This window comes from Barbus barbus (assembly GCF_936440315.1).
Source record: "Barbus barbus genome assembly, chromosome: 30".
In the NCBI taxonomy this organism is placed as follows: Eukaryota; Metazoa; Chordata; class Actinopteri; order Cypriniformes; family Cyprinidae; genus Barbus; species Barbus barbus.
Genome location: NC_136758.1, coordinates 8,546,141 through 8,678,326, shown reverse-complemented (window position 1 = coordinate 8,678,326; position 132,186 = coordinate 8,546,141). Strand labels below are relative to the sequence as shown.

Below are 132,186 nucleotides of genomic sequence, written 5' to 3'. Positions count from 1 at the left end.
ATGCCCCGCACGGCCCGCTTGATTAAAAATTATAATTAATTTAGCGTGTTCAGCCTCAGTGCAGCGGCTCAAAAGCACGAGTCAATGTCAAAATATTTGAAATAGCCAATCAAATCGAAGAAGGCGGGATTTACTGTTCACAAACGCTGACCTGCGCGCGACTTGAATTCAAACTGAGGTAAGTAAGTTAAGCAGCTAAACATGACGAGACAATTCAGCAATATTTGCCAACCATTTGCGATAAAAAAATAAAAATAAATAAAAAATAAAAAAGTTAAAGGAAAGAAATTAATTTTCAGGAATGCAGACTACTACTGGCCTTTTCAAATGTCTCAGATTTCAATGCCATTTACGTTATTCGTCACAATGTAGCCTACATAATAGGCCTGTAGCAGTTTTCAGCAGACATGAGATAAGAGTTAGTGTAATATCTCTATACAGGCTTTCTTCCGTGATTTCACGTGTCTAAGAAAATGTTTAAAAATCTATGAAAATCATTCTCAATCTTATTCTAGAACATTGTAAATCTGAAGACTTTTGCTTTCGAGTGCTGTGCATAGGAAAGTGATTTATATTATAAGCCTAATAAAAATATAATTTAATAATTAATTCACATGCATTATTTTATATGGTTAAAAGTTTGAAATAATTAAGGCTTTTTATTTATTTATTAATTTGAAAGAATATACTATTATTATACTATATACTATTATTGTTTTTACTGTACTTTTGATCTAATAAATGTAATTAGATCAAAAGTACAGTAAAAACAATAATAGTATGAAATATTACACTTAAAATAGTGGTTTTCTATTTAGGATATTTTAAAATATAATTTATTCCTGTGATCAAAGCTGAATTTTCAGCATCATTTCTCCAGTCTTCAGTGTCCCTTCAGAAATCATTTTAATGCTGCTTAATTTGCTGCTTAATTATTATCTGTTATTATTTGTGATCAATTCTTAATAATGGTTTTTATTATTGGTATAATAAAATACCAATAACCAATAATTTTATTAATTAGTTCACGGTTAAAGAACAGCATTTATTTGAAATACAAGTTTTTCGTAATAAGTGTAAATATCTTTATTGTCACTTAAATCAATTTAATGCAACCTTGTTGAAGAAAATATATATTTAAATATTTTTTTAAATCTTACAAAGCTGAATGGTAAAAATATGAAGCAGCACAATAGTTTTCAACATTCATAATAATCAGAAATGTTTCTTGAGCAGCAAATCAGCATATTAGAATGATTTCTGAAAGATCATGTGACACTGAAGACTGGAGTAATGATGCTAAAAATTCAGCTTTGATCACAGCAATCAATTATATTTTACTATATATTCTCATAAAAGACAGCTATTTTAAATTGTAACATATATTTCATAGTACTGTTTACTGTATTGTTTCATTATCAAAATAATTTGTATACTCCTTTCCACAGTTGGAGCTCTATTCCTTAAAATGATAGATGTCAATCTCCTGCAAAAGGACAAATACTGTATATGACCAAGAGAAAGGCACCATAAAAGTGATGGCGCAGTGGATAAGACACATGCCTTTGGTGTGAGAGACCTGGGTTCGAATCCACTGTGAGACACCAGTGTGTCCCTGAGCAAGACACTTAACCCCTAGTTGCTCTAGAGGCGTGCGACCTCTGACATATATAGCAATTGTAAGTCGCTTTGGATAAAAGCGTCAGCTAAATGAATAAATGTAAATAAAACAGTCTGCATTCTGCACTATTCAAGTTTTAGACGATACCAGAGCATTGTGTCATATGGACTGATAATATAGGTATTTAACTTTAGTGATATTAAACTCCCCCCTTAAAAGTTATTTACTATTTGCCATTTACACCAGGAAAGACCAATTATAATGTAAAGAAGTATGCCAGTTGTTTATGCTGTACTGCAGACCGGGTTTGGTGGGCCGCTCTGTGCCAAAAAGTCCAGGGCCACTTTTTGGCCCCAGTCCGCCCCTGCTGACAGGCAAATCACGTGGTCTCGCGAATCCTGTCGCTTCGCTTCTGAAACGCTTCTGGTGTAAGTTGGCACCGCGCGGAGGACGGAACAAAACCTCTTCGGAGCCGTAACGCACGTGCAGTGTACACCAGGGGTAACGCACCGCAGATGCGTGCAGTGTACATCAGGGGTAACCGCAGATGTGTGCAGTGTACATCAGGGGTAACGCACCGCAGACGCGTGCAGTGTACATCAGGGGTAACCGCAGATGCGTGCAGTGTACATCAGGGGTAACGCACCGCAGACGCGTGCAGTGTACATCAGGGGTAACGCACCGCAGATGCGTGCAGTGTACATCAGGGGTAACGCACCGCAGACGCGTGCAGTGTACATCAGGGGTAACGCACCGCAGATGCGTGCAGTGTACATCAGGGGTAACCGCAGATGCGTGCAGTGTACATCAGGGGTAACGCACCGCAGACGCGTGCAGTGTACATCAGGGGTAACGCACCGCAGACGCGTGCAGTGTACATCAGGGGTAACGCACCGCAGATGCGTGCAGTGTACATCAGGGGTAACGCACCGCAGACGCGTGCAGTGTACATCAGGGGTAACGCACCGCAGATGCGTGCAGTGTACATCAGGGGTAACCGCAGATGCGTGCAGTGTACATCAGGGGTAACGCACCGCAGACGCGTGCAGTGTACATCAGGGGTAACGCACCGCAGATGCGTGCAGTGTACATCAGGGGTAACGCATCGCAGGCGCGTGCAGTGTACATCAGGTGTAACGCACCGCAGTCGCGTGCAGTGTACATCAGGTGTAACGCACCGCAGATGCGTGCAGTGTACATCAGGGGTAATGCACCGCAGTCGTGTGTAGTGTACATTAGGTGTAACGCACCGCAGTCGCGTGCAGTGTACATCAGGTGTAACGCACCGCAGACGCGTGCAGTGTACATCAGAGGTTACCGCAGATGCGTGCAGTGTACATCAGGGGTAATGCACCGCAGTCGTGTGTAGTGTACATCAGGTGTAACGCACCGCAGACGCATGCAGTGTACATCAGGGGTAACGCACCGCAGGCGCGTACAGTGTACATCAGGGGTTACCGCAGATGCGTGCAGTGTACATCAGGGGTAATGCACCGCAGTCGTGTGTAGTGTACATCAGGTGTAACGCACAGCAGACGCATGCAGTGTACATCAGGGGTAACGCACCGCAGGCGCGTACAGTGTACATCAGAGGTTACCGCAGATGCGTGCAGTGTACATCAGGGGTAATGCACCGCAGTCGTGTGTAGTGTACATCAGGTGTAACGCACCGCAGACGCATGTAGTGTACATCAGGTGTAACGCACCGCAGACGCGTGCAGTGTACATCAGAGGTTACCGCAGATGCGTGCAGTGTACATCAGGGGTAATGCACCGCAGTCGTGTGTAGTGTACATCAGGTGTAACGCACCGCAGACGCATGTAGTGTACATCAGGTGTAACGCACCGCAGACGCGTGCAGTGTACATCAGAGGTTACCGCAGATGCGTGCAGTGTACATCAGGGGTAATGCACCGCAGTCGTGTGTAGTGTACATCAGGTGTAACGCACCGCAGACGCATGCAGTGTACATCAGGGGTAACGCACCGCAGGCGCGTACAGTGTACATCAGGGGTTACCGCAGATGCGTGCAGTGTACATCAGGGGTAACGCACCGCAGGCGCGTGCAGTGTACATCAAGGGGTCACGCGTGATTCGCGCAAGTTGAAAAATCTGAACTTTGGCGGATATTCGCGCCGCGTTAACCAATCAGGAGCTTGCTCTAGTAGTGACGTGATTACGAGCGGAGGCAGAAATCCGAAACAACAATAGAGGACAAATCAATCAACAAAATCATCGTCGCTGGATACCCGGAGCTGTACGATAGACCAAAGATTACCTGTTAGATTTACCCAAAACTAATTATATCTTATGTTTATCCACTACAGAGACATCAGAGCAAATGTCAGAAGGACTAGCCGAGGTTATGCTCTTCTCTTCGGAATACATGAGCACTGAGCGCTCCCGTTGATCGCCTGGAGCTCACGGCTCCGAAATCGGCGAAGCACATTTTCAAATAGGCGCTGTTTTTATAAATAAACCGCAGATTTGAGTTTTAAACAACTATATTCTCGGCTGAAATACATGCGTCCAGTGTTTCCATAGCACATAAAGTGCAACTACCCTCTCAACAAAATCCATGTCAGCCATTTCGCATTCCGCCTGGCAGAAGCCCCTCTCATGACGCGAACTCGTGTCTGTTGTGAAGTGAATTTCACGCGTGAATGAAGCGAGTAAAACTCACAATGTTCAAGCGTTTGCCGTTTGCTTAAAAGAATAGTTCATCTAAACATCAAAAATTACCCTCGTGTCATTTCAAACCTGTATGACTTTTTCTTTTGTGGAACATAAAATAAAATATTTTGATAAATGTCTCAGAACTGTTTTTTTTCAAATTATTTCTTCAAAGTACAGATGACATGAGGGTCTGTAAATAATGACTAACGTTAAACTGGTGGCGAATTTTGACTATAGTACAAATGGTCAAGCATAATAGAGAAAAAAGAAAGATTAACTTGATCAAGATTCTTGTGCTAATCAAATGCAAACATTCTAACATAACAGCTTGGTTTATAACAAATCAAGCTGTTCAGATGCACATGCACAGCAGGGGAGACAAACACAGGTAGCAGTCAAATAGGGAAAACAGCAGCAGTTCTATTCCAAGCATATGGCACAGAGGAGGAGAAAGCAGCGTGTTCTGTTCCCAGGGGTATTCACCTTCTGAAGACTGCCTGCTCAGGAAGGTTGCTTAGGAGACAGAAGGAAAATGTCAAGCAGATTTTTTTTCCTCCTGTGTTGACACTTCCAACTATGGCAAGTGTATGAAAAATTGCTTTCTTCACTGCTCCCATGAGTGGAGCACATCACTGATGAAACATATCTGCACTTTGCTCTCATTTATACAACAGGGATGTTTTTTTATCATCATATATTGAGAAAGAAGCCATTTTGTAATTTGACACTTCTGCACTTTCTATACATTTATGAGTTTAGGCTGCACTTTGTGTCACCTGCACTTTGTGTCATTTCGAACTTGATTACAGACCACATGAACGCCATAATTTTAATGGTATTTGCAACTCATTTGCATAAAAGGGCTGTTCACATTGGCAAGGATTTGCAGAAACCAAAAATGGAAGACCTTCATTTCAGTGGGAGTTGAATGACTACAGCTGACAATGCAACAAAGTTGAGCAGAGATTAACAAAAAAAAAACGAGCAGTAATGCTATGTAGCAACAATTAACTTTGGTGCATAAGAATCAACGAGAAACATTCAAGCATGTGAAACATTAATGCAGCCTCAGTGTTATTTTAAATAGTCTGTGTAAATGGCACACTTTCTATTCTTTTTGCCACTTCAGGTGGTGTTTATGTGTCATATTTGCAGCATAAAATATAATATTTAGCATTCATGACATCATGTGACATCTGAACAATAATGCAAAACCATGACTCTTGCTATCATTTAAACTGGTAATTTTCCATCTCTCTATAGCAATACACACTCACACACATAAATAATTAGGTTGACTCTGTGCAGGGCCAGGCCAAACTGCGGTAATTAGTATGCAGACTCACTTCTCTTCACAGCCTGTCATTAGATAGGTGACCTATGGCATATACTCAGCCACATTTGATGCCTCCAACATATTAATCACCGCAACCATCAGGGAATTCTCACCCCGCTGAAAGGTAAACATCAGTGTAATTAATCCCAAAAAGTCCTGGAAAAGGCAAGTTGTGCTACTATGTCCATACAGGATCATTTTAATCAGATCATTTGAACTTTTCCACCCATTGCAGTTATGTAAGTTAGTGAGTTCTTTCTTTCTTTTTTTTTGTTTTTTATATTTATTTATGGAATTCTTTAATGCCTTTATTTGGACAGTACAGTGTAGAGTAGACAGGAAAGCATTGGTTGAAGAGAGAGGGGAGCGGGACCAGCAAAGGACCACGAGCCGGGATTCGAACTCGAGATGCCGTGAGTGCAGTTGCTGTTGTGAAGGACCAAACTGGGTTGGATCCATTTGCATCTTTATTTAAGAATGGTCAAACAGGCAGAGTCAAATACCAGCAAACAGAGCAATAGAGGCAAGGCAGAGACAGAGTTGAGAGTCAGGCATAGAGTCGAGGCAGGCAGCAAGAATCAGAGTCCAATAAACAATCCGGGTCGGGGCAGGTAGCGAACAATCAGCAAGGTAACCAGTCCAAGGTCGAGAGGTATAAATCAAAGACGGGTAATAAACGCTCAGTAGTGACAGCCGGGGCATCTATCTATCTATCTATCTATCTATCTATCTATCTATCTATCTATCTATCTATCTATCTATCTATCTATCTATCTATCTAGCTCTAACCATTTGGTAAGTCATTTTTATCTGCATGTGTGCATGGACACATGGTTGGGTCAGTGTCCTTGCATAAGCACATCTCAGCACATTCATGGAGACCAGCAGTGGCACAAACAAACAGCCCAGTATAGAATCATAGAATGTTTCTGTCTCCCGGTTGTTACTTCTGGAAAAATGTTTAGAGATTTAGATGTATCCACATTTTGGCCTTCTGTCAGATATTCCTGCCAGTTCTGCAAAAGAAAGGAAAATAATAGCTGAGACAAAAACCACTGAATACCCTAAATAAACCAAAGACTGCTTGTGGATGGACATTCACAGCGATTTAAAGGGCAAATCAATTAAATATCAAAATATCTTTCATTTTTATGGGTTTATTTCTTATTTCCACAAGCATCTGATTGCAGGACACATGCAATTCCATTTATCAGCACTACTTAACCTATGGAACTTTCCATATGGAAATGGAAACTTCCATATCCGAGATCCTAGAATATACTGTAACTTGATTCCTTTCTAGTAACCGAGTGTTGTGGTCTTTATAACAAGTCTAACGAACAGATATTTACAGGGGAAGAAATCATGAATTTTAAAAGGCTGTGTAGAATCTCAGTGAAGCAGAACATCAGAGTCCACATTTTATTTGGCTCTCAAGTCAAGTCAAGTCAAGTCTGCTTTATTGTCAATTCTTCTACATGTACAGCACATACATACAGAGAATTGAAATTGCATTACTCTCAGACCCTTGGTGCATACAGTTAACATTAAACACTGACAGTAGACGTTCAGATAAATAAAGTTTAAACATATGTACATACAACTATACAGATATACAAATGAGGACATTGTAGAAAAATAGAAAGAGATAGATAAAGTGGCATAAGGCAAATGGCAGATAGAGTGCAAACCAGTTAAATAAAACTAAACTGTGCAGATACATGTGTATAGAGTGTATATATATATAGTGCAAGAGGAGCTTATCAGTCTGAGGACATTGTAGAAAAAAAAAGAGATAGATAAAGTGACTCTATTATGATTGAGTGTGCATGTCCTACTTTTTGGAAGCATTTCTCATGTGCGGCTTCAATTGTTGCGCTGCATAACACACAGACACATAACACATGGTAATGACATCTAGTGTGCAGGAAAAACATCATTGGCAGTTTTCAAACATTGACCAGTCAAGTGACCACTGACTGTCTTCTGGCACGGCAGGAGATTTAATTAAGGGGCAACGTTTCATTTTCTGAGACTGAGTCTGAAGAACACTTATAGGAAAAATGTTTTTGAGACTGCTGCACAAAATTAAAGGTTTTTTTTTTTCTGAATAAAATTTTCTGTACTTGCCCATGCTCTCAAGATCACCAGGGGTACCTTAATGGATCCTGAGGTCTGCTGAATGCCCAGTTCCCATGTCTCTATATCATGACTGGTCCCTCCTTTAATGTACTATGTGTCTTATCCCTATTTCAGTCTTTCTACTTCCGAGAGCTTTGAAAGAAGAGGAATGCACATGCAATGTGTCATGCTACTCGTGAACACACGTCGAAGGCTGACACGGAAGAGAAGAAATTGTTGAATAAAGTCATTATTTTTGTTTTCTTTGTGCACAAAAAGTATTTTCGTAGCTTCATAAAAAACATTTCAGTTGAACCACTGATGTCACATGGACTATTTTAATGATGTTCTTACTACCTTTCTGGGCCTTAAATGTGATAGTTGCCTTGCTGTCTACGCAGGGTCAGAAAACTCTCGGATTTCGTCAAAAATATCTTAATTTGTGGACTGAAGATAAACAAACGACACAAGGATGAGTAATTAATGACAGAATTTTCATTTTTGGATGAACCATCCCTTTCAATTTACTAGCAATTTCTGAGTAAAAATGGTTTCAACAGTGAATGTTTCTCAGTGTAGCCCAAACAGGACTAGTTAAGCTATGAATTTGTTAAAATATATAAAACAATGAAATAAAGACACTTCTTGACAGCATAAAGTTTTTGTAAATTTAGTTTTATACCCTTATGAGTTGTGCTGCTGCAATGTAACAATGTGCAGCAATTTACTGTGTCATAAGCGCTCCGTCACATGATATGGCACCTCAAGCCACATTCGTAAACCAACACTGAAGAACGAAAACACAGTTGTGTACACCAACAGCTTGCGAATACAAACAGACCAAAAGTAAATATCAAAAAGTATCTCACAAGAGCAGTTTATCAGGTAGGTATTGAAGACACTGACGTAAGAGTGTTTGCATATGTTTGTGTATCTCATTGATACTTGGAAACCAATGATAATTAGTGTGAATTCAGTTCCATTGGGATGCAATTGTTTACTTTTGAACAGTATGGCCAGAAACATAGTTCCCTTCCAGGAACTTCGAGCTGCGTCGAAACGCATATGGGAACGCCTTCAGCGTGACCAGGCTCTGAATATGATGTGTAATCAGTCAAACAAGGGCAAGGCGTCACGGGCGGGGTGACGTCACGACCAGGAAGCATATAAGCACGTGCGGCGGAGCCGGCTTCAGCTTTTTGTCATTCAGCGAAGCGCTCTGTGTGTGTCAGTCTTATTTACTGTTGTTTGTCCTAGTTTTAAGTGGAAAGCATTCAGTATCATGCCAAAGCCAAGGGCAAGCTCAGGGGTGAAGCTTTCAGACCACGTTTTGAGTCGTGTGTGCATCCTTGCCCTCGCTATATCACGAGTGAGGACACACACGATTTGTGCGTGGTCTGCCTGGGTGCGGAGCACGCAGAATCGGTCTCTGCACCCGGAGCCTTCGCGAGCTCCCCACGCGGTGCCGGTCCCGCTGCTGCCGAGGCAGAGCGGCGGCTGCACTCGTGGGGCTCGCAGGCTGATCTGGCTGGCGAGTGTGAGACGGGCATGTCCTTATCTCCTCCCGTATCCGCCAGATCTGGCGCCCCGTCTCTCGGTGTGGAAGCGGTCCCCTCAATGCTTCGCCTCTCTTCCTCTGAGGAGGTTGATGTGACGAGCGTTCACGAGGTTTCGCCGTCACCCCAATATGATATAACTATGAGCGTTGTAAGCTGCAGTGTTTGCACAAGCATAAAATGAATAAAGCCGGTCCCGCTTCTGCCTTTAAATCAGAGAGAAAAAAAGGCAGAGCGGCGGCTGCGCTCGTGGGGCTTGTAGAGAGAAAAAAAAGAGAAAAAGGCTGATCTGGCTGGCAAGAGTCAGACGGGCATGTCCCTATCTCCTCCCGCGCCTGATCTGGCGCCCCGTCTCTCGGTTCGGAAGCGGTCTCTTCCCCCCGAGACGAGGGCTCAACGCTTCGTCTCTCTTCCTCCGAGGAGGTTGATGTGACGAGTGTTGACGAGGTTTCGCCGCCTCTCTCGCCCCAGAGAGCTACTTCTACACAGGAGCCTTCCGTTTTCCCCGATCTCCTCACCGAGGTGTCGAGATCGCGGGTGAAATCTTTTCGTCCCGGCCATTCGTTCCCGCGGGAACTGAATGAGCGCGGGTATGCGGCGATGCCGCGGGGGGAAGAGACCGCTTGCGAGCTATCTGTCTCCCTCTACGGCATCGCCTTTGAAGGCTCCTGCTCTGCTTACAACATCTTTGGTGGGCAGAGGGTATGCGCGCTCTCTAAACTCAGGTGGCTGCTGGGCGGGCGCAGCCTCCTCCGCATACCAGCTCCTCGCGCAAAAGGTCCTGACGGGCGAGCCCCAGGACCGCGGAGGGCGACCCCTACTGGGGTGGAGTGGCTTGCACCGCGGCACTCGGTGACCACTTCACCTCGGTGCCCTCCAGGGACTTGTCTGCTGACCCTGCCGCTGTTCCAGGGCACAGCCGGTCCCAGCGAGTATATTTCTCAGGTTTGTCCGCCCGGTAGCGCGGAGCCGAGAAACTCGCCTCAGCCGCCAGATTACGCATCTCATTCCGGTGCGCCGCATCGAGACAGCGGTCTGGCCGCTTCTCTGAACCCAGAGGTCAGTCTCGAGAGACTGATTCCCTTAGAAGATCATTGGGCAGCGAGCTGCCGAATGTGTCTCTTTGGGTCCTGCCATGCAGGGTCTGGTTCGTTCAGAGGTCCTGACGGGTGAGCCCCAGTGCTACGGAGGACGACCCCTACTGGGGTGGAGCGGCTTACACCGCGGCACACGGTGATCGTCTCCCCTCGGTGCCCTCCGGGGATTTGTCTGTCAACCCTGCAGTTCCAGGGCACAGCAGGTCCCAGCGAGTATTACTCTCAGGTTCTTCCGCCTGTGATTTCAGCGGGCCTGAGAAACTCGCCTCGGCCGCCAGATTACGCGTCTCCTGCCGGTGCGCCGCAGCGAGGCAACGGTCTGGCCGCTTCTCTAACACCAGAGGTCAGTCTCGAGAGACTGATTCCCTTAGTAGATCGTTTGGCAGCCTGGCAGCGACTGCCAAATGTGTCTCTTTGGGTCCTGCGGACGGTAGAGGCTGGCTATTCCATCCAGTTCGATGGGCCACCTCCGCTGTTCAAAGGGGTCTGTGTGACTACGGTCCGCCCCGAGCAGGCTCTGGTCTTGGAACAGGAAGTCGATACTTTGCTGAGGAAGGAAGCCATCGAGTTGGTTCCTCCTCACGAAGTCCACGCCGGCTGCTACAGCCTGTACTTCATTGTTCCAAAGAAGGATGGGGGGCTGAGGCCCATACTGGATTTGAGTCTTCTGAACAGCTCAGCCAGAAAGCTGAAGTTCAAGATGCTCACTGTCAGGCAGATCGTGTCTCAAATCAGGTCCGAGGACTGATTTGTCACGACAGACCTCAAAGATGTCTATTTCCATGTACCCATCCTTCCCTCTCACAGGGAGTTCATGAGGTTCGCTTTCGGGGGCAAAGCGTATCAGTATCGGGTTCTTCCCCTCGGCCTAGCACTCTCACCCCGCACTTTCACCAAGTGTGTGGATGCGGCACTGGTCCCGTTGCGACTGCAGGGCATCCGCATACTCAATTATATCGACGATTGGTCGATCCTCGCTCAATTAGAGCGGGCGGCGATTCGGCATCGAGGTGTCGTTCTCACCCACATGAAAGATTTGGGGGGTTAAGACTAAACGCCAAGGAAAGTCCAGCTCAGAGAACCACTTATCCATTTGTAGTGTGGGATTCGACCACGATGCAGGCTCGTTTGACCCCTGCTCGGATCGAGTCGATCCTCACGGCAGTCGAGAGAGTGTGAGAAGGCCAGCCATTCACTGTCAAGCAGTTTCAGAGACTGCTTGGGCTCATGGCAGCTGCATCCAGCGTGATTCCTTCTGGCCTGCTGTACATGAGGCCCCTACAGTGGTGGCTCAAGACCAAGTCCCTGAGGGGAGACTCGCTCATCGCTGTCAAAGTGTCACGCCGCTGTCCGTGCCTTAGACACGTGGAGGAATCCTTGGTTCTTGTCCCGGGGCCCGGTGCTGGGAGCTCCTTGTCGCCGCGTCTCGCTAGCGACGGACGCTTCCCTCACCGGTTGGGGTGCGGTCATGAGTGGCCACCCTGCCCGCGGTCTGTGGAGTGGTCGCCACCTGACGTGGCATATCAACCAGCTAGAGATCCTAGCTGTGTTCTGTGCGCTCAAGCACTTCCTCCCAGACCTAAGAGATCACCACGTGCTGGTGCGCACCGACAGCACGACAGTGGTCTCTTACATCAACCACCAAGGAGGTCTGCGGTCGCGCCCCTTGTATAAGCTGGCACACCAGATCCTTGTGTGGTCCCAGGGCAAGCTCCTATCACTGAGAGCTGTGCACATTCCTGGGCATCTTTATGTGGGAGCAGGCATCCTGTCGAGACAGGGGCCGAGGCCCGGGGTATGGATGCTTCACCCCGAGGGGTGAAGCAGATGTGGAAGGTTTTGGCCAGGCACAGGTGGACCTCTTCGCCACTCGAGAGTCAGCGCAATGTCCCCTCTGGTTCCTCCAGCTCCTCCGGGACTGGACGCTATGGTATAGACGTGGCCGAGGCTCCGTCTGTACGCCTTCCCCCCGATCGCTCTGCTCCCTGGAGTTCTGGCGAGAGTGCGCCGGGACGAGGTCAGTCTACTGTTAGTAGCACCGTTCTGGCCGGGCCGAGTATGGTTCTCGGACCTGATATCTCTCCTCGACGGCACTCCGTGGGAAGTGCCCGTCAGGAGGGACCTCCTCTCACAGGCCGGGGGCACCGAGGTGCACCCTCGCCCGGGGTTATGGAAGCGGTGGGTGTGGCCCCTGAGGGGGCACAGCTCATAGCTTCCGGTCTGTCAACCGAGGTTGTCGAGACCATCCTCCAATCCAGAGCTCCCTCTACGAGGAAACTGTACGCCTTGAAGTGGAGGCTCTTCACTTCTTGGTGCGGGGACCTCCAGCTCGACCCAGTCAACTGCCCCGTTGGTGCAGTACTGGAGTTCCTGCAGGCCCGTTTCTCCGCAGGGGTAACCCATTCCACTGTTAAGGTCTACGTGGCAGCTATTTCGTCATACCACTCCCTTATTGGTGGCCAGTCAGTGGGTAGACACCCCCTAGTTACACGTTTCCTCCGCGGTGCGCTGAGGCTGAGGCCTCCGGTACGATCTCGCGTCCCTACGTGGGATCTGGCTGTGGTTCTGGAGGCTCTGTGCATTGCACCTTTCGAGCCCATTCAGGAGATAACTGAGAGACTCCTCACTATCAAGACCGTCTTCCTATTGGCTATCACCTCTCTGAGGAGGGTGGGTGACCTTCAGGCCCTGACAACGGCTTCTATTCACTTTGCGCCCGGTTCGGCAAAAGTATTCCTCTACTCCCACGTGGGGTATGTTCCGAAGGTCCCGTCGGTCGTTCCACAGCCGGTCGTACTGCAGGCCTTCTGTCCATATGCGTTTCGACGCAGCTCGAAGTTCCTGGAAGGGAACGTCTCAGGTTACGTATGTAACCATGGTTCCCTGAAGGGAACGAGACGCTGCGTCGCGTTGCCACACTTCCGGCATCCCTGCCAGCGCTTGCTTCATGACTTGAAGCTGAAGCCGGCTCCGCCGCACGTGCTTATATGCTTCCTGGTCGTTTTCCACAAGTATGCAGATGCAAATATGTGATCAATGCATTTGCCTTGTTGAATATGTTTAGCGTGCTAGCAATTAACTTGCTCAAACTGCTGCTTCGATCGCCATGACAGTAGTTGACCTGAAAGAGTAAAAATGACTGTAGAAGACAACATGCAATGTAAGATTTCAGCGTTATTATACATAGCTGTCTGACACATTTCAGAAATCAAAATCAACTTGCACAGAGTATGTTTCGAGGCTAAGTCAGTTTAAAACTTGATAGGAATCTCTCACCTGATTGATTCATTGGTGGAATGCGCTTTAGAATTTAGCTTCTTTGTCTTATCTTGCTTTGTAGTCCATGTAGCATATTGCAGGTCATGCTGGACTGTCAGACATAACATTTTTTCTGTTTACTTCTTAAGATCTGTTTCTTCAAGACACAGCAAGAGAGCACGGTACAAATCACAACTCATTTACATTCAGTTTGGCAAGAAAACCCTCCACCCACCCCTTCGCTTCCAGTCCTAGAACCACTAGCAGCAAAGACCAAGAATACAAAATTTACTAAGAAAATTAAAGTGTTACAGAAGCCAGAGCAACACTTGACAGATTACAGTTGTGTTTAGAATACTGTCTGTATGAACGTGCAACGGGAGTCAAGCCCGTATTCCTCACCAGTAACCATAGCGACTGTGAACAAGTAAAATCAAAGATGGCGACGTCCATAAAACTGAAAGTCTTATCAGTTTCCGACATGACAAGAGTCCAATCGAGCCATGAGTTCATTTGTCAAATCTTCATTAACCGACGGCAGCTTTTAAATTTGGGTGGAGAGCGGAACATTTGAACACAAAACTGACGGGTGCGGAAAACTGATGCGATCTAAAAAAAAATCATATAACACGGAACTCATTTCTCCGTCACTGTATGTTACCGAAAACACAAACAGGAAACACACAGTAGACGCACGTTTGTGTGGCAGAGCGGCTCCCAGACAACTAGTTGTCCAGTCCTGTTGTGTTCACACAGCATGTGTTCCGAGAATGCAGATGTGAGTTCTGAATATTTACGTCTGTGAGTTCGGTTACAGAATGCGGTTGTCACACCCGTAAATAATCGTACTGTGTGTGAACATAACCGTATTAAGGACTCAAATACGGGACTGACAACCGTATTCTGCTGCTGTGTGAACGTGTAAGTCAAAAAGATTCACGTAACAGCCTCGAGTTCGCTCATGAATTACTATTTGAATAAGTCAGGATATTGTTCAGAGCTGCTACCAAGTTGACTCCCTTGACTCCCTCACTGAACCGCGAGTCATTTTTACAAAGCGTTACAAAGCGTAATTTTGTGGCACAAATAGTGACATACAACTGAAACAAATCTGACTAAATACAACTATTAAAACAAATCATAGTTTATATAACTCAGTTTATAATAACTGGTATTAAATGCTGAATTAGAAAGGTATGAACTCAATGACGGTGTCAACATATTGGAATTACATAATTTGTTGGCCAAAAAAGACAATGTTTAATTTTAGAAGTCAGTGTTTATTTATTTGCCTGGAGCATTAATATAATTGATTTTCCGAGCTTTATACCTCTGTAATGCTCCATAGACCATATTGTAAGTGCGTTACTGTAGAAACTGAGCGAGTTTCATTTTCCAACAGAGCTTAAGTCTTTCTGATCATTCCTTTAACATCTCTGTTTGTTGTCTTTTTTTCCCTACAAATGCCTGTGTTTTTGCACAGATTTTATTTTCAGTTCATTAAGTGAAGTCTGCTAAATTAGACTGTATATTAGTCAGCGAAAAGCTCAATTTCGAATGTCCTCACATCTCTCCCACAGACCAAACAACTGATTGAACTTCACAGGAAAGAAACAAACAAACAAATTATAGAATGAGTGCCTCATTGACTTTGAAATCTACTGTAGTGCCAATTGACTGCAGTATGCACAACATAACTGCTATTGTCACTGCAAAACAAACAATAACTGGGAGTGATTGACTCTGGTGCACACTGCAATAAAGGTTGAGGGTGTTAATAACAGTAATAATAATCTAATAATAGTAAACACATGAAAACAATGCACTCTCAGCATAATGTTGCACAATTACATACCATTGCTAAAATACAAGTACTGAATAAAAATAACCATAATAAGCACAAACTGCAACAACAGCAAAAGGATTAATAATAAGCAAATAAGATTTGGATGTCTCAACTGTTTGGAGCTATACAATGTGACTATGCATAAAAAAGTACATCGAAAAATCTGTCGAAATACAATGTTCCATGCCTCAGTCAACCAAACCACCAGACACCCATTAATGTTATTAGGGAGAAAAGAAAAATACACAAGAAAGTAGAAAGCGTAGTCCGAGCAAGAGAAGTGGCTGGTGTCGTTCTTTGACAGATCTTTGCTTTTATCCACTTCAGATACTTCTTTAGAAAGCTTGTCAAAGTCCTCAGAACTAAAACCGCCATGTCAGTGAATTCCCAACAAGATTTTCGAAGCAGTTTGCTTGGATGGCCGCAATTTGTTGTCTTTTACTCATAAATGGAGGTTGTAGAGGAAACATTTTGCAGCATAGTGCCTCTTTATCAGCCACTAGCTAAGATGAGGCATGGGGCTTGAGCGTTAGGGAGTGGGAACCGGGGGCAGGTTGGTCACTGGAAATACACAGGACTGTCCATGAGAGGGCTCGGGCAGCTGGGATCTGGCTCATCCTTGAGTTCAGTCTCCAAAGTTTCCTCCAGATCCTTCTCCTCCACTCCTTCGGCGTCACGCACTGAACTCTGGCTGTTTCCCATGGTGCCGTAGCTCTGGTGGGCCGGAGAGGGCATAGGAGTCAGGCCCAACTCTGGCTCCAACAAGACGGAGGCTATAAAAAGCTGGGGAGAGAAAGAACGAGAGGTGAGTAGGTGAACAGCATGAGTGTCATTTTTTTGTTTATGCAACATGCTACATGTGAAGTGCCTTTGACATTGTGAGTGGAAGCCTTAGAGGAGATGAGAGGAGAGAGACAAATTAATTTCATAAAGAGGACTTGAAATGAGAGTGTGATGAATGAAATGAGCTGTGACAGGATGAGCAGGTACATTAGCTGTGGTTGTGGTGGAAACGGTGCTTCTTTCCGCATCAGTGAAGCCTCCTTCTGTCGTCTGATCGGACATCTGCAACAAAACAAAATAGCAATCAGTTTTAACTGCCTGAAGATATTATTTTCCTAAATAAATCATCTTTGAGAGCTTATTTTCAAAGCCCATCTAAAATAAATTAATTTCAGTGTTTTCAAGGCGGCACTGTTAACAAATGCATCTAGTTTTTAAGGTAACAATCATAAACTTTCCTTTTTTTCAAACATAACTATGGGAGTATTCATGTATGAAACATAGATAAGCCAACTGCAAATAACAAAGTGACCCTGCATTCAAGGTATAGCTATATTTTTAGAATTTTAGCTCATGTGCTTCCTATGAATCAGAATCATGACCCTTGGTGCTAATAGGTGATATAAATCGTTCTGCAATGAAGCAAGTGACATCTTTATGAATGGGTCGTTGAATCATTCACCCAACCGATTCATTTAAAAGCACAGATTTATTTATTAACAAAACACCACTTTGTGCTGATTGGAAATGTTATGTGGCACAGTGGTTATGCTGTGGCAATTTTCATGAAATAAAGCAAAAACAGACAATATCCTCAATAGTGTGTCTAAAATTTGTTTAACTGTTGTATTGAATCAATAGTTGTTAAAACACTCTGCTTGTGTGATATTGCTTAACTATATCATATAATGTAGTGTAAATGTAATGCCCCCATGTCCTTGTTAATTTCTGAAAATGTGTTCAACTGTCATAACAATCATGTCACATTGCAACAAATCATAACTGATATTTTGCTTAATGTAAAAATACAATTCACTCATGCCCCCTGTTTCTACAAGTCATCAAGAACAAGGTTTAATCACTGACCTGATAGCTTGTTGATCTGTCAGGTCGTAGTTTTTTCAGACAGAAGCCAAAGCAGGAGAAGGCAATACAGCACAAGAGAGTTATGAAAGTGAACAGACTGATGGGCTGCATTGGACCTGCACAAGAGATAAATCATGAGGTTTTGCTTTTATATGGGACAGAGCAGGAGACCTGATCTTGTGGTCTTGGTCTTAAGATTTCTCAAGACCACATAAGCATGGTCTTGATCTGGGCCTGGGTCTCATTACTAGTCTCTTGGTTTGGGTCTGGTTCTGGAAATGTAATTTTTTTATACACTGCCCTCCAAAAGTTTGGAAACGCCCTAGAAAAGTGGGGTTTTGGACAATATTGGCATGAATCCTTTTTCATTTGTGATAATTTTGCACTGATAAGGGACAACACAAACTACAAAAACATATTTTATTACATAAACAGTTTATACATAGAAAAAACTTTTTCGATTCATCAAAATATCCAGCATTAGCAGCTATTACAGCGCTGCATAATCGGGGCATCCGAGCCGTCAGTTTATTCAAACATTGACTTGATGCTGTATATTACTCCAAGCCTCCTGTAGGATTGCCCAAAGATGATTCACACCGGTTGGACACTTCTTACGGACATCACGGTCCAGTTCCTCCCATAGTAGCTCAATTGGGTTGAGGTCGGGTGATTGGGGAGGCCATTCCATGACAGACATGATGCCAGCTGACTGTTTCCTTTCCAAATACGATTTGCACAGCTTGGAAGTGTGCTTGGGGTCATTGTTTTGTTGGAAGGTTTAGGAAGGTTTCCAAACTTTTAGAGGGCAGTGTATGTACTTAGACAAGACCACAGTCTTGACTGCAATTTCCCAAAAAAATGAAATTATCTCAGGCAAAGGTCAGCAAAGTATCTTCACCATTACAGTGATTTTGCAAGGATTTTCATGACTCTAATTAGCTACTGTCAAAGTATTTATTGTGTAATAATTTCCACACTTTCTCCTTTCTAGTTCATTGTAAATGGACAGTCTGAATCTGAGCATTGGTGCTTAGATATTGGTCTGGATTTAGGCCTGGAGTGGTCTAGTCTTGTTCCAAGCTGGGGTCTTAAGGGGTCTGGTCTGGGTCTTGGAGTGACTGTTGTCTCGACTCCAAATGAACATGTATTCTACAGTAAAACATGAACACTTTCTAATGTCGGCATTAGAGCATTTTTTTTCATCCATAGTTCAGTCATTCTAGTAATGTTTTTAATTGGCATTTCTTTTATAATCTGATAGAAAAGCCTTGGATTTATTTGGAACATTTTCAGAAATAAAGGTACAAAAGATGTCACTGGGGCCATACCTTTTTAATGTGGTTTGGTTATATATTTAACAAAGAAAAACATTTAATGCAAGTATAACCTGGTACTTACAGAATTTTATAGAAAATAACAGATTCAACTACGGTATCTGAAAATATGCACATGATCCAGCCAGACATACTCAAGACCAAACTGAAACTCATAGGACTGAGAATGGAGAAATAGATAGGTAGTGTATTTAATGGCATTTCTTGTTATTGTAATCTGAGGAGGCACATGCCCCATATATTTGATTAGGCATGATATTTCTGTGTGAACCTACCCAGTCTGAGCACAGAGAAGAACAGCAGCCAGAACATGCAGAGAATGGGCGCCACCACCACTTGACTGATGGCGGCCGAATGGATCCGCTGGCTGAGCTTTGTGGGTAAATAGGCATAGTAGATATTATAGCGATCTACCATATGCTTCAGCACAAGGTACAGCAACCCTGCAAAATAACCAGAGCTGGAGTTATCAAATAATCTTTGATCCTCCTAAATACTGTCAATTTTAAAAAGTGCTTTTCCGATGGCTCAGTAGCAATGCTTTGCAGGTAAAGTCATTTTGTATGAAGTGTTCCTGACCTTGTATGCTACCGCACAGGTATAATATTTATATATTTACCTGTTTACATAGACTACATGTGAGTGCAAGATGCCAAATGAATTCAGAACTAAGTGAAAAATCATGATGATGGATGTCAGTCTATAGTAAATAAACAGTCATGGTGTGTATTGGTGACAGAACAGGCGTGGAGTGGGCGTCTGGATCTCGGCTAGACGGGTCGGAGCGTCTGGAAGACTACAGCGGGTTCGCACCTAGCGGCCATGTCACACCGTGATACTGAGATGCTGTTGGAGATACGGCTCAGACGCCCACACACTGACTGAGGACGGGAACAAGGTACTAGAACACACACGGAGGCAGAAATCAAGACTGACAGAAAGAAAAAAGAGAGCTGTGGGTAGAAAGGAACAGAAAAAATGAGAGGAAAAGAAAAACACCACACAAATGGTGCAGTGGAGATGATACATAAATTGATTTGGAGTGCAAATTGGGAGGAAAGAGGAAATTAGGGAGCAGAAAAAGAAGTACTAAAAGAAAAGTCTGTTTTTTGTAAAATAAAACCCCTAAAATTACGCAGACTCACCAAAAGGTACAATGATGGGGCAGGTGATGCTGTAGGTCATACTGACTGAAAATATGCACATGGTCCAGGCATATTCAAGACCAAACTGAAACTCATAGGCCTGACTCTGACGATGAGAATGGAGAAACAGGTTGTTAGTGTATTTACTGCTGTTTGTGGTGCTTGACAAATCACTATGAACAGTCTTTGTATGGAAAAGAGCTGTGGGAAAGATTCTTCAAATATTCTTCTTTAGTTTAACAGTGTATGCATATACGTGTATGATGGTAAACAATATTAAGCAGCAAAACTGTTTTCAGACTTCATAATAAGAAATGTTTCTTTAGAAAAAATCATATTAAAAAGTTTTTTGAAGGTTCATGTGACACTGAAGACTGCAGTAATGATGCAGAAAATTCAGTTTTGCAATGACAGACATATTAAATAGACAACAGTTATTTAAAATTGTAGTAATTTACTGTTTTTACTACATTTGATAAGATAAAATTGATCAAATTAACAAAGCCTTCAGCTATAAGAGACTTCATACACTATTCACTGTATGGACTCACTCACTCTTTTAACGTGGATGCGTTCAGCTTTAGATTTGGCAAAGCAAAGGCGAAGAGAGTACACCAGAAGAGCAGGAATACGCAGAAGCTCCATAGCCGTTCCGATCAGACTGGACGTGATCACGTAGTTCACAAAAAAAGCTCCGTTATCAGGCAAAAACACACATCTGAGGGGATAAAACAAAGTGGATGTAGGTCTCAACAAACTGTGCATGTCTAGTTGGTTAATTAAATTAACCAACAGCTATAGATTTAGACAACTTACTGAAACTTTACATCTGTTTCATCTAGGAAGTGGATGTCAAAAAGCCACCTGAAGAACAAATCCAGGCTGGGGAGCAGACAAGAAGATATATAATGTATAATAATGTACATTAATACACCGTGGCTACCAAAAGTTTTTGTACACTTTAAACTTTTTTAATGCCAGTATTTGTTCAGTTTCTATTTACTAACTGGTTTTAAGGAGATTTATATAGATGTATGAAGTAATTTCCCCTCAAATGCACACATTTCCTAGCAGAGGAATTTGAACATTATATGAATATGATCGACTAATGTTTTTATTTTTATATTTTATTGTTTTTATAATGTTCTAAGTGTTTGGATACTATCTGATAGCCTATATCTATTGTTTTATGTTGTGTGAGTTAAAATATATGCTTGCTATAAATTAAACATTTTAAAAATGAAGTTCATAAAAAAATGAATCTTTTATTATAAACATGTCTTCAGTTTGTGAGTTAAAATTTATTTTGATATTTTTATGGGGATCAAATTCAAACATGTTTAGGTGGTGTAACTGTCTGGGGATTGTAAAAAAGAAAACTGCCTCATTAAAAGACTGAAATTCTTTACAAAAAAAATAAATGTTGGCATAATTGGGACATCATTGTTTATCATTGACCCACATACATACATAGTACCGTATTTAAAGGAAAACATGTTATTTTGAGACAAAATGACATGTTTCAGAAAACAGGATATTACCCAAAAGCTGTATTTTTTGCTTGAAGTGCTTTTATTGACGTTATTATAGCCTATAATTACTGTATTTCTGATTATAGGATGTTTACCTGGATAGACCCAGTGATGGTAGAATGATTACCATGAAGACAAGAAGTAAAAAGCATTTGTGCATGGTGACCCGATTCTCACCGGACCTGAAAGAGACACACATAATAATAAAATTCAACTGATTTCACCTGAACACAAACAACTAGAATAAATATATTAAATTAAAAAAACAAACACATTTTGCGTTTTTATTTTTTTAACATGATTTATTATTCCTTTCTCTTCAATTTTCACACCAGTTCTTCTACTAGACAGACAAATCAACAGAAAACACAATTCTTGCCTCAAGTGACATATTTCATGGTTAAAAAAATTTAAATGTATTTAAGTAAATATTAAATTTGATTTTATGTTGACTTGTGCACATTAATAATCAGTGTTTCCAGTGGAAATACAACAGATACTCAATTGCTGCATGTTCTGCAGTTGCACAATACAGAGGGTTTGATCCACATGAACTATAATGTGACTCTGTGAAAGACGCCGCCAGTGTGCATATGATTATTCCCTTGTTGTGATCACTATGACAACAAGCCTGGAGAGGCAAGCGGAGAGAGTAAGAGAGAGGGACACCATGTAAACGTGTTGTGCATGGGTGGGTGGGAGACTGGGTTGGGGGTTGTTCTGCAGTTATGCAATATGTTTGTGCGCTGATATGAACATGTTTATGCAATAGATTTAAGCTGCATTGCAAATTCAACTACCAATAGCACAAACCTTTACTATTCATTGGGACACCATATTTTTTATAAAAATCATGTATATGTTGTATGACTTATTGTATGACTTATTTTATTTATTGATTAATGTCTTAGAGTTGTTTTTTTTACTTTTCTTGTTTATTTTGCCATACAATGCAAGTCACTGCAAACCAAAACAGGCATATAGGCTTGGAATGACTTGAGGATGAATAAATGATGACAGAAGTTAATTTTTTTAATGAACAATTCCATTTATGTATGTGTTGATAAATGTGTATGTGTGAGGAATGTCTTCCTAAATATATTAGGAAGGGGAAAAAGAACTTAAGATGAAGCTGCTTCATGAATTTATTATAAATGTGTGTACAATATTCATAGTTATGAATCAAGCAACACCTTCCCCAATTCTCATTACCACAATGCAAGAAATACCCATTCTCACTATTTTAATGTAAATAATAATATATTTAACTTATTTTTATGCATTATGGTAATATTTTTACTGCCTTTAATTTGTCAATTTAAGTATTAAACTTACTGTATATTAAAGATAAAATATGAAATATTACAAATGAGTAGGCTATTTGAAATAAATTATTTTGTCATTTCTAATATATATACATGACTGTCCTGTCTTGTGTTTTGTTTTGCTCCCCATGTGCCTTCTTTGCTCAAATATCTCCCTCTATGTCCTTATTTGGTTTTTCCTTTTCCTGTTCTTGTTTGGTCCTAATTAGTTATCATTTGTTTCCAGATGTGTCCCATTCATCTCCTCGTTTAGTTTGGATTATTTAAACCCAGTGTCTTTCTATGTCCAGCATCTGGTATTGTTCGTCAGTCCTCTCTCTATGTGTGTGTTCCTGCCTGATTTGAAGAATAAAGACTGTTTGTTAATTCTCCTTCAACTCCGCGCTCCTTTGTCTCCCCGTCTCCTACACAGTAGGCAGATTGTGACAGAATACCGGACCTAACAAGATGACAGCGGCTGAAGACAGGCTTTGGTGTCTGTGGCAGGGTGGTCGGGAGTTGGAAAGGTATGTAGAGGAGTCCAACAAGGTGAGCTGGTTCAACGCCGCGCTATGTGTCTGTTTTCGACTGGGGCTGAATGATGTAATCGGCTGCAATCTTCCCATGTACAGTTTTTCCCTGATCGAGCTGGTTAATCATGTTCTCTATTTAAATGGTGTAAGTCTCGAAGTAGAAGAGATTTAGAGCGATCATCATTTAGTCCCTCCCGAAAACCACTGGGCCTCGCCAGCTCACCCCTCACCAGGATCCTCCACATACCTGGCCAAATGTTCCGACCACCCTTCTCCTCCCAGTACTGTCTCTGTCCTCAGCCCAGAAACGCCAGGCGTCACCCAATCAAGTCTGCAGGTTGATCCTCAGTCAAGTCTGCCGGCTGTTCCTAAATCAAGTTCGCAGGCCACCGCTGTCTCAGTAAGGGCTCCTGATTCAGAGTTAAGCCCAGGGAGGGCTCCTGATTCTTTACTTAGCCCAGGACGGGCTCCTTATCCCCAGTTAAGCCCAAGAAGTGTGGCTCCGCCATGGCCTCCCGAGTCTCCTGATCCGCCATGGCCTCCCGAGTCTCCTGATCCGTCATGGCTGCCCGAGCTCCCTGCTCTGCCGTGGGTCCTGGAATGGGGGCCACCCTGGAGGCCTTCCATCCAGTCACCCTGTCCCTTGAGGCCTCCAGAGCGCCCACCTCCCTTCCCCGTTGGATGTTATACGGCGCGGGACGTGTCTTCCAGGAGGGGGGAGTGATGTCAGACTTGTGTCTTGTGTTTTGTTTTGCTGCCGATGTGCCTAATTGTAATCCTAATTAGTTATCATTTGTTTCCAGCTGTGTCCCATTCATCTTCTTGTTTAGTTCTGATTATTTAAGCCCAGGGCTTAATTTGTGCCGGATCCGGATCTGGCACCTCCGAAATCCGATCCGGTACCTCATTTTGTCGGATCCCCCCTCCTCATGCGCCAATGAAAGACATTTGTGCTGACCTATAATGTGCATAATATGAAAAATCCTCTATAATGACCGTGCTTGCGGCACATCTGCATTTGAAATAAATAACCTGAGCACGCAAAAGACGCAACATGTGAACTGCTCTGCTCTCACAAGACATAATGCACAGATCCGCTTTGAGAGGGTGAAAGACAGAAGACGCGTCCAGCTGAATCACTCACCAAAACATGCAAGCTGCCCATACCATATGCACTTATACACCCCTATACCATCAGAGATGCTGGCTTTTGAACTGAATACTGAAAACATGCTGGAAGGTCTCCCTCCTCTTTAGCACGGAGGACACGGAGTCTGTGATTTCCAACAAGAATGTCAAATTTGGACTCGTCTGACCATAGAACACTTTTCCACTTTGAAACAGTCCATTTTAAATAAGCCTTGGCCCACAGGACACGACGGCGCTTCTGGACCATGTTCACATATGGCTTCCTTTTTGCATGACAGAGCTTTAGTTGGCATCTGCAGATGGCACGGCAGATTGTGTTTAACGACAGTGGTTTCTGGAAGTATTCCTGGGCCCATTTAGTAATGTCAATGGCAGAATCATGCCGATGAGTGATGCAGTGTCGTCTGAGGGCCCAAAGACCTTGCCCGTGGCCTTGTCCCTTACGCACAGAGATTTCTCCAGTTTCTCTGAATCTTTTGATGATGTTATGCATTGTAGATTAGGGGTGTGCAATATTGAAAAAAAAAAAGATATCTTGATATTTTTGGGGATTTTTTCGATAATGATAATCAGACAATATTTTACAGACTGTGTTATGGTGCTGATATCTGACTACCGTGGACAGCTGCAGTTTTTGATATTCTTCATATTCTGTGAGGTCAGTAAACATCAGTGATAGAAATTAATCTTTTCATATAAGTTTAAATAGATTTTTACCTTTTATGGGCAATTTTACTTTTAAAAAAGCCATTTTTCTAAAAGTGTGCAACTTCTGAGTCAAATTGTTATATTTAATCAGTCAATTAGAATAATAAGACATTTAGGCTGTTACCAAACAAATGAAACCAGTATCAACAAAATTAATCTTTGCAGAAGTTGCATCTGAATGGCATTTAGATGCATTTACACGCTGTTTAATGCAGCTCAGAGGGACATGGAGTGCTTTAACCTGCAGTTACAAATGCATAATATTTTGATATTTTAAACATAAAACATTGAATACTGATATTTTAAATTATTTAAAAATTAAAAGATGCTTTGAATGTGAAATTAAAACCACCAGTAGGTGGCAGCTATTCACTGTTAATAAGTGAGTCATTGCCACTGAACCGAATCATTTAAACCGTTGATTCATTCAGGAACAAAACATATGGTCATGTTGCTCAGAGACGCAAAACAGTGCTGTAGCTGTTTGGAATATTTTTTTTGTTGGCGAAATGGAGCAAAAACAGGCAATATGTTGTCTAAAACGTAAGTCTCAATATTAAATTATTGTTTATTGAACTGTTGTATAATATCAATATCACATTTGTAATCATGCTTATTTTTTAAGAAAAATCAGTACTCTTTGTGTGATATTAACTATATGAAATTATATATATATATATATATATAAATGTGTATATATATACTGTATATATACATTTTCAGCCCCATATCTTGAATTTTGTGATCATTCTTAGTGCATTTTATTAGACTGAATCATGCAGTGAAAGAGCACACTCTAAATGCATACGTGGTGCTCTAGTCTAGACTTCATCACGTAATGTAAGCGTGCACTCCGTAGGTGTTTTGTTTGGTTTTTGCAAAATACTCGATAATGTCAAATTACATATCGTTAAAACAACAATTACGATATTATAACAGACTATATATATTGCACACCCCTACTGTAGATGATGAGATTTGCAAAGCCTTTGCAATTTGACGTTGAGGAACGTTGTTTTTAAAGTTTTCCACATTCTTTTTACACACTTTCACAGATTGGAGAGCCTCTGCCCATCTTTACTTCTGAGAGACTCTCTAAGACATCCTTTTTATAGCTAATCATGTTACAGACCTGATGTCAGTTAACTTAATTAGTTGCTAGATGTTCTCCCAGCTGAATCTTTTCAAAATTTCTTGCTTTTTCAGCCCTTTGTTGCCCCCATGCCAACTTTTTTTAGACCTGTAGCAGGCATCAAATTTGAAATGCGCTCATTTAGTGGATAAAAGTGTAAAATTTCTCTGTTTAAACATTTATATTCTCATTGTTCTATTGTGAATAAAATATTGGCTCATGTGATTTGAAAGTTTTTTTTAGTTTTCATTTTATTTAAAGTTAAAAAAATATATTTAAGTCATGTTTAAGTTTAGATTAAATATATATTTAATCCTGAAAAAGTATCACAGAAATATTAAGCATTACAAATATTAAGCAGCATAAGTGTTTGCACATAATAAAATAATAAGAAATGTTTATTGAGCACCAAATCAAATATGATTTATGAAGGATCATGTGACACTGAAGACTGGAGTAATTATATTTAAAAATTCAGCTCTGCCATCACAGGAATAAATTACATTTTAAAATATATTAATAATAATATTTTAAAATATTTAAAATTTGACTGTATTTTTGACCAAATAATTGCAGCATTTGTGAGCATAAGACACCTACCTTTAAAAAAAAAAATAATAATTATTATTATTTTTCATAATTATATTTACAGTACAAATCATTCACTTTAAAGGTGGGGTAAGTGATTTATGGTAGCCAATGCTGATATTTGAAATCTCCAAAACAAACACGCCCCTACCTCAAAAGGGTCTTGCCCTTATTTTGATAGCTCTGCCCCACACATAAGTACACAACCCAGGCAACAACTGGTTCGGTGAATCAAAGCAAAACTCATTATAATCAGTGATGCTGTCTACACTGGATGCCGCGACACAACAAATCCGACAGTAAACTGCTGCCGCGTTCTATTTATGACATATTGACACAAATTTCAAATGATTTTCAACGGTCGGGTCCAATGTAGACAGACTTTAGCAGTTGCGGCGTGGCGTCCGGTGTATACACGGTGTAAGCCTTCTTTTGTTCCGCAGACGTTTTCCTCTTTTGTTTTTTATCCATCATCTCTATTATCCATTATCCGTCGTCGCTCGGCTTGGCTAATTGTCTGTCATGTGCACTGATGAGTGCTCCGGAGTCTGGATCATGAGTAGACACGCCCCTTACTGCTGATTGGCTACAAGTTTGTTTTGCTACTGGGCCCGACTCAGTTTTCTAAAGCGTATTTGAAAATTTACACACAAATTACAGGAATGTATAATTGAGTAAAAAGACCTCCCTGTAGTTCTCTCACATTTATACACAGACTAGACAAGTTTAAAGTCAGACGGAGGAAACAGCATCATACCTGGTCCAGTGGTATTCAAAAAAAGATGAATAGTACACAATGAAGGGCAGGAGAATGGAAAAGGCCCACAGGAGCAGGGTGGGGATGAACTGGGTAATTACTGGGTTCTAGACAGTAGAAGACAGTAAAAGATCAAATTCAAAACATTCAACTTCCGAAAACAACACAAAAAAGCACTTTCAGTTTTATTTTGCATTCTAATGTGGCGTAATACAGCCGGACAGTTATAAAAAGGCTTTGATGGTCACTGACCCTTAAGCTTTCAACTGGCCGAGTGACGTTGAACTTGTCCATAGTGTTTACAATGATAGCAGGGGTTGTGAGAAAGAAGAGCAAGAGGAAGAGCAGAATGTTGAGCAGGACGCAGCGGAGCCACCAGCGAGAACCGCACACTGACAGATTTTCCCTGGAAGAACACAGGCACCAATCAACACGACAAGGTCTTAGCTACAGTTACAGGACAGACAGTGTGTGCTCTCCAAGACTAAGTGGGATGTTCAGCTACAATTACATAAACGGGAAGGTTTTTGCTGGAAAACCCAGGCTAAGCTGGTCAGCTGGTCTCCATAACTGACCAAACTGGTGTTCAGCTGGTTTAGCTAGTCAGCCATCTGGTCTTCCAGATCAAAACTACCCCAAACCCTTCTAAAACCAGCAAAGTGTCATAAATCCCTCTGAAACAAGCTTAGGCCAGTTAAAGCTTTTTCTTTTTTTTTATTGGTGACTATGGAAAAGTTTCTACTCTTGGCCCTGTAAAGCCTGACATATGAAATAATAGTCTGAAAAAAATTATATTTTAAAATGGAATAAAAAGTTGTTTTTGTTCAGTATAATATTTTATACATCAGGATTTTACAGCTCATATAGCATGATATAGAAAACTCGAGGAGGGAAAAAACAGCTAAATTCAGTGCCAAATGGGGCAAAAATATGCTATTTGATGCAGTTGCTGATAATTACATGGTCATAAAGCTATATATATATATATATATATATATTATATATACATTTACATTACATTTATGCATTTAGCAGACGCTTTTATCCAAAGCGACTTACATTACATTCAAGTTACAGTTTATACATTTTTATCAGCTCTTGCTTTCCCTGGGAATCGAACCCATGATCTTGGCGTTGCTAGCGCCATGCTCTACCATTTGAGCTATACTGTATATATATATATATATATATATACTGCATTAACTGACATGAACTAACAATGAACAACGCAATGTAATTTAATCTTTGTTAATGTTATTTAATCAAAATGTTCATGTTCATGGAAATTCACAGTACATTACGTTACGTTAACAGGTACACATTTAAATTTTAATAATGTATTAGTGAATTTTAAATTTAGTATTAACTGAGATTAATAAATGATATATTGTTCATGATAGCTAATATAGTTAAAGAGATAGTTCACCCAAAAATGTAGTTCACCCAAAAATGAAAATTCTGTCATTAATTACTCACCCAAATCCAAGACCTTCATTCATCTTTGGAACACAAATTAAGATATTTTTGATGCATTCTGAGAGCTCTCTGACACTCTGTAGACAGCAAGGATCCTTACACGATCAAGGCTCAGAAACGTAGCAAGGAGATCATTAAATAATCCATGTGACATTAGTGATTCAACTGTAATTTTATGAAGCTACGAGAATACTTTTTGTGTGCAAAGAAAACAAAAATAATGACTTTATTCAACAATTTGTCTCCTCCGTGTCTCTCTATAGTATAGTGCCATTTTGGAGAGTATCACATACGTAACGACGTATGCAACGTATGTACATGGATATGTTGTTTACGTTCAGATCAAAGCATGAACAATGTAAAAAGCGTATCCGCGTACAGTACTGCTGACACAGAACAGCATATGTTGTTTACGTATGTGATACTCTCCAAAATGGCGCTAGGGAGACATGGAGGAGGAGTCGAATTGTTGAATAAAGCTGTTATTTTTGTTTTCTTTGCACACAAAAAGTATTCTCGTAGCCTCGTAAAATTACGGTTGAATCACTGATGTCACATGGATTTTTTTACCGATCTCCTTGATATGTTTCTGAGCCTTGATCATGTTAATGCCATTGCTGTCTATGGGAGGGTCAGAGAGCTCTCGGAATGCATCCAAAATTTCTTAATTTGTGTTCTGAAAATGAATCGCGTCTGGTCTCGTACTGTATCGCGTATCTTGTCAGTGTGTGCACTTGCTTGGCCATTTTTAGTGATTAATAGGAAAGTGGGTTCAAGCGCCAGCAGAAGGCAGTGTAATGAAGTGGTCTTTAAGAGAAGCAGTCTATCAGCGGAAGTTTAAAATCAGCTCGTAAGTGTATTTACTTGTCTCAGTGTTTAGCGCATTTGCCGTTGCTAGGAAACGCTTATTTTTATTTACTATGTTGAGAGGTGCTGAAAATCGCGTTTGGTCTCGTACTGTATCGCGTATCTTGTCAGTGTGTGCACTTGCTTGGCCATTTTTAGTTGATAAACAGGAAAGTGGGTCCAGCTGAATTGAAATGGTGATTTGTTGGATTGGTATAAAAAAGGTTATTATACCGCGGCAGCCGTCGTGTGAAGCCCTCCTAGTGTGAAGACCGAAGAGTGTAAAGATCATCGACTCTACCGCGCGACTCACCGGGCAGGGACACCGGCAAGGGATAGAAGTATCGCTTTTTATTTTTGTTTTTTAATTTATATGTTTATTATTGAAATGTTGTTATATGCATGTGTCAATTTTATTTAATTTCTTTATTTTCTTAAATATGTGGGTATATAGTATTTATAGAGTTGTAACTTTTAGTTTTAGTTACTTTTTCTTATTTGTAAGTCGCTTTGGACAAAAGCGTCTGCTAAATGACAAAAGTAAAGTAAGTAAGTAAAAGTAATGAATGAAGGTCTTCCAGGTTTGGAACGACATGAGGGTGAGTAATTAATGACAGAATTTTCATTTTTGGGTGAACTATGCCTTTAATGTTAAAAAACTGAAACCTTGTTGTAAACTGTTAACATTTTTTTCCCCCTATATAATGATAGTAAATGAGGTCCAGTGTTGTTTTGAACCCCTTTGACTTTCAGTAAATAAAATATCTTCTGTTGTATCTCATATTGTGCCCCACAAAAGAAAAAATATCATTTTTGGTGAACTGTCACTTTAAGTAATAGCAATGCACATGAAAGGCATAACAATGAGAATGAGGTTTATACATAAAATGCAAACAAATACCTTTCAAAAGTAATTGTTTCCACTGAATCGTTTTCCAAAATTGCAAAACCATTTACTCTATAAATGCAGTGATACAAAACATCACGGGCTACACTGAACTGGAAAACATTCACACTTCAATAAATTGTTTTAATAAGAAGCAAACATGCTACAACATTAGAGCTTATATCCATAAAAAAGAAAGTCCCAAATTCAGACAAACGCATAGACACACACACACACACACACACACACACACTTGTCCAGTCAAGAAGAAAGACAGGCTGACACTGTCCCCCCACACACACACCCACACACACTCACACTCACTCAATATATGATTCTCAACACATATTATGTAAGAGATATAATGGCTTTCACAGTGGCTGTCTAGGCACACACTCAGATTGAGACTTAATTAATCCAATTGCATCTCTCAAATCCAAGTGTAATGGCCTGGAACAAAGCATGTCATGAAAAATATATATGACTTCAGCTTGCAGATCACTGTATACTTAGTAAACGTTAAATAAAACATCATATAAAACATTGTAAATCCAGATGATTTCATAGAAGAAAAAACAACACTGCGGTTATTCCTATACTTTTTTTTTGTTTCAAGATATAGTTGTTGATGTGGCTATCGTTTCGACTTACCAGATGATGTCATTAGGGGCCGGGGCGTAAGAAACACCCCACTGATGGGACTGCACTACTGTGGTAATGCTGGACTGCTGGGGTCTGTGGCGGCAGCGAGCTCGGCTGTAGTCTTTCACAATGCTACAGAAACATGAGCAGAGTTTAAATATATTTAAGCAATAAGGCACGAGAGAACATGTGAATATATATATATATATATATATATATATATATATATATATATATATATATATACTGTATGTATATAGTCTATTCAGTAGACTACTAAATTACTATAATGTGGTTTTTAACATACTGTATTGACCAGACAAAAGCAAGGACCAGAATGAACTGTTTATATTTATATATCTTTGTTTATTATGTCATACTATATAAAGGCTGTTATAGGTTGCAAAAGTTTGGTAGGAAGGAGTTTAATAGCTGTTTAACATATTTGATTTGCTCTACGTACCGTATGTGTGTTGATCAATGTTTATATATGAAGCGATAATTTCAGAACTGCTCAATTCATATGGATTACTTTTACGATGTCTTTGTGAACTTTTTGAAGCATAAAAGTTTGGGTGAATAGGACTTTCACTGAAGGGAGAGAAATCTGACAGATTCCATTCAAAATACCATTTTTAGATGTTTTGAAGATGAATAAAAGTGTTTTGGGTATGCAGACAAGAGAGTGAGTAAATGATAAACTTATTTTTGGGTGAACTATCCCTTTAATAATAGTAAGTTTAAACTTTTTTCATAGGTAAAATAATTAACATTTTGCAGATTCTGATAGGGGGATGTAAACTCTTGACCTCAACTGTAGCTGTCAGCAAATGTGCTTCATGTTAACCTTTTTATTAAAAATACTTTCATGTTCTTAAATGTAGGTACTCATTCCTATGCTTACAGTATCTCTGGACGAATAATGCTTATTCTCATTATTAATAATCAGATATTTATCCATGTGACTTACACTGCAGTCATTCTCTCATCTCTGAAGGTAACAAAGGCAATGCCCAGCCTCTTCATAGAGATACGGTTCTTCTCTGCATTAAACTCATCGGTCAGTTTCTCCTCCAGTTCACTGTAATACTGCTCTGCATCCACCTGATGAAAAAACAATGACACAAAACATGAGAGCTGTGTATCACATCTCCTCGCAGAGCAGTCCATGACTGACGGTTGGTGTATGGTGGTCTCCAGTGGCCAACACGAGGAGGTGCAATACCAGCCATTCTATATGTATACAATCTGTACATATACAATTATATCCATTCTGACAACTATAATGACTATGTGAGGGACATTTACCTTTTCAAAGCCACATAAATCACAGCAGAAGATCTGTGCACAAGGGTGAGTCTTTATCATGATCCTGCCTTCCTTTTGAGCTTTAGTTGTGAAGTACAGCCTTCCTTTCATTGCTTTTCGCCTGTACGGGATATAGTTTTAATAGGGTTTAATATGCAATATTTGCAGACTCAGCTCTGTGTCATGCAGGAGATGTACAAATGCAAATGACCTTTCTAAGTCCAGCTTCATTAGTTTTTGTACGTCAAAGCAGAACCGAATATCAGTGACGGTGCAGCTAGGGTAGGCTTCACTGTTTGGAGATAGAAGAGACATTGGCTTTTAAATAAGTGAAAACTGAATGCCCTCAGTTGTGTTGACATTTAATGTCAGATATGCTGAAATATGGAGATCAAGCAATAGTTGTAATTCTGTGGATAACAGATCTGTGCTCTTCACTCACTGCAGGTGTTTGGTGATCAGGCCGGGATCAGAGATTTCTCTGGGAAATGAAGTTATCATTAGAGTTCTGGCCACCTGCAGTAATAATAAATAAGAAACTTGATCAATTACAACAACATCAGAGGTTTTTCTCTTTTTTTTTGAATGGTGAACACTACATATTTAAAAATAAATAAATAAAGGTACTTTGTTTGCATATATGGTTGCATGAAGAAACTTTAAAATCCATGGATCCGTTTGATACGTTCTTTATAGTAGAAAAAGGTTTTAAAATATAGTTCTTTTTTTTCTTTCACTGAGGGACTAAAAATGGTTCTTCTATGGCATCTCTGTGAAAACCCCCTTCTGGTATCTTCAATTTTAAGAGTGCAATGAAAGATCATCTAACTTTTATTTAAATTTTAAAGTGAATAGCACATTTTTCACCCCACTGTCAAAATCGTAATGCAAAAAAAAATTAAAAATAATATATATATATATATATATATATATATATAATTGTATATAATTGTGATTTTAAAATAAAATACTAGTTGTCCAGACAGGCTGATTTTCATTATTGTTTTATCTTGTAGAGTACCTAATGAGAAACACTACGAATAATGAGAATTGAAGACAAACAATCATCTGAAAGCATTTCTGAAATAAGAAAATCGCTTAATTGTCATGAAAGCATATCACAATTTCTCCAAAAATCTAATGCATGTAAAAAATAGGCTTTATATATAAAGTATATATAATTTATACAGTTTTTTAATAATTATGTTACTTTTACATTATTAAATTAATAAATAATTACTCATAAAATTATAGTTATTTATTTTAAAATTCTAAATGATATATAAATATACAGTATAAAGCCTATTTTAGACCTGAACAGTTTTTCATGAGATGTCCTCGCTCGGTTTGCAAGCACTGTTAAAAGCAGTGCCCCTTATGAACCAGAAATGAGGTGTAATAACACATGTGCACGAATACAGCTGTTCACCAACCTTCTCATCCTCTCTGTATTCCAGTCGTGAGGAATGATGGGCCATACACAGTACTGTGATCACAAAATACAGCAGAGCAAAGATGCTGTGCAGCCACAGAAATATATTCCTAATGCACGAAGAAAAGAAAGTTATCAAGATCATGCCAACAACTTCATACACAACAAGGCAATGTGCTTTTCAGGTCTACATCATAAAAAAACAAACTTACTGTGCAGGGACATTAACCACTGTTGTTCGGCCAAAATTCTCTGGGCTATCTCCTGAAAAGCATAGAAATAGACAACGTGTGTATCATTTCATGCTCTTCTCACATACCAGCATCAAAAATAAAACGTTGAAAGTAATTTGAGCACAGCGCAAACTGAATGTGAAATAAAAAACTTGTTACACCTCAATCATTATGCTTTGGGTTTGGTTGCTATGACAAATTTGTGAATGTGCCGGTTTATTTCACAAATACAGTGTTAAATTGTTGCAAAGAGAAGAGAGTAAGAGTAAAAACCCCCACCCTGTTTTAACCAGCCAGCCCTGAAGATGCACCACAAACTGGTCTACCACACATCCACATTTAACACTTTTAGAGGACCACAGCAAACTTCTGCCACCAAGGTCGTATGAAAGTCATATGAAAAGCGTATTGAAGGTCTAAAAACAACAAGAGGTAAAGCTGGTGGCTTTTCACAATGCTCCTCTTGTGGCGTGGAAAGTCAAGGCCTTTCCCATATTTAACTTGGCCCTTCTAACCCTCTATCGTGCCTCCCAACCATCTTTAAACACTGTAGGGTGGTCTGAATTATGCTTTTACACACGTCCACTAATGGAGGGTTAAGACTGAGCTCTTCTACATCTTCAAAAGTTTTCCCAGGCTTTTCATAAAGTCATTCATCGACAGGCCCACACGGAATCTGCATCCGCAAAACCAGTCGCAAATGTTACACATTCTCCCAGCTTTTTTGTGCTACATTTAATACATTTTAGCATGTTAAAATACATTCTGCAGAATTCCCTCTAAGTCAATACAGAAAATGTACATTGCCATCAAACGTTTGGGGTTGGTCAGATTTGTTGTTTTTGTCTCTTGTTAAGTTGACTTAACTTAAAAAAAATTGAGGAAACCCATTGCCTTAAAATTATTAAGTAAATAATAAAAAATAAAAAATAGGTTATGTGAATTGTCAAGTTCACTTAACTTTTTAAAAAATTATTAGAATTTTTTTTATTATTATTTACTTAATAAGTGGTATACTTAAGTATTATTATAATTTCAAATATGTTCTAATTTTGATACATTTTAAAATATAATTTATTCCTGTGATGGCAAAGATGAATTTTCAGGAGTAATTTCTCCAGTCTTCAGCATCACATGATCTTTCAGAAATCATCTAATATGCAGCTTTGCTGCTCAAGAAACTATTCTTATTATTATCAATGTTAAAACAGGTATATTTTATTTTGTTGGACGCCGGACTTCAGCATTCTTTGAGGAATAGAAAGTTCAAAAGAACGGCATTTATTCAAAATAGAAATCTTACTGACCTCAAACTTTTGAGAAGTATTGAATATATTCACTCTAACACTAACAATCTGTCAAAACTAATTAATAAAATTATTCTAAAGAGTTTTTTTAGGTGCAAGGACACTGATGAATTAAGATGTAATGTTGATGTAATGTTGTTTAAGTTTACTGCCTTTTCCTGGATACCAAACGTGTTGTGTCTGTTGTCAGGAATCCTTTATGGCTGAGCACTACTAGAGTAAATAGTAACTAAGCAGTTATGAATCTGGTGGAGGTACCGAGGAGGTTCCCAGAGAGGTTGACAGGCAAGATAATGGTGAGCGACAGCAAACACATCACCATCATGAGCAAGATGATGTGACGCTGGAAAGACAGGTACGTGACCGCATCAATGCCACATTTACTGCGGATCTCTTCATCCCTACGGGAAGAAAAAGGACAAAAAAGTCTATTTAAAAAAAGCTTATTTACAATTGCTTTTTTTTTTATTTGGCAGACACATTTATCCAAAACAAACTAATATATGCATCAGTATGTGGGTCAACAAATTAATGCACCTTTTTTTTTATCCTATCCATGCATTTATACAAAAATACAAAGAACATGTAGTTCAAACATACAAATCATTTAAATCATTACTGTCCTGATGTTGTAATGAAGAAAAAAGCCAAGTAATTTAAAAGAAAGAAAGAAAGCAAGAAAGAAAGCAAGAAAGAAAGAAAGAAAGAAAGAAAGAAAGAAAGAAAGAAAGAAAGAAAAAACTACTTTGGATTTTGGCATCCTCTGTTATTGTGGTTCAACCAACATGCAGACGAACCAAACCAAAACAAAGCAAAGCAAAGCAAAGCAAAGCAAAGCAAAATAAAACAAAGCAAAATAAAACAAAACAAAACAAAGCAAAGCAAAGCAAAGCAAAGCAAAGCAAAACAAAACAAAACAAAACAAAAGTAATTAATAATTCATGATATTTGTAAAACATACTTTTTACACTGAAAAAAATATTTTTTTTTTTTTGGAAAAGAATGTGTTTTCTCACATAGAAAATGTTTTCATACTTTTATTACTTAATTGTTCCAGTACAGCACATGACACTTTTCTTGAAAATCAGACTACTATTCAAATGTTTGTGGTCAGTTATTATTATTTTTTTTACTTTCTATTCATCAAAGAATCCTGAAAAAATGTATCCCAATTTCCACAAAAACATTCAACAGCTGTTTCCAACATTCTAATAATAAGAAATGTTTCTTTAGCACCAAATCAGCATATTAAAATGATTTCTGAAGGATCATGTAATGCTGAAGTAATGGCTGCTGAAAATACAGCTTTGCCATCAAAAGAATAAATCATATTTTACAATGTTTCAAAATAGAAAACAGTTGTTTTAAGTTGTAATAATATTTTAAAATATGACAGTATTTGACTGTATTTTTGATGAACATGAAAGACAAAAACATTTAGAAATCTTACCGACCCCAAACGTTTGAATGGTCGTGTATATTCAAGTTTTTCAAAACCACATGAAACCAACATGAGAACAAACATGTGGCACGTTTTAAACAAAAAAATGTCTTTCCTTGTAAAAGATTTTTCTTTTTGTTTAATCGTGAACATATTATTGACCCTTGTGTCAAACCTATGACTATGGTTTTTCTAGATCTGCACTAGTTGAACGAAACAGCAAACACAGTCTCTTTGAGTGTTTTCAGTGTGTTTCCAATGAATTATTGACTTTGGTCAATAATATATATGTGGCGGCTTTTTTAAAAGACCACACAAATACATGAGGGCGTTGGGGGCTATTATGATTCCAAGGAGCCCTCATACACACAGACACACACACACACATCCCTCCGTCCTCGCCTCACACAGAGAGGGGAAACTCTCAGCGTGGCCTCTCGGTCGCCGGGGAGTTCAAGAAGCTTTTAAGGGAACCAGCTAAATATGGCACCAACATGCCATTTGAGTCGTCCAAATAACATCTCTGCAACCGTGGAGACAGACTAGCGGCTGGTTTACAGTTCTGAAAGGTTTTTGAGCGTGCCCAGACGTTAGACGTGCTGGTCCACCTTCACCCTGTGTTTTCCTTTCTTAATGAGATATAACATGAGCAAACAGGACGCTGGCTGATGACATCACCATGCATTTCTTGCACACTTACTTCATGTGGTACAGAGATGTGAGCCAGGAACAGAAGCCCTATAAAGAGAGGGAGGCAAGACAACGGTGTCATAAAAAGGTCTGGCATATAAAAAAAGAGTGGGTCTGGCTAGCTTAGCATCTGTCAGAATCATTTGTCCTTTAAGTGAATGCGGATAGCGTAACAAGTGGAAAAAGTAATGCGAATGCATGCAATATCTTTAACGTGGCTATGATGTCTTGAACTGTCATTGCACATAAAACGCAAGTAGTGTGCATAAAAGAAAATAGCGTCTAAGTGCACAGGCTATTTTATATGACATCAGCCCTGGGGCGACGCTCCGTAATAATCCACGTCGACAGATTGAACTTTGTTTGTGCCTCTGTATGTCTTTATGTTTCAGCGGTAGTAAAAACACATCACTGTGAAGATGATAGTGACATTAAAAACACAATCTATTAGTTGTACTCATGTTTTTATTTGTTTCTAGGCAGGGGTGTCATTGATAACGACAAGGCAAATTCTAGCAAAGATCATGTTTCTGCATGATCAAACATTTCTTAAATGTCTGTGATGCTGTTTGTCTCTTTCTTCTCTTTTACAAAAGGTTCTCACCATGTCCTTGGTCTCTGAATCTGATGGGCTGGATTCTGACGGGGTTTTCTCTTTCTCACTTTGTTCTCCATGGAAAAGTGATGTCAAGCTATAGAACAAAGACAACCAATAAAATTGACAGGTAACACTTAAAAAAAAAAAATTTACACACTGTTAGAAAATTCTATGAACTCTATTTAGAATTTTACTAGACTATTTTCAAGATGGGTATATTTTGTATGTTATAAATAGTATTAATACTTCAAATGATAATATCAAAAATTAATAATATTAAATGTTTCTCAAAAGTACTAAAAAAAGCTATTGAATATTTTCCATAACTGCCCAAGAAAAATATACATTTAATTTAACACACACAATAACATATTTTTTTAAATATAAACTTGCATCAAAATTCAAAAGCAACTTACATATATTTCTATATTAATTTATTATAGGCTATTTAATAGCTTTTCAGCAAAACTAAAAAGTAGAGCAACTGGAACACAAAACAAAAATGAAAAAGACAACATTCAAAATGTAATTTAATTAATCCTATAATTTTGCAAGCTATAAAACACTTGTGATAACTTGCCACGACCTGACGTTTATCTTCATCTTGTGAACACAATTGAACACAATTTCAGTTAAAACCTACCTTCATTTTACAGTATAGTAGTTGATGAATGCTTGAATGTGTGCTTTTATAACTGTTAATTTGGCTAACACTTTATTACTAGCATATTGGCTGTTTATTAGTACTTATAAACCACATAATAATGTCTTAATCTGTATGACCATATTTTAGATCCCTTAAACCTACCCAATACCTAAACATATCTACAACAACTGCCTTAGTATGCAGCAAGTTTGGTTAATAGTGAATATGAGTTCCATAATCTGAAGTGTTACCCAGATAATTATATAAAACAACCATTTAAGCAAATTAACTTTTGATTCAAAACCGTACTAAGCTATAACCCTTGTGACAACTAGTCATAGTCTTCTGTAAATAGAGTATGTTGTTAGTCCCTTCATCCCTCTCAAGCTTCCATCAATGATAGGTCTGAAAGCATTTTTTCAGAGTCTTAACTCAATGCCAGATCCAAAACTAGCCTCGAGATCAGAAAATTGTAAGCGTTTCCACCCAGGTCTATTATAGGCAATGAAAAGGAGCAGGTGAAATTCTAGTGTATACAAATGTGAAAATGCTATTTCTGTGAAAGCCAGAGCTTTCTCTGTGACCTGATGCAATGCTTTGAAAATATACTCACTAAGAATCAGCTGCACATTCACATAAACAAAGACTTTAATGCTACATGCTGATGCAGAAGAAAGCAGCGCTGCTGCAACAGAAGTCTTAAGACTTATGATCGAATTCCACCCACTTGCTCCCACAGGGATACTGTGTGTGTGTGTGTGTGTGTGTGTGTGTGTGTGTGTGTGTGTGAGCTGAAATTTCTTTAATAATTTTTTTTCAAGAAAGAGGTCTCTTGGAAATATGAACAAAATACAAATGAAATAGAATTTAAAATGAAATGCAGAAGAACAAAATACAAAATGTGTATATATATATATATATATATATATATATGTGTGTGTGTGTGTGTGTGTGTGTGGGTGTGTGTGTATGCATGTATGTGTGTATATATACATACATATACAGTGCCCTCCAAAAGTATTGGGACAGTAAAGACAAAATTGCTCTGTTGGCTGTGGAGTCAAGACATTTACAAATATGATTAAAAGATGAATATGAGACAAAACTACAGAATGTCACATTTTATTATTGGGTGATTCAACACATAGATGTTTTACCAGCTAAGAAGTTCAGCACTTTTAGAGTTCATCCCTCTATCTGATGTGAGCATAAGTATTGTAACAGTTGCCTCACAGGTCTTTCTAAGTGATCAGCTGTGTCCTGTTGCATTAATTCTTCAGATATTAAAAGCAGGGAATGTGTCGTATCAGTTATATCCATTACTTCTGCATTCTGAATCTTGCATTCGATGATGACACACACAAACCAGGATGAAGATGAGGGAGCTGACTTTGAGAGAAAAAAAAGCAATTTGGATGCTAAAAGAAAAGAGGAAGTCAGTTAGAGCTCTAGCAAAAACAAAGGGTATGGAGAAATCAAGAGTTTGGAAACCACCAGCGACACCAGCAACCAACAACGACCTGATCGGCTGAGAAAACAACAGTAGTTGATGACAGACAAATCATAAAAGCTGTGAAAATGAACCCTAAAAGACGTGTCTGTAAAATTACCAAGAACTTCCAGAAAGCTGGGGTGATGCTCTGACAATCTACTGTCCTCAGGAGACTTTGACACAGAATTACAGATGCTACACAGCAAGATGCAAACCTCTGACCAGCACCAAAAATAGAAAGGCAAGATTAGAGTTTGGAAAAAAGCACAAAGGTGAGCCAGAAGAGTTTTGGAACTGTGTTTATGGACCGATGAGACAAAGATGAACCTTTATCTAAGTGATGGGAAAGCAAAAATGTGGAGAAAAAAGGTAACTGCAAATGATCCCAAGCATACAGCCTCATCTGTAAAGCATGGTGGAGGTGGTGTCATGGCATGGGCATGCATGGCTGCCTCTGGAACAGGCCCTCTCAACTTTACTGATGACTTAATGTATGATGACAGCAGCAGAATGAATTTGGAAGGGTACAAAACCATCTTACCTACCAATATTCAAGAAAATGCAGCCAGATTCATTGGGAAGTGCTTCATATTGCATCAGGATAATGACCCAAAACACCCTGCCAGTTAAGTCAAGGAATTTATAAGGGCAAAGAAATGGAAAGTGTTAGATTGCCCAAGTCCATCTCCAGATTTAAATCCGATTGAACATGAATTTCACCAGCTGAAGAGGAGAGTAAAGGCAGAAACTCCCCAAAACAAACAACAATTGGGATTGGCTGAATTAAAGGCTGGGAAAAGTATTTCAAAGAATGAGACCAAGAGTCTGGTGATGTCTATGGGTCACAGACTCACTGATGTGATTGTGTGCAAGGGATCTGTAACTAAATAATAGCTTTTAATCTTTTATATCTGCCTTATGTTCAACTGTCCCAGCACTTATGCTCACATCAATGAGTGGGATGAACTCTAAAAGTGCTGTTCCTTTTATTTGGTAAAACATATATGTGTTGAAATGGCTAATAATAAAATGTGACAATCTGTAGTTTTGTCTCATATTCATCTTTTAATCATATTTGCAAATGTCTTGACTCCACAGCCAACAGAGCAATTTTGTCTTTACTGTTCCAATACTTTTGGAGGGCACTGTATATATATATATATATACTATAGAGAGAGAGAGAGAGAAGGAATTACTGACAATGGGCCGTTGAATTATTAGAAAATAATGTGGCCACAATGGGAGGCTCTGTTGTATAAATACATACAGTTTATATTGTTTATTTATATATAAGATAATATATAATAATCACCAAACAATCAGACCAATAATATAACATCATGATCCAAATTGCCCTGTGTAACCAGCAGGTGGCTCCAACATCTCACACTGACCTGCTAAGCATTCAGTTCATTCAACCGCCACACACAATTGTTCAATTATTTACATCTTAATGCATTCTTCAAACAGTTCTGAGATGATACCTGTCATTTTCCATAAGCAGAGCCAGGCGGCCGTAGTCCCACGCTGCCTTCCTCAAACAGGAGAAGATCAGAAGCAGGAACTAACATACAGAGACACCAAACCAGATATATCAGCATACATACTGTGTTTTTAGAGTGGCCTTAATAATAAATAAAAAAGTAATGTACAGGGAAACTGTTAATAAATGATGCGCACAGTGAACCGGATCTATTGTGAATAATCCGGAATATACCCAGAAATCACTGCGTCACTTTAAATGTGTGTCAAAGCTATTGATATAAATAGAGTAAGAACTATTTGTGTAGGCAAGCACTTACACTCACTAGACCCCTGGCCAACAGTAATAATTAGCCATTTCTTGGTCCGGGGAGAGACGAGGTGAGTGGTTGTCTTGGAAACTAACAGGCAGTGAGGTCTGCATTCACACTTGTGTTCATAATGACTCCGGAAGGAAGAGTCAACAACAAGACAACTTAAAACACTGACTGCTGGGAAGCTACAGGTCTCTATCGAGCTTCCTAGGTTGCTGGTTAGCAACTTGTTCTTGATGCAGTTTACAAAATTAATTCTCAAAATAATCTGATTTGGTTGTCGAGTTGAATTCAAATGTGTATATACTACTGTTCAAAGTTTGGGGTCAGTAAGATAAAAAAAGTAAACAAATGAATCATTTTAATAAGCAAACATGTATTGAATTGATCAAAAGTGACAGTAAAGACATTGTTACAAAAACTTCTATTTCCAATAAATGCTGTTCTTAAAATAATTCTGAAATGATGACATTTTGTACTTTTCAAAAAAAATATTAAGCACCACAACTGTTTTCATCTCTGATAATGAAAACAAATGTTTCTTGAGCACCAAATCAGTTATTGAGCCATTTTAAATTGTAATAATATTTCACCGTACTGTATTTTTTATCAAATAAATTCAGCCTTGGAGAGCATAAGAGACTTCAATGAAAAACATAATAAAACAGACCCCAAACTTTTGAACTTAATTTTGAATATGGGTGTAGTGGGACTTTAGAGCTAAATTTTATGCAAGCTATATTTTTTCTTTTGATTTTGGGGTGAAATATGACTTCCCAGATAACACGCATACGTCTGCAAGATATCTGTTAAAGATTACTTTATCTGGAATGCATCTGCTGTGAACAAACATCTGATAAACGTCTTTAAGATGTCAGTTTTTACATACATTCTAAATCAAAAACAGCTTATAGACATTTTTTTTTTGTTTTTTTTTTGTAATTTTGCCTTTATTAAGTTAGGATAGTGTAGAATAGACAAGGAGCAAAGTGGGAGAAAGAGAGGGAGGTGGGATTTGGAAAGGTCCTCGAGCTGGGATTTGAACTTGGGACGCCCATAGCACAATGGCGTTATATGTTGGCATTATACATCTTGCACAGACTGAACGCTTAAGCAGTAAATCAAGAAAGTACATTCATGTTATGCAACTGCAGCTAAACAATGCTGTAGAACTTTTTTGAATATGTTGTACCAGCCACAGAACGACGTTGATGGCGAGGACGGTGGGGACTCCTCCGAAAGGCAGGCCCTGCAGGACGCTGCTGCGTGAGTGAGAGCGATAACATCTCTCTGCTGTGCTGTTCTCCTCCATCAGTGAGCCCAGGAAACTCCTCACATCCAGCTCCTCCACAGGACTACCACCGCCTGCGGGCCAGGACTCAAACACCGGCTGAGCTGTACCCCCCAGGTCAGAGCGCACCGCCATGGCAGTGGCACGGGTCTCAGGAAGCCCTTCAAACGTCAAAGCATCACTGAGGAGAGACAACAGAAGACAAAAAAATGAATCGGGTGAAAAGTTTGAAAAGATAACATTGAATATACTCAAATGATGAGGTAATCTACAAAATTAGTCAATCTGGAAACATAAAACAATCTCAGTGAAGGAGCAATATTGGAGTTAATATCGGTGTTGCATTAAAAACATTAAAAATACATTAAGGCTAAAGAGAAATGTTCAAAACTTCAGCAAAAACTAGTAAAAATAAATAAAAAATAAAATAAAAACTCATTTAAAGTATTAATAAATAATATATTATATAAATATATATAGAGATCTCTGACTTTTGATCACAGACTATCGTATTTTGGCCTATCAGGGCACAGTTTGAGACATTGTTCAGATCTTTTCTGAAACTGGTGAGATTACTGGGGTCTTTCTATCAGAAAGAGAAGATTTAAACAAAAGTCTACATTTAATCTTATGCTGTCTAGAGGAAAGAGTAGAGATGAAATGTTTTCATTTTTACCCTCAGGAAGATTCCTTTTCATCAGCTACTCCCACAAGTTAAATGTGTATAAAGCAGGGGAAATCTTAGCCTTCTCCTGCCATCTAATAGGCCATATTAACATATCAGTAGGGAATTCAAATTGCTGTTCCGGAAAAACGTTGCCCAAGACTGCCGATCTACGATCACTTTACCATCCTTAAACCAAAACATAATTGATAGTGAGAAGGAAACTGACTCTAGCTTCAAAGTGCTGTGAGTGTAAGAAAGTGATATATAAATGTACCATTTTAAAATAATTATTTAGTACTACTACTACTAATAGTAATAATTTTAAAATATTATCCAAACATGTAAAATAATTGTATGTACATCACTGTTCAAACATTTGGGATCAGTAAGATTTTTAAAAAAATATTTAATACTTTTTTAATAATTAATAATTACATTAAATTAAATGTGATCACTACTGCCTCAAAAATGCAGCAAAAGTTCCTAAACAATATATTAGGCAGAACAACTGCTAATTACATTTTAAGATATATTAAAACAGAAAAGATATATTTTTAATAATATTTAAATGATAATAGTATTTCAAAGTATCATGAACTGTTTACTGCATTTATAATCAAATAAATGCAGACTTGATGAGCATAAGATACTTTTTTCAAAAACATAAAAATCTTACCAACCACCCAAAAAAGATGTCTAATCAATTTGAGTCTACTTGAGTTTTTTCTGGATTCTGAGTTTTATGATTTAATACAAATTTGTTAACAAAAACAGTGGAAATCACATGAAGGTAATCTTTTAAAAAGTATTCAAATGTAATTTTCCAAACAAACTGCTACACAACAGAGGTTTACTGTTTACATTAAAACATGGATGAAAAATATTGGGATATTCCTTAAAAATAATGTTGAATAATGTCAATGTAAATTGTATTGTTGTTGTTGTTGTTATCATTTTTGTTGCTTTGAGAATATATTCTACTGAACAATAGTAATATATTTCTGTCACAATTTCTTGAAGATATTTTTTGGAGAGTTGTAGTGAAGACATTTGAGTTTTTGTGTTGTATCAAATGAAATGCTTGTGAAAGGGACTCTCAGAGCAGCTCTGGAGATGAAGTTTACGTTGAGCATCTTCATATAGTAAAATGTTGAAAACAAGAGTATGTGTGAAATAGATGAAACTGCATGAGACACACAGAACATGCAGACATTTTATGCTTTAATATTCACAGACACTAGTCCACATCACAGTTTGAGTGTAAAACTCTACTTTTCATTTTATTACTCCAAAATGTTTAACAAAATCTGACATTCTACATTATAGGCCTATAGTTGTCAGACCTCTGTTGTGTGTGTCATGTGTTCCCGCCTCATGTTTCCATATTTGGTTTGTTTCCTGTCCTAGTCTAGTGTGATTATTAGTTAATTCTTGTCCAGCTGTGTTTGTCTAATTATGTGTGATTTATCTTGTGTATTTATAGTCCTGTCCATTCAGTTTGATTTCGTCTGGTCAACTCGTTCCTGTCTGTTTCAGCTTTGCCTTGTCTTGCTCTGCCTTGTTTGTGGAGTCATTAAAGACATATTTTGAGTTTACTCCTCGTCTCCGTGTTCCTGTATCATCCTTGCTGTGTGCACCGTGACAACAGTATGTTCAGTTGTTATGACTGGATTCCACTATTTCTTTCACATATCCATCACTATGAAAATCATAGGACCTTATATTTTTCTGAGGTACGCCGGTTCAAACAGTTCAAGCATTGTGCAAATTGATGCTGGCTATGGTGAAATTTGAACAAACATTTCTAAACCTTTAAACAAACATTAGGGCAGCTTGAAGCACCGCTTTCATTCAGTTTAACAGATGTGTTTCGATTACCTTTATGAATATTGCCCTCAACCACATTAACAGGAACACACAAACCAGCTCACTGGTTGTTGATATTACAGATAATGCTGTGCCTTAAACTGCTGGTTTCCATAGCAATAACAAATCATCTCCCAACTCGCACATAGACTGAGCCACTTTACATCGGTCCGTAAAATCCCCATAAAATCACTTTAAGATGCTACATCATCCTCAAGTCATGCAGCAACACGATGACTCTAATCTAATCTTTGAAATCTCCACAGATTAAACATGCAGTTTAACCACAGCAAGTATGTGTGTGTTCCTATTACCTATCATCAAAATTGTTAAGAGAATGAGAGAGAGAGGCAGCAGAAGGTAATGTTTGTTATGAGGCTGTCATTTCCTGTTGTATGTAACATGAACACAATGAACCAGAATCAGAAAAACAAAACAAAACCTTATTATGTAGGCTTGAAAAAAAAAAAACAAGGTACAAAAACTGTCACTGGGACGGTATCTTTTCAAAAAGTACATTAAAGTGTTTTCCAAACTCCCTGAAAACCCCTTCTGAAAAAGTGCAATCTTGATAACACCATATTGAGCAACTATAGACCAATATCAATTCCTTTCATAGGTATTATTGAAAATGTAGTTTTTAATCAGCTGAACAAATACTTAAACTCAAATGGATACCTGGACAATTTTCAATCTGGTTTCCGACCAAATCATAGCACAGAGACAGTGCTAATTAAGATAATATAAATGATATTCGCTTAAACTCTGATTCTGGCAAAATATCAGTGCTGGTACTACTAGATCTTAGTGCTGCGTTTGACACTGTTGATCATAACATACTTCTAGAGAAACTGGAAAACTGGGTCGGGCTTTCTGGGATGGTAATCAAATGATTCAAGTCATACTTAGGTTATTATGTGAGTATAGGAGAGCATAAGTCTAAGTGGACATCCATGACATGTCCACAAGTCATTGCATTTGGAAACAAAGATGAAGTTCTCAAAGTGAATGCACCTTGACTCTAGGGGCCAAACAACTAAAAATCAAGTCAGAAATCTTGGTGTGATTCTGGAGACAGACCTTAGTTTCAGTAGTGAGGTCAAAGCAGTTATAAATCAGCATACTATCATCTAGTGTTGTCAAAAGTACCGACCGTGATACCATTCGGTACTGAAATTTTAAAAACGTCCATTTCCCGCTAAGATTTGAGCGCTGTTGAGCAGATTCTTAAACAGTGCTGATTGGTCATTGTGTTCACGCGCTCAACAGATACATCTGTGATTGGTTTCAATGATCAATGAAGAGCTCGATGAAGAGCGTGAAGCGATGATCATTGAAGCCAATCACAGATGTATCTACTGAGTGCATGAACACAATGACCAATCAGCGCTGTTTAAGAATCTGCTCAACAGTGCTCAAATCTTAGCGGGAAATGGACGTTTTTAAAATTTCAGTACCGAAAGGTATCGTGGTCGGTACTTTTGACAACACTACTATCATCTCAAAAACATCTATCTATCTATCTATCTATCTATCTATCTATCTATCTATCTATCTATCTATCTATCTATCTATCTATCTAAAATAAATTCATGAAATAAATCCCATCATAATAACAAAGATCATATAAAGATCATATAAATTCTGTCTCAACAATTGTTTTTTATGCTTACAGATTTAAAGGGGTCATCGGATGCAACATGCACTTTTACAAGTTTTACATGTTTGAACTGAAATGTATGCTGGCAGTGTGTGTATACAATCACCTTATAATGATAAAGATCCACCCAGTGTTTTTCTTTTAAATCTTGTTAAATCATTTCCCCTTTCTCATATCAAGCCATTCTCAGATGCCTGTCTGTGTGACGTCACACAGAACCAGGCCCCTCCCACAATTGTTGATTGACACTGGCGTTTTACCTTAGACCCACCCTGAGTGAGCTGTCATCAGTCCTCCATTGTTTTGATGCTGGAGCAGATGTAGACAAGAATGGCTCCTAAGCGATTGAGGTTATCTGTTGTTGGATGTAATAATGAACATAGCAGTCGTTATTTACTCCTGACATCTGAGCCGCTGAAGACGCAGTGGATTACCTTTGTTTTTGTCTATGTTTGCGAAAATCATTCGTGATCCAGCCTCACCAAAAGAAGTAATTATAAAGTTATTTTATTAATCTTTGCAAATCACCTTTCCTAATAACGTGCTAGTTAGCAAGTTCTGCGGCTAAAGTAAACAGTCTCATGAGAATGGCTTGTCACCCCACAGAAGAGAGGGGTGGGGTGAGCAGAGCCTATTAGCATTTAAAGAAACATGCACTAAAACAGGTTGCTGAAAACTGAGCTGATTTTGACAAGGTAAAAAGGGTGTTGTTTTACACTACCATTGAGAATTTTTAAACAAAGTATGTTATAGACTTTTCATTAAGACCCTAAAGAATCATATCAACTTGTAGAAAATGGGCATCCGATGACCCTTTAATATTGTACTATTACAAATTAGAGCTGTCGATCAATTAAAAATGTTCATATGATGTGCAGATGAATTCAGTAGTAAACAACTACATTTCTCACAGTGGTACAGTTAAAGACAACTTTATAATATAATATAATATATATTTACTCTGATGTTAGCATCATTCTGCTGTTCAATCACAGCCATTTGTAAGAAAATTATCCAGCATGCATTGATTTCACTGTAAATTTGTGACTACAGTAATTTATTGTAATATAATACTCTTTAATCCTGTAAATTCCTGGCAGTTTTTTACAGTGTGACCTACAGTCCACAGCAATCCATTTTGCAATTGAGTTTGTCAGTCTGGTCACGGCAGACATGGGACACTCAGTGCTTTGTTTTAGAAAGTGAGAGGCCACTCCAGATCAATCTGTGCTGGTATCAGGTCACAGTCTCCTGTATCCTGTACACAAACTTTCTTCTTCTTCTTCCCCCAGTCAAACAGTCATACGATAACTAATTTCACCACTACAACACACAAGCCACCCAGAATCTGGTTCTTGTATATACAGACGTGAATGCTAATAGATTCTGGAATTGAACTTCCGGTTCACAGAATATACTCTGCTCAAAAAAATGTGTGTTTCAAAGGAACACTTTGAAAACGCATCTCAAGCGGGAAAAATGTCATGCTGGATATCTATACTGATATGGATTGGGTAATGGGTTAGGAATGAAAGGATGCCACATAATTTGATAGAAATTAAATTATCAACCTACAGAGTGCTGAATTCAAAGACACCCCAAAAATCAGAGTGAAAAAATGAAGCAGCAAGCTAGTCCATTTTGCTGAAATTTCTTTGCAAAATTGTACTCAGTAGTTTGTATTAGGGCTGTGCGATATGGACAAAAAAAAAAAACAAACCCTATCACGATTTCTTTGATAAATTTTGCAATTTCGATTTTAATTATGATTTTGACACACACAGACATGCTTTACAGTCATAAATGCATTTAGTGTGAATTTGAAACATTTCCAAAAGAAAGCAAATTAGAGCTTTATAAGCAAACTGTAACGTGTCTCTAGAACAGACATAAGGCAAAATAATCACTAAGTAAAGGTATAACAAAATGTACATACATACTGCAAAAAAACCCCCAAAAAATCCTGTGTTCAGGGATTTTATTATTTTTTTGCCATGCATTGGTCATAGAGCTCTTTGTGGCGCTGCCTCAGGTGTTTAAATATATTTATATTAAATATATAAAAATTTGAATATCTTTACATTTAGCTAACATTTAAAGTGCCCCTATTTTGCATTTTTGAAAATTAGCTTTCATGCAGTGTGTAACATAGCTCTAAGTAAATGAAAACATCCTGCAAGGTTTTAAATCTGAAAGTGCACCGTGTATAAAGTTATTGTCTCAAAAGAAAGGGTCGACTCGGAATCATTGATGTCAACATGAAACATTAGCATATTGCCCGCCCACTTGTTGCACGCGCAGACCTGGGAAAACTTGATTTTTGCATTGATCTGAAAGAAAATGCAAATTCATTCTTTGCCATTAGGCGCCGCTTTTGGAGTGGTAAAAGCTCACAAACACTGCTTTAAATGAAATCGACCAAGATTGAAGAGATTCCAGATTCAAGACTTTTTATTCATCACATACACAATTATACAGAGTATAACCAGCAGTGAAATGTAAGTCAGGTCTGCTCCAAAGACAGTGTAATTGTATAGACAAATATTAAGAAAAAGAAAAGTAGAAAAAAATAAAAAGAATAAAATAAAAATAAAAGATAAAAAAATATAAATATAAATGTGCAGGTCAGTATGTTGTTGACATAAATAGTAATATAACAGGAATGTGCAAAAGAATGTGCAAAAAAGTTGTACAGGGTATTAAATTATTAGCAGCATATGAGGTAGAAAAAATTATGAATAGCTTATTGATATAGTGATATTTACATGGAGTCAAGTGATATTATGATACAGAGTTAGAGTTTAGGAGCCTGATGGCCTGGGGGAAGAAGCTCCTCCTAAGTCTCTCAGTTTTTGCCATCAGGCTACGGAAGCGCTTACCAGATGGAAGCAAAGTGAATAGTCGGTTACCAGGGTGATTTGAGTCCTTGATGATTTTGACAGCTCTACTTTTGCAGCGTTTGAGGTAGATGTCCTGCAGAGAGGGGAGAGCAGACCCTGAGATGCGCTTAGCTAAGCGCACAACTCTCTGTAGTGCTTTGCAGTCCTGATTTGAGCTGTTTCCATACCACACTGAGATGCACTGAGTCAATACACTTTCTATGGTCCCTGAATAGAAAGTTTTCAGGATTGCTGGTGAGACCCTGAATTTCCTCAGCTGTCGCAGATGGTACAGTCTTTGCCTGGCTTTCTTAACCTGTGTTTGGATGTGTGTAGTCCAAGTCAGGTTCTCGGAGATGTTTACGCCGAGGTACTTGAAGCTACTCACCCTCTCCACAGGGGTCCTACTTATCATAAGAGGAGTGTAGGGCTGCTGCTGTCTCTTCCTAAAGTCCATGATCAGCTCTTTAGTTTTGCTCACATTCAGAGAGAGACAGTTGTCCTGGCACCATGATGTGAGTCTCTCTACCTCATCCAAGTATGCGGCCTCATCATTGTTGGAGATGAGGCCCAGAACCACAGTATCATCAGCGAATTTGATAATAGATGTGGAGCTGTGAGAGGACATGCAGTTATGCGTGTAGAGAGAGTAGAGCAGGGGACTCAGGACACAGCCCTGTGGGGCTCCTACGTTCAGGGTGATGGAGTTTGAGGTGAACTGGCCAACTTTCACCACTTGAGGTCTGCCGGTGAGGAAGTCTTGAATCCAGTCACAGAGTGAGGAGTTTAGGCCGAGGTCTGTGAGTTTAGAAGCCAGCTTGATGGGGACTATAGTGTTGAAAGCTGAGCTATAGTCAATGAATAGCAGCCTTACATAATTCCCATTGTTGCTGTCCAAGTGTGTGAGGGAAGAGTGGAGGACGTGGGAGATGGCATCGTCCGTAGATCTGTTTGGGCGATAGGCAAACTGAAGAGGGTCCAAAGTATCAGGGATGGAGGAGCAGATGTGGCTCTTTACAAGTCTCTCAAAAACCTTCATGACTATAGATGTGAGGGCAACTGGGCGATAGTCATTCAGGCAAGAGGGTTTATTGTTCTTAGGCACAGGGATTATTACAGATTTTTTGAATGAGGTGGGAACCACGGAGGTAGCAAGGGACTCATTAAAGATAGACGTGAAGAAACCAGCGAGCGGATCGGCGCAGGACCTCAGAACATGACCGGTTATCCCATCAGGTCCGGCTGCTTTCTTGACGTTCACTTTCTTTAGAGCCCTCCGAACCTCATCCTAAGACACTGTGATTACAGGATCATCGCTGCTCTGCCTGCTGCTTCCTGACGCACTGGTCGGCAGAGACGCGCCGCCGCCGTTGCAAATGAAGCGGCCATAGAAGATATTTAACTCGACGGCCAGCAACGGATCTGCTCTCACCTCCGCAGAGGATTCGTTTCCGAAGGCACAGATGGTCCTCAGTCCCTGCCACATCCGTCGAGTGTCATTGAGCTGGAAATTAGACTCATTTCTCTCTCTGTATCTGTGTTTAGCGGCTCTTACTGCGCGTCGGAGAGCATAGCACGATGCTTTGTACTCGCTCATATTCCCGGTCAGAAGAGCCTCATTGTAAGCGGCAGTGCGTGTGTTACCCGCAGCACGGATAGTTCTGTCCACCCACGGTTTCTGGTTGGAGAATGTCCTTATCGTTATTGTTTCTGTAGCTTGCTCGGTTAGCGTGTTTACAAAGCTTAATGCTACATCCGTGAACTCGCTGACGTCAGAAGAACTCGTCCGGAACATGTCCCAGTCGACGTCATCAAGAGCCGCCTGCAGCATAGCCTCTGAGTGCGAGGATCAGCGCGTCACTACACTCTGCACCGGAGGATCCTGAATGAGTCTTTGTTTGTATTCCGGTGTGAGGAAAATGGCGGCATGGTCCGATTTGCCAAAAGCCGGAAGTGAGCGGGCTTTGTAGGCATTCTTGAACTGAGTGTAGCAATGATCCAGTTTGTTTGGTCCTCTAGTTGGACAGGATACATGTTGATAAATGTTCGGCATGACCCGTCCGAGGTTAGCTTTGTTAAAGTCCCCCACGATGATAAAGGCAGCGTCAGGATGTTTGTTAATGTAGCCGCTGAGTACATCGTGAAGCTTAGACAAAGCCAAGCCGGTGTCTGCCTGTGGTGGAATGTAAACAGCAGTGACAATGATCGATGAAAACTCCCGGGGCAGATAAAATGGGCGGCAAATAACGGAAAGATATTCCAGATGAGGCGAGCAGGAACGCGACAGAATGGAGATATTCCTGGGATCACACCATTTCTTGTTAATCATGAAACACACTCCTCCACCCCTGGATTTACTGGCCTCTGCTGTTCTGTCGTCCGAAAAACAGAGAAGTTATCACTTGGCATTACAGCAGTGTCCGGGACCGAGGGCGAAAGGATGTTACAGTCCCTAATGTCCCGTTGGAAACTAATCCTGGCTCTAAGATCATCCATCTTATTCTCCAAGGATTGGACATTTGCAAGCAGAATGCAGAATGCAGAATGCAGAATCCAATCACCGCAGATTAGCGTCACACAAAGGAGGGGTTTGGAATAATTGATCATTGAATGAATCATTTGGGAATCACTGGACATAAGGTAAAAATAAATGCATATTATAAGAAAATTAAAGTGTTTTTTGACCTTGCATGCATGTCAACATGTTATTGGGTACTCCTAAAACCAAAATATGAACCTTTCATAACCCATAACTTTAAGGTCCTTGCACGCTGAGTCTGAAATTTTCACATGGTTTTTTTTTCGTATTTGTTATCCTAAAATTTTGTCATGCACAGGAACCTTGCACACTGAGTCCGATGCATATTAATTAATCCGTTGAGGTAAAAATTTGCAAAACAGTACTAAATGGAGTCTTCGAGCAGTGAGGATGATTTTGTTGTCCTATCACTTCTTAAAAAGAGAAAAAGAAAGGAATTGGGTCCATCCAATCCTGAGATATAGAGAGGACGGAGAGTTCCCCCTCAGGAGCAGTGGGATTATCACAGGAGATTCAAAGTTTACTTCAGGATGTCAGTGGCACAGTTTGATGCTTTGCTAGCGATACTAGAGCCACATATTAAAAAGAAGACCACCAATTTCTGTGAACTCAGTGTGCAAGGATCTTTACAGTGCTTTGTGCTGCGAGATGAAGTGGATGAACTTGACAATCGCCATTTTGGATTTTGGCATTCGCTTGTACTGTGGCTCTGAATTGTCAAAACACCTCTCAAAATGCATGCTGCATATGCGAAAAATGCAGAAAATCGAACCCGATCCAAAATTTTTTTTATGAAGGATGAAAGTTTCAGAGGCAGTGTGTAAACGTGATTGACACAACATGAAAAGTTTAGACTGAGTTTGAATTTAAGAAAATGTTTTATTTTGCCGATGTCCACAAATGTCTGTTAACTACTGAACGAACAAACTAATGACTTCTGAACCACAAGAATCAACTACAGTGCTTGTCCACACAGTAAAACCATTTGTCAGCTGAAGTTCCATTACCTGCTTGAGCAAGCACATGATCTTGAAGTATGTATGAAAAAAGAAGAAAGACCTGAGACAGCAAAAGGCAAGACATACTGTTAATTCTAATTGTCTCATTTAATGAAACTTGTCAAATTAGAAGGATAAAGATAAAAGTGTTATGCCCCCATGAAACAACTAACGATTACCTTTAATAAAACAATATCAGAGTCTGAGTCTAGCAGAGAGATCAGTGAGTCATGATTCAACATGTTTTTATCCTCACAGTACTTCTTGTTTGTGTTGTGCTTGCATCTTTTACTGCAAAGTCACTGAATGTAGGTTACATTTCTGTTTCCTCCAAATCAGCTCTCAGATCCTGAGGGCTCCTGAATACACATGAGTCACAGCGTCATATTTCAGAATTCATTCTTATTGCATTCACTCAATGCATTTTGGAAGTAATCTTGCTTCCCAAATAGAGAGATGCTGCTATAACAGCTTTCTTGTGTTTTATAATTTGAGAAAAAAAATTACAAATACATCTATACATCTAACTTATTTAAGTTCCTGCCTGTTCAGTTTCGTGTGGTCTGATCTACTCGTTACTCCTCTGTGTTCCTGTCTGTGTCAGCCTTGCCTTGTCTTGCTCTGCCTTGTTTGGACTGTTAATTTTAGTTTACCTCCTCATCTGCGTGTTCCTATATCATCTTTGCTGTGTGCACCGTGGCAGAAGACCAGACCAAAACTGTAAGCGGCGCCCCTTTTCACCGTTTTGTTTTCCGTTTTTGAAAGCTTTTTTGTTTTGTTCCTGTTTGTTTGTCTGTGGCTCCTCGGTCATGTTCACAGGTTGCCGCTGCCTCAAGTCCGCCTTCCGCGGCTCCCTCCGTCACGCCGCCGTTCGAGGCTTCCTCAAGTCCGCGGGAGATCGACGCCGCCATCCGCGGCTCACCCAAGCCCGCCGTTCGCTTGAGATCGCCGTCGCTGTCCGCGGCTCTCCCTAGCACTGTGGCAAGCCCGCCTGGAGTGCATGTGACTCAAGCCCACCGGCCCGCCGATGACTCCAGTTCCCTAGTTCCGGCCAGGAGTGTCGTTTTAGGTCTTGTTGTGCTCACAGGAACAGTTTTAATCATCATGTCTTGTCTTGTCCGTGGAAAATCATCGGGGGCGGGTGGCTCGTCTGGTTGTGGCCACGGAGGCCATTCCCAGCCGCCTGCCTCTCCTTGTCGTTGAAGTGGAAGCGGTTGCTGAGGGACCCTGTGAGGGCCCCTGACTCTTTGTCATGCCCAGAAGAAGCCTCAGCTTCCAAGCTAGCCCAGGAGGGCTTCCTGTTCCTGTGTGTTTAGCCCTGTGTGGGCTGTCCTGTCCTGTTTGTCTAGCTCAAACAGGACAGGACATGACTCAAATAGGACATGAGGGCTCCTGATACCCCCTAGATGCCCCATGGAAATTTGGAGGGGGGGGGGGGGGGGGTGTAGAAGGGTTTCGGCAGGAGTGGCCTCGCCGAGGGACGACCTGCCATGGCCTCCTGAGCCCCTTGCTCCGCCATGGCCTTCGGAGCTCCTTGCACCGCCATGGCCTACAGAGCTCTCTGCTTCGCCATGGCCTCTGTTCTGTCTGTTCTGCTCTAGAGGTCCCCGTCCTGTGATCCTGTCCATGTCTGTCCTGAGGGGCCTCCAGAGGTCCCACCCCTCCTCCCCGGTGGAACTGTTATGTGTTGTGTCAGTCCTCTGTCGTGTGTGTCATGTGTTCCCGCCTCTTGTGTCCATATTTGGTTTGTTTCCTGTCCTTGTTTAATGGGATTATTATTTAATTATTGTCCAGCTGTGTTTGTGTAATTAACCTGTGTATTTACGTTCCTGCCTGTTCAGCTTCGTGTGGTCTACTCGTTACTCCCTGGTGTTCCTGTCTGTGTCAGCCTTGCCTTGTCTTGCCCTGCCTTGTTTGGAGTCATTAAAGACTGCTAATTTAAGTTTCCCTCCTCGTCTGCATGTTTCTCTATCCTCCACGTGTTTGCACCGTGACAAATATATATATATATATATATATATATATATATATATATATACTGTATATATATATTAGGAAAAAAATTATTTTGTGAAATATTATTACAATTTGAAATATTGATGCAAAACTGAATTTTAATTCTATTTTAAATAAATGCTGATCTTTTTATTTACCAAAGAAACCTGAAAAAAGTATCTCAGATGGTATTAGAAAAAAACAGCACATCTGTTTACAATAAATCAGCATATTAGAATGATTTCTGAAAGATCAAATTCAGTTTTATAGGAACACAGGAATAAAATATATTTTATTTTTTATTTTATTAGTACATTAAAATAGAGACTGTTATTTTAAATTGTAATAATATTTAACAATTTTACTCTTTTTTTTATTTTTGATCAAATAAATGCAGCCTTGATGAGCATAAGAAACTTCTTTAAAAATATTTAAAAAAATAATGATATATGTATATATATTTGTGTATCTGTGTGTTTAATATATATATTACAAAAAATATAAAAATAAAAAATGCTAATCTGCGTATGTTTTCTTTCAATAATCTATTTTTAAATAAGAATATATATATATATTTTAATTCCATTTAACTGTATTTTTGAATACATTTTTTATTTAAAAAAGTCTAATTTCATCACTGACTTACTGAAAATCCCTGCTAGGCAGGAAATATTGCATTACTTTTCCCACTCATACTTCAGACGGGAATCCCTTGGCTTGATTCGCTGTGACTGAACGGATAGATTAGCCACAGAATATCCAGGGAGCATCCTGCCAAGATGAAAGAAGCCCTCCTCTAGACACCCCACCATCCACAACTCACATTCTCATCATTCTAGAGGTCATAAGGGCTTTCTGCCTGGAGCAGACTTGGTGAAATAATGAATCTACATGACAAAGCCTTGCTGCAATTAAATATGCTCATTAGATAAGAACAACCTAATAAAAGCTGCTATTATGCAATGAGGAATAAGAGTGGAAGATAACAATTATAGTAATATAGATATGAATTATTGTAGTATAGCAATTATAATTTTTCTTAGGGTCTCCAAGGTGTTCTGAGTGTTTGTAGCATGTTTCTAAGCAGTTGCTAGGTTGCATACTGGTGGCTTCTATTGCCTACTGTGTGTCCGTGTCCACAGCACAAATGCTGCTGAGCATCAATGTTTAAAACCGTGTTACAATTCACAGGGTCCCTACGCAGTTTCACAGCTCCCTACAAACTCAGCATGGGGTTTCTGTAGAAGTTAACTTCACTTGATAATATTTTTTTCCTTTGGAATGCCCTGCTACATCATCAAACACGGATGACACTTGAATCACACAGATTCTAGGTGCCCAATATGTAAATTATTGTAAAATGCATAGTACTTAAAAGCCTGATAAATAACAGTTGTGATGTATAATGTGAAAATAAGTGTGATATGGTTAATTTGAAGGGGTCATCGGATGCAAAATTCCCTTTTCAAGTTGTTTGAACATAAATTTGTGTTGGAAGTGTGTGTACACATCCATCCTATAATGATAAAAATCCACGCAATGTTTTTTTAAATCCCTATTTTAAAATCCCCTTTCTACATACTGTATGTTCCCTGTGCCATGTGCGGTGCTTTTCATTGCATTCCCTACAATTTGGAATCTCACTTATTTGAGCATTCAAATATTATGAAGTCCACTTTGGAGGACACTATTATAATGCACCCTAAAACTTATGGTTGGAATTTTTTCAAAATACCCCTAGGCGTCTTGTCTGTTAAGTTTGGTACTTTGAGTTCAGTTTCATTATATCTGTTTATGCTGCCTTTATGTGCAATCAGAAATTTCTGAAGTTGTAATTACGAGTTTGTCAAGTGCTTTGTTGTCGGAATGAATAGGAATCATGGAGGACGTCTTACTCATGAGTTCATTCTTGCCCACTTACTGTGGAAATCCTATAATTAAAGTCAAAATGTATAGGAAATACTTTGTCAATATCCATTGGCTAAATATCAACATTTTTAATAAAATACCAATATTTTTACTAAAATGTAATGTCTCACTCATTGGCATTCATTCAGCTTGCTGATGATGCTGGAATTTTGGTCAAATATGCTGTTTTCACGGTGTACTATACATGGGTCAATGACATGACACTCTTTTTTTTGTGTCCATATGGTTTAATTAAATTTAAAAGGGTTACAATTTTAAAATAAATGTGCAAATAATTGCATGCATTCTCTTTTTTGTGGACCAAGTCTAAAATTTCTGGTTTTAATTTATTTTGAGAGAATATTTGGGAGATGATTGGAAAAATGTCATTGTGGTGTAACCGTAAAAACTTTGTACCAAATAACTGATCTTATTTAAAAAAGGTGAAATTCTCAATAAACCACCAGATCATCTAGTTTGGCATAATCTTACATTAGTACTATTAAATAGTAAATAAAAGTAAATGGAGCACCATTGTTCTGAATATTATAATTAATTTGGGGAATTATGTGAATCAAGTCAAATTCCTTGAGTGTCAAGGTGGTGTAATCACCATTCAAGGAGCCATTTTGTTAATATTTTGCAAAAAGATCATGTGAGAAGGACCTCTGGTGATACTAACTGCTGTATTCAAAGGTTAGTAACTCTCTTTAAAATGTGAGATAATTTGACATTTTTAGGGTATGGTCAGGTATTCTTAGGTATGCAAATGGTATGACCTCAGGAATACACTGATAATTCATCATCATTATAAAAATGAGTATTAACTTTAAAAATTACACTTGAAATATTCCCACCAAGGCCATGTACTTACATAGGTGTCCATGATAATGCCTGTCAAATGTCATTTTGAATTGAAATGTCAAGTGGTGTAACTGGTCACACCATTTGACTTCTATTACAAGCCTTTCTGTTAGGGGCCCTATTTAGTCAAATATCAATAGTTTAGATGCTGATTAAAGATGTAATATAAACTAACCTACTATTTGAAACTATTTTCAAGTGTTTAATGTTATATTTTTTGAGAAAGTGGTTTTATCTACAACTTTATTATTAAAGCTCTGTAAGTCTAGGATAACATAATTATGTTGCACAACATTAGTTTACATTTTTTTTTAAATGTTTAGCTTTAATGCATATTTCTATTCCATTCACTTAAAATTTTAAAGGGATAGTTCACCCAAGAATGAAAATTACCACCTGATTTACTCACCTCAAGCCATGCAAGTTACATATGACTTTCTTCTTTCAGATGTCCCGCCAAATATTGCAAAAAACGCATTAAAATTTACATTTAGAGATAACTCGATAACACTTTATAATAACATTCAGTTATATGTCATTTATAAGTGATTGGTTAATGATGAACTAATCATTTACAAAACATTCATAAGCGATTAATAAGTTATATGCTAACAATTTGTGTATGTTTTGTTAATTAATTTACAGGTCATTTACAAGTAATTAGCTATTGATGAACTAATCATATACAAAACATGACTATGCGTTCATAGATGATTAATGTGATGTTAATATTTTTATATATGTTTTGTAGATTAAGTTATAAATCATTTACAAGTGATTAGATGATGAACTATGTCTATACATTCACAAATGATTAAGTAATATGCTAACGATTTACAAATCTGTCATAAATCTTTAAAAAATAGCTTCATGAAATAATCAAACAGATCCTTAATGGTTAATAGTTACTAGTTAATATATTATTAATCACTTATAAATCATTGAAATGTCAGCATTGTACTATTAACTCAATAAACATTATAAATAATTTACAAAGCTTTCTGCATCCCCTAATCTAAAGTGTAAACTACTCATCAGTTGTTAAATTTAGGTATTGGGTAGGATTAGGGATGTAGAATAAGGCATTAATATGTGTTTAATTACTACTAATAAATGGCTAATATTGTAGTAATATGCATGCTACTAAGCAACTAGTTAAGAGACCCTAAAATAAAGTGTTACCGTGAATGTATAATCATGTTTTGTAAATGATTAGGTCATCAAAATCTAATTACTTGTAAACGACTTGTAAATGAATTAACAAAAAATAGACAAATTGTTAGCATACAACTTATTAATCGCTTATGAATGTTTTGTAAATGATTAGTTCATCATTAACTAATCACTTTTAAATGATTTATAACTGAACGTTATTATAAAGTGTTACCGATAACTCTAATAAAATCTATTTCCGTGTGATAGTAAACTTACATGGCATCTAGGTGGATAAAATATTTTATATTTCTCATTCTTTGGCGGTTACACCATTTGACATTTTCCTGTACATTCAGTTTGAACTTTTGTAAAATAAATTGTGCAAATGTCATTTTTAATTCCATAAAATCAACATAAACACGCTGTGTACATTTTAAAATAACTGATGCATGCTTTTAAAACATGTTTTTAAAAGATTTTTGAATTTCTCATCTTACCAACCCCTTTTTGTCACTGACCCACATACAATTTGCGTCAAATGGTTATTTATACACATGACTGATATGACAAGAGAAAGCAATACAGATGATGTGGGAAAAACAAATAAAAATCAACAGTACTACAACTGTTTCTCTCCTCCACCATGTTTCAAGTTTATGGCCTGCCCAGGCTGAAAACAATGGGTATCAAAGACCTTGTCCACACTAATACGTTTTCACTTGAAAACGCATCTTTTCTCTCCGTTTTGCCCTTTCGTCCATACTGAGATGGCATTTATGTCAAAGAAGCTTTATCAAGAAGCTTTCTAAAAACGCTCTCCAAAGTGGATAAATTTGAAAACGCAAATTTTTACATTGTATTGTGGACTGTGAAAACAGAGGCTTTTGAAAACAATGACGCATGTTTAGTCATGTGACACATATTGTGCCAATAGATATCTTTGTTTATACCAGTATTGTCCCTGTTATGTGTTATTCACTTTCACACTATTGCTACGAATGTGTTACTTTGTACACTCTTCACAGTGCTGCAAAGATGACAGAAAATTTACTTGCGTTTGCTGTGTGCTGCAAACAAGAGGGTAATTGCATTTTAAAGCAGACATACAATCATGACTGAGCGCAACCTGAACGCGGTAGTAAATGGTGAGATATTTTCCTAAATAAAATGATCCTGCCAGAAGAATTGCATAAAATAGTATCATGTCGGTTCCATCTGAATCATCTCAGTGAGGTTTAAGTGAGGATTTAAGTGAGGATTTAAGCATGCGCAGTAAAGCAATTTTAAAGTTTTTGGAAAATGCTCGAAAACGCTAATCTGGGGTGCTTTTCCCAAAAGCAACTATGGTCGCAAGTTACGTCGTTATCAATAGAGTTCAATGGGACTTACCACAATAGTTAGCTAACGATGCTTTTGGGAAACGCACCCCTGGACGGAGAGCGTTTTAAAACAAAAACGCCATTTTCAAATGTATCTACATTCATGCAGACGCAGCCAAAATTAGTTTTATAGTTGTAAATACGCTGTTAATGTCCAATTTCTGATTAGGAAACTAGCAGGCCTATTTATGATCATTCTGATTTGTTCATTTATTAGTCCTACCTGTTCCTTGCTTTCAGCATAAGAAAAGATGGTGATGAGAAATACAAATATTTGATGCAGGATATATTGAAATTACATATTTTTAAATGAATGACACGTCTGTAAAATAACTATACACAAGGATTTCACTTAGGGTGCCATGCATGGCCCTGCGTAACTGATGCTTGCCTAAGCTAACCATGCTAATTATAGTTTCCCATTGTTCCATGCTATTATCTTTTTGAGTGATGCATACTTATATAGATTGTCTTACTGCATAAACTGTGCAGTGTTGATTATTTCAGTATGTTCTTTATGTTCTATTAAGATCTATTCTTAACAGAAAGGATGTGAGTCATAAATGCAGTAATGTGACATCAAAGCAGCAATCTGGATTATCACTCACTCTTTCACACACACACACACGCGCGCACACACACACACACACACACGCGCGCGCACACACACACACACACACACAAACATGTAAACTGCATCAGCCAAGCCAATATTAAAGGTAAAGGAAGTAATTTTTTGATGATGCAATAGCCTACTTTCATCTAACTCAGCTTAATTTGAATAACTATATGTAAGCCATTCATAGGTTGATTAGATAGTGTGGCTGTTTGACAACTAATAGCAAATATGGGGAGTTTTCTGGAAACCAGTTTTAAAATAATGTCTTTCTTTTCCTCGTTGGAATCATTTTGGGAATTATTTGTTTCCTACTGATGAACAAAAAACATTGCCAGACAGTTAGAATCCACCCAACTTTAAAAAGCTAAGCATTTAAAACAACAGATGATATAACTGCATCACTTATAATCGTGCATTGGTGTTGATGTTATATAGTTTTCTTTCTTCTTCGGAAGGGGCCTTTAATCTGTGCTCTCTTTCTTTTCACATAGGCTATTTTTTTATTTTCAAAATCAATATTTTCAGTAACTCTGATCAGTATCCATTTATTTATTTGATAATTAGCTGTTTGATTTCTCTAATAATGTACATTTATACGTCTATGATTATGTCCTGCTAATGGTCTAAAACAGGGCTTCCCAAACTCATTCCTGGAGCCTCCCTAACACTGCACATTTTCCTTTATCAATCACCTGATTCAACTCATCAGCTCATTAGTAGCAACTCCAAGACCTGAAATGGGTGTGTCAGACTAAGGAGAAATGCAAAATGTGCAGTGTTGGGGAGGCTCCAGGAACGTGTTTGAGAACCCCTAGTCTAAAATGACTCTACATCAGGGGTGTCAAACTCAGTTCCTGGAGGACCAGAGCCCTGCAGAGTTTAGATGCAACCCTAATCAAACCCACCTGATCCAGCTAATCAAGTCCTTCAGGCTTATTGGAAAACTACATGGTTTGTGTGTTGGAGCAGGGTTGGAACAAAACTCTGCAGGGCTGCAGCCCTCCAGGAACTGAGTTTGACCCACCTGCTCTACGTTTTCCTTAAAGGGATGTTATTTCACCCCATAATGCCATAGGCCAGGGGTGTCCAAACCTGCCCCTGGAGGTCCACTGTTCAGAGTTTAGCTCCAACCTCAATTAAACACACCTGAACCAGCTAAGCAAGGTCCTCAGACTTACTAGAAACTTCCAGGCAAGTGTGTTGGAGCTAAACCTATGGAAGTCCATTTCAGCCACTAAATTAACAAATTTAAAAAGTAATTACAACTTTGTCTCACAATTATCACTTTTTTCTCAGAATTGCATGATATAAGCTTGCCATTCTGACATTTCGCAGAATTGCGTTATATAAATTCACAATTTTGAGTTGTAAAGTCAGAATTGCAAGATATAAATCATGACCAATTGGTACGTATTTTATGAGGTGGCTAATTTATACGAATTTGTACAACCTCCCTCATTTTGTATGATTTCTGTGAGGGGTTGGTTTAGGGGCGGGATTAGGTGTGGTCCTTCATCTGAATTCCTATGAATTTGCCACCTCATAAAAAACTTATGATTTTTTTTACAAATCGTACGAATTTGTATGATTTGTGAAAATTAGCCACCTCATAAAATATGTATGAATTGCTGTGAGATCGAGTTGTAACTCACAAATGCAAGTCCAATTCTGTGGAAAAAAAGACTGACTACTGTCTTACAATTGCAAGTTTCTATCTCACAATTCTAACTTTTTACATTAACTCGTAATTACGTGTTATAAAGTCAGAACTGCAAGATTTATATCTCACAATTTCAACTTTATAACATGCAATTGTGACTATATCTTGAAATTCTGAGAAAAAAATTCAGAATTGTGAGATAATAAGTTGCAATTACAATTTCTGACAATTTTAGACTTTTTTTATTTCTATTCAGTGGTGGAAACAAACTACCAAAATCCCTTTAAGGTAATTCATTTCACTCAACTGCCATCTTTGAAACACCTCTTGGTCATCTATTTCAGTCATGCAACTATAGCATATAACTCTTTGATTGGGGAAACGTTAAATCCTCAAAAGCTGTTCACCAAGTTTACGATTAAATTTCATCTTTGAAATCAACAATGAAATCTGACAACAACTGTCCAATAAATGTTGTTTTTCATGCTCAAACAACATAGAAAAGCTTATCATTCAGGCTAGACCATCCAACGCGCATGTGCAGTCCTAAGTGTGAGTTTCTAACATCATCTGATGCGATGTCTTTGCAAATTAGCTCTTTTTTCAGAAGGTGGGACTTGCATGCTGCACTTTTTCCCATTCATAAGTAATAGAAGTGCAGCATCTTTGTGTTTCTGAATCTGAAGCCTTTGACCAAGCTATGTAGGACGTTGGCCCACCAGGAGCAGGATTGGACACCACTTCCATAAGCTACAAACAAATCAGCCCCTGTGGTTTGTTTTCACCTATAAATCCAGGCAAAATGGGCATTTGGTACAAGAAGGGAAACGAACTGCTCAGTCAACTTAATGGTTTCATCAATGGTTTCAGAGCCATAATTTATTTCATATTTATTTAACTGCAGCTTTAATAAGCAAGCTTTAAGGTATGTTAACTGGCCCAGACGTTGGTCATTCATATATCTCAGTCAGACATCCTAACCTCTGATACCAAGGATGTCACTATTTCTTACTCACACAAACACACACACACACACACACACACACACTGTTGCACTGTGTGAAGGCCTCAGGTGCCATCCTCAATCTTTTTTGTGTATGTGTGTGGGTGTATGAACAAGACAATATTGCACCAAAGATAATATTAGAAACAAACCCGTATGTGGTCCTTGCACAACAAATCTCGAAGATGATGACAAAGTACTGACAAACAAGACCAGAATCTGTCTACATGCCAGCTGTTGGATGTCATGATGCAAAAAGGAATCTATGGAAGACAAACAGCTCCATGTAACCATATCAGCTCCATGCAACCATAGCCACAGCCATATCACCCTGCAGCCCAAGACCGGTTGCCCACTGAAGATAAGCAGGGTTGAGCCTGGTCAGTACCTGGATGGGAGACCTCTGGGGAAAACTAGGTTGCTGTTGGAAGAGGTGTTAGTGAGGCCAGCAGGGGGTGCTCACCCTGTGGTCTGTGTGGGTCATAACGCCCCAGCATAGTGACGGGGACACTATACTGTCAAAAAGCACCGTCTTTCGGATGAGACGTTAAACCGAGGTCCTGACTCTCTGTGGTCATTAAAAATCCCAGGATGTCTTTCGAAAAGAGTAGAGGTGTGACCTCGGCATCCTGGCCAAATTTCCCCATTGGTCTCTGACCATCATGGCCTCCTAATCATCCCCTTACACTGATTGGCTTCATCACTCTGTCTCCTCTCCACCAGTAAGCTGGTGTGTGGTGGGCGTTCTGGCGCACTATGGCTGCCGTCGCATCATCCAGGTGGATGCTGCACACTGGTGGTGGACGAGGAGACACCACCCCTCACAATGTAGAGCGCTTTGAGTGCTTAGAAAAGCAGAAAAGCGCTATATAAATGTAATGAATTATTATTATTATTATCTAACCACTACTGCAAACTTTCTATAGCTCATGCTCCAGCCTCTGTGGCTCTTGGTGTACTGCAGAGGGATGTATCAACTTTAAATCTCAGCCAAGTGCACCATCAAATATTCATGCCTGTGCTGTGTAGAAATGCCAAATACACATTTTACTGAGGATTATTTGTTGTGTGTTCTCAGGAATGTATTACAAGCTTTTGATCACCTAACCACTGGAGAGAAAGCAGCAGTCTCGAGAAAATGACTAAGCAGCATGTCTACAAGCTCTGAGAAAGCCCATTATGAAGTAAAATATGGTTGTTTAAAGCCTCTCATGATATAGTCACACCTGCAGGCTAAATGAATGGTTTTGGGATGATTCCTAACAGCTGTTTTCTATGAGGTATTCATTTGTGAATGTCTACTCACATCTGCCTCTTCCCTCACATTGTATTAATGAGGTAAATATGCTTATGATTCATATTTGTCACTGATGTGGAATGAAGTCCAGAAGATGGTAGTGTCGTGCTTTTTAGACCATTAGTTAAAAGCTTAATCATGGTAGTAAATGCATTTACTAATATATAAATGCATCATAGATTGTAATGAGCTATTTGTTGTCTTTTTGGAGTGTTATGGTTTATGATGTTTTATAGATTGCTATTACGGTTTGCATTTCTTCTAAAGCTCATGGAATAGAGACACTAATGTATTCTAGTCTATTTATACTAACACGACTATCATCATAAACATATTATTTTAAAATTACAGTTTATATGTTATGTAAACTTAGCAGAAATGCATATTTTTGTCTTGGTTTTTCCAACCAACATTAACAAATGGCAGAAAAAGAATAAGAATGGTGCATTTCTGCCACCTAAATATTGGGTTGTTTTTGGCAAATTTTCAGGAAGCTGCGTGTAGGCTATTTTTATTTATTTATTTTGGTGACACTATTGGTGCTTTATTTCGTGTTCTGCCACTGTACAGAATTATTTTCTAAATTATCATAATATTGTTATAATATATCACAGATATATTAAGAGTCATACAGGTTTGGAAAGACATCAAGATGAATAAAAATGACATGATGTACTATCCCTTTAGGAACTGATCCACTTGGAAAACATATCTTGGACAACACAACTTTCAGTCATTTCTGAATATATATGAACTTGATCTATAAGTGAGATGTTTTAGTGAGCACTTGATTAAATTAAAGGTGCATCTCTTTGTTTGCAACCTTCATGCTATCTACGCTGTTTACAAAGAATAAAAGCTTTTAAATATGATTTTTTTACTGTATTATAGCAATTGTATTGAAATGTAAAAAATGTTGAAAATCATTTACTTGATAAGACTTTAATGGAATTGTGCAGGTTATATCAACACACACACACACACATGAACACACACACATATATAAAGTATTTGTTGATAAAGTAGAAACCAAACAAACATGGAACATGAAAATGAAACACAGAAAGGAGACTTCACCATGCGCTACGGCAGGGATACTCAAATCTGGCTCGCGAGATCAAACACACCTGAGCATGCTAATCAATGTCTTCAGGATCATTAGAAAATCACAGGTAGGTGAGTTTGATCAGGGTTGGAGCTAAACTCTGCAGGAAAGTGGATCTCGAAAGCCAGATTTGAGTATCACTGCGCTAAGAGCCAAAAGTTTTCACCCCTCTGATGCAACTGGCAAAGCAAAAACCAATTCCAGCAAGATGCCACTAATATTTAGTAAGGACTAGGAGCCGAAAGAGACATCAGCCAAGAGCAGGTGTTCATTCTGATGATTTATTCATGATCCAGTTATGAGCTTCAACCACCATTTTGTCACAAGTGCAGTGACATTTTGACTACTATTAATTGCTTTATACAGTAATCATGCATCGCTGAATATCATTCAAAGATGCTCCATTTATATGTAAAGCAGATGGAAAATCTGACTGGTGACTGGTGCCGTAACTGTGTCTTATCCTTAATAGTCAGATGGACACTGGCCATTGATGAAGACCGCAAATGTCAGACATTTATCTCTAGGTGGGAGAACCACTGATTTAGAGATTGCTTCTTTCCGAAAGCATGACAAGTCTTGCAAATGCCACAGAGGCTTAAAATCTTATTTTAGCTTGTCAGAGCATAAAGAAGTATAACTGGTGATGAGGTGGTTTGCTATTTTAGAGGTAATCAATACTAGCATAGTTGTTTGCCAATGTTTGCTGGGTTTTGATTTTGGTGTGCAGGTTTGTTTCCACCTTTTTCCTTATCCACCTTTTTATTGCTTCATATTTTATAGAAGTTTTGTTGTCGTGGCACAAAAACTGATCTGATAAAAGATCTGATTTGCACTGAAGATTGCTGTGTTACACGAGGTTAGCACATGGAATAAAGCCGAAAAATCACATTAGCAGCAACCGCCTGCTGTTTAATTAGCAGAAGGAACATCTTGGTCAGACAAATTTATTATCTTAGTTGTGCTGGTGAACAGCATGACTATACTGGTTTGTCCTGTTAGATTAGCAGATATTGTAGGGTGGATCTGGATGCAGGTGGGTGGTAAAAGGCAGAGGAGACCTTGTTTTACTTACATACATTAGTCCAAGAGCACAAACTTCACTTTACACCACAGTAGCAAACTCTAAAAATCCTAAAAAAACAGAATCTGTTCTAAATGGTGGCATAACAGAACATTAAGCAGTCACACATTTCCCCTGCTCATACCGCTCAAAAACACACAGAATAACACTCAACTGTCTACTTTTATTCATCCCTTTTAGGCTCACGCAAAGCATGCTGGGTACTGAAAAACCTCTTGATAACACAATGTTACAATATGTTATTATTCATCCATGAATTCTTTATGGTTGCACAGTTGGAGTTGAAATGAACAAAATGTCGATTTCAAAAATCCATAATAACAAACAAATAAATAAATGCCGTAGTAAATGAAGACTATTTTTTAGAAACATTAAACAGTGTTGTGCATTGTAACATCACTTTCATAACAATGAAGCACACTTCTTCCCCAAACTTTCGGATGATCCATTGCATTTGGATATTTTATTAAAGTAGGCAATTTTTAATGAATTCCTTTTAATCACGGTGATTACTCTCATTAGAGTTTCATGACTATAATGCAGTATTTTTGTTACTGCATTACTTTTTTAGTTATAGTTGTATACATTAAAGGAGGTCCACAACAATATACTACCATAATGTCTAAATCTAATAAATCACAATGACCTCTAATTAAATATTTAAGTAAAATCATTGTTTAATAGCTATTATATAATATAAATTACAATTCTGCACTTTATTATATACAAATACATTAAAATCATATAAAATATGATTTTTTAAAATGAATTATTTCGCATTATAATCATTTTAATGAGGGAGTGTGCTTAATTGTTATGAAACAATGAATCTAGGCTTATTTTATTTTATTTTGTGTTGATATAACATGCACATGTCCCTGGCAGGCTTGTGAGTTTCCCCCTCTACCTGTTAAAGTAATGTTTGATTCTCAAAGGGATGATTAGAGAATTCATTTCTCATTGTGAAAGTTATGATTATCTGCTTGAGCATCATCACAGCTTCTTGGCAACAGCCTGGAGAAATCTATCCGCCCCCATCCTCTGATTTGTAACGCGCAGCTTTGATTTGATCCCCATTCAATACATTATCCAGGCATTAAACTCCCAGCTGTCAGCATGTGAGGACTAATACAGCCATTATCAGCAGCAGCACAGCAGCAGCACAGCAACCATAAGTTTAAAAAGATAATATTAGGATCTCCCAATAATGAATGCTCAACGTGCGCACTCCCCTGGCACAATAAAACAGCGGGGCTCCTGGAGATGTTGTACATGAGACGGTAAACAAACAAGCCAAAGCAAAAGCATTCTTATGCCATCTATATGCCCATAGTATTTCCAGACACCTCAAGCAGTTCAATTATTTAAGTATCACCCCTAATCTGTGTTCAGCACCTAAGCATAGCCTAGGTCTCTGCAGCGATAGCATTTTAAACGCAATGTCTGTAACTGTTATATCAAAACGCCCACTTTTAAAAGCCGTTGAAGTTCGGAATGATTCATTGAGTCCTTTGTTGAATCCTTTCTTGTACGATATAATTGAGAATAGTTCATCAGAGGCGAGGTGGATATAACAATAGTGCGGCTTACCTTTCAAACGCGTGGTTAATGTCCTGTAGGATGCTTCTGTCTGTCTGCATCAGCACCAGCGCACTCGGGGAGCGCCCATCCGCTCAGGGACCGTGTGGAAAGAGACACGCCTTAGACAAAAACGAAAACGAAAAGTTTTGACTTTGTGTCTCTGCGTATCACAGATTGGCATGAACCAGATCTTAAAATGCACATTTTAAGCCTTAATGCATGATTGTACATGTATCAAACGCTGCAGAAATAATTAAATAAACGTATCTGCTTAAAATAAGTGTTGATTTGCACTGCCATCTGCTGGTGAACGTTGTTAGTGAACAATGTGTGGAAAACAGTATTATTCAGCGGCATACATATATAAAATATGGATATAAACTCACATAGTAATACAAAATAATGAATAAACATCTAAACATGTCCATATAACAAGTGTAGCTATATAGGTTTGACTGTTTTTCTTATTTCCGGGGGAGCTGGATGCTGTATCCACACCAACAGGCGGTGCTAAACTACTGAGACACACCGCGAACAGATGCGCGCAGTATTACGAAATTATAACTGATTTGCTGTTTTTCCGAATGAATTATAGGCTATGTGGTCTATCTCCTAGCAGCGTGAGTGAGGGATGCGCTCCTGTGCGGCTCTTCTGCTCTAGCCGGCGTCAGGTAATAAACATCCTCATCCTGTATCCTCATCAAGCTTCTTCAAGCAGATCAGATGCTTCGGGCTTTGTTGTTCCTTAATCTATTTGTCACGAACCCTGTCTGTAATATATACGTTTGTATAAGAATTTTAATTTTGATCGGCCTTATGTATTAAACCTCTACGATTTATTTTAGGATATATCTATTTAGTTAATGTATCCATATGCTTCATCACATCTTTTGTCATTGTCTGAAAACAATGCATTTCAGCGTCATTATAATAAAAACATGGTATATATATATATATATATATATATATATATATATATATATATATATATATATATATATATATATATATATATATATATTTAATCCTAAAGGTTGTCGATTCTGTTCTGTGTAAGGTGGTAGTCTGTATAAAAATTAGATATCTGAGCGATTGAGGGTTTTAGGGTTATATCCGTTTCTTGATGTGCTGTAGGCTATACAAGCTGATGCATGCATTCATACATTTTTCTGTTAAAATACTTTATCCTGTCACAGTTTTAATGTGCAGAGACGTTTAATAGACATTATTTATCCCTGAATATAAAGTGTAAACACGGTGGCTTCCAGCATTGTTATTATTTATTTATTAGTCCTACTAAAGACTATAGAATAGCCCTACTTAGCAACATAGACTGAACCAATGGCGCGAGTTGGGGGCGGGCCTATCGGAAGACGGGGGAGTATTTGGGAAACATGTTTGAAATACACATTATATCAGAAATTTCGTTTGGTTCAGATATACAGGAACACAGATTTCACACCTTACTTATTTACCCATTAAATTTCAAAAATAAGTATTATTTCCAAATAATTATTTCCAAACCAAGGAAGCCATCATTCCACTTCATTTTGTTTGAACTTGCTTGATACTTGTTGGCCTAGAACAATTCTTTATTGACAGCCAGTGAAAATCTTTATAGCATCGTAAAGTAAGTTTACAGTGTCAATACATATAACTTTCTTTCATCATTTTCATTCAAGTAGTGTTAATTTGTCATTGGGATAAACTGCTGATACAATGGTCAAGGTGAAATGTATGATTTTATCATCTTCATCTGAATGAATTTTCTGAATTAAGACATTCTTTTATTAATCTAACACAGGCATGTTGTTCAGGATGGTAAAACTCAAACTACTCAACACGATTGCACCTGCATACTTCTACACTGCAACCATGGTCACATTCGCCCTCCACTTCCTCCTCTTCATGCCCACTGTTTTCAGAAGTCCAGATGTGGCGCTAAATCCCACCATGCTGGCCCACATCGCAGTCTTTCTCTTCCTCATGGGGAACGCATTGGGTAATTACACAATGACTATATGGTACCCATCTGAGAGTGCCTACGAGACAGTTATTCCAGTCTGTTCACCCGACTGCCCGGACCGAATCGACGCCCATTACCTCCTGAATGGACGCCACTTCTGTAAAGTGTGTAAGAAAGTGATTCTAAAACGGGACCACCACTGCTTTTTCACAGGAAACTGCATCGGAAATAAGAACATGCGCTACTTTATTATGTTCAGCATATATACGTCCTGCTGTTGTCTGTATTCGTTGGTAATCGGGGTGGCGTATCTTACAGTGGAATACTCCATTTCCTTTGAGAACCCACTGACGTTCCTCACTCTTTTACCGCTCTCGACGGGTTACTTCTTTCTTGGTAAGTTTAATTTTGTTTTCTTGAGGCTTTCATACTTCAGATATCCTTGATGAGAACATTCTTTCTCTTTCTCCCCTCAGGTTTGATTTCAGGTCTCCAGTTCTTTCTGGTTATAATGCTGTACGTCTGGCTGGGTATCGGACTAGTTAGCGCCGGTTTCTGCTGTCAGCAGCTTTTACTAGTAGCCCGAGGCCAGACCTGGTGCGAGCTGCAAAAAGGGCAACTGTCAGAGAGTCGCAGGACCTGGCGCGCCAATCTGACTGATGTTTTCGGTTCCCGTTGGGCTCTGGGCCTTTTTCTGCCAGTTCAGACTGTTGAGAGCGTACCTGGGAACTGGCAGGTCTACCGTGATCACAAACATGACTGAAAAGCCAAGAACTTGCCATATCAGTGTGTTCATCATAATTTGACCTGTGTCGACCAGTTATTAAATGTGATAAGGGCTTTGGTTCACTTGAGTTGTATAAGCCCATGCAACTGATCTACCTTTTTAGTGGATGTCTGTCATCGCTGCACAAATTAGGAGAGCAAACACCCATATCTATGTCTATCAGCACTGCACCAAAACTCAATTTCAGCCCTAGTTCAGGGCAGCAGTGATTAGCAGCAGGTAAGACCAGAGAAGGAGGCCAGGATTAAAGGATGGATGGGTATTTACAAAACAACATACACACTAGGTAATCAGCACGCTATTACACAAGTGGCCCGCTAAAATGTGGGTAACATTTAGATTAGTTAGATTTTCAATGGAATTAAAAAATCTATATAAAAACTATAAATCCTTCAAATTCAATGGCTTAACATTTTTGAATGCATTACATTAATCAAAGGTGTCAGTGAGGACATTTAGAATGCTACAAAAAAAATCTGCTTTAAATAATGGATGTTTTGAACTTTATATCCATCATCATCACAATCTACACAAACAGTAAATATTAAGTAGCACAACTATTTTCAACATTGATAATATGAAAAGTTATTTTAAATTGTAATAATATTACTGTTTTTACAGTATTTTTGATCAAATAAAAGCAGCCTTAGTGAGCATAAGAGACTTTGCATTACTATTTAAACATTGCAGTTATGTGAACTTCTTTGAATTCCAATTCATTTTAATACCACTTCCATTCAAGATACATATTTCTTAAATTTCAATTCATCCTATGTTTGCTACCTCCATTTAAACTCATTTCAGTTCATTTCTACTAATTTCTGTTACTGGACAAGAACCTAATTTTCAATTCATTTCTGAAAAGCACATGTACTTAATAGCAACGTCATTTTTCTAAAAAATGTGTGATATTGATCAAATTTATTATAAATATTATAATTTATTATTTATAACTATTTATTAGTTATAAAAGCAATTTGTGGTTTTGTCATTAAGGCTTGCAGAAAACATTTTGAGTTTGGTGCTATATTAGAATTTCTTTACATTTCCCCGTTGACAGTTTAGCTAAAAATGTAGATTTACAGCATGATCTAACCAAGCAGTAAATGTGTGCTTTTTTTTCTTTTTCTGTGCGATCTGTCCAACATGATCAAAGTAATTAGTAATGATGGAGGGGCACACTGTTCTGTTACTGAAACCCTCTTATAAAACAGCAATCCACTATTAAGTTTCATGTCAGCGTTTCAATTATTATAAGTGCACACTTACGATTGCTCCGCTCTCAATCCTGTTTGATGTTTTGAAACATGGCCCTCAACATCCTTTGGCTGAGCATCATATCTTATCAAAACATCTTAACTCTTCACATCCATCTTGACTATTTGTTCAGAAGCTGGAGATTATTTCCATTGCCGATTACACTATCACATGATATTTTCCTATAATCGTTTTTTCTAACACCTTTTTAGTTGTTATTCTGTTGTGAATTGAGTTTCTGTATTTGATGCATGAAAAATATGGCATGCAATGATGAACATTTCTGCTGAAATTTTTTTTGTGATTTATTTGCAACTAATTGGGTTTTATATAAAATGACTTCAACCAAAACACAAATTTAAGGGCTTTTCTTGGAGATCAGCTTCAATCTTAAAATACATTAATCCGTGATTTACTAAACAAATTGTTTTAACTTAAAATAACTAATAACCAGGGCATAGCTTGAAATAGATTTAAAATGCCTTTATTTTGATATGAAGGCACATAAAAAGTCAAATGACACCTAAAACTGCACTTCAGTACAATGAACAAGACTATTGCATAGATTTCTACAGCAAAAATGTCAGTATCGGGTTCTGATAAATCAACACAACACGTTTATATTTTTGGAAAGTAATATGCATTCCAGAAAATGACAACAGAGCAAAAAAAAATAACATTTGTACAGCAAAGTACACTTCCACAGTGTACATGCAATCACATAGTGCATTCATTACTCCACTAAACCTGACCTCTGTCATCAAAGCTTATTAGTACCTGCTTTCCAAACACAACAAGCAGTCTGTATGCATGCAGTAAAACAGACTGCTACGAAAAAAAAAAATAATTCAACCTGTACATTTGTCAATTTGCTCATTCACATCCAAGCCGAACGACAATCACAACCTGTTAAGAATGTAAACAACTTAATACGACAAAAGGCATTACAAATAACAACCACATTTGAAGTGCTACTTCAAATACATTCTGACCAGTACAAATGGTTATTAGTACTCTTAACGTCTAGAAGTCTTTCTCATAGATAACAAGAAAATTTACTTGGAGATGCATTGAGAACACATTATACACATACAATGTTTATTACAAACATATTTTTACAAATACTCAAAGGATGATTCAGAATTTCACATTTTCATCCGAATTAAAAAAACAATTGTGCACTTAAGTACAAGTACTCAAATATTTGTCAAAACACATTTATTAAATACAGTGATAAAAAAAGTAACTTTTTCCATTTTGATTCATTCTGAGCAGAAACTATTTTGGGCTCCAGTTCTGGTTTTCCAAGGCCTCGATCCTTTCCAAATAGTAACCAGTTCAATTGAAATACAAGAACAGTTAATAGCGTTCTTTTCAATATGAGTGTGCTAATAAATTCTGAATCACTATCACTTTATTCAGAAAAAAGATGCAATTGTAACCTAAACACCTTCTTTAGAAGTAGAAAAATAAAGGTTGGATAGATAACACTTGGAGTGATAACCGGACTTGAAGACTCAAATCTTTGATTTTTCCAACTGATATTATGACAAGATGTTGAAAATTTGCTAAAGTGCCTAACTTTCATAAGGTCGGCGTAAAGGTGGCTATTCCACAAAACTACAGAATACAACAGCTGATATAATAAAATCCAAACCTGCTAATACACCATACAACCCACGTCTGTAATATCCTGCTCTGCGTCTCTTACAGAGTTCACCATTGAGCCCACTGGCATCTTCTCACTGTTTCCAGAGTTCTGGAGGATAAGCTGCAATCTCGTCCAGACTTTGGGATCTCCACTACATATGGCCTCCAAGAAGAGGTCAGTCTGAGCCTGCAGACTCTTAAGTTGGGCCTGGGACCGTTTATTTTGTCGAATAAGTTCCTTTGTGCGCAGTGTGATGCCCAGCAGGCCTGACCGATTCAAAATGTTATATGTGTTGCAGAAGCGTTTGCGTTTACTGAAGCTTGGAGAGAGGGCTTCTGAGATATTCTCCACATCACTGCTCTGGGTGACTGAAGCTTTGGGACTATTTTGAGGGAATGAAGCGAGGAAGGAGTCAGTGCAAAGTGAGAATGGTGAAGTGGTGGTGTGGGGCTCCTGAAGGTCAGAAATACTGGATGAAGAGTTTTCCACAGCCACGTCTTCAACAGTGTGACCAGTTTCTCCTAAAGAAGCAATGTTGGGGTCTACATCGTGATCTTTAAATGTCTCAGACACATCCTGCTTCAAAGAAGAACTGTGGAAAGGTTTTTCATCGTAATGACGTCGTTGATGTCTTCCACCATGACTGTGGTTTGACCTCTTATGGATAGCACTGGGACCCTCGTCGACTGTAGATTCTTGTGCAAGATGTGGGGAAATTTTTGGAAAGGTGTTTTGCATGGGAACATGCTTTCTTGAATGTGTCTGCTTGTCAGAGCTTTGTCCGGTATAGTCACCAGCTGCAGGGAATGGCTGTAGGAAAAGCAGCTGGGACTGATGAACCACATCTAGTGAAGTGTTTAAGCTCCAAGGTTTTAGTGCAGGGGCCACAGAGTTAGGCTGAAACAAGAATAATCAATGAGCAAATTTGTAAAATAACAGGAGGGGTCAATGATGTGGCACAAATTTTTCAGTCTTATTAAAAAAAAAATGCAACTCATAAAATGATAAACTTCTATGAGTAGCAGGTTATTAATTTCTTCATTGCGGATCCCTTTGTCATTGACCTAGCTGTAATATTTATAAAACAATATTTAAAGCAATCACTTCATTCTGATATGCAGCATGTTTTCGCTTGCTAGCACTGATAAGAAGCGGCAGCATGCATGAAATGCGCAATGATATCATCTCGTGTGTATGGAAAACAGCTGTACACAAGATGCAATAAGAGCATAAGCAAAGCCTGTCTCCAATTGCATACCATGGAAACATTTAATTAAACACACCAATAAATTCATTAAGTTCAGTGAAGAAACAGTGTTGTGATATCTCAGCAGCTTAAACCAAACCCATTACTGAAATGGTAAGTAAACCTGCTTTAAAGGGCAATTCAAATACCTTTTAATAATGAATAAATTACTGTTTTTGATATAGATTTAAATGTACAACATTAGAAGTTTCACATTTTTCTTGCCTATTTCAGTTAGCCGAATTACTCTTGAGTAAAGTAAATAAAAACATTTATCAGATTAGATTTACAAACCTCTTATTCAGCTTATTCAGTTTATTGTTAGTTAATATTTCAGAAGCCGAAGATGCTGAGTGCAGCAAAAGGCTGTAATTAGCTATAACTACCAACATATTTAGTAAATATAGCTTTGAAACCAAAACAAAATCGTAACTGCAACAAACAGATGTGTGTCACGAGCTAAAGCTTTTCCAGAAAAGCAACTATACAGAGACAAGGAGACTTACAGAAATGTACAAACATGTCATACCTGCTTAAGAGCAAGGTTGTTCATTACGATCATGGGAGAGATGCCTGGATGGGAGCCAGGAATGAAAGGCACCTGAGGAGCTGTCGGCATGCTTTGTGCTGCAGTACTGGTTGGTCCTATGTCTTCAAAGTCTGTCTGGTCCAAAGCACTAAAATATCCTGAGCTGGCATCTACAGTGAGAAAATATTGTAATATTGTAAGGGTAAAACCCAGTAATTATGTGCAGTTATAAACCTATAATTGTAGGCAATGTAATTATAGACAATATTGTATAAATATAATCAGCAATGGGGGATTAGTAATAATCATACCACAGCATTTGAAAAAGACGAGTACTGTCACCATATTTTGCTTAAAACCATAATACACAGAAAAACAAGGGCTGCGAAATCTACTTTCTCATGTAAGCTGAGAAATTAATAATACACAAAGCTGGAAAATCTATAAATGACAAACCTGAATCTCTGTCGATCTCACTAGAGGCTTTCCGCTTGTTGCCCATGTTGGATCTTCTCTGGTGGTCTGATTTGCTGGATTTCAGTCCATCTGTACAGCCCTGATCCAGGCAATGACTGAGAGCAGGACAGAGTCATGGATTAAAGAAAAGGAAAGTCAAAACCCTGAAAGATGATAGTCTAGTGTAACATGAGCACATTTATGACTCAAACCAATTAAACGCAGCTCCTGGCAATTAAACTCACTCTTTTGTTTATATGAATTGTGGGAAGTTTCCATAGACTTCGATTACTTTTATACTGACTAAACAATATTTTCTATCCCCTAACCCTAAACCAGGTGTTCCCAAACACGTTCCTGGAGCCTCCCCAACACTGCATTGCATGTCTCCTTTGTCTGACACACCCATTACAGGTCTTGGAGCTGCTACTAATGAGCTGATGAGTTGAATCAGGTGATTGATAAAGGAGACATGCAAAATGTGCAGTGTTGGGGAGACTCCAGGAACGAGTTTGGGAACCCCTGCCCTAAACCTACCCCTTACAGAAAATCTGTTTGCATTGTTACACTTTCAGATAAACATGATTTACAATTTTTTATATGTTTCCCCCCCTCGTGGGGACCACAGGCTCTCAGGCAGGTCCCCACAATGTCAAAAAATTCAGGTTTTACTATCCTTGTGGGGACATTTGGTCCCCACAGTGTAGCATTTAAGTGCACACAGTTTATCATGAATTAGCAAATATTACTAAAAGTTTCTCATAGTAAATATACAGCTCATGAATGAATCATTAGCAGAGACTGAGAGAGTGCCATGAAAACAAGTAAACAAGTCCACACATACATGCGCTGGCCTTAATGCACCCCCATACTGAACAAAAACATATTAAAATACAGCTTGACAAACACAATAGCAGCTTGTTTTAGATCTAGTATTGATCATTTTTAAACATACAATACGAACAGAGCCTCGCTACTGCAGCACCTGATACACGGTGCCAAACACGAGACTCTCACATAAACACAGAGTAGACTACAGCACAAAATGCATGTGTTCCTTACTTACCGAGAGCAATTCTCCTAAAACTCAAACTCCTCAAAGGCTTGTATGTGAAACAACGCTTGACGAGAGAAAACTAAGCTTATATTTCTGTTGTTGTGGAAACTGGATTGTCCAGAGAGCAACGTGAGTTTACACACAGCTCCGCCTTCTCGACTGGATTAAATAGCTGTTACCAGGGAAACCGCCGAATCGTCACTTGCTTAACTATGCAAGACCCGCCTTATATTTGCATAGCGCCTTCTGATTGGTGCAGAGATGAACCCTTGCGACTGTAAACGTGACTTTGAAGTGTGGCGTGAAATCTGCACCGCAGCGTCAAGAGAGAATCTAGCACGCGCTGCAGCGTCATCTCCTCTATCACATTATTTTTAATGTATAAAAAATGTAGTTCACAGAATGAAAGCCACACAACTGTTTTTGTTTTCTATGCAATTCAAACGCCAATGGCACGCAAAAAGTTTGCTTCACAATTATATATATATATATATATATATATATATATATATATATATATATATATATATATATATATATATATATAGCCTATATTATTATTATTATTTGAACCACATATTTATTTATTTATTTGCCATGCTGTAAACGGTGTTCCTCCTTTCTGAATGGTGATCATGTGTCCAGATGGCCCTGAATTCACTTGGAAACTGATCCTTAAGATCATTGAAATATTAAACACAAATTAATTTCCACATGCCCTAATGTACATAGATTTTAGCAAAGTGCTACAACCACAGAATTGCCCTCCCAACAGGCCAATCTATTATTCAAAATATATATTGCATTAAAATGGAAATCATATATATCAAATCAATGTGAACACTGGATACATGAAAAGATCAAAACCTAAGAAACACAAACATCATTCTAAAAATGTTTTATTGGGTTTACTTACTGTTTTATTGAATTTCTTGACTATATGAAGAACATGGCACTATCCAATTCCCCTTTAAATAAACACTTATGCTTTAGTTTACTGTATGCTACTGAAATCAAATGGGATATATTATTAAATTGACTTTTAAATACATTTTAAACCAATTTTAAATGAGATTTATGTTAACTGTAATGTTCAATATTTATGTTAATTGTATGTCATCATGCAATTAATAAAGAGAAACTTTAGTAAGTTTTGTATATGGCATAAATCATAGACAACAACCCATTCCATTCTTTGATCAAAATCACACAGGCCAAATGTTTCACAAAATATTGTTTAATAATAATCAGAAATAACAAACAATAGTCACTCTATTAGAAAGGCACTCTTAAAGTTGTATAATATTAATACATATTAACAATATCTTGAAAAACATACAACATTTTATACATTGGGAATTAAATAGCCCTTTGGTGAAAACTATTGTATTTATATTTACGGCCAGCAGCACAGATAATAATGCTTCTTTGGTTTATTTCCAGCACTTTATAGACCTGAGTCTAAAGTGTAGGAAATTTAGTCATTTTCACTGACAAAACAATAATACAAAGCACCAACATTCACTCTTGATGAACGTTTGTCTCGGTTCCTGTTGACTGGCCCTTTTAGAGCAAAGTCTTTGTCCTTACACAGTGCACACTTTTATTTTTGCCCAAGTTGAAATATTATAGTAATATATCATAATGGGATGGCTTTCAGATCAGTATTATTTGAAAAACACTTTGTGAACGTAATCATTTTATTATTATTACCACTAGAGGTCAGTATGTCAATTTAATGCTCAAGTCCAGGGCTAAACCCACAGAGAAGATTTAGAACAGAAAATACTATGTATGAAAAAATCTTCTAACATGGCTTTCACATTAGTAAATTGTAATATAGTTTTAGCATAGCAGTAATATAGAATCTAAAGAGATGACATTTGGCATTTTGTTCTGTGCTTCCTTCTAGAATTATGACCAAATACACAATGGCTTTGTTAATGTATTGATTAATGGAATGCACCAGTTTTACTTCAGTGAGTTTTAATAAATAAAGGGGGAAGACTTGGCAGCTAAACCAGTACTAACACTACTATTACTTTATTACTTTCACTACTACTATTATAATATTATAATAATATAAGTCCCTAGGGTCTATTCAGTCTCAGATTTTAGGTTTGGTCTTCGGTTGTTTTTCTTCTGTAGAGAACTGCACAACAGGAGTTTGCTGTATAGATGACTGGAAGGCCCCCCCGTGTGCTGACAGAAGCCCCATCACCATAACAACTCTGCATCTGGGATGGTGGGGTGCAGAGCAGTGGCAGTATCCATAAGTGAACGATGATGACGGTGAGGGTCGCACAGAAGGGAGCAGATGCGTGTGATTGGCTGGCATCACGGCGAGACAGCGTTTACCTGCGGGGAGGCTGACACCTGTAAGAGAGCACACATTAATACAAGTGTGCCGCTTATGCTCAGAGAACAACGCACTCTTTGTACTCTGTGTCCTTTAAAAAACCTGCTCTTATCAAAATGCCACTGAAATGTGGAGACTTCATTAAAGCTTTGAGGGATGAGGTTCTTCATGAGGTAATATATGAAATAACTGGTTTTAATTGTAAAAGTTAATACAACAATCAACCTGACTACATTAGTTTACACCAGTGGTTCTTAACTCATTAGTGGACATCATTAAACTTCTAAAGGGGCCTCAAGATGACTTGAAATAATTTAAAATAAAGACAAAACAAACATTATCCTAATAATGTAGCTGAAATGACTAAAGATACTTCTTATTTTACTCTCTCTTGGTTTCTTAAATGTTCTTTATTTCTTTTTCTTTTTTTTTTGGAACTAAATTAGACTAGACCTGGAAAAGTCATCTAAATTAATAAAATATTATAAAACAATTTTTAAACATTTTATGTACATTTTATTTTATGTATACACTTTCTTTTTCTAACTATGCTAAGCTGTAAAATATTTTATTACGTGTTGTGAGTTGTGTAAATCACAGAGAACTAGAAGCCTTTAAATATAGTTCTGGATAATGAGGACCTTCAAAAAGAACAAGAACATATTTAAGGGTCAGGTCAAGTAGAGGTTCATTTTTACAAAAAAAAAAAAATGGTAATACTTTAGTTTAAATTCTCACTATTAAAGGTGGGGTATGTAATTTTTCAAAAACGCTTTAGAAAACTGAGTCGGGCCGAGTACCAAAACAAACTTGTAGCTAATCAGCAGTAAGGGGCGTATCTACTCATGATGTGGAGGAGAGAGTGTTCAGTGCACAGCCGAGCGACAGAAAGATAGAGATGGTGGATGAAAAACAAAAGCGGAAAACATCTGCGGAAAGATAAGGCAAAAAGTAGGACCTGTGTAAATATCGGATCGGCTTTCCAGCGCTGGAGAAAACTCAAGGAGCAGGAAGGCCTGCGATCGGACGCCGAGGTTGCTTTGTTTCTTCCCGATAGGTGAGTAAGTCCGTGTCTACACCAGACACAGCGCGCCGGAAAAGTCTGCCTACACTGGACGTGACAAAGTGACTATTGAAAATCATTTGAAATTTGTGTCAGCACGTCATAAATACACTGTAAAAAAATATATGTAAAATTTACGGTAAAAAACTGGCAGCTGTGCTAAAATACGGTAACCACATTTTAGGTTTTACAGTTTTAACTTGAATTTAAAGTTAAATACCGTAATTTCATTAACTGATATAATGTTAACATACCAACCTATTGAAGTACTGAAATCTGTTTTGTACCTTTGAAATACACTGATAACCACCAAATGCAGGTGGTGATGAGAAAGTCACATGATGAACCAAAACCCATCACAAGCAGCTTTTAAATGATAACATACAGTGGTGTGAAAAAGTGTTGGCCCCCTTCCTGATTTTTTATTTTATTGCATGTTTGTCACACTTTAATTCTTCAGATCATCAAACAAATTAAAATATTAATCAAAGATAACACAAGTAAACACAACATGCAGTTTTTAAATGAAGGGTTTTTTATGAAGGGAAAACAAAATCCAAACCCACATGGCCCTGTGTGAAAAAGTGTCCAATCCCCAATCAAGAAATCACTTAAAGAGGACCTGCCTGACAAAGTGAAGTAGACCAAAAGATCCTCAAAAGCTACACATCATGTTGAGATCCAAAGAAATTCAGGAATAAATGAGAAAGAAAGTAATTGAGCTCTATCAGTCTGGAAAAGGTAATAAAGCCATTTCTAAAGCTTTGGGACTCCAGCGAACCACAGTGAGAGCCATTATCCACAAATGGAGAAAACATGGAACAGTGGTGAACCTTGCCAGGAGTGGCCGGCCGACCAAAATTACCCCAAGAGCGCAGCGACGACTCATCCAAGAGGTCACAAAAGACCCCACAACAACATCTAAAGAACTGCAGGCCTCACTTGCCTCAGTTAAGGTCAGTGTTCATGACTCCACCATAAGAGAGAGACTGGGCAAAAATGGCCTGCATGGCAGAGTTCAAAGACGAAAACTGCTGCTGAGCAAAAAGAATATAAAGGCTTGTCTCAGTTTTGCCAGAAAACATCTTGATGATCCCCAAGACTTTTGGGAAAATACTCTGTGGACTGACGAGACAAAAGTTTAACTTTTTGGAAGGTGTGTGTCCCATTACATCTGGCGTAAAAGTAAAACAGCATTTCAGAAAAAGAATCATACCAACAGTAAAATATGGTGGTGGTAGTGTGATGGTCTGGGGCTGTTGTGCTGCTTCAGGACCTGGAAGACTTGCTGTGATAAATGGAACCATGAATTCAGCTGTCTACCAAAAAATCCTGAAGGACAATGTCCGGCCATCTGTTCATGACCTCAAGCTGAAGCGAACTTGGGTTCTGCAGCAGGACAATGATCCAAAACACCCCAGCAAATCCACCTCTGAATGGCTGAAGAAAAACAAAATGAAGACTTTGGAGTAGCCTAGTCAAAGTCCTGACCTGAATCCTATTGAGATGCTGTGGCATGACCTTAAAAAGGCGGTTCATGCTCGAAAACCCTCCAATGTGGCTGAGTTACAACAATTCTGCCAAGATGAGTGGGCAAAATTCCTCCACAGCGCTGTAACAGACTCATTGCAAGTTATCGCAAACGCTTGATTGCAGTTGTTGCTGCTAAGGGTGGCCCAACCAGTTATTAGGTGTAGGGGGCAAGCACTTTTTCACACAGGGCCATGTGGGTTTGGATTTTGTTTACCCTTCATAATAAAAAACTTCATTCAAAAATTGCATGTTGTGTTTACTTATGTTATCTTTGATTCATATTTAAATTTGTTTGATGATCTGAAACATTAAAGTGTGACATGCAAAAAAAATTAAAATCAGGAAGGGGGCCAACACTTTTTCACACCACTGTATATAGAAGGTGCACAGTGTCATTCACACAAACACCATCATGGTGAGACTCATTAAACTGAAATATGCAATAAACATTCATTTAACAAGATTAGATGTGAACTGATAAGAAAAAACTAAGAAGCAACATAGTTATTTCAAAGAAAAAACATCAAATTCAAGCAAAATTTGAAATGCAATGCAAGGAATTCTGGGAACGTCAGTTTACGTTTTTTCCCTGTAAATTTTACAGGAACTTGCGATGTGATGTGATTTCAAAAAACCGTAACATTTTCACAGCATTTTCACAGTTTTTTACCGTTAAAATAACGGTCATTAACGCGGCAGCTGTTTTGCTTTGTTTCACAGAACTAATCGTTGCCTGGGTTGCATAGGCTACGTATGTGTGGGGCGGAGCTATCAAAACAGGGGCGAGACCCTTTTGGGGTAGGGGCGTGTTTGTTTTGGTGATTTCAAATATCCACATTGGCTTCCAGAAATCGCTTACCCCACCTTTAACTAGTTGCTTATTAGCATGCATATTACTAGCATACTGGCTCTTTACCTGTTGCTTATAATTTAAGCACATATTCTGCATGACCATATTCTACATCCTACATAATAAGTAACTTAAGAACTACCTTATTGAGCAGTAATTAGGAGTTTGTTGAGGCAAAAGTCGTAGTTAACAGTTAAGTAATAGTTAGAACTGGACCTTAAAATGATCATTGAGTGTGACAAAAAAATGAATCAAATATGGCAGATGCTGATAACAAATGTATTTAGATTTCATTCTGTACAGGACAGTTTAGTTAAAAATGAGTTCAGCCCTATTTTTTAAGTGTATTTTCTGCTTATCTATGTTTATTAGAGTATTGCATTGTTACCTTAGCAACATGCTAAAGTAAAACCTTCAATATTTAACTTACGTGTCACAATCTTTCACTCTCTTTTTCTCCTTCCTTTTTCTCCCTCTGTTTCTGGGTTTCAATCTACAATAAAATGAATCATGATTGTTATTCCAAATTGTCTGTTTACTAAAGTGTAACTGCGTCAGAGTAGTAACTTGTTACCTGTCTTGTTTCTTTGTAGGTTTTCTTAGTCTTGGCATCACAATGTAAGATAAAGCAGAGAAAAGCGGAGGGATTATTACAAACACATTTTCATACTTGATACAAATTTTAAATTCATCATTTATGTTCAATATTCATATCTACAATATCAATACAAAGCTGTGTCACAATGCAAAACGTGGTTGCATAAACAAAATTGATCATTTCCTTACCTACATTCACAGGCTTTGTGCTCCACAAAGGTCATCTCCACATATTCCTGACCCTGCTCCGCTGGCTTAATCTTTAATAACTGAAAAAGTCATAATATTAATATCTATCGCAACCATGTGCCTGACACAGACAAAACAAAGTCTCCTATATAGATATTACTTTTGTGAAAAAGCATCAAAAGTGAAAGACCAAACTGTCGATATATAAAAGTATGAGCTAGTATTCATAATTATTGGTACCATCATTTGTGCTACTTTTGAAACAGTAAATATTGTTGGCCTAGACAAATGAAAAATCCTCACTTGCATGGTGGTGTTAGAAGTAAGTGTAGGGTGACACTCCAGATTCTCATCTCCACAGCAACCAGCGCAGCGGACCAATGGCACACAGGCGGGGCTGAAAATGTGCTCCACCTCCCCAGGGTACTCCTGAACCACTTCCACTAGCTTCTCAATAGTGCGGCAGAAGCTTTTCCCCCAAACCTCTTGAAACAGCATCACTGCAACACAGCAAGAGAAATACAAAACATTGACCTTTACAAGTGTGCATGAATACACAAGAATAAATTACTGAGCATTTGGAAGTAATCACTAAGCAAACTATGCACTGATTAGTGAGTGTGATATCTATCAAAATGCTAGTAACTCATTTGACTCATCCTGAGACTTGGTACTGCCAATACATACACAACATGCTGCTGTGAGCATGTAAGAAATACTGCTGCTGCACGTATACCATAAAAAATAACCCCCATTTATAACATATATGAAATCACGCCATAGCAGATCTATACAGGTGGAGCTGGGGAAGGTGGAGGGTTTCTGAAGTTGAGCAGCAAGCTCATTGGCTGCTAATGTGAAAGAAACCAATCAGATGTGCCACGTGAATAGTCATGTGATAATATCTGATTGGGTTAGAACATATCGGCCTGTGCCATCTAGAGTTTCATGATAGAACTTTGTATTAATGTGCCTCATTAGACTCATAGTTCTCATTAGAATCAGTTACTAAGTCCAAACCTCATAATCAAAATGCTTTTGTCCTTATTTCTCAAGGCAAATGTATATATACATGATCCATATTTACCTATGCAGAAATGTACATATAATATAGATTTTATTTACATAGTCTGATTTACAAAATCTCTGGAAAAAGGCAACAAGAAAAACCTCTGCAGTGTGTGTGTGCATATCCTGTTTTTCATTTATCAGGATTTCTCAAAAGAGAATGTTCTATGGGATCTTGCAGAGAATGATTCTTTATTACCAAGTTTAGCTTTTTATTGCCATATTACTTTTGTTATTGAGTTAGTGTAAGTTTCTCACTTATGTTTGAAATAAAGAGCCTATAAATATTTTTCTGACAGCATATTTGTTTCAAAAATAGCCAAAAGTGCTCTACTTAAAAAATAACAGATGGCAAGTAAAAGGACTTTGTAGGTTTTAATATAATATACAGTCTCTTTCGTACAGTTCCTGCTGTAAAATATCCATTTCTCATGTGTGTCTGGTCCTCATAACCAAGACAAAAAATGTAAAACAGAGAGAAAAAACTCATTCAGCCTACTCATGTTTATTGAGTCGTAGTTGCTCTAAACTTTGCAAACACATTGATGTTTATAAGACTGAATTTGATATGTTTTATGTCATGAGGTGATTCTCTTACCTTTAGCAGTGTTGTTTACGTTTACTAAGGAAGAACTCTGCAAAAAAAGAGTATAAAAAGAGACAGATTATAATGTAGTCTTAATTAAAGTATAAATATAGTAGCATTGTTATTATTATTAAAAGCATAAATAAAAGTAATTATTATTTTAGAAGTTGAAATTGACAACAGAACGTTGGTGATACAAGAGTACAAATGACATCTTCCCCCAAGAACATTACAGTATTTAGTTCAATTTGACCTAATTTAAACAAATTAATGATATCTGTGGTAAGTAAGTAAATAAATAGACTATAGTTTAGAAACATAGACCTTGCACATTTTACATCATTATTTCTAATGTCTGGAGAGCATAATATTTTTCAACAAATTCCCCAAAACAGTTTAATCTTAATACACTCTTAAAGCATCCATCAAACAGTCCCACATTTTTTGTCATCAAAAAAGATCATATATCACTCCTTCAACAACCAAGTATCCCTTGGTTGAGAATCACTGACTTAAATAACAGGCCTTTTAAACAACAGCACTTATTGGTGGTAAGAAACAATAATGCATGTTTCCTGTGCTGTTATAGGACATCTACTCTGTGAAAGTCTCTTTCACCTGTGCCAGGACAAGAATCTAAGCCCTATCATATTTCCGTTTGTGTGTGTCTGTTCAAGTTCAAAATCTCCTTCCTGCAGTATAAGATTTAGCTATTTTCCCATTGTCCAGCTCCCTCTGTGGTTATTTTCAAAAATGTAGAAATCAGTGTGGTTTTAAGTCAGCGCCTTAAGGCAAAATGCATTCATTACTTTTGGATGGGAGACAGACACATCCACCAAACTCTCCATCCCAAGGAAATATAAAACAGTGTTCCTGAATTAAATGAATCAAATAAATCTCTAAACATTTGCTCTGCAATATATTATGTTATATTGTATTGCACTATACTACAGATAATGCTACAGGCTCTTTGCAGAACTTCGTAGTCGATAAATGATAGCCTATATAAATGAGAAAAACTAGGGTCATGATTAGGCAATAAAAATGATCTGGGCTCGTGTCCATTTCCATTCTCCATCTTTATAGCCCCTTTCACACATTAAACCCGGTAAATGACTGGAAAATGAGCATGTTGACTATTCCTAAATACACCACATATGCTGTATACACAATCAATAGTGTTCTTGTTTTAGATTTACCATTAAGAATTTAAAGACCTAGGTCAAAACTTTTAACCACCATAGCAAGACTAGTTTGTGAGAGTGGAAGGGAAATGCTGCAGGGTCAATGTGGTCATTGTGTTGCAATTTTCATTCTGAAAAGAGGGAATTTACAGAGACATTTTCAGTAAAGAGAAAGTACTTTCATTAACCCCATGCTATAAAACACAATTGGCAGTGCAGAACTTTCAACTTCTTGTTCCCCATTGAAAAAACTTAAACAAGGCTAAGTGTCCATTCATACAGAACACATTTCTTTGATATTAAAAATGCAAGACGTAGGGCAATGGGATTAAAAACACATATAACACATTTATAAACGTTGACCTTCCTTTAACTTGAGTGGGTGTTCTTGACAGACACAAATGCAGCGGTCAAACATGTCTATTTATGGCTGAAACATGTATTTTATAATTAACATTTCTCTTGACTGTGCCATATATAATGAATAATGTTAATGATGATCAACCCATAATATATAATGTTTTTCACTGAGCTTGTCACTGTGCATTCTAGAAGTTTCTGCATAGGCTGCATACAGTCTTAAATATGCTTATAAAGCATAATAAATTTGCTGCCGCCTTTGGATTATGCCATCTAGGAAGGAAGCAAGTGTTCAGTAACAGTCAAGGATAAAGGTAGGCCTATTCACAGGAGGTTTCTACACTGCAGGACTTTCAGACATAAGAAGGCAGGCACTTGGCATTTCCATGCTCCTTTGGTCTTGAACAGAAGAGCAAGGTTCTCAAAAACTTGGCACATCAACTCAGCTATGTGAGGGACCTCACGTAGCACCACTTTGTCCTTGTGTGTGTAACCAGATGGACTGTGTGAGAGTAAAGTACTGAAGGTTCTATACGGGTCATAAATACTGAATAGGAATGTTGAGAGAACTTCCCTAATGTCACCACCAGGAACTTCTGTAAACAAGATCAATGCTTAAAGGTGCCACGTGTAATTTTGAGCATTAGCAGCACCAAATACTGGTGGTGTTTTTTATGTCGGGCCACTCAGAATAATAAAATCAGAGAAAGAGGGAAATTAAAATCAATTTCAATCTTATTTTTCTTTCACAATGCTAATGAACACTGCAAACTGTAATGCTCTATGCCTACTTGAGTTCCCAGCATGCCGACTACTATTTACTGTTCTATTGTATTATATGTATTGTCATCTCAGTGGTGATTCTCCACTGCTCATTTTAACTTGTCACCATTATTGTGTTAAGTGGTGACATCCATCTGTGTCTAATATTTTAATGACGCCTCAGTCTGTTCAGATTATTTTGATGATTCCACGATGTCAGTGCCTTAGGCCAACATGCTTAAATTGCCGACAGGACAGACTGCTCTGGAAAACACTGAGATGCAGAAAGTTGAAAAATCATCTATCTATCTATCTATCTATCTATCTATCTATCTATCTATCTATCTATCTATCTATCTATCTATCTATCTATCTATCTATCTATCTATCTATCTATCTATCTATCTATCTATCTATCTATCTGTCTGTCTGTCTGTCTGTCTGTCTGTCTGTCTGTCTGTCTGTCTGTCTATCTAGGACTCTAAGTGCTACTAAACTTTAGGGTCCCCTACAACCCAAGACATCAGGTTTAATAACCTCCAGTCGTGCAGCCCGGAGGATGCAAGGCAGGAAGTTTCAAGCAAAATAGGAAAGCAAACAAAATGGTAACCAAACATTTCTGCAGACTTTTGGCTCCTCTTAAAAATGTGGATTATGATAGAAAGTAAGTGCATTATACATGTAAATAGGAAAATATGAGAGGCTGTTTGGGAAAATGTGCTGGCTCCAGTAATGGAGGATTATATTGAAATGCTAGTGGTTGTGATGTGCTCGGTTACTGACACTGCAAGCTGTGTCAAGCGTTTTCAGAAACGAGTCTTTTTTCCTCTTTTCGTGAACAATTTGACTCTGGAATGGTTAAGGAAGTCAAAATAAAAAAAAAAAAAAAATTTAATGTTAAAATGCAGTGACAACTATATATAAACTACCAGTTCGATTTATAACTTATGCTATTGTTTTTTTCACTCCCAGCTGTAACTCAGAGAGATAATGCTCAGGTCAGCACATCTATGAGAAAGACCTGTCTCTTAAATAATAATCCACAATGACCTGAAGTCATGCAGAAAGAGTATCCTTCCATCCTGTCTTTTCCAATTGATCCAGCAGTGTGGGAGAGGGCTGGCCTGCTTCAGCAGGAAGAGTCTGAGTAAACTGAAAAAGAGACATAAAGTCTCTGGGAACTTTTCTTCAACATCACAAATTAGAACAAAAAATCTATAAAGCTGGTGCCAGACTGCACGCCTTCATTGTCAAAACTAAGTGAGACAGGGTGGATCACTGGAAAATTTCAATGATGCGTAATAATCACGAGCTCCTTTATATTTAATAATGAGAACACAATCCTGTGATCATGGTTTCATGCAGGCTGCTGCTTGAGGTTACATTAATTCATACTTCTATGAGCACACAATAAAAGGCACATTCAAAATAAATAAACAATAAAAAAAGCCTTCTCCAGAAGAATTTTCACAAATAAATAGGCTCCCCAACGAAAACACAGCATGTTTAATAGTGCTTCTTTACTGGCCCAGTGCAAATCTGTCAAATCAAAGCCTCACATTACTCCAACAAACAGCCAACAAACATTTTTCTCCAACAGAAACATTTCACATTCAATTACTATTCAGCTTTTGCAACATATTTGTGAGTTACATAATACAAAATGTACCAAACAATAGGATTTAGAGGAAATTTTGTTCTTGAATTTTAAGGTATTGTTTTATTTGAAATGTTTTTATACTTACAGATCTGTTCTAATATCCTGGCTAATATATTATTACTGCTATTAATATTATGGTAATACTTTATTGAAATTATTAAAGCAATAATCATATAATCTCCCTATGGTAAAATCACCGTAACACACAGAAGTCAAGTGACTGCTTTTGAAAAAATGTGGGAACAACAATATGATAATGTTCAATAAACATTTTTTTAATTAACGATAACTGAAATGAAAATGTATTGTGCAAAAGAATGCTTCATTATCAACAACGATTTACAATTGCTCAGCAAAATAATAACAGAATATGTATTATAATGAACATTTAAAGTGCTCAGATTATTATTATTCAGATCGCAGTGAGTAAAATCCTGGAGGACAACACAAACAATATTTCCTTGGTCAAAAACATCTCCACATAAACTCCCTTGAAATTGGCCAGCCATGGATAATTGTGCTCCTTATTACAGTAAGCCTTGTTGTGGGTATGTAAATGGGAGCAAATTGCCTCCAGATGAGAGATTAAAGCCTACAGAGTGGATGACAGTCCCCTGAGTACCACTGAAGGAAGGACAGATCCACTTTTTCCTGATTGTGATTGCACCTCGTCCCCTGGGCCATAACCAGGCCTGTACAGGAAAGAGCCAAGGTCCTGTCACCACAACAACTCACGCTGACTGAGACGTCTGGAAGCGTATGTGTGTGTTAATTAATGCATGTGCAGATGAAGTTATATATGGTGAGGTGGAGGGGCTGCAGCATGAGGGTTTCGTAGTTTATCCATTTAGTAGAAGTTGCTCCATTCATAAAACTGTCCTATAGAACATTCAAGCCTGATATTTCCATATAAAATATTTTCTACAAGTTAAATTAATGCACTGTATTAATGAATGTATTAAATCTTGTGATACTTGCACTGATACAAAACTCATTGGTCAGTGTGTTAAAAAGAAATATATGAAATGCCTAAAAAATTGTGTACTGTGTAACAACTGAGCTCTAAAATGTTAACTATATACAGTATATATAATAAAATGGAGAAAAATATGAATGAGAACAATTTGGAAATCAACTAAATGCATAAATCGATTTGCAAGCTAATAATTTCCATATACAATAACGTAAAAAAAAGAGGAGCTATTTTACCTATTTATTTAGGATAATGTTACTAAAAATGCATTAATATTAATATGACTGACATTATTAATTATTTACTTTATTTGTTTTGAGGGCTTTTACTATTGTTAAAATAAATTATTTATTATTTTTAATTAATTATTTTATTTATTATTTTAAACTACAAATGATAAATAATCGATTTATTTTATTAATTTATTAACTAATATTTAATAAGGTCATTTAGAATTATGTATTTTAAATTAACTCGATTAATAAATTTAAATACCAGTATACTTCATGGTCACAGCACTTCTTATATTAAACAATAAATACATTTAAAAAATGTTGAAAAAAGAAATGGTAGAATATAAAATCACAAATAAATATATCTGTGAATTTTGTTTTCTTTCTTAACTAGTAGCATCTTAAAGGGACAGTTCTGCCAAACACAAAATAATATATTTTAAAGACTGTCGGTAACCAAAAACTGATGGTAGCCATTTGCTTCCATAGTAAAAAATGCTTTGGAAGTCAGTGGGGACCATCAAATGTTTGGTAACACACACTCTTCAAAATGTATTTTGTGTTCAGCAGAAGAAATAAATCATACAGGTTCAGATTAACATGAGGCTGAATAAATGATGACAATTTCAATTTTTGGGTGAACTATCCCTTTAAATGCTTCCTCATGCCTAAATTCAATTTGGTGGGAAACTTTTGGGAGGTGTCGCTGTGTGCATGTTGACTCATGTTTTCCGTTAGTTTTACTGACCCAAAAAGGTGATGCCTGTGGAGATGAGTGGACTGGTTTGTTGTAGTGGAGTGTCCTTTTGAACCAGCTGGAAAGGACAACAATACTTGCTCACAGAAATGCAATATGCACTGAATGTGCTGTCACTAGAAACATTACTCTGTGGCTGGCAGATCATGAAGATGTGTGGTTAGGGTTTTCTTCCACACTTTAAAGAAGGAACACTTCGTACTCATCACATAATCTGAAGAGCTGGAAGTCTGAGCAGGATCAGTTAACAGTGGCAGCTCAGGTGTTAATAAGTCCATCAATGGAGCTTGAATAAATAGCTGCCACTCCATGTTATGGAGGCAGAGGAAGAGCGACCAGACACAGATGGGTAGCCTCAAGTATTATTTTGCTGTAAGTGTTGACGGAGAGGAAGCACCTGCACTGAATGTCGTCCCGAGCCTCCTGTCACTCTTCCTTTATTTGGTGGCTTTCTTTAGCGTTTTTTCTCTGCCATATGTCTTTACGGTATACTTCTCTGTGCTGTCTGAATCACATCCTCTTTTCTTTTCAGCATGATTCTTTTATTGTCTGAGACAATTCTGGAGGATGTTCAGTGATCTTGCCTTTCAAATGTTTGATCTTGACCTTTCTTTTCTTTTAGACAGACCTCATGTACCTCAGACCCATACCATGTTTCACTTAAAAGTATGTAATATAAAATGAAAATCTTTTTTATTTTAATATATTTTAAAATGTAACCTATTCCTGTGATGGCAAAGCTGAATTTTCAGCATCATTATTCCAGTATCACATGATCCTTCAGAAATTATTATAATATTGCTGATTTGGTACAAACAAACAACCAATAAAACATTTTTGTAATTAATACTATTCAAAACACTGTTTAATATTTTTGTGAAAACCACATTACATTTTTATCAGGATTTTTCAATGAATGGAAAGTTCAAAAGAACATTTATTTAAAATAGCTGATGTAAATATGCATTTATTAACTACATACATGCAATAAATAGTTACATTTACATTAAATTAATTGAAATCTTCTGTAGCATTATAAATCTTTACTGTCATTTTTGATCAATTTAATGCATCCTTAATTTCTTTTTTTTTTTTAAACAATTTGAAATTTGTCACTTTTAAATGAGTGTGTGTGTGTGTGTGTGTGTGTGTGTGTGTACACATTCTAGTTACAATTTCTTTATAGGCAAATGTTTATTTAATATTGCATTTTAATATTATGTAACATTATGGAAAAAGTACATTTTCTTAAAAAATTCTATTGATGATATTATGCAGAGATCATAACAAGAAAAAAAAAAATGCATGACCTTGGGTTTGGAAACTTGGGATACAATTTTCATTGATTTCTCTGCTCTGGTCTATGGCACTGCCTTTATTTCACAAATTAATCTGCATATTTCACACAGATTGCTCAAAGTTTCCACCCACACTGCTTATTGATTTAGTTCTGGTTCAAGAATCTCTAGTTAGCCCATTTATGTATCTGTCCTCTATGTGGAATTTTTATTTTATTTTTGGATCTCGGCAACATCACAAGTGCGCTTAGAGGGAGCATTGCCAACAACATCTTCTGACATAAGATCAGATGACCAAAATATCCAACAAAGCTGGCATGATCCTCACTTTTAAAAACAGACTTAGGAAGTTCACTCTACCAGGAAGCTGGAATCTGTGAATTACCACAAAAGCTTCAAAATATATTCCAGCCCCACTGTCCTGTCTAGAGGGACTAAGATCTAACACAAACATGTAGAACCAAAACATAAAGTTACATGAAGGGAGAGAGACAATGTACACGATAATATGAAGAAGGAAATGTAAGATGGCATGTCGAATGACTCCCCCCGAAAAGGAAATGTATTAACACTAGGAGGAAAGACTATGGAAGTGCACACTGCAGATGACACCGGAGACAGGAAGGTAAAAAAAGACAGGAAATGAAAAAATAGAATGGCTGCAAAATTAGCAATGAACAAATGAAGCTGCACATTCGGTAAAGCAATCAAGGCATCTATCATGAGGTGACTGTGGATGTATTTAACAGCATGACCTAGATTTTCAGCCCATCACTCAAACTAACTACAAGGATGTTAGACCTAGAGAAATATCACAGCTTACTCACTAAACAATCAGGGACAATAAGAGGTTTCAGACTTTTAGAGTCTGAAATACTTCTTAACTTTGTTCAGTGGTTATCAAACGTTTTAGCACCACTTTTGATCAAATTAGGTGTATGCAATAGAGATATTTTAGACAAAGTCAAGAAACAAATTTACGTTATAAAAACCTTGTAGGAACATTGTTTTGAAATGTTTCTAAAATGTTGAAATGTCCTGTTTTCTTGTTGTGGTCATGATGTTATAACACTTTATTTTAACCCAAAAAGTTATTTGAATGTTGAATGTTAGAACATTTTCTCTCAGCATTATAAGTACATTCATCAAGTACAACTAACATCATAAGGACGTTTCGAATGTTGATCTCAGAATGTTTTCCAACTTTTCTAACATTGAGCAAGTAAAAATATCATCATGGGAATGTTCCAAGAATGAGAACGTATATCCGGTTTTGGGAAGGTTACTTTGAAAATGTAATAGGTTACAGATTACAAGTTACAAGCTCATATTTTAGAGCAGTCAATGCAATTTATGAAATAAATCAATTAAATCTGTCTGTGGGAGATGTAACCCCCTTTGTAATTCTTAACATTTTCACAAGTAACTGTAATTTAATTACAATTTTTTTCTCAGTATCTGTAACTGATTACAGTTACATTTATTTTGTAATTAAATTACGTAATTTCATTACATGTAACTAGTTACTCCCAAAAACTGCGTATATCAAATATTAATAGTTTTAAACATGTTCCATAAACATTACTTTAAGAGTACTTTGTCCTAACATGTATATAACTCTTAAAAAATGTTCCTGTTACCTGGAAAATTCTGGCAAAATATCAGAACACGTTACACTTAAAAGGGTCATGAACTGAGAAATCAAAATTGTCTTGATCTTTATTAATTTATTGTACTATAAAACATCCTGTAAGTTTCAAAACTCAAATCTTTTGCTAAAAACAGCTTATATTGAAGCCAATCTGCCAAAAGGACAGCTTGTGGAATGTACCACTCTATGATGTAATAGTGTGTCTAAACAGTGCCTCCGCGGCGTAAGATCAACGCCTGCTTCTACAGCGCTGCCTGGTTAGCCCCGCCCACCGATTCATGCATGTAGTGTAAATAAAAAAAGAGGCAAACGCAGGTCTAAGCAGTAAACAAATGGTAAAGATCGCTCTGAATACAAGAAGACGCTGTGCAGTGTGAGAAAAAAAACGGTCTTTGCATTGCCTTCCTTCTGATCCCAGAGTTAGGAAAGAGTGGATAAACTTTACTTTTAATGAAGACCCAGACCGCGTCAGTAAGAACTTGGCCCATTGTTCACTTTTTTTTAAAGCATGAATTTGTTTTGCAAACAAGGCACAATTCGACATGGTATTTTCAGAAAGACAGGATCCGACAGTAATGTCGCACCACACGAGTGTGAGTAACTCTTTTTATTACGTGATAACTATTGCTTTGTCTGTTATTACAGATCATTTGATGTACTGAGTATTTATGCGTTTTTAACCTAAATCACAGCAGCGTCCATCTGTGAAGGACATAGGCTGTCTACTTCTGAATCCACCCCAATTCAAACAGAGCGTTCAGATGAGGGGGGACAAAACAGGACAGAAAATAACTTATTACTTCTTACTTGCTGTTTTTTGATGTAAAAATCTTGATAGCATTATAAGTGGACTTCAGAGGACAGTACAAAATAATAAAAAAGCAGTTCATGAACCCTTTAATAAAACAACAGCAATTTGTGCTATGGGTGTGGACTTTTTATAGTAACTTTGTCTCTAATTGTAGTGTTTTATTTCTAATAAATTGACAAATAATTGTTGTAAGAGTTTGTAATGTTTTTTAAAGTCTCCTCTTCTCACCAAAGCAACAGTTATTTGCTCAACAATACAGTAAAAACAGTAATTTTGTAACACATTATTAACTTACAATTTTAAATAACTGCCTTCTATTTTAATATATTTTAAATCATTGTCATTCTAATTTGGTGCTCAAGAAATGTATTATTGTTGAAACCAGCCTAGATTTCACCACTCACCCATACCACAGACATAAAAGCTCAACCAACAACTCACTTTTCGGTTACTGGTTATTTCTCTTTTACCACTAAGCCAGACCACCCACATAAACCAAAACAAAAAGTTGCCATTTTACGTCAAATATAAATGATGTTTAAAAAAAAAGGTGACGTAGCCCTTCAAACCTCAGCTGCCGTTACAGACACATCATCACGGGTGACACGTAAGCTTATGCTGAGGACAGCATATACAACAATGGCACATGGAAGAATTTCTCCCAGTGCCTGACTCAACATATTTCTGGAACACGAGAGGGCAGAAGACATTATAAATGGTCTTCACAACCGCATGGGCAATATTTACTTTCTCATTCTGTTTGCGTTTCTCCAGAAATGGTTAACAGTGGCAGAGCAGATGAGTCAGAAGGGACAGGTGAGACAGACAGCACAAAGGAGCCATCTCTCCCTTGGGAAGAAAAAAAGAAACGCATGGGAGGGAGCTCACATTATTCAGCACAGACTCTGTCCTGGTCCATTGGGAACTGCATTTCATCCCACCCAGGGGCAGAAGGTGATCCGAATGCATTGCACTGCACCAGTTAGCACTAGGTGACCATTCTGGACAGCAACGGGTTTAATAGAGATTTGGTATCAGCACCAAAATAGCTTCAGCTGGCACTAAATAGTTGGTCTTATCCAAACGAGTCAGCATCCTTGCATGTGTGCATTGGTTAATTAAAATTCACAAACTGAAGACTAATGCTTTGAATTTTTGCACTGGAAGAGTGCAGCTGGAATACTGGAATAAGAGCATGTCTTTGTAGGTGCATCGAATGGTCTTCAAACTTTTCCATCAACTAAGCTTGCATATAAGTAAAACCATTTAAAGGGTATTTCATGCTCAATCCACTGAATTTAAAATATGCATTAAAGACAAGTTCTCTTCATGGAGCTTTTAAAGATTATAATGTAAATCATCTGTGCATTTTGGCACTAGGTTGTCCCCATATAATGTGGGGTGGAAGAAAGTGCTAAATTCAATAGCACTCATTTGACTGGCCACAAAATGTTTGTGTTCTGTACCAAACCTCAGCGCTCGAGAGGGCCATTGTGCAAGTATCTTTAAGTTCAGCAACATTCTCTTCAAGATATGGGTGCAATGATATAGAATGAAATAATGACATGATACTTAATTATACTTATAATACTTAGTGCCACACATATGATAATATTGGCTGCATCCGAAATGGCGTACTTCCCAGCCATATAGCACGTAAAAATTGTATCTGGAAAGAGTAATATGTCTGAATGTTCATAAAACAGCAGTCAGAAAGTACCCAGATGACCTATTACTTCCTACAGATTCTGAAGTGCACATCCAATGGATGCTTTACTATCTCATGGACCCTGGGAGAAAAATGGCAAATGACAATGACAACATGGTGAATGTAGTACGTTGAGATAAAATTTATACTACACACATTCATACTATATAGAACATACTATTTTAAATGGTGCAAAGTTATTATTTATTCAAAAGCAGTACCTATTCAGAGAGTATGTAGTGTAAATAATCCAGCACCACGATCTATGTTAGTAGTTCCCAACCATGTTCCAGTTTTCATGTCTCCTTTGTTTGACACATCCCTTCCAGATCTTGGAGCAGAGATGGTCTTATTATTGGGACATACCAAAGTCTGTCTCTATCACTGGAGAATGTATAACGTTTATGTGTGCCTTGATAACCAAGGCACATCACATCACAGCCTTGATGTCAGTAAGTTAATTACTGTTTGTGGATACAACAGAAATTAATAACAAGTGCCATAATCTGAATCCTACTTGTCGCGAAATCATCCTTCTCTTAAAAAACGGCATTTTTCTGTGTAAACTCTGAAAATAGATCAATCCTAAATGAATGTTTGATGGCAAACATGTTGAAGATGAGCCAAAAGGCTGTTGATTCATTAAATTATATGCTTTTCTCTCACAAAAGCTGTTTATTCAGCAAAATAAAGTCTCTCCTTCAATAGCTATATTTCCATTCCCCTGTTTTTATGTGCATTTTGAAGTATCACATCAAAAATGAGTATCACAAAAAAAAAATCCTTGCTTCGCAAAAAAGTTTTTAGCCTCGCTTGAGTTGGTTTTGACTCGTGAAAAAAGTTTAATGCGAATAATGGGAGATTGAAACGCATTTAGCGAATACATTTCTCCACGTGCATCAAAAAAGTCATGTGACTTTGCGCTATGGGACGGCATAACCTGACTAATCAATGGACCGAACTCGCTGAACAGCATCTGAAATGTTGTTATAGTCATTCTTGAGTACACGAGCTAAGTCTGTAGTCAAAGTATTCCTGTATAATTGCCTCCCAAAACTCTCTTACGCAACTGCGTTCCCAAACAGCAGCATCCACCTCCAAAAACAACGACAGCATATTGGTTAGCTATAAAATTTTATATTAAATTATGAAGTAAAACACAAATTAGGCTATAGTGGCATTCATTATAAACAGAATACAACGTCAAGATAAAATGAATGAATTAAAGCGAAACTAAACGGCACTGGGCTCACAAGCCTCTCTCATTCGACATCCAAATGTTTCCATTTTTGCCATGTAACATTTGGTTGCTAAACTATTATCTATGATTTAAACAAGGCTTTGTACTTCACTTGAGTTCCAGTATCCACGTAAAATATCACCCTTCACGTGCGCTTTGTTTCGGCGCTGCGCGCTGATTTTACAGTGGACCTTGGAAATTGAGCAATGTAACATTTATGTTTGGTTGACCACATTTTAGTTTGATTAATGGCTGAAATGTCAAGTTAGTAACGCTGAAATGTTGTGTGTGTGCGTGTGAGGCACCTGCGTGATCACCAATCAGTTAAATAAAATAAAATACATAAAGTTATAGAAAACTAATAAAATGCATTAAGAGTGTCAAAAAAATTAAAAAAGTGGCCTATACTTGTAGCACTGTTTTTTTTTTCTTTTGTTAATCTGTTAATTAAGAGAAATATATTTCGTGTAGCCTGCAGGTGTGTGATTCCTCTCGGTCTGTTGTTTATGCTGCTATTTGCGCATCTAAAGCCCCGAAGGAAAAAAAAAAAAAAAGCTTTGTTTGTCGATTTGGGAAAATAATCTAAATGAACAAAATGCTGTCATTATACAATTCTCTGAAATTCGGACGGTCGCATTGTCTGTGTGTGTGTGTGGGGGGGGGGGGGGGGGTCGATTGCATGGAGCGTTGTAATAGCTATTTTATGTGCGCTGTTTTATCTGTACTTTCGCTTTCAAACTCGATCGCGTTCAAAAAGGAGGAGGAAGGATGGAAGGGGGGGGGGGGGGGGGGGGGGGTCCAAGTGTCCCCCCTTGGTGCCGGCCCTGGGCCCATTGTGTTTTGTCTGCTCACTCTGAGGTGCAAGTACTTTATTATATATGAGATGTATTATTATACTCAGGATTCTTCTACTTTTCTTAGTGATATTTAGTGTCAGTTTATTAGGAAGTGAACATTTTTGACTCGTTGAATGGAAACGGTTGGAAATGCTTATTCGCAAATGTTTTATGTGATATTCCAATTTTGTGCATAAGTCAAAATCGCAAATTTGGATGGCTATTGACATCCATTACAAAAAAACAGCTTTGCTTTGAGTCTCTACTAATGATCTGATGAGGTGAATCAGATGTGTTTGATTAAGGAGACATGTAAAATGTGCACTGATAGGTGATCTAGGAGAAGAAAAAGAAGACTCTGTGTGTAGTTCCTGCTGAATAAAATCATGTTAGAGATGACGGACGAAAGTAAGATTTTTTTTTTTAAGTTAGCTTGCCAGTGTGGAAGTTTTTTTGGATTCCATAAAAATGACACACACACCAGTCTCCAGGAAGTGTCGATCAACAGTACATTTTTGTACAGTTTTGGTTATAAACTCACTCTTCACCTCCCCACACTTGTATTTTGAGTATGTATCATTGGCCAGAAAGAAGAAAACCCAAAATAAAGTTAAAGGTATTTTTCCAGATATTATATTGGTGTTGTGGAAATATTGTTATCGTGAATTCTTTTGGACGTGATAACTGTGTAGTGCTATACCTTCTATAGCGCTCCTTGTTGTAAGCCTGAGGTTGTGACACATATTTTAATTGCAGGATGACACATTATGTAACGCAACATTGCATAAATTTAATTTACAACTTTTGCATTTAAATACTTATGTGTAATCCCATGTAATACCCATACTGAATAGTTTTATGCTGTGTTTAGCATTTTAACCTGTGTCACACAAACACTGAAGTTGCCCTGATAGATTTTACTCAAGTTTAAAGAAACCATCTGTGAGCTGATTGTTCAACTTTGGAAATGATACAGCAACTCCCTTCCCTACACAAGTGATCATTACAAAACTGCTTCATATAGATCCTTCTGAAATAGAGAACAGGAGATTCAAAGAAGGAACAGGAGATGAAAACATTGCATAAAAGCTATGTGAATGTAAAAAAAAAAGGTTTGCTATAACATTTATACCTTTTGTCAAGAAGTTTATATACAGTGAGGAAAAAATGTATTTGATCCCCTGCTGATTTTGTATGTTTGTCCACTGACAAAGAAATGATCAGTCTATAATTTTATTGGTGGGTTTCTTTTAACAGTGAGGGACAGAATAACAACAAAAACATTCAAGAGAAACGCATTTCAAAAAAGTTATAAATTGATTTGCATTTTAATGAGTCAAATAAGTATTTGATCCCCTATCAATCAGCAAGATTTCTGGCTGCCAGGTGTCTTTTATACAGGTAAGGAGCTGAGATTAGGAACACTCTCTTAAAGACAGCGCTCCTAATCTCAGTTTGTTACCTGTATGAAAGACACCTGTCCACAGAAGCAATCAATCAATCAGATTCCAAACTCTCCACCATGGCCAAGACCAAAGAGCTGTCCAAGGATGTCAGGGATAAGACTGTAGACCTACACAAGCCTGGAATGGGCTACGAGACCATCGCCAAGCAGCTTGGTGAGAAGGTGACCACAGTTGGTGCGATTATGGAAGAAACACAAAATAACTGTCAATCTCCCTCAGTCTGGAGTCCATGCAAGATCTCACCTCGTGGAGCTTCAATGATCATGAGAACGGTGAGGAATCAGCCCAGAGGATCTTGTCAAGGATCTCAAGGCAGCTGGAATCATAGTCACCAAGAAAATAATTGTTACACCATGAAGAGAACTAGGTGAAAGTTTTGTGGTCAGATGAGACCAAAATCAAGCTCTTTGGCATCAACTCAACTGGCCGTGTTTGGAGGAGGAGGAATGCTGCCTATGACCCCAAGAACACATCCCCACCGTCAAACATGGAGGTGGAATACATTATGCTTTGGGGGTGTTTTAATGCTAAGGGGACAGGACCACTGCACTGCATCAAAGGGACAATGGACGGGGCCATGTACCATCAGGGCCAGGACATTGAAAATGGGTCGTGGATGGGTATTCCAGCATGACAATGACCCAAAACACACAGCCAAGGCAACAAAGGAGTGGCCAAGAAGAAGCACATTAAGGCCCTGGAGTGGCTTAGTCAGTCTCCAGACCTTAATCCCATAGAAAATCTGTGGAGGGAGCTGAAGGTTCGAGTTGTCAAACATCAGCCTCGAAACCTTAATGACTTGGAGAGGATCTGCAAAGAGGAGTGGGACAAGATCCCTCCTGAGATGTGTGCAAACCTGGTCGCCAACTACAAGAAACGTCTGACCTCTGTGATTGCCAGCAAGGGTTTTGGGGGTCAAATGCTTATTTGACATTAAAATGCAAATCAATTTATAACTTTTTTTAAATGCGTTTTTCTGGATGTTTTCAAATAACCCATCAAGATTTTTCTAGTTATTCCGTCTCTCACTGTTAAAATAAACCTACAATTAAAATTATAGACTAATCATTTCTTTATCAGTGGGAAAACGTACAAAATCATCAGGGGATCAAATATTTTTTTTTCCTATATATGCTCTTAAAATTTAATGTGGTCTGTTGTGCTTCAAGATAACAGCCATCAAAGTTGAGTTTACATATGTTAATCATTATTGAAAAAAAGTGTATTTATTTATTTATTTAGCTGAACTGAACTTGTCAAGATCAAATGATCTATTTTAAAGAACTTTTTGACCTTATTTTATTAATTAGGATATCAGGGCAAATGTGTACCTTGAAATTGTTGACTTAATGCCTACAAAAAAATACCAACATGAATTTTAATAATAAGAAATGAATGTTACTTTGTTGAGCATTTAGATGGAAAGATTCCCATTCATATTTACAGAGGAATTGCATAATTGAACCTTTAATTTACAATAATCACCAGCATCAGTAACAGCTAGTGTTTGCCAACGTCCTGCAACTCCTAAAATAAAATAAATCTAAGCAAGCACAAGAGACAAGAGGAGACAGACACACTCTGATACACCCACTGGTATACGGCCAATGATATGATAATATGTGCATTTCGTAAAAGTGAATGGAGGTGTAAGTCATGTGTGGGGTCCGGAAAAAGTGTTTGGTTTTCGGTTTTACTAAGCCCCGATAAACCTTGTTCTGACCTACCAGTAGTAGGAGGATTGATATTGAATGACAACATACAATTTAGACTCTTTTAATGTTCATCTCTGCTCCTTTTAAGCTTCAGATTTGCAAACCATTATCTTCTCAACTATTTTCTTGGATGTGAGGCTTTATATTCAGCTGAAAGATAAGGTGAGTGATAAATCTGCCAAGCTTGAGGTTGAGACACTTCCACAAATGAACTCTCGTGGTCTATAACACTGTTTGGCTACACTTATGATTAATAACAGGCGCATACAATGCGACATATCAAAGCCCATTTGTGAACACAATGAAATATTATTCAAAGCATGCTGCTTTTTGTTATGGAGGAATAGATAAGAAGGTTGAGGTGGACTCTCCTGCCAACATTTCTCTTTAAAGCTTGACTTTGCCATCTCACATAACATGAGGTGCGATGTTTTACCTTGAGCTGTGGGACAATGATCTTCTTATTCAGCATTTTGACATTTCAAAGTGAATAGTCTGAATGGATTTAAACAGTAGCTATGCAATTTTTGTTTTTATCTAAGAAGCACATGCTTGTCATGTCTGAGACTGCCTTGAACATACTGTCTAATTGCTCTCTCGTTATCTAACAGTAGAAGGCATATAAAGACATAATCTGACTGTCTGATGATTTTGGCATTCATTCATCACTAGTGAGTAAGGAGAACACGGCATGCCTGTGGGTTAAAGGGGGTGATGCAGTTAGTCACGTTCCGTTTCATGACTCAACGCTTTCTCTTCCAGCTCTTCAAAAAGAGATCAAGTTTTAGAGGGTGTTATAAAAACAGCCGTCTGGAGGCTTTACTGGAAGTCGTGTCAAAAGTAAACTGACTCCATTCATTAAGCCAGTTCTGACTGTCAACTGCACGTAGACACGTTCAAAATTCTCTTTTTAATTAAGGATGCCTAATCACTGAGTATCTCTGATATGAACAGCAACTTTCACACAAGGGTCATTACGGGACATTCACACTGGACGCGTTCTTACTGTAGTTCATAAACTGAGCAACAGAATAAAACAGAGCACGTTTTTCTTCAACTTTTCCCAGTTGAATTACTTTTAATTTGACATGGTTATTTAAAGACATAGCAAGATACGCTACTGCATAAGTAGCTTACATCGAAACCAACGAATTAAAAGAACGCGTCTTTTGTGAACTCCCCCCAGCTTTAGATAGACGATAACAACTAACGCGAGGATCCAGTCAGTGAATTAAAACAGCGTTCTCGTTTTGTAACATACCATCACTCGCTTGCAGTGTATGCGGTGTAGGCTATAATTTATGCAGGTTAAGTGTAAAAAGGACGGCCCATATGCTCACCTGTGCAGGTAAAAGGCTCAACTGGAGCGCAGCAACTATTTGTAACAGTGACGTCAAATAACCCATCTCGAATGTCAAAGCAAGTCTAATCGTAGAAAAATCCAAACAGTAGTCCATCCAAAATGGTAATGTCAATATGGAAATTTCAGCATAAATTCCACAAAACGGTTCGTGCCTTGCTCGTCGGTAAAGTGTGCGTTGCTTTCTCAAAGACACCAAATAAAATGAAGCAATCCGGAAAATGCGCTAAACATATTCGCAATGTTGTTATCTTTTTGGTTTCATAAAATATCAGTGGTGACACGTCAATTAATTGCATCCAATCTAGATCTCCCTAGGAAGATGTAAGCAAATACCCGTGGTAAAGTGTTTAAAATAGGTCCTTATGGAGTAATGATAGCTTGCAGGTTTTAATCGTCCTCACGCGCCACTGTTTCCTAATGCAAGATTCCTGCTCGCGCATTTCCCAAATAGAGTGGCACACTTCCATATGAGCGCCCTGACTACCTTTCAACAAGTTGATCATTTAAATCTCCTCCTCCTGAAGCCTTGCTCATATTCATACTGTCCTCCCACTGCCCTCCCCTCCTTGAACTCACATGTCACACTTTACTTTACTTTTCTCACTGATTATGTGTAGAGCCACATGCCTTGTAAAAGTGGTAACCTACAATTGTTATATTAAGGATTTATTTTTACCTGGTCTAATCCCCACATTTAGTTCTACTGGTGTGACGTAATATAGGTGGATTCAGTGATGTTAAATAACATTTTGACTTGTTACCCGTGTGGTAAAATCTAAATTTGATCCACAAATGATTTTAAGCACATTATTTCAGTGTTTTAAGCCTTTATAATTAATAATAAAATTTCTACCGATATATAGGTTATATGAGATCTTTACAATAAGATTTCATTTGTTAACAACAGTTAATGCATCAACACAAACTTATAAGGAGCAAAATATTTTACAGCACTTGAAAATGTTAACAAATCTTAAAATGTTTTAGTAAGTGTTGAGATTCACATGATTTAAGATTAGTCAATTCTATACGTTAAATGCAGTACATTAAAGCTGTAAGGCAAAGTGTTAGCCACAAAACACATGAATGGAGCTCTTTTTTTTTTTGTTCGAAACAATGAAAGCTAACTTTTCTGAATTTTGAGAAAGGCACGCATCTAGAAGATAACAGTATATATGTTTCACATGCTGTCAGAATTATTGTATATAAGAGTTGCCGACTTGGAAATTGCAGTTATAAAACAGTAATAGTAACAGGAAATTCAGATTATATTTTAGTACCTGATTTGAGATTACCTACAGTATAACTTTTTTAAATGGCAAAGTGAATGGTATGGTAACTATTATTCTTCTTTTTATTGTTGTTGTTGTTATTATTATATAAAGTTATCTTAATAGCTGCTGCCGTTTCAGTAATATACTTTTATGTATATCTGTACATGTTTGTATATTGTACATTTTTACATGAATAAAAGAGCATATATTGCACAAAATTTCATTATTGTCCTTCGTGTTTCTTAATCTCTCCAGCCATAAAGCGCTTGGATGTTACATAGCCATTCTTCCAGCAAACATGTGAAGGCACTAATATTCCACAATCCACTTTTATCAATACTTTGAATTCACGTTGTCATAAAAATAAATAAATAAAGGGCATAGTTACACAGAATAAGGTCCAAATTAATAACCTGTGGTGGATTGATTGCAACATTGCAGCCTCAGTGTTTAAAAAAAAAAGAAAACACTGCATTTCCCATTCTCCCCTCTTCATGCTGATATACTTTCATGCTACAGGTTTTGCAATTGTTATCATATCATAAAACAATACCCACTCTTTAAAGTATGCATGTTGATGTTGGTCCATTCAGTTATGGTTTATGCGTTCAAAAGTAGTATTCTGAGCAAAGCTATATGGGGTCCACAGTCCCTCAGACCAGAAAAAGCACAAGCTCAGAATAGACACCCTGAGAAACAAACAAAGCCTTTCCCTGAGTACGCTGTATTATTATAAAGTAGCCTACGTTATAGTGAAGCACACTCATAAGAAGACATGTGAGATTGTATTATTGCAATAAATCAGTGATGCATGGAGATGTACTGTTCCATGTTCTCTCACCATGTATGCATGCCTACTTATTAGTGTGTGGTTTAGGGCTGTGTTATGGGTTGAGCTTTGAGGATTCTTTCCGAACTCACACAATGTTTAAAGTATGTGGTGTTTGCAGTAGCACTGGAATGCACAGGCTGGAGATTCTTCAGTTTCACTGCATTCTTCACGCCTTGTTGACTGACAGGGCTTCTATGTGCTATTGTAAAGAGCACGCTTTGCTAGATGGTGTCAGCAAACAGTGTGAGTTCTGCTGCCTCAGATTACCCCTCCATTCTCACAGCACTTGCTCTTGGGCGCCAACCAAATGGAAGAAGTCAGTGAGCTTTCAGCCCAGAAAGGCTATAAAATTAATTATGCTATCTAATATATCTCATCATCTTTTTTCAAAATAGGGGAAATTTGAGTAGTGTCTGTCCATCTCAAAAATATTTTAGGTTGCCATGCCATTACTAAGTGCTTACTTATTATTATAGAATATATTATTATATTCTGGGTAGAGTCTTATGAGGTATACTGATGGAATCTTAGTATATATATAATCAAAAGAGTCCAATTTCCACTCTACGATATTCTAGTAGACAGTATCTATTACTGCCTTCATGTGCTATCGGAATTATCGTAAATACGAGTTTCCTAATCAGAAATTGGACGTGAACAGCCTCTCAAAGTCGTATTTACTGGGAAATTCAGAAATAATTTTGATACCAGAGTTTCCGAGTTGGGCGGGTCATAAACTTTAAACATGGTGGAGGGGACAACCATTGCTGCTGTCAGTGCTGTTCTCACAACAACTACATCCCTTTGTCTTGTTGCTAAAGTAGTGTATTTATAGGCTAGATGTGAACGATCATTCGAAGCACATTGTATGTGTTATAAGCAGTGAAATAAGCATGTATTTGACCGAAATTCCACTGCTTGTATAGCACGGTGAATGTTTATTGTCAACCGATGGGATGCTATATTTTATTCTTTCTGACATTAAAGCACTTGAAAACAACAAGCTCATATAATCATGACTTCATAAGTGGTGAAAATCAAAGCCTAATCAGTTAGGAAAGTAAAAAAACAACTCAAAAAGCTGCACAATTTGAGATATCATTACTTTTTGAAAGTTTTAGTAAAGGGATAAAAAAAGTCCTATGTTTCATTAAAAAACATCCAAATTTGTATTTTGAAGATTTTGAAGAGGATGCTAACGCTCAGCCAACATACAGAATTACCAAATTTTGCCATAAGTTGAATATATTAAGGTTCTGCAATATATAAATATATTGTGGAAACTTAATATCTTGTAGAGCTGCTTTGCAACGAATTGTATCGTAAAAAGCGCTATACAAATAAACTAGAACTTGAACTTGACCTTGAACTTGAAGTTTAAGTAAAGGCTTGGAATAAACTGTGAGTAAATAATGACAGAATTGTCATTAGTAATAATAATTTAATTTGAATCATTTTGGCATAAGATGCTTTCAATGAAGACGGAACTAGAGATCTGTTTCTTTTTTGGCAACATCTGTGCATAGTAAATGCTAATATGCTGGTTGTGGGAAATGTAAATCATATAATTAGGATTTGAAATGTGTTTGTAGTATGAATTGCTTTTTTGTGAAGATCGGCAAAGGTAGAAAAAACCCAAATCTTTATTGGAGATAATCTCTCAATGCATAGTAACAATCCTGTGTTGCTTATAGTCTGTAGATAGAGTAACTGAAGTTTCAATGGTTTTTTATGTGCAGTCTCATCCACTCACTCACATTTCACTGTCAGTTTGGATTGGAAAAATACAGCTTTCGATGTCAGCAGTTTTTTTCTTAACTATTTGAAGAATCAATAAGATGTCCAGTGTTACAGTGTAGGGTGGTGTAAAACCGCAGGCAAGACTTGGAGACAAGCGCACATCAAGAAAACCACATTACACTGAACTCTCAGTACAGAAGTCCCTGAGGGGAGTTTAATGTCCTTGTCTACTTAAAAGAAAGGCTAGCATTGATAATCAATAAATTGGAATTCATACCTAACAAAAGTAGCTAAAAATGCATGTAAAAAATGTATCTTCTGTTTGAACATCATGGTTCTGGTTTTGGGTCCTAAAGCAAGCCTTAGTAACATATTTTCTGAATCCTCTCCATTGAAAGAGACAACAAGCAGGCAGAGTCTTTCAGAAAAGCTCTCACATTTCTGTTATTATCAGAAGCGTTTTAAGGGTAATCTCAGCATAATGGATGTACTGACTGTATATTCCCCTTGGATCTTCATGATTGTAAAGGGGAATGCACAATCTACATTAAAGTTATCCATTCATCATTGTTTAGAAGGTCTGATTTCCTCGGAGGAAGGTTCATTTTACACATGGGAACACTAATCTGAGTCGACGTGATAAACATTGGAACGAAATTACCGGAGATCATGAAGCTTAAAGGTATTTGGCAGTCTCCATTACTGCAGTGTGTTTTGGAGATTGTCATTACCGTAGACCATCTGGTCAGCACCTCACCCGGATATTACATGAATCAACTTCCTGGAATTGACCGGTCTCGGTCATGTATACTACTGCACTCCACCTGCTGTTTCCAACGAAAGCGTGAATAGGAGACTGGCAGCCCTGCCCGGCCTCCAGTAAAATCCCCTCTTCATTGTTGCTGAAAATAGCTTTGATATTACGGCAATAGTTTTGTGTTTTTCCGTGTATCACTTCCTATTGACAAGACTGAGGTGACGGTGTTCCTCACGTCTTGAAGGCAGACAGGTGTTGAGCAGTTTCCTCAGGCATTCCACTCTATTGTATGGGCTGGTGATTTTTGTGTTTTTTAAGGAAGTCCCCCTCAACACGTGCAGAGGGTCTGACGTTATTGTCTGACAATGATGTGTCATATGGCATTATTTGTTTACATAAACGCAACTGCAGTCAGAACATCTTTCAGGTGTTCGTAAGTCAATTGCCACTGTTTTTGACACCTTTGTCATTTCCTTGAAAGCTTCCATTTTAAAATAAGGCCGGTTTGGTTATAATCATCTGTCCTTTATGTGTGAGACACATCTGGTATAAGCATACAGTATGTGTTTCATGCATAGAGAACAGAAGGTTGTCTCATTATAAAAAAAAAATCTAAATATTTATATTTTTTAAAGGCTCAAAAGATCATTTTTATCATTTCATTTATTTCTCATTACTACTTATATATTTTGTAATAAATTAATACAGTTATTTAGAAAGGACACTTTTTTTTCTTTTCTTTTTACCAAAAGTGACATTTGTAATGTTATTATAGATTTCTGTTTAAGATTAATTCTGTCTTTTTTAAATTTCTATTCAAAGAATCCTCACAGATTAAATAATAAAACTGATATTATTGTTTCAAAACTGATAATAAGAATTGTTTCTTGAGAAACAAATAAACATAAAATAATGATTTCTAATCATGTGACTCTAAAGGCTGAAGTAATAACTTCTGAAAATTCAACTTTGTCATAACAGAAAGAAATTAAACAATATATTGAAATAGAAAACATTAATTTATTTCAAATTGTAATAACACTTCATTGTAAGCATAACAGACTTCCTCTTCTCAAAAACATAAAATAAAATTACCAACCCCGAATGTGTTGATGGTGGTGTATATTTACTTTTTATTAATAACAAGGTTTAATAAAAATAGAAATGATAATATTATTTATTTATTATGACATCACATTCATGGAAAATACTACTCAAATGATCTTAGACACTTATCAGACACTTTCGTTAGTTCAAAAAATTATTCATAACTCATTGTGAATGAACATTTCTTCAGTGGATTCTGTTGAAAACTTTTGCTTTTTTATGATGCTTCATTAACACCGCTAGATGTTATTATGAGTCAAAGTTGATGGTCATATTATTAATATTATATTATATTAATAACATATTATTATTAGTTTTCCGTGGACCTGTAATCTAATTTCATTACATAGACAGTATGAATGTTGGCGTTGAAACATTGGACCCCATGATTTTTATCTTTTGTTCAACAAACCCACAATTTTCCTAAATATCTTCTTCCACAGAATAAAGACATACAGAAACAATATGAAGGTGAGCAAATGAGGATGAATCTAACCCACATTTTCATATTCAAATCGCAAATGTGAGTCAAAATATCTGCATAGAAACCTTTATTTAATGACTAGTATTCCCACACACAGATGCCGCAGGACTGCAGCTAATATGAGGTAGGTTGCACTAATTAATTATATTTGTTTTGAATGAAATTAGCAAATGCAAGAGTCATACAAAAACATTGTGGTCTTTAAGATTTCTGCTCTGCTGGAGCAACACTGTTTGTTATTGTAGTACAATAATATTTCTTCTCTCTGCTAATAAGTTTATTCTTCCCTAGGGTGAAATGGAAGAGTTTTAAAAGGTTTGTATGCTTTATAAATACATTTACAACCACACACACATTCTGGGTTATGATCAAAACAGTGCATGAAACATCCTGCCAGGTATGACAAATTATTTAGAATTTATGAAAAATAAAACCTGCGTATAGTTTAAACATATGTTGAGGGTTTAAAACCAGACATGTGAAGCTCATGTTTTTTCATTTAGACTCAGATTATTACATTACTGTAAATGTGATGGCACACTGAGGGATAGGGGGGTGGGGGTTCAACCCAATTTTGACTGTACATGAACAGTTTTTTCCCCTTTGTCATATTTTTACTTTGTCATACTACAATGTTGTTGTTTCCACTGAGGGCTTGTTGGTCCACTTTAAACCTTATGATATCATTTTTCTTCTGCATGATGAAACCCAAAGAAATTCAGTCGCTCCTCACAGGAAGTTGGTCTAATTATTCCACAAACACTTAGGTTAATCTTTATCAGCACAAAGTAAGGTTGAGAGCCTCAGCATATCCCGTTACAAGAGTTTAAAGTAGGACATGCCAGAGGCGAATGCAAGGTGAAATCCATCCGCTGGAGTTGTGTTTATATGAACCGCTGCCAAGCAAAATTATTTCTTCGAGTTTATTTTTGTGTGGGGAAAGACAACTACCTAAATAATTATTACCACTGCCTCCAGTTGTAGAACAAGAACGGGGGAAGGAACAGGGGAGGTGGTGGTCTGTTGTGGGTCGAAGGGAAAAATGTAACGCTGAAGGGAAAGGAGGGGTATATAGGATGATGGGTTTAGTGCTGTGGAAAGTTAATATCTTAAAACAATACACAGCACAACCGGACGATGAGAATTTGGCTGCGGTGCAACTCCTCACTGTGGCTGATCTGGCTATTAACGGAGACAAGCGCTCCAGGGCCGTTGTGCACTTGCTGAAACACTGGATTTGATTTCCTCTGATATTGTCTGTTTGTTATTCAACTCCTGTCTCATAATGGACTGGTCTGGTGCCATGTGTCCTAGAGGGCTGGTGAAGAGGACTGGTCCCAGATGGATGTACAGCCTCCAGGAACCACAGTTAAAGACCACCTCTGAAGAACAGAACTTGGTTTTGGCATGGGATGTGGAGGGAGGCTTGATGTAGAAATGACAGATTAATGCTAATACTTGATCCTATTAGTTATATCAAGAAATGAATCCAAAGTGGGTTTGTAGCTCATTAGCAGGCCAGAATTGGCTGGAATTCCAGAACTTCTCCCTCTTACATATGTGTTTATGAAATATTAACACCTTTTATCAAATTTATCCCCTCAAAACTCTGCAGATTGTGCCTGTCCACCAGCATGTCTCTTGACAAATATCAGTTGGACATCTCAGTCACATTGCCCTGAATGTGATATTTGATTTTCCATGACCAGTTCCCTCAACATTGTGTAAACAAATAAACAGAGAAGCTCCAGGATGGCGCGAGCAGGATTGTGAGAATGGAGAGGCCTGACCTGTTTCTTAGAGACCCAATGGTTACAAATGTTTGGTTGTACAAACCCAGTCTCTCTGTGTTTGCTGAAACATACAACTTGTATCACTTTTCCTGACTCATGCTGAAAAACCGACATGCAATGTGCCCCTGAGCCAATAAAAATGATCTTAAAAAGGATCTTTTAAATTGCATCATTAAACTGTAAGAAAAAAAAGTGTATAAAATGCTACACCAGAAATATTAAACCATGCTCATGTTGCTCTTCCTTGTAGAAGACAAAAGGAGTTATTGATCCAAATCAAGACTGAGTACGTAAGTAAATGCATGACTGTCTGCACCCGTTTTTGTATCTTTGTATCGTCTTTATCTGCCCTCTTTGTTTCTGTCTGTCTCTGTCATTCTGCTGTAACGCTACACTAAATGCTACGTACAATAGCTTTTGACAATCTAGCTTTGAGCCAGCTGTATTACACTCACTCTGGGACTCAGAAGTTGTCTCTCTTTGAGACTCATTACAAAGAACGACAGCCATCTTATCAGAGAAACAGGACATGCCCCAGGGCGTTACAAACAGCACACACCCCCAGCCTCCTTCCGAATGTAGCAGATAACTGTTCAAGCACTACCGCTGGTGATACTTCAGAATAAAGTCTGAAAATACACATGTAAGATCCTTTTAATTAACAGACAAAAATATATTTTGTAAAACACACTGCAGTGACTTTTGTGACATTGCATAAATGATTATAAATGATTTTTTTGGCTGAAGTGTTTCTTTAAGCAGTCTAATGTCCCTCTTTATTAAATCTGATACTACCTCTATTTATTTAGATTTATTTAAATTGTGTATTTGGCCAGTGAAAAAAGATCTGTTATGCTAACGTTGAGAAGACATTTGTTTTCACTTGTTATTAAGGCTAATGTTCGGCAAAGTAGAGCTCTAAGAGATTTTTAGAAAAGTTGTGATTGCACTTTTGGAGGGTATATGTGATAATCAACAACACAACACATTTATCAAGCAGACATAAGAGAGAAGTGGATTGGAGGGCTGGCATTCATCTTGCTAAATTACTTCCAAGGAATAGAGGGCTATATTTGTGAGATGTATTTATCCTGCTCCTTTAAACCAACCCTACACCACCACTACAGAACATGAATAAATGAATAATACCAGGAGAAAACAATACACCCCTGCCTTGAAGAATCTCAAATATGTTACTAGACACATTTTAGAGGTGCTTGGTGGGATTTAGGGATTTGAAGTCCTTAAACCAGAGCTATTTAATTGTGTTTCTGGAGTGCCATGACCTGCAGAGTTCAGTTCCAACAATAGTTATCAGAATTAGCTAATCGAGAGGTGTGTTCCATTTAACCATAAGTGCCTTGCAAAGTAGGTTTCACAGGGTATTCTACCAACTTAGATGAGATTTCAATCTGAAGGGAGCGTACATGTTCAGTGTGAAGGGCAGTGCAAACAGCAAAGGGAATAAGGGTACATCAATACATAATGATATCAAACCCTAACCTCCTCTAATATGCATCATTCAAGTGTTATCTATGTTTGATGATGTTGCAGGTTGTTCTGCATAAGTGCATTCATCAAGTGAAGAAAACAGATATCACATCCTCAGGGAGCAGCGAGCACTGGGTGGGACCCTGTCAATTGGAAGGCAGCTAAGGTCTTCAGCATTATTTGATTATTACAAACAGGCATGTTTGATTAGGGTTATGCTGTGTTCCATTTGTATTCTGAAGTTGGAAATTCTGAGATCCCAGTAGGAACTTTTAAATGGAACTCCATCCCAAGTCAGAGTTCTGACTCAGAATCTTGGAGGAGTCACAACAACTCCAACTTCAGAATCCAATATGGCTGCTCAGTGCATCAACAGAAGAGAAACAGTAGTAATATATTGGCGTTATCTGTGCAAAATATCGCTTTTTATGTACTTTTAATCAACTGGTATTGCCAACAATGGAAGTGTCCATCTTGGTTTTCTGATTTCTCTACTGGAATATGGTCCACTTGGGTGCGACGTTATTCCCAGCTCCGATTTAAGAGGTAAATGGAATGCAGCATTAGAACTAAACGCTGTGGCACTCCAGGAACCAAATTGAATAACCCTACCTTTTATTAAGTCAGCAAAGACCAATCCAGCTTCTGGAGGGCCACATTGAAGCAGAGTTTGGCTCCAGCTGTAATAAACAGGTATGTTGTATCTAAACTCTGCAGGAAAGTGGCCTTGACTGGACTGGATACACTGCACTGTTTGTTATGGACATGAATGGTAACTAGAATCAAACAGCTTGTTGAGAAGAGGTGTGCTATTACTTTTCTAAATGATCAGACAATAGCATTTAACCTAGTGGACCGTAAAATGTGTGAAATACTACCATGCACCGATACTGAAGAAGGGATCCAGGCCATATCAAAAGATAAAATATCAGACACACCTAAGAATGGGCCCTGTTGACTTGGGCTCTTGAGCATCAGTGCAAAAAATCATAGAAACCAACCAGGCACACATTAGGAATTGCATAAAAATGTCCTGGCAACCACTCAGGACACCCTGACATTTTAAAAGGGACTCTTGCTTTGGTAAGGTAAGCACAGCTCTGGCAATTTGTTTAGATTATGTGAATACCTGGTTTATTATTATTCTTGAATATAGATTGAATGCACAGACACTAGAAGCATCTTTAGGGCCTGGTTAACAATCTGAGAATCTCAAACTGACTGGGCAACCTCGGTCAAGGGATCCCAGCCTAATCCTCCCGGATTTGGGGGATTTTCCCATACCAGATGAGAAGCAGATGTCTCCGTCTCTCCCTCCCTCCATATACTTCTTTATCTCACTCCCAGTTAACTTCCCTCACTTTGTCAATTGTCAGCTTGTGTTGACGTCAAAGCATGTCCCTCTCTCTTTTGGTTTCTGGCTGTCCTTTACCCTTTTTCCTTCATTCACCCCTACACATTTCCTTTCAATTCCCTTCATCCCTGCATCTGACTGCCTCTCTCACTATCTCGGTCTATCTCAGTCTCTCATGCCCTCTCCTGAAACAAGTCCCTCAGCCTCCTCATTCCCTGGGGTACACCGAAAGAACACAAGCACCATGAGAAGGCCCAAAGTCCCCAGAAACCTTGTCACATGACCAGAGCACCCGCCTTTCCGTGGGAGACACACAACGCTGATGGTAAGGTGGAACTGCAAACTTCATGGACTGCATCCAACAGCTCCTGTACTTTCTCATGGAGCAACAAAAAACAAGGCAATTCGGTGAAATGGTCCGTTTTTGACAATTCCCTGTTGAATATACTCTGGCAGACCCTAGGTAAAAAAAATATCTCTGTGTTTAACCCTAGTCAATTATGTTTCTGTAACTATTGTTTTTGTTGGAGGTGAACTGTGACATTCCTAAAAGAGGGGGTTTGAAAATTTATGTTGGGGGATCTGGTAAGTAGTGTAGTATGTGGAGTCTACCTTCTAATGGCCTCTTGAACCCTCCAGTGCTCCAAATATCACCACCTCTTCAAGCACCTACTTTTCAACACTACCTCCAATTCTGTATGGACTCTTGTGGACAGTAGCTCTGTGGCTCCTTTTGTTGAGGTCTTTGGGCTAATACTTTTGGCAATGACCTCAGTATAAACATATCTGTGGGTTTGCTCTTTCTGAGTGGTCACAGGGCTGCTGGACAAGCTGTCTGTAAACAAGGGGCTGGTAGAGGGAACAGGAACTCCCCATGGAGTACTATAACAAATATGGCGGGACGTTTTCTGTTTGTGTATGTTTGTGTATAAAGGGATGAGATATCAGTCACAACTGGGAAGCATTATATGGGCGTTTTGTGCTACTTCTGTAGTACTTTTGAAAAGAAAAATGTTACTTGATAAGAGAATCATGTTCATGATTGAGGGGATTTTCAATTTTGAAATAAACAAATGAAAACCAATGGAGGTTCACCGCTAATTTGAATAATGTGGACGTAACATGCCGAGAATCATATTCTTGTAGATGCCACTTAGTTTCATATTTTGCTATCCATATGACATTCATACATTTTTAAATCAGGTACCAAATATGTTTTTGCATGTATGGGAAAATAAACCAGATTTATAAACCTTCTAGATAATAATAGAGATGTACTTTAGAATGACTTGAACAAACAAACTGCCTAGCTTTGATTCTGTTTGCTAATGTTTTAATCCCACGAGTTCACACAGTGGCAAAGATTCGATGATACAGGGCAAACCAGAGGATATTTCAGTTGGACCTTGAAACCACATCACTCCCTTACAATGAGCTGGAGGACTGGGACCCTAAACCAGGAGAACTTGGATGCATTGAGAAACTTCTTGGTAAAACATCTGGCTCACATCTGCGTCAGAAGGTGCAAGAGAGCATGGAATTGTTCCATGGTATGAGTGCAGTCAGAACAGGTTCACCTACCTTTTAGATAACACTGTTCACTGGGAATTAAAGTTTTGGGAAAGGTCATCCAGTAGGTCAGGTACTCCTCCCTACACACACAGTTCTCCTAAAAGCAATATTTGATGTAGTTATCTTAAGTAGAGTATCACCAGATCTCCAATAATGGTTTTAGCTAAACTGCACTTTAATGAAGCAGGATGCATTGGCAAAGATAAAGGGTGAATATAGTGTTCTGACATCACATCAATCTTATCGCCATTACCTGTTTTTTGACTGACTTAGGTGAAGGCACTTAAATGCTGGCCAAAGTAAACACTAAGCACTACACTTTTGAACCAGTATTACTGGCACTCTCTAAAAGGCAAAGTTCCTCTCTTAATAGCAAGATTGTCAGATATGGGAAGGAAAGGCTGCATACAGTGAATGGCCCATCAGAGGGGACCGATCTGGGAAGCGCAGATCAGGGCACTTCCGAGGATGAGGGAAGCTCTTTGAGACAAAGTGAACTTCAATGGCGACCTGCACATTAATTAAAAAAAAAACATAAATTGTTCCTACTACTTTGTAGACTTGTGCAATTTTCAGTCATTCCCAGCTCTGCAAGGAAAATAAATGAGTTTATTTCTGAGAAATTCCCATGTTGTAGAAATTTTTTTAAAGTGAATAACTTCCGATCTAACGAATAGATAAGCTTAATTTTCTTGGTAGCAAAACAACAAAGCTTTGTGTAGCAAAAATCACCACATATCTTGACCATCAGAGGTTAAGCCAGCCATAACATATTGAAAACAGCTAATCATTTCACAATTTCAGATAAGTGGGTTATGTTTTATAGCAACAAGACATGCACAATTTGGCACTTAAATGTGTATGTGAATGTAAAGTGAGGAAAAGAAATAATGAACAGAGTATGATACCAATCTGAGAATGATACCAGTTTACGTCAAACACGAGTGCTAATGGGCATCTGTGATCTGTGGGCAAGCTGCTAAAACTTTATCATATGCAATCTTCAATGCAAAACAAACAAGGGCAGCATTCATATTGGGATATTTTAGATTAGAGTAATTAGCTACACTAGTTAGACAGGCTTGCTTGCTAAGACTTGCATCACTATTGTTACTGATAATAAACCCCTAGCCAAAGTACCAACTTGGGTATGTAACTAACTTATGAATGAAAGATATTGCAAAGCCATCCTGCAGCTTTCATTCATCCGGGGGTGTTAAGATAGGTATATATAAAAATCTTATTCATAGTTTTCAGTCTTATGCCTGATGCGGAGAATTGGAGGGTAAAACATCCATAGAACTGCAGCACAAGCCTGTCAACTTGTTTCAAGCTATGAATACTTAGATCGCCTCTCAAAAAAAAAACTATGGTACTTGCAATCCATAAACAGCAGCCGATGAAGAATTTTAATCAACAAGACATTTCAAAATGCTTAATGTGTCTTAATGTACTATGAAAATGATATACGCAATATAATATATATTCAAATACACCTACATGCTATTAATGGCTTTAAAGAAGTAGATCATCTGGGGTAATCATAGTGTACTATGCTTTTCAGGGTTGTTACTTATACTACCTATATTACTAAAACGGTGTAGAATAGTGGTGAAGTATGCAAAATCGGACACACTCAGTCTGAGAAATCTTTTGATTTGGGCAAGAATCTACCTAGCATTCATTCACAACAACTACTTAGAAACACCATAGCGAACACAAACAGTAGCTTCACACTGGATACCACCCACAACACCTTCATGCAAACTGTAAAAATCTACAGTAGTTCACCATTAAAGGGATAGTTCACCCAAAAATGAAAATTCTGTCATTAATTACTCACTGTCATGTTGTTCCAAACCTGTAAGACCTTCATTCATCTTCGGAACACATATTAAGATATTTTTGATGAAATCTGAGAGTTTTCTGAGACAGCAACGTAACGGACATGTTCAAGGCCCAGAAAGGTAGTAAGGACGTCATTCAAATAGTCCATGTGACATCAGTGGTTCAACCGTAATTTTATGAAGCTACAAGAATACTTTTTGTTCGCAAAGAAAACAAAAATAACGACTTCATTCAACAATTCATCTCTTCCATGTCAGTCTCTGCCACTATTCACAAGAGTATCACGATGCATGCTGATGTCACATGGACTATTTTATCGATGTCTTTACTACCTTTTTAAGCCTTGTACGTGGTAGCTTTGTTGCTGCTGTTTGCTGTCAGAAATCTCTCAGATTTCATCAAAAATATCTTAATTTGTGTTCTGAAGATGATTGAAGGTCTTACGGATTTGAAATAACATGAGGGTGAGTAATTAATGACAGAATTTTCATTTTTGGGTGAACTATCCCTTTATTATACTGTACCACAGGGTCAAAGTATGATTGCCGTTAATATCATTTGATCAGGGAAAAAGGGAATTTATCAGAGCTCACAGGCACTTTGCTGTATTGTCAAACTTGCACCCATATCACCCTCTGTTTTACTTCCACACCTGCAACCTAAATTAGCCAAGGTATTGTTACTCACCTGTAGTTTTAACCTAGCTCTGGAGCAATAGAGCAATTCAGTGGAGCACGTCACACCTGGCGTGCACAGGTCTTCAACTGAACCAGAGCTTTACATCTCTGGAAGCATTGAATGTTGTTGATGTGGGCGCGAAGATGATGTATGTACTGAGGAGATGAGCTGGTCATAACACCACAACTACAAAGATGAATGTTCCCTGGGAGAGAACCCTTACAACATGCGCAGCCCCCCCCCCCCCCCCCCCCCCCCCCAACATCTCATCTCATTTTCTCTTGTCATGCACATTTATGACCGTGGCTGCGCTTCCCAGCAGCCTGATGCTAGGACCTCACTAGTGTCGTGACTGCCTGCATTTCCAGTGTAGAGATAACCCAATAAGTCCCAACAGGCTCACAATCCCCCTCCATGGCCCTCAAATCCAACTAAGCCATCTTAAGGCATTAGTAGTGACAAATGGGAATGCCGTTGAAGTGCTGGCTGCAAGCTTGTGGAACTTTGCTCTTCCTTTGCTGTTATCTTTGTGGGATAAACAGTCGGGAGGCGGAGTGTGTGCAGGCACTCAAGGAAATGCCTCCTTAACAAGAGCACCGATGTTTGTACATTGTCGCTCTCCCTTTACTCTCTCCCCCACTGAACCAGCTGCTTTTGCTATCCTCTGTCTCTTCACCTCCATGACTCTTCCAGTGCTCTCATTTTATACACTATTCAATTACACATTCAATTCTCTCTTGTTCTCTCACTCTTTATCCTTGCAAAGGATTAGAGTGATAAGGAGCGACAATTACATTCTTGCAATCATTAGCTTGATTCTCCCAGCCTAAGGCTAAATTGTGCCCGTGTGGCGGACGTCAGCTGATCAGCAGCAGGAAATCAACTGCATGAGAAGAATAAATTAGTTGCAGAAGCACAGTAGCTGTTTAACATGCAAACACATGAGAAATATGAGGTTGGTTTGGCCTGTTGAACGGACAAATCAGCAGATGTACAATGAACAGCTGGAAAATGTCTTGAACTGTTGCCATGGGAAATTCAATTATATACAATGAGAAATGTCAAAAACATTGCTCAAGGGAGTTTAGCCTTGCATATGTGACATTAATAACATTTGTTTTGTTATGAAAATGCTGCTTATTCCATGAAATGCCTATAAAAAAAACTAACATCAGTTCTAATCTTGCAAAAATAAAAAGATCATAAATTCAGTGACATAGTCAGCATAAAACAAGACAATCAGACTTATATTTTTCTCTATTACAGTGGTTCTCAACTAGAGGGCCCACCAGGGGGCCTCTGCAAATTTCCTGAGGGACTCAATAAGTTTTACTTGAATTAGTTAAATTTAGTTATACAGTACAAACATAATCCTAACTGCAATATTAAAACAATAATAAAAACAAAGATTACAGCATTAATCTGACAGCATGTGCTTAAGAGTTCATTTATTTTTATGACACCAAAGATAACCTATATACATATAAGATTAGAGAGAGGGGCCATAAAAAAAGGTCCTGGAAAGAAGGACATTGGATTAAAAAAGGTTGAGGATGAACCTAGTGGATGAAAACATTAACAACAGCCAAATGTTCTAGAGTTTTACATTGAAGTATGGACACAAGCCATATCTAGGGTCTATAGACTTGGGGGTGACTTGAGAAAATAACCACTGAGCAATCACCCAGCTATCCTAAAAATCACCTAAAAAACACATAGCAACGTGTTGTAACACTCAGAACACCATATATAGCAAAGGGGTAAAGAGCAGCAGGTTCTTTGGTTGTATTGTTACCTAATCAGAATAAACCCGAGGTGAGGTCTGAAACATACGCGTGTGAAATGAAGCTATTCTTCAAAGAAAAATGTTCACTTGTTTTGACTGCTGGAATTTTGTTTGCGTGCAAACTTGTTTCTGGCAAAGCAAAGCAGAAATCAATCCAGACAGTTTATGGAAACTTCAAACATCTCTTTTCATCTAACAGAGTTCAAGAACCACAGGACCAGAAGATGTTGATATTTCTCACTCTTATGAATACTTTAGATCTATTTGGATCTTAAAGCCATGTTTACACTGCAATGAATTTCAATTAGAGTTTGTGTCTTACTTGTGTCTTCACTTATGTGGGTTAGTTAGTTTTTAACTGTACTGGAGTCCAGAAGATGCTCAAGTGGACTCTAGTGGATAACTTCAGACATCAACCAAACAAACCAAACTCTGACGTCAAACAGACTCGAGTTCATACCAAAAGTGAAAAAAAAGGTGCACACTTAAAGAGGCATCCACCAGAACTCAAACAGCTTGCTAACAAGTAACAACAATGTGAATGACAGCTGACTTGGTCATGTTTGTCTTAGAAGGCAATGTTCCTTCAATTTTACAGCTTTACCTTTTCATTACCAGGAATAGAGGAAACAGAGGCGTGCTTGGAAATGTCAGGGCAGATGCGACTATTCACAAGACACATTTTTCAAAACACTCATCCAAACCAGATGTTTGCTCATCATAAACAAGACAAGAGCAGAGAAGAATGAACAATATTGGCTAATGCTGGGTGAATTATTTCTACTCTTAAACTTTAAGCGCTAGACTACTCAGAACTGCGGTCAAATTTGCACTGTCTTTGTTTAAACTGAATGACCCTCTGCCCTCCTGAATGCTCTGCCCTTGTAACACATCACTATCAGTTCATTTATTTTAAAGGTTTTCCAGACATCCATAATAGTATAATAGTGACAAATAGGCTAGTACTTACCAAAGCCAATCAAAGTTGATGAAAAGGATGGATTGTTTGGTTATTTGTTTGTTCAAGCTTCAAAATGACAAATTAATTGAAAAATACAGAGCTTCAACAGAACTGAAAAGTTGTATGGAAAACTTTTTTGATAATTTATGGTGCTTATTCATTGCCACTATACTTAGAGACTGGCGAATTATGACAAAAAAAAAAAATTATATATTTTGGGGTGAACTATTTAATTAAAACGCAAATTTATTTAGTTGTAAGTATGCTTTTTTTCTGGAAAACAGCAACAAGAAAAGGATTTTTTGCAGTGTGGATGTTTTCCAGATGCACATTGGATGGTTCTTTTCTTTGAAACTGCATTCTTTACACTTTTCTCACGCACAACTTTAAATTATGGTAATACAAGTTTGCAAACTGATTTACACACAGAATTTTCCCATTAAATCAAGGCACAACTGTTGGAGAGTTTTAGGTTCATCTGTAGTGTAAGTCTGAACGTGATCTGGAAAAATATGTAATAATCAAAACTCGGGCTTTAAAAAGCTGACAAACTGCCAACTCATGAGAAACAAATCAGCTCATTCCCCATAACATCGTTCTGGCAACCTGCTGAGCATCCTTGGATTTAAATGCATATGGGGTGCAGGCATCCAATCTGTTAAGATCAAACAAAATCTTAGCTTTCCTCTCAGAGGAACTGTAAGTTTAGCTGCATATTTAGTCAAAATTCCACATCCTTCTAAACTATAATTACAAATATTTCTTCCTAAATAACTTAGTGTCCTTTATGACAATCACAGCAGAAAACTGCATAAAGTATTCAATTTAAAAAAAATAATGGTTTGTTGTTCCAGCAATTAATTTTGAATGAGCTTTTAATGACAGGTGACTCAGATTTAAGGTGTGGTTAAGGTTTTCAACTGGTGGGTAGTGATCCAAAAATGTGTTTCTGTTGTTATAATAGGGTCAGATCCCAACATAGATAGGTCGATTGAACTGCCTCACCCTTAAAAACCATGAACTAACCTACTCAAAGTACATAAGACCCACATTAAATTCAGGTCCAATTGTAAAAAGGAAAAACATGGTTTGTGTCAACCACATGATTTATATGGTGAATTACTGATAGCAGAGACCATAAAACTATTGAAATTCAAGACATGTTTAGAAAATAAATATGTAAATAATTTAGAATATAGTTGGGTCTTTGTATTTGATAGTGATAGTTTATATCATAAACAATTTTGGTACTTTACTGAGAAGAGTCCAAGTACTGCACAGACTGGGTCTTGAAGAAAATCAGTTAAGAATCACTGGTTTAGGTGAGTTTACACTCAACCTCATTCTCCAGTCTCCATCTGTTCGTACAGTATGGCGCCGGTGAGCTTCAGCGATGTGAGCTCCCTGGTGCTCCCATTTCCCCAAACAGCCGAAGAGAAACTCTGGTGAAGGACTTTCCCAACCTAACGGCTGGTTTTTATGGAGCCCCAGGGTTTAAGCTTTGGCTGATGACTGTAGCAGGCAACCAGGTGGGGACGAGTCGTGAAGACGGGTAATGGCATTACATAACTCAACTGTCCTGTGGGCTCGAATAAGTGGCGGAAAAGACATCTGTGTCTACAGTACAGTACATGCAACAAATTTGATATTATAATGCAGTGGTTGGATTATATTACAAGCAAAGCAATTTGTCAGTTGCAGCAATTTACCTGAATATTAGGTGAACTACGGAAGAACTTACTCTGATTTATAATGGTAAGCTTTCTTTTGCAGGAAAGCCAAAGGATGTGTAGTTTACCTTTAAACAAAGAATCAGGACATACTAAAAAACAAATAAATACATTATACCATGCCACAGGACGGATGGTAACTTAGTTTCTCTTCTTGTCGTTTAACTATTATTATTATTAACTATCACTGTCATCATAGGTCTATATATATTATTCAAGCCCTTGAATAATATATTCAAGGGCTTGAATAATATTAATTTATTTGTAATTAATTTGTAATTCGACTAATGTTTACAAACAGAACATAAAGTGCATTATTTTCAAGTTATATACATTTTCAGTAAGGATAAAACTTTTCTAGCTGAGCTCAACGCCCTCCAAACCTCTCCAAAAAAGCTCTTAGCTGAATCGCAGCTAAAAGAGACAAATGTTTTGTAGCTTTGACCATCAATCTGGGTTAAAATGTCAGGGACCCAATCTGCACAACCTACTGGGGGAAGTGAAATCGCCTGAAAGATGTTGCTCTTGAAAAATATCTCTAAAAGTTAGAATAAATAATATGTCAAAGAATTAATGTCTAATCAGGAATGGATGTATGAAAATGCTTATGCATCTGTAATGCAGTTACTGTGCACTTTAGAAAGAGCGTTATGCTTTGAAGCTCTTTATAAAAGCAAACCAATCCCAAAGAGACAAAACAAGTACTAATTATGCAATCCTAATTAGTTAATTCAATATTTGTTGCTTTATTTATGATCTTCAGTCGGCATCAGGATGAATTTCAATTTACATTTAATTTACAATTTACAATTCTGTGGGTTTGATATCATTCCAGGCTTGGAGTGGGAAATCTGTGTTGTTTCAAGGACCACCACTACTTCATGCTGTTGATACCCACTGGAGGGCAGCAAAGCAATGCTTATGGCCCATTTGCTCAGTTTTGCTTGCCCATAATATACGAGTTCTCAGCCATTATCTTATTCTGCACCAGATGTTTCTAGATGATTTTTCTACCATGAGAACTCAATGAGATGGATGATAAAAGAGACACTTTATCCATCTGAAGCTATTTGCTGGTTTCACTGTTAGACAATGTTATTATAGAAAACATATTGATTTATTTCACATGACTTTATCTTAAAATTTGTTTAGCTTTTTTTGCACTGTTGATTTATCACTCCCAGTAAAAAGTCTAATGACTCCCATGTTCTGCACTCAAACAAGATTGCATTATCTTATCATAAGATTTTGTACAAAACAATATTTATCAGGCTTCAACACAAGTTGTTTACTTCTAAATCACTGAGGAGCTCTATGCTGGTTCATGTTCAGGAACCGCTATTACATAATTATGCATGAACTCTCATTATGAAGCACAGAAACACAAGGCGTCTCATGAACTGACCTACACTGCATACATATCTTGACTATATGAAAACAAACCTCTCATAACTAAGAAATACAATAGAAATACATAAGCTCAGAAATACAATAACTAAATGACACTATTAATTAAAGGTACACAATATGTTATACATAAAGAAATTACAATATTTGAAAAATATTTGATATAATGCACTCTCATAAGAGGAAGACTCCAGTCATCTGAGTAGCCTAATAAAAGCTGTTTTATTTTCGTTGTTGCTGCCACGTTGAGATCATATGACCAGCTGAATACTACTCCCTTTATCTCTGCCACAATATAGTTATGCTCGGTACTGAGATGATACTGCTAAGAAATGAACTGAGAAATCAAAATTCCCTTGATCTTTTGACATATAAGAGGTCATTGTACTATAATAGCATCCTGTAAGTTTCAAAACTTTCTTGTTAGTCTAAAAACAGCTTATATTGAAGCCAGTCTGCCAAAACCATAGATATGTATAGCTAGATGATCTATTAGCTGCTGTTTCTATAGCTGCCCGCCATATTGGAATATTAAAGCCGGTCCATGAACACGCAATCTGCACCGCAACTGTAGTCATATGCATGTATGAATATCTATATCTTCGGTAGACTTCAGAAGATGCTTTTGTTAAACTAACACAATACAAGATGGAGCCGTTAGCCATTTAAAAGGTACTTTTGTTTAAACACCTGTAAAATTTAGTTAATACATTTTAAAAACAGAAACCAATACATTCTTACCTGTAAAACATTCTTACCTCGGGAATTTAAATTTAGTTGTTGCATCTTGAAATTAATTTATTTTTATTGTGACGGCATATGTGACCTTGGACCACAAAACCAGTCTTATACATTATACATTATGTATAGATTTATGCATCTTCCATTGATTATACAGCTTTCCATTGATGTATGGTTTGTTAGGATCGGACAATATTTGGCCGAGATACAACTATTTGAAAATCTGGAATCTGAGGGTGCAAAAAAATCTAAATATTGAGAAAATTGCCTTTAAAGTTGTGCAAATGCAGTTCTTAGCAATGTATATTACTAATCAAAAATTAAGTTTTTATATATTTACGATAAGAAATTTACCAAAGATCTTCATGGAACATGATCTTTATTTAATATCCTAATGATTTTTGGCATAAAAGAAAAATCTATCATTTTGACCCATACAATGTATTTTTTGGCTATTGCTACAAATATACCCCAGCGACTTAAGACTGGTTTTGTGGTCCAGGGTCACATATAGACCGTTCCAAGATGGTGGACGTGTCTACGTGTCTGGAGCCGTCGAATGTGGCAGCTACCTATACATATTTATGGCCAAAACAACAGCTTGTGTAATATACCACTATATGATGTAATAGTGCATCTAAACATCGCCTCCGCAGAAGAACATCAACGCCTGCTTCTACATCACTGCCTGTTTAGCTCCGCCCACTGATTCATGTAGTGTAAATAACGAGAGGTGAACGCACAGGTCTAAGCAGAAACCAAATGATAAAGATGCTCTGAAGAGAGCAAGATGCTGTGAAGTGCCAAGTTGTGGAAAAACACAGTCTTTTGCTTTGCCTTCCTTCTGATGGCAGCATTAGGAAAAAGTGGATGAACTTTATTTATAAGAACTTGGTCCTTTGTTCCCTTCATTTTACCCCAGATTCATTTATCAAAAAAAGCACAATTCAGATGGGATTTTCAGAAAGACTGAAACTAAAAGACGATGCTGTGCCGACTATATTAGATCGCACAGTAATGCCGCACAACAAAAGTGTGAGTAACTGCCACTGTCAGAAGCAATAATGCATGAAATCAGTGTATTTGAAAATTAAGCATTTTACAATGTTTAGTAATAGCTTACAGTCATTTTGAGATTAACATTGGTCATAGAAATCTGTGTAAACAGGAAAAAATCATTCATGGTTAATGTATAGGCAACTGCACAGTGAAAATGCACAGTGCAATACAAAAAAATATTGTTCTCTGACTGACTTTTCTACCCTTCTTTGCTCCTCCATCTTACACTCTGTAACCTGGAAATCGACTGAAGTCCAATAACATGAAGGACACATCAATCCTTTAAATGCACTCTAAGAAAATAAGGAAAGAGGAGAGAGAAAGCTTTGAGGGAAAACATGATGTGAGTGTGCACTACAAAATTAAGTATAAAATCGTAATCCCAGCGAGGCATGACAGAAATCGACAGGCCATCAATCATCATCAATTGTGTCCTGATCTTTCTGTGAAGGACAAGAATAAAGGTCAATAAGTAGTAATTTCATAACAGGCCATGCTTTTGGGACGGATTAATCTGCACACATCCATTCCTCATTATTCCCAGCTTCAGAGGGAAGGAGGCCGGCCAATGACAAACGAGTTAAATTATCCCCATCACGAATTGGAGAGACGCCGTGTGTTGCGCTGAGACATGCATTGCTTGTGGGAAGAAGCGATCAATAAGGGAGGCAGCGAGATGGGGTTGTGGATAGTGCGTCGGGGTCCACCGAGAGCAGGGTCTCCATTCAAGTCATACTGATGCATGGTGGTGTTTAATTTCATACATGAGCATGGAGAAAAATATATAAAAAATGATCAGTATTTATGTGATTAACAAATAAATAACATGAAAAGCCGTAGAAGGGTATAAGAAAAAACAATTAGTGGGGAGATGAGCAAATGAGACAGGAGGATAAAAATCTATTGATATAATTGTTACGGACAAAGCCAGGAGAATACAGGGTTCAATATTAGATTAACCAGTCTGTCATCAAGCCAAGAAGGCGCATTGATTAGCAAGGGAATTGATAAACCCCGAAGACATTAACAGCAAGGATAGATCAGCTAAAGTCTCAGGACTGGTGAAAATAAAATGTAGGAAAAGCAATGACTACAAAACCTCCTGTGCATCCTATAGGCTCAATGTAAGCTTTTTATTATACTTTAGATAGTGTCAGTGCTGGCTGGATGTATTATACAATAAGATGGATAAAAATTGGACAGATGTCACCACTGAAGGCTGAGTAGGTGGTTTTGAGAAGGTATACAAGCAATCGTGTTCATATTTCCTTTGCAATGGCAGTTAATGTCCTTCTTCTGCAATTACACTGGGGACAAATGCACAGCCGGGAAACAGACAGTTGCTTTAATGGCTTTTGCCCAATGAACATGCATAATTTTGTGAGCAGATGGAGATCACATCAGATCACGGCTGTCTGTGACATGGACCAGGGAAGAAGCACACAGCGTATTTGTTGCTGACTCAGGCGGATTCTGATTTATACACACAATGAGCCCTGTGACACATGAAGGTTTCATTAACCCTGTAAAGCCTGACTTATGGAAAAAAAAAGTTTATTAAACCTTTAGACAAAATGTAAATCATATCTATAAAAAAAGTGTGCTAATGTGTTTTCTTTCATAATATTTGATACATCAGGTTTTATGATCAATATAGTATTGAACTCACTATAATGTAATGTAATGTAAATCAATGAGATCTTTCTAATAGTATAGAAGACTACTTACATAAAATGCAGATATCAGTTATCACTCTATATCTCCCAATATTATGTCTAAAATGCTATTTTAATGCTTTGTTTTATGATCAAAGCTTAGTTGTCATTTTGGGAGGGCAAAACATGTAAAGTGATGCAATACAACGATGACTGAGAGATATACAGTACGTTCCTCAAAGGTTCCTCAAAAGTTTGTAGTCTTGTATTTGATATACTTACATTTTAATATTATCAAAAAATTGATGACTGGGTAATCAAGTAAAGTTGCGTCAGTTAAGTAAATTTGCTTCAAAGTCATTTAAAATCTGTATAAATTTCTTTTTTCCGATAAGCACAAAATAACATATTTTGAAGAATGTGGGTATTCAAACAGTTATATAGTTCCCATTGACTTCCATTGTATTTTATTTATTTTTTTATGCTATGGAAGTCAATGGAGACAGTCAGCTGTTTGGTTACCATTATTCCTTCAACTATAGTGTAAATAAATTATTTTTGCTGAGCTATCCCTTAACTTCCTTAATAAAAAACATTATTTCACAGAAAAACACGCTTGTACCACAACCTAAAAGTCAATGTTTTTAAGGTTGATACTACTAAAGATTTACTTCCTAATAAGTACAAACTATCAATCAGGCGAGATTAGGCATGTAGTATTGTATACAGGTTTTTCAGCACAGTTTTGATCGTGTTGATAATAAAGAAACCTTCATGATTTGATACAGTGCGTTTTATAGGGTTAAAAGCCTCATGTGTGAACACAATCACACTCTACTTGCACCTTTTCACATGTGAGAATAGCCTCTTTCTGTCTCCATCTTTTCAGTCCTTCCCTCCTGCTTGGTGAAGAGCCACAAAAGCAGAGCTGAGCAAAATGGCAAATGCTCTAAGCGTGAATCCAGAGATGCTGATCAAAATAGGCACAGCAGTCTCAAGGGGTCATTTAAGTCCAGGCATATATGACCAAGGGCATGAAGAGAGCTCACCAAGGGTGCAGCACATGCTCCACTGATGTGGAATAAACAGAAAACACCCTGAGTTATTATTGCATCAGAGATCATTATGCAGGTCATAAAAATTATCATAAATGACATCTAACTGTAAATGTAAAGATGGAAATAAACAGTTAAATAGAGTACATGCTAAGGAAGACAAATCAAATCAAAAATCTGTATTTCCACCGAATTAAGAAAAAGACCAATTATAAATGCTGAAATACTGCAGAATAAAACAGAGGGTTAGAGTTTATAACAAACACTAACCAATATATGTGGATCAATACAGCACGGCAAGCACATAGTCATAAAATTGAACAATTAAAGCTATACTATGCAACTTTGTTGTGAAATTAACTATTTAAATAATAAGCGAGTACATCATAAATCCATCTTTCAACACGTGTTTTTGCTTTACCCTGAATCACTACACTAAGCCTAATGCTTATTTATAATTTACAACTGTCAAGGCGGATTTTGCATGTATGAAAGGCAAAGATAAAACAACTTAAAACATTAAAATATATGCAAAAGGCAATATATCAAAGATTACAGAGACTGATGTTTCCTTTATAATAATATGCACTGATGAATCTTGCACAATAAGTTCAGGAATTTGCATTAAAAAATAAATAGGATCAAGATTTCATGTTGACTCCAATAAATAAAAAAAATAAAAAAGTTTTATTATTATTATATAGTCTGACAATTAACTTTCCAAAAACAAATATCTTATTTTGTGATTGCAAAAACATTACAATGAAATAACCATTAATGAATAAATGACTGTCATGTTTACAACCCATATCAAGTTAGATATTGCTGTTTGCTAATTATGAGCCTTTGGGAAAATATGCAAAGCCCATCCTCTTTGTAGTTGCTCTGTTTATGTTGAAAATATCTCTGTTTACGACCTCAGCTCCATTATGTGTTATTGGAAAAAAGAGCATTTAATGTAAATGTGATGACATTTAAGCGTGTGATATGTGTTCGATTCATTATTTCTCATAATGTAATCCCCTAAGTGCTGGAGGTGGACATTACTGAAAGAAGCACTCTCACTCACATTATTTGCTTCACCATCAGAGCCCACAGTAACAACAGGCTGATAAAATGGCAAATCTCCCAGAAGAGCTGTCATAAAGTATGAATGGAAAGAGAACTGAATGAATTGCCCTGCTCCCAGCACCTGGGGTCTGTCTGCCTTTTTGGTACTGAGATAATAGGAGAATTGCCTGACGAATGTCCCTCCTGGCTTTGTAGAAGGAAGTGTGTACTTGAAACAGTGGAGTGGTCTAAATCAATGGTCTTGCATGTTCAATTAGTTAATTAACCAACCGAGGAGGTTCTACAGTGATAGTGAGATTTACAGCAAGTGTACATGTCTCAGATGAGGTTCCAAATGGCCAATTGGTCAAACAGACACATTACTAGAGTATTCGTGTATGATCCACCACTGGAAGATTTGAACTGACAACCCTAAATAAAGCTATGTGAACGATACTGAGAATTTCTATTTCTAAATTATTTGCAAGAAATTGTGTTCACACTGTTAAACAAACAAATAAATAAAATGAAAACCTGACATTTTCTGCCAGGACATTATCCATTGATTTTATGGACATTACTGTTAACCCCAAAACACAATGCAATGAAATGTAAAATAAAAAAAATAAAGGTAAAAAAAAACTGTAGAAAATAATACACATGAAAAAAACCTTTATTTCAATACAATACATT

General features: G+C 37.8%; 4 protein-coding genes across 5 annotated transcripts; 1 reads left to right on the top strand and 3 right to left on the bottom strand.

Annotated features, from left to right (window-relative positions):
- Positions 1-14,933: 14,933 nt before the first annotated feature.
- On the bottom strand, positions 14,934-70,573 carry LOC306850792 (calcium permeable stress-gated cation channel 1-like). The gene is made up of 23 exons (XM_079386656.1): positions 69,918-70,573; positions 43,551-43,830; positions 42,047-42,126; positions 38,431-38,518; positions 37,837-37,874; positions 35,954-36,096; positions 34,368-34,419; positions 34,157-34,265; positions 33,166-33,239; positions 32,935-33,015; positions 32,724-32,844; positions 32,386-32,519; positions 31,425-31,547; positions 27,818-27,971; positions 27,566-27,672; positions 21,490-21,576; positions 20,679-20,744; positions 20,418-20,580; positions 19,863-19,968; positions 18,993-19,160; positions 17,381-17,496; positions 16,502-16,576; positions 14,934-16,294 (listed from the first exon to the last, which is right to left on the bottom strand). The coding sequence occupies exons 1-23, from the start codon at positions 69,965-69,967 to the stop codon at positions 16,070-16,072; spliced, it is 2,640 nt and encodes an 879-aa protein (XP_079242782.1). The 5' UTR covers positions 69,968-70,573; the 3' UTR covers positions 14,934-16,069.
- Positions 70,403-73,316, top strand: zdhhc22 (zDHHC palmitoyltransferase 22). Its single transcript, XM_079386657.1, has 3 exons — positions 70,403-70,579; positions 71,713-72,270; positions 72,351-73,316. The coding sequence occupies exons 2-3, from the start codon at positions 71,715-71,717 to the stop codon at positions 72,635-72,637; spliced, it is 843 nt and encodes a 280-aa protein (XP_079242783.1). The 5' UTR covers positions 70,403-70,579; positions 71,713-71,714; the 3' UTR covers positions 72,638-73,316.
- Positions 73,317-74,218: 902 nt separating this feature from the next.
- LOC306849993 (CLOCK-interacting pacemaker-like) lies at positions 74,219-79,018 on the bottom strand. The gene is made up of 4 exons (XM_079385398.1): positions 78,867-79,018; positions 77,801-77,916; positions 77,345-77,514; positions 74,219-76,466 (listed from the first exon to the last, which is right to left on the bottom strand). Exons 2-4 carry the CDS (start codon positions 77,844-77,846, stop codon positions 75,579-75,581), a joined length of 1,104 nt encoding a protein of 367 aa, XP_079241524.1. The 5' UTR covers positions 77,847-77,916; positions 78,867-79,018; the 3' UTR covers positions 74,219-75,578.
- A 1,063-nt stretch (positions 79,019-80,081) lies between these two features.
- On the bottom strand, positions 80,082-105,629 carry LOC306850142 (snake venom vascular endothelial growth factor toxin ICPP-like). Of its 2 annotated transcripts, none has more exons than XM_079385600.1 (7): positions 105,097-105,629; positions 87,115-87,151; positions 85,752-85,948; positions 85,449-85,528; positions 85,237-85,266; positions 85,093-85,155; positions 80,082-81,233 (listed from the first exon to the last, which is right to left on the bottom strand). In XM_079385600.1, exons 1-7 carry the CDS (start codon positions 105,211-105,213, stop codon positions 81,212-81,214), a joined length of 546 nt encoding a protein of 181 aa, XP_079241726.1. In that variant the 5' UTR covers positions 105,214-105,629; the 3' UTR covers positions 80,082-81,211. The 2 variants fall into 2 exon arrangements, with proteins under 2 accessions (XP_079241726.1, XP_079241725.1); XM_079385599.1 differs by lacking the exon at positions 80,082-81,233 and adding an exon at positions 81,650-82,327.
- Positions 105,630-132,186: the final 26,557 nt, after the last annotated feature.

What these genes read in the sequence shown, in the direction of transcription:
- LOC306850792 (XM_079386656.1), bottom strand. Translation starts at nt 69,967, where the DNA reads ATGCAGACAGACAGAAGCATCCTACAGGACATTAACCACGCGTTTGAA. An exon ending in GATGAGAGAATGACTGCAGT is followed by an intron (nt 31,548 to 32,385) that starts GTAAGTCACATG and finishes ATGTTTCTGTAG; the next exon opens with CATTGTGAAAGACTACAGCC. An exon ending in GGCCAGTTGAAAGCTTAAGG is followed by an intron (nt 27,673 to 27,817) that starts GTCAGTGACCAT and finishes TCTACTGTCTAG; the next exon opens with AACCCAGTAATTACCCAGTT.
- zdhhc22 (XM_079386657.1), top strand. Translation starts at nt 71,715, where the DNA reads ATGTTGTTCAGGATGGTAAAACTCAAACTACTCAACACGATTGCACCT. An exon ending in GACGGGTTACTTCTTTCTTG is followed by an intron (nt 72,271 to 72,350) that starts GTAAGTTTAATT and finishes TTCTCCCCTCAG; the next exon opens with GTTTGATTTCAGGTCTCCAG.
- LOC306849993 (XM_079385398.1), bottom strand. Translation starts at nt 77,846, where the DNA reads ATGGGCAACAAGCGGAAAGCCTCTAGTGAGATCGACAGAGATTCAG. An exon ending in TGAGATCGACAGAGATTCAG is followed by an intron (nt 77,515 to 77,800) that starts GTTTGTCATTTA and finishes TTCTCACTGTAG; the next exon opens with ATGCCAGCTCAGGATATTTT. An exon ending in ACAACCTTGCTCTTAAGCAG is followed by an intron (nt 76,467 to 77,344) that starts GTATGACATGTT and finishes TTCTTGTTTCAG; the next exon opens with CCTAACTCTGTGGCCCCTGC.
- LOC306850142 (XM_079385599.1), bottom strand. Translation starts at nt 105,213, where the DNA reads ATGGACTACTGTTTGGATTTTTCTACGATTAGACTTGCTTTGACATTC. An exon ending in TGAGCCTTTTACCTGCACAG is followed by an intron (nt 87,152 to 105,096) that starts GTGAGCATATGG and finishes CTTTTTTTGCAG; the next exon opens with AGTTCTTCCTTAGTAAACGT. An exon ending in CACAAAGCCTGTGAATGTAG is followed by an intron (nt 85,267 to 85,448) that starts GTAAGGAAATGA and finishes TGTGATGCCAAG; the next exon opens with ACTAAGAAAACCTACAAAGA.